Genomic DNA, 144179 nt, shown 5'->3' with positions numbered 1-144179 from the left:
TCAAGTTGCAAGAGAGTGCCCTTGAATGCTCAAGTAAGGAATTTGCTAAGTGGCCTCCTCAGCCAACACAGCTCCCATGTTAACGGTGGCTTCTTAATTCCCTCTGCCCTGGCAGCAGGATTACCCATCCTTTCTCATCCCAAGGCATCACTGTCAGCTGAGCCCCCATGGGTGTACCCAGCTACAAAATCAGGACCACTTCTCACATTGAAATGTTTGACATTTCTCCAGTGCCCTGAAGTTTTAATCAAGCCTTGATAAGGACATAAAACACAGTTTTGTGAAGGTCCTAGTGTTCTTAATTTTTCCGGGGCTGCTCTGGGATCTCTGTCCCTGCATGTGTGTACAGGACTGCCCCATCCTACCTGGATCCCACACACGCCTGCAACACAAGCATTAATTAAAGAATAATGAGTTACTCTTGTCACTCAGGTCAGAAATCATGTTGATCTGGAATACACCTATATTTAAGAAAAATGTGAGAAAACATTGGAATGTTTTGATTTTCTGATATAGAAGCATTAGATGGGTTAAATCTACTTTTGCCTGAGTAGCACACTCAGTGCAAATATGGGGTCCCACCAGGTCCCTTCTGCAAACAGCAGTGACGCTCTTTAACAGAGGCAGAACGCAGTCCTTGGGGGTGAGACAGTGACCTGTACAACTACATCAAAAACGAAATTTGCAGCCCTAGTCTCAAACCCAACTTTTGTTGATGGCAGTGGAAGTTTGGCCACAGTAAAGAGTGCAGTGTTTGTCCTGTAACTTGCACAGCTGACCTCAAGCTTTTCTTCTTCCTGCCATCCAAGCTTCTTGGGATTAGTCAGGACTGATATTGATGTATGACCATCTTAAAAGGACTGTACATAGCTCCCAGGCTGAAGACTAAACATTGCTGTCTAAAACAGAATTTGGCAGTGATTCTATAGGATGAACCTAATCAGAGCAGACAGATTACAATACATGGTAAAGGCACGGAGTCGAAAAGAAAAAAGGACTTGCTCTGCAGCATTGCATAATATATTCTGGAGAAACTAGAAAACCTTTCAGAGCAGCTGGGACAGAGGGAAATGAACCATTTGTTCCCATCTGAAATAAACAAAAGAAGGAAATATTCCAATCTGTCTCCAAACTAGGAAAGGAATGGTGGAGAGACAAGTGACCAGAGACTGAACCAAGCTTTTCACATTGTCCATTTCCTGACAGTAGCTGTCTGAAGTGCAAGGAAGATCACTGCACAGGCACATATCACCTCATTCCCTGGTCAGTCCTGGTGAGACACAGACCTCCGCAAGGGAATGCAGCCTTTGGCAAATGTCGCTGGATGTCTGAGGTATAGCACCAGACAATAGAGCTGCTCTATTTTTAAGTCCTGGTATGCCGCCTGATAAAGGGAAAATCAAAGCAACCCCATATTGCTCCAAATCACCTGCACTGCTCTGTCTGAGACCAAGAAAAGGTTCTTCCAGACACTTACAATGAGTTTACCAGAGGAAGTCCACACAACCAAATTCAGGCAAAGAGTGGAAAGACCTGAAATTCAGAAGAAGGACAGAACTCTGAATGGCATTGTCTCAGCCACACTCAACACAGCCAGTCATCTCTTCCTTACTTATGCTTTTTTGTTACTAAATCTTCGCTTTTTGTGTTTTGTTTTTATATGACAACCAACTCAATCAAGAAAGAGCGCACAAAACTTACTCCTGCTACCTGCTTGTAAGTTCTCCACATCGCCATCTTCCTTTTAAGGCTTAAAGTTAGGGACCATTCTGATGTTTTGATTCATGTAGAAAAACTGTTAACTTGAACTTGAGAGCATGAAGTGAAGCCAAGCAACCATCTTTTCCAGACTTGTTGCCTCTGTGGTGGACCTCTCATGATTTTATATTTCCCATTTAAAGTCAGACAGAAAAGCCAGTGCTCCTTCCCCTTCCAAGCAGAACCCAAACAAGGTTCTTGTTTAAGTAATATGACCATGAGTCAGTCTGCAACTGTGATCACACTGCCTTTCTGTGGACACTTTAGTAAATACTTAAGAGATAAATTGCCCATTCTTTTAAACAGCCTTACATTCACAGCCAGTGAATTAACGCAGTTGGGCAATGTTCACAACTGATCCATATGTTCTGATTCACATTTCTTCAGTCCACTTCTCAGTGAGGACCAGAAAAGCTCAGTTGCCAAGATGAGCAGCTAAACCACTGAGCATCCCCAAAGGGACACATCTGAAGCCCTTGGAGGGACTGCATGCAATTGCATCACCTAACTCCTCTTGCAAATGGACACAACTCTATCTTAGCTTTCACCTGCACACTTCTGCCTGTTGGGAGGCTCCTCCAGAACCTCCTTCAAGTGGTTAAGGATCTCCACCTAATTTTCAGAAAAAAAAGTCTCCACAGAGAGCTTGTAATAATTTCTTCGTATCGCAGCTCTGTTCTTTACTAAAAATTTTCTCCGCCAACTCTTCCCACTCACCCTAGTATACTTATAATCCAACAGTCATGTTCCTTCTCATTTATTATCCTGCTAAGCTGAGCAGATTTAGCTTCTTAAGTTTCTGGTCTTAAAACAAACTGCATGTGCAGAGCTGTACATAGGTGTATATAGATGTGGTCTCACCACTACCTGGTTCTGCAACACTAAACTGATGGAAATATATCTTCTCATGAGCCCTAAAGCACACCTGAGGGCTCTCTTTAGTCCTTGGTTATGCTGCAGCAGTTTACTGAACTGGGAATTGCACTTTAGAGTGCCAAGACAAAGGGAGAAGGTAAACACGTTTCAGTGGCTGGGAAAATCAGACCCCTCTTGACCTTGCTTTTTCAGTCTAAGCATAAGGACGGTTCTGGTTGCTTAAATTCCCATATTTTTCCTCTTTTCACAAGGAAATAGTGGAGTTCAGGCAGTTGAGAGAGGCATTTGGAGGAGGAACAATCAGAAGAGGGTTTCATGTTGCAGCGGCTTCCTGAGTGAGAGAAGACAGGCATGGGAAATAATAACTCTGCTCCAATGTCAGGGCTGAGAAGATTTCTATTTCCAATTTAAATGTAATTTTAAGAGCTCTTTGTAGCAGTGAGGGTTCACTTCAAGAACCTGGAGGCTTAGTACACAAACTGTGCAGTCCACAGAAAGGTTCCCATCAATTTGACGGTGGTGTGCCTTACGAATGTACACTCTTATGCTGCAATCAGGAATGAGGGAGCACTTTAAAAATGCTGGTGCTCTGCAATATTTATAGGGTCTTTCTTCCTGCATCATTCAGTTCTTGCACTTGGCTGTTCGGGCAGTTCCAAGAACTGCTCATCTGCAGTTTGTGATGCTTGGTCTCCTTCAGGGAGAGCATGAGAGAAACTAGTAGGGAGATCTTAGAAACCTGGGAAGAAGGAGAAATCTGTACTGCTGGGGTTTAACAGTCTTAGGTTGATTCACGATAAATAAAGAACAAGTTAATGGCTGAGTACTAAAATAACAGGCTGCCCACATATGCAACAGACTATGATTCCTGCAGCCCTCAGAAGGTAAATATGTGCTCATCATACTTCCCCACATATTGTTTACAAATCCTCACTGGTGTTTTTCACAGTGATTAATTAGGTTGAATAATCAGATGAACTAAAAAAGAGAGGATTTTTATTCTGGAAGGACAACTCTTTGTCCAAAAAGGAGAAGATTAAACACTGTGCAGGCTTTTCAACTTGGAATATCAACAAAGTTCTTCTAAATAAATTCAGCAGTAGAAAAGAAAGACAGGGAGTTCTGAGAAAATTCTCACTCTAAAAGTGTTTGAAAGGAATCCAGTCTGGAGAGTGGAGAACTCTCCAAACCTAGAAATGGTAAATTGTGACTCAAGTCATGCCCCAGTTTTGCCCATATAGAGTAGCATTCACTCAATTTCCATAAAATATCAAGTAGCTGAAGCAACATTCACAGCACATACCTCCAAACTACTTAAAGCAGGATTTCTGGGCTCTGAATCTAGTAGATACGAACTCTAAAAGAAGATATGGCATTCCTCCACTGTATCAATGCTCTGGGTAGCCCAGGACTGCAAACAGAAAATGTTAAGAAAATATGTACAAATAGGAAATGCCATGTCTGTTTTTACTCTTGGCATTAGAGCTGCAAAATCCAGATATGTGGAAGCAGAGCATGAGGCTGTGTTTCAATGTCTTTGCAGCTGTATGAAAACCCTGGTTTTCTCAAAGAGCCACCCAAGGGGATAACTTACTTTTTCTTCAAACATTTTTCTGTGTTTTTATTACTAAAGGGGAAGTGCTGCAGGACTTATTTAGGGAGTGATAGTGGATGACAGATTAAATATGAGCTCACAGTGAGAGACTGTAGCACAAAGAGGCAAATACCATACTGGGATGTGGAGCAGAATTACTTGCAAGACTACAGAGGTAATAATTCCTCTGTACACAGCCCTGGTGAGGCCCCTCTTGGAAAACTGTGATCAGTTTTGGGCAACTCAATATAAAGAGGATGGCAATAAAATAGAGTGAATACAATGAACAGCGATAAAGATAAGCAGGTTGGAAGGTATGATGTATGAGTAAAAGCTAACGGAATCTAACTTACTAAACATAGCTGAAAGATGGAGGAAAGGAAAGGGCAAGGGGAGGAAGGACATGACAATGCCACAGTATTCCTGGGTGGGTGGGAAACTTGACTGCATCTGTAGTTATATTTCAGCGATAGTGAACAAAAAATGGCATTTTTCATGGAAAATTTCAAAATAAGTATTAAGAATTCCCTTGCTCCTCCCCATCTTATAGATGTATTTTGGTTGTGGGAGGGAGGAAAGTGATTCATTGAGGAACAAAAAAAAGGAACATTTTGGAAAGAAAACAGAATTTCTCTCAAAGAAAAAAACCAAACCAGACTACACACACATATACAAGACACACACACATATACATGTTCTCGCACATATAGACATTTTCTCCCCGAGAAAAAAAAATTAACGGAGCATTACTAGCCAGCTCTAATCAAAGGCTGATGTCCACACTTCAGTCTATTCTTAAAAAATTAGATTTTCCTGAGTAACTTCATCATATTCTGGCCCACTGTTCATGTAATCACTCTCCCCTCAGTAGAAAGAGGTCCATCATCATAAAAGGGCAGCACCATGCTTGCAAAGGCTTCCTTCTGGATGAGTTGGATGATCTCCATCTGGACCAGCCGTCAGAGAAGAGCAGCTGGCATTGCTCCGAAATAAGAAGAGCTCTTAGATTTCAAACTGCTGAAGCCTAGACTTGCTTGGGTATCTCCAAGCACTCAGGCAAACATGATTAATAACAAGGTGGCTGAGCCAGGCTGGGGATGGAGGTAGCAACTGGAGCCAGAGTAGAGGAAGACTATCAAAGTCAGCACTGCATAGTTCAGACAAAGCTTAGCTGGAGCTGAGGGACGGGGCCGGGGGGGCAATAAAAATACTCTTTTGCATTGTTCATTCACATTCATAGCTTTGCATTAGCTCAGCTGCACACCTGTAATTAAAACATGAAACTGTCTTCTGGAGACAGTCTGTTTTATGATGTTGTTTGCATAATCCTTCCACCAGCCTGTCTGTTTCCTGGCAATTTGTGACTTTCCTTCAGCTTTCTAATAAGTTTCCTGGAAAAAAAAAAAAAAAAAAGAAAAAGAAGCCACTAGAACCAAATGAACTCTTTAACCAATTTCTTCCTTTCTCTCTCCCTCCTTTACTTTTTCCAGGACAACTAACAGAGCTGGAGCCTCTCACTTTGACTTGACAATATCTTTCTCCTTCCAACTATTCTGCATTTGACTGGCAGCATGTCCTGCTTATAAATCTTCCACAAAAATCAGTGTTTGCTTTTCAAACCTTCAACTCCAAATACGAGTCAGCCTTTGAATTTATTAGGCTGCATTTATTTTCACTGTATATTCTTATAAGTTATCCTGGCCATCTTTCCAGTTCTTTGCTCTTTTTTGCTCATGAAAATACTTTTTTGTTGTTGTTAAACAGGTCCTCATCTCTAAAACAAATAGTCTTCTTATTCACCTTCTTTCCTGCTTTCTTGCCTAACACTTACAGAAGTTGGGTCCAAACCATCAGCATTTAGTTTGTTATTTTAGGGTGGGTAAGACGGCAAAAGACAGACACTGCCATCTCTTTTAAATTAACTGCTTGGTACTGGTCAAGTCAATAGGATGCATTCACTGTACGGTGAGCTATGATTAACCAGGAGCCTGACATATATGAACTACGCAAGCACTGGGAACCCTGGAGCAAAATCTCATGCTATTACAGCATTCTCAGCCATGTGCCAATATCCCAGCATCAGCTGTCATCTGCAATATCAGTGCCCTGACTTTTACAGAGGCTATTCAGCAGTTTAAGAATTGTAGGCACCTTACCACTGCTGAGAGAAATTGAGCAATGGTTTCACAGCAGGATGAGTCCCAGAGTGTTCCTTGTGAAATTACATACTTTTAACCTGAAAAAAATATATAATTTAGAGGTGAATGTATTTTTCTGCAATAGTTAGTGTTGCTTTTATTTACCCTAAAGGATCAAGGCTGAAAGAAAATGTTGCCACCCATAAACATTGTGGAAGGGAACTACAGGAGATTCACTTGCAAGACAGAAGCTCTGTGTAGGATACCTGCCATTTCCATGGGGATTCTCGCATGTCTTTACAGTGTCTTCTGATGAAAAGGGGACTTGCTAATGCCGAGTCAAAACCAAACAGCTGAAAGAGAGATTTTGTCTGCATCCACATAGGATGAGAAACACTGCAACACTTTCCTTTGCACATGAACAGAAAATTCATGTCAGCGCTCTTACCAATGTTGAGATGTTCTAGGACTGTAAAAAGCTTTATCCTAGAGAGATTTGAGTCTTCATTTGAACCCAATTGTCATTTTCTCTACAGTGTGCTCAACCAAAACTTTTTATTCTCACTCAGACACCTACTCCTGATGTGTAGACATTCACCAAACTGCATTTGGTTTGGGTCCACAGTTGCTACTAAATGAAGCCTTATTTACATTAAAATTTGATCACTAACCCACTGCAATTCCACAAAGGCCTAATTTGGTTAAGAAAGAAACGTAGAGAAGGGTGCAAGTCTGATGCGAATTCAACCGAGAATCTCCACCTCAGCTAATGTTGGATGCAACTCGTATCAAAAGCTGCAATAAGTAATTTAGATACTGTCAAGCAATGCATGCACTTCCTGATCAAGGAGCATTTCCCCTTTTTAGCCCCTAATGGTAACCAACTACTTACATTACTAAGAGAGCTTCTCACCTTGAAAAACTTCCATATTTATTTGCTTTCAACAGAACAAACAATTAAACAATTAGATACTGTCAACACTGAGTCAAAAGTCAGAACTTTCCTGAAGAGAATAGCCCACCTTCCTCCACTTCTGTGGATGCAAAGTTCAAACTCACGCACACACTTTACTAAATTTCTCAGTTCAGTTTGCATATTTAATTCAGGCGCATACTGAACACGGAGGCTCAGAACTGTCATCACATGCTTGCCTGGAAGTCCCGCACTGGTGCTGAGGCTGTGTGCAGAAGCCTGGCATACAGCCTAATACCAACATCCTTTCAGATATTATACACTTCCTTGCCATCCAGAACTATGGCTTAGTTGAAAACACCCAAGTCAGATGTTCTGAGAATCCTATTTATACCTAAAAATACTCTCACAGCTCCTTCCAGCCACTGAGAGAAAAAAACCTCTCTCCAGTAACCACAGTAATCACTTCAAGAGAAACATATGCAATGGGCATAGAACATTCTGAAGTCACAGGCCCATTAGCATTCAGGTCAGGATCAAAGTTATTAGGCAGCGCTCCAGCCTGCGTAGGACTATGGAGGCTGCGTGCCTCGGGGGATATCTGCATAATGAGGTGCCCTGGCAGTGGAGGGGATGTGCACCTGCTACTTCTGGCCACGTGATGGGCATATGTAGAAGCGGCAGAATCAGAGCTACCCGTTTCCCATCCTTCCCTAGAGTTGCAGACAACACCCAAAATGTAGGCAAGGGTGGACGCTCTAATTATCTTTGCCCATGTGTGAGTTAAAGAAAAGACAGATCTTTTCTCCCTTCTCCTTTGGTATCCAACTGCAAGGAAATGACCAGGCACAAGGCAGAAGTTGCGGATTTAGAGATGCATGGGAGGAGGATCAGGGGAGGGGGGCAATGGATCCCTAAAAACTTCCACAAGGTACAGAACCATTCCTGTATGGGCATGCCAGCTAGCAGCTGGGTGAAGCTTGGCACCACTTCTGATTTCATCTTCAGAAGTTCTTAGTGGACCGGCTGAGAGGAGCTAAGGAAGGAAAGGAAGTTTCAGCTGTAGCCACAATGAAGCAAAAGCATTTGTCCCAGGATTACCTCCATAAAGACCACAACAACAAATGATGTACCAGGAAAAAAGCACACAGTGTCCTGGAACTATTTATACCCTTTGATACAAAACAAGATCAGGTCAAATCTGTCTACTAACATATCCTGCATGAGCAGCCAGCAAATGGATGTGGATAAGGAACACTGTCCTTTCTCCCCTACCACATAGCCCCATGGGTAAGAGACAAATTCATGCAGAGAAACAGCAACAAAGTGGGGACTTGGCAAGAGTCACTGGCTGTGCTATTCAAGGAGTTGTGCTATGGGGAAGCACAATGTTAACACTGGTCCCCTTTCCCCTTCAAACCCTGCACTGGCAGGGCTGCCCAAAGAGGACATAGCTTTTGCAGAAGTCTCAGTTCTCCCTGGTTAAAAGCCTTTCCCTTTTTATGGCTACATGCATCCAAAACTCACTTCTTTGATGTCCACAGTCTGAAAGGGAGGAATTTTGCACAGTTTACACAAATGCACCATCTTCTTTCCTCGTCCTTATAAGGGCTGGGGGCCATTCACTTCCCCAAAAATTCATTAATTAATGGACCTATAATTTAGTCCACACTGAATGAAACCAGATCACAGCAACTCATTTCCAAGCTGGTAAGATGGAAACTACTTAATGGAGACCCTGAATGACAGCCAAAGCTGCAACTCCTTGTCTGCAAGAGTTTCCAGACATCACCCAGACACCAGACATCACACTGAACTCACACCTTTGTTGAAGAGGGCTTGTTTCTATAAAAGCAGGAAAGCAGACCTGTGGTTTGAGGAAGGAGACCCCAAATGACAACCCTGTGGAAGAACAATATTACTTCGCCATCAGACCAATCAGGCTTCCCTGAGAAATTATAATGCAAATTTCTTCATCAGCAAGATTCTAATTCCTTCATGAGAAAAGGCCCACCACTCCTTTTTCTGAAGTCACCAGCCACTGGCATTGACCTCAGTGGCAAGAGGAGGATCACAGTATCCTAAAAAAATGATGCAACTCAAAATCACCTCCCTCCCTATCTGAAAACTAGTCTGAGGATGTTAAAAAACCCTTTCCTTAGAAACAGGTCATCCCTTACGTACCTACTTCAGAACTTCCTAAATCTTGGAACGTCTTGCAGCACAAGAAATTAGTGGCAAGATGTCAGATTAGATAGACCAGGTCTTGCTAGCCTAGTCTTGTTTGGCTCTTGCATGCTGCTAAACCCTAGGTTGTATCTAAACAATGTCTACAGTTTGTTTAGAATTTTGGGATTTGTCTACCATTCTCAACTTTAAATAGGGAGTGGAGAGGTGGAGGTGGCATGTTCACATTGGTAATCTGGGTTCCTTAATTATTACATCCTTATAACTCAGGTATATAATCATAGGCATATTTTAGCTGTGGGCAACATGTCAAAGGTCATTCAGAGACTCTGTGGCAAAGAAAGAAAGACAATTCAAGTTCTCTCCACTCTAATGCAGTGACCTAAGCCCAAGACCATTCATCTTCCCTCTATAGAGCCTGCTAAAACATTGTATTATGTCTATTGCATATAAGTATTTTATTTGGGGAGATCTTCATTGTCCATAGTTTTTCTGTGTGTTATTATTCAAGCTCCAGGTTGAGTTTATTTATTTATTTTTGGGTGCACTAGCACAGATTTGAAGGAAATATGTAGGTTGGGAACATAATGCTTCCAATTGAACTGCACTAGCGAGCACACACTACAGTAGTTTAGAGATTAAAAATAGGATCATTTGGATGCGTGGATTTGAATATGATTTATGGATCACTTCCAGAGACATTATTGTTGCTTATCATTCAGATGACTGTGAAAGTGAAGACTGTGGGAAATCATGCAGGAGATACATTGCCTATAGAATGGGGAAAAACATTAAATCTTAAAGTAGCTGATGCAGCAATTAATATTGCAGCCTTCACTGCCTTCAATGCACAGAAGAAAAGGGTAAGATTGCCTAGATGTCTGCTTCCCATAAATAACTGATCTCAAGACTTAAAGGGAGAGACAGGCTTAAACACACATTACATACTAAAGCCTCTTTTGTATTTGCCTTGGAGGAAATGCTTAAAATAATAGTCACTGGTGAATCAGGAATTTGTATACAGGTACAGGACTCAGGACTCTTGGGCTGCACCAGCTGCACCTACAGGTCTGATACACTGCAAAACATCAGGGCAACCACATCTTCAGCAGGGGTGGATGGGAGGCAAGGAGGCATGCTGTATGTTGTTCTGCTGCTCTACAAGTAAGGACACTTGGTGTATTAAGATCCTGACTAGAGCAGTAGCTACAGAGGATCACAACTTTGCACAGCTGAAATTCAGAGTCAACTATTTAGACACCTACATGACATTTTTTTCTTTTGTTGGCTTGGTCCACGGCAGACCATAAGTGCCAAACAGAGGTAAGCACTGACATAGCACTCAAATACCTTTTTCTCCTAAGTCTGTTTTAAACAGTGGGCTTACTCCACTGATTTCAGCAAAGCTCATCCTGATTTACAATGGTATAAGTGAGGCAAGGATCATGTTGTTCATGCTTTATGTCCATCACAGTGAGGACAAACAAAAACATATATCTGACCAAGCTGCCTGAAAGGAGATTTTTGTTTTGGCATACCCTTTCTGACAGAAAATAATCCAAGATGCAGTCAAGCACATTTATTCCTCAAAGCAGCTGATGTGTGGACACACTCAACTCCATACAGAGACAAATAAATTTAAATATACATGCAAAGAATTGTCAGAACAAAATCTTAGAAGCATTTGGCCGGCACCTCAATATCTTTCCCTCACTTCTTTCACGGATGTTATTTTGCTGAGAAAATTATGGCTCCTTAGCCAACAGTCATAGTTATTCTTAAAAGCATTTTTTTTCACATATGGATTTATAATGTTCAAATGAGACTTTTTTTCACACTTTTGTTAAGTTATTTGCAAGTTGGTTAATAAAAGTAATTATCAATATTCTTTGATCAACAACTGGAGTAAAAGTTTAAACTCTTTGGTGTGCAAAGAAAATTTGTGAATGTTCATTGAGAAACTTACTTTACATTTTGAGAAATGTCCCAAAGACTGCAAAGTGAATAAGTCATGATGGCATTGCCAAAATTGAAAAAGTGAAGACCACTGAGAGAGGCAAAAAGACTTTGCTCAAAAACATCAACTATAGCCGCCTCAAAACCAGCTGTGAGGGTCAGAAATTATTTATGGAATGCATGTTTGCAAGCTTTTAATTAAAGGGGCTGGAGGCCAGTGTGCTAAGAGAGTAATCTAGGAGTGAAAAATAATAAGCCTAATTCAGCCTCACTGTAGATTTCCACTGATGTGACTTATTTAGGAGACTAGAGTAAGCACAATAGGAGTGTCAAGGAGAACTGTATTATAACCAGAATTATAGACGTATTATCAATAGTTTGCGTATCAGTATTGGGCACAGTGCAATACATATGAGGATAAAAATATGCCAAATTTTTCTCTACCTACCTTACTCACTGCCTAATGTGGCCCAAATGTTGTCTTCCAAGCTAATTCTTTAAGCAAGACCAGGCTCAGCAACACATATGCTGGTGAGATGGTGAACTTGGTATTTGGTGGATTCAGCAGCTTTGGATAGAAGAGGACATCACATCTTCCTGAGCTGTGGCGAGAGAAGCTCAGAGTAGCTACCCACTTGCACAGAGAAGAGGAGCAATGAAGTCCTAGCCGCTAGGTCAGCAAGAGAAGGAAAAGTGGTATGCTTCAGGCCACCTGCATTTTTAGCTGTACTGCTGGTCCCTAATTTTCTGGGCACGGTTTCTTCAGTTCTGATGCCAACCAAAACAAAACATTTATCTGTCTCAACAGAGCGCCTAGGAGTTTTATTTGAATGAGGCCTGAAAGGCTTGGCCAACAGGTGGCAAATGCTGTACATCCACCACAGAGGACACAAGACCATCAGGAAGATTTTTTCCTCTCCTCTGGAAAAAAAAAAAAAAAGGAAATATAGTACGGAAAGTCCTAGTTAGTTCAATTAATTATCCACTGGCCATTTACTTAAGGGACCTAGTTACAAATATATCCTCATCACAATGACAGGAAATCTATCTGAAAAGTCTGCAAAAAGGCTATTAATGAAGAGAGTTTCTAATGCCTATAAGCTGAAATACCTTTTCACTCCTTTCGCCAGTAGTTCCTGTGGGTCATTTCTGGGGTCAGCAGTGGTGAGAGTAAAGACTCTGCCAGTGCTGGAGAAGAAAAAAAAAAAAGAAGAAAAAAGTACTTCAGTATTGTCAATCTTTTATCCTTGAACGGTACACTAGAGGCTGACATTTAATACCCTAAGGATATAGATGTTTGAAAGCTGGTTATTGTAACAAAGGAAACCATCCAAACTCTGCAAGACCGAATGGATCAGATAAAGCTGACACTGAGATAAATCTGTTTTACATCCATTCTTGCAAAAGTTTTGCTAATCTATGTAGTTATAGGTTTCCTGGAGCAAAAGCAGAGGGAGGAAAAAAAGAACCCTACATTACAGCAAGTCAACATCTTGCCCCTATTTGTAATCTCCAAAGTGTAACATGATGGTCAGAGAACATTTTTCTCCCGGATCTTGGGTGAACTCTATTAAATAGAGAAAGATAAAGGAAAAATTGAGAAATGGACACAGAGAGTAAGAGAGGGCATGAGGAAAAACATGCATGCTCCTTCTGGTTGAACTTCCATGTTAACATGGATTCTGTTTGTTTGTTTAACACACAAATTCAGATCCTTCATAGACACAGACTCATCTCCCAACCAGTCAGAAACTTTAACACCTACTCTTCATTATCCTGTATTTATACCGCCAGATTGGACTTTCATATGGAAGCCTGGAGCAATGCTGGTACAGATGGCAAGATGACTCTCATGAGATTGATGACTCTAAAGAAATATACAGTATTAAGTCAGAAGGTGCAAATGTTAACATTCCAGTGTAGAAAAGAAATATTCCTTGCATACACTTCCCAGGTTTGTTTTCTCATGCATTACAAAGAGAAAGAAAAAGCCCTCGACACACCTCGTAGCTGGCAAACGAATGATAAATTTACTTTAGTTTCTTTTGTATGTCAACTGTTCATGCCTCAGGTACTTAACCTTTACTTTAAAAACATGGTTTAGATCCTAGCCTTGAAGGTGGGTGGGAAAGGGGGGGATGGTATTCCTGTAAATGTTTCATTTAACAAAGGCAGTACTATAAGAAGGTTCAGTGGTGAGACTCTGAATGGTATTTATTGTTTCAGATTTCAGGGCTTCCATACATCTGCTGCCTGTCAAAGGCAGATACCACATTCATAAAACAAGTGCCCTGTCTGAAAAAAAAGAGAGAGAAAAAAAGGACGCTCTTCTCTGTGGCTCAACCTCCAGGATTATACGAGATGGGAAGCTGCAGGAAGTGAAAGTTCTTATTTGGTGTAAAGATGATCAACAAGAAAATCTTTTATTTTAAGAGGAAAGGGAAATCTGATTTTCTCTTTTACATTTGGGGCCCCTGATCAGCAAAGCAGTTTAAGAACTATTCCTATTCAGAAAAGCTCTTAAACGTGTTCTTATGCCTCTCCATACTCCGCAAAGTGCCTAAGAACTTGCTTAGCTGAAGTAGAGCCCTAAAGAAGAACCATTTATATTTACACTGACTAAGCAGCTCTTTTTACCAGGCCCATTACATGATTTCTGACTTTATTAGGTCTGGAATGTATATTTCACCCATGGTGAGAAACATGCTCATTCATTTCTTATGATATCATAGTCTTCTCCATGGTAATCTGGTGCTATGTGAGGAAAAACAATAGAAGAGAAAACTTTTCATGCCGAGATGAAGACGGATAAGGAATTATGTTCAGCCGGGTGGGAGAATATGTAAGAGGAACAAAAACACAGAGCCCCTGATTCTGAGGATCTGATTTATTTAGTATCTGGCATTGGCCATAAAGTGGGGGCAATGAAAAGAGGAGCTGACCTCAATGCCTCCTTAGCAGCAATCAGAAATTCATTTCAGTGTGTGAGCATTTAATTAGCTTCACTGAGTTTACAAGACCTTCAGTCATTTTAAGATACTCCAGGCAACTACCCCACGCATAAGATTACCCTGAATCTGGAATGCCAGCCACTTAGGAAGAATGTCTGGAGAGTTTTAATTGAAGGGGACTCCTTTGTTTTTATGTCCATTTGATGTGCCATTACCATTTCCTTCACCGCAAATTTACACTGAGGGACGCAACTAGTCCAAACAATTGTTTTAATCAGTAAATTACAGAAAACCTTCAAGAAAGTTTAAGGTTGTTCTGTGTCTAGGAAAAGTCAAATAGCACCATTAAATTTTTAGAGCTAATCTAATCGTTACACAGTACAGTCACTGCACCACTTCAGGCATCTGGGGAGAATCATCACCTTCTTCCTTTTTCCAGAGGACCTGAAATATATTTGCTGCATACATTTGCTGCATGCATACGATAAATATATATGGAGTGGGATTAACTAACAGGAGGCAATTATTAATTTTACTATGGCTTCATGAGGTCTGTATATCAAGCTCCTCTCCCTGGCAAGGATGAGGAATTGCTAAATACAGTTAATTTCTGGGTTGATCTTATTTATATACTGGACAGTAATCCCCTTCATATATCTCATGTGCTTCTTTCTTCTCAGAGATACTGTCCCTCAGTGACCTCCTCCTAGCATTTCATTAAATGCCTTCAGCCTCAGTAAATTACAGCACTTTAAAAACATTGAGTTTAGCATATAAAAAGAGAGTTTCTGTACACTGCCATGGGATAAGGTGCAGTGAAAATCCCATACAAGCTGAACTGTACTTCCTAATCAAATGGGTGTAACAGATGGCTGCTAGAGCAAGCCATCACAATGGAAATATCTGCAGTTCTCATGGTAACGGAATCTGCCAGGTCTGAGGGATTTGCTGTTTTCCAGGACATCTGAGCTGCAATCTCTTTCGAGCTGTCTAGCAGTCTCAGTCTCGCTCTCTCACTCTCTCAGCATGATGGAGATAGAGTTGAAAGGTGGAGCCTGATTTTGCATTCCAGCTGTGATTAAAGACATGCACACACAAACACACACGCGTGCGCGCGCACACACACACACAGAATCAATAGCACTGCATATTCATTATGCTATCTAGAACCTCATTAACCACTCAGGCAGAACAGCAAGGAAATTTTAATATGCCTTCTTCTTTAGGGAGGAAAAGAAAGAAGTGTAATGGGGGAGAGGGGGGAGAGAGGAAGATAGCATGTATATGGGGAATTAAGATGCATGAGACGTACCTTTTAATAAAGATATGGAGCAATGTTAAAACTAGCAGTTGTTTCCATTTCATGGCAGTATGTCAAGATGACTTAACATAGCAGGATGAAACATCTGGCCTGAAAAAAAAAAAATCATGATGTCAAATTTCCAAAGCATAATATAGAATCTATGGAAGAAGGAGAAGGAAAAGAAAAAATAGAGCAACTGTGTACCTTAATACTAAGTGAAAGCATGTGATAGACCTCCTGGTACCATGTAATTAGAAAGGTGATCCTTCTCATAACGTGTACGATAGCATAAAGACAACGAGCTTTAATTATAAATCTAAAGGACTGTGTTTAAACCCATAGGGCTCTGTTAAAAGGCTCTTATATTTCTGAATGCAATTCAGAATCATCAGCAGGAAGAAAATAATCATTCATGAGACTTTTATTAAAGTCTTTTCCTTGAAATCCCTATCAATTTAAAGAAATAAGAAGAAGCATACTGCCTTCTTTGCTAGACTACCTGCTAGAAAGCACACAGAGGGTTGATTCACAGCTGCCTATTCTCTTGGGTATTTGAGCCTGAAGATCAGACAACATGTAAGAATTCAGCTGTGGCTCAAAATGGAAACAAAGAGGACCGTTCTTAAGCAACGTGAAATGAAAAACTACAGCCTGTAGACCATAGCCCTTAGCATTCTGATCCACCACATTGTCCTTGAGGGCACTACAGTTAAATACATATGACAGCCAAAGATACGGGAAAAATGCTTTCCAGAATAAAATGACTGGATCTCCTTTTTTCATGACGTAGAATAAGCCAGGCAATGTAAGCTCCTAAAGTACCCACTTAAGAACTGGGTGTTGTAAGATGGTATTGTCTGCCTATCATGCAGGACTGAAGAACATTTGATGTGACCTTTTCGGAAGCCTGAACTGATTTTACCACAACTCTATTCCACTGTAGTAATAATTTCTGGAGGAGAAACTTAATTCTTAAGTTGGGTTGGTTAGTTTCAAATATATAGAGAGAGTTCACTTACAACAGTACTGTATTACACCTTCAGGGACCTCCAAACATGTTAACTAGTTAGAAATAACTGCTGTTGCCAAGCAAAGATGTCTGCAACAACAACAGCATAATAGTGATTATTGTTTGCATTTATATTGAGCCTTCAGCACTAAAACACTCAACAATATGAGGGACACAGTCAGTCACCTCTGCTCACAGTAAGCAATGACTTGATTCACAAGCAGTTCCTTGAAGTTCAATAGGGCTTCTCAAGTTGCAATGTGCAGGGATACTTAGCATGAGTAAGCAATGCTCAAATCCATGTCTACTTTCTGCCACCCTTGTGCAAACTAAATAGCACACTTACTCCTTCACCTGACTATGAGAGGCAGCCACCTCTGGAGTGAACTTGGACTGATTTTCAAAAGAATGTCACATTCAACTGAAGCAGTAGAAGATTTCAGATCTTTTCTTAAAATATAGCAGCCATTCACAGCAGAAAAAGTGGTGCATAGTTTCACCTTCTAACAGAGAAAAAGTACCTCTGGGTGGGAGTGAGGGGATAACAGAAGAACATGAAGAGGTAGTTTTGTTCATCATCCCATTATCTGGGGCACTATGTGCCTGTATTTCCCCATAAAGCCAACTGAGATCGTCATTGCCATGGGCACACATACCGTTTTTTTCTGTTGTACCCAGCACTATGCAGACAGGCATTCTGCAAATACAAACCCCAACGTGGTTGGTCAAAAATTATTTACTCAACTTGGAATATATTCAGGGTTAACACTGTGATTCTGGTAGCAACCATCCCAGCCTCAGCAATGACACAAGAAATCAAGAACATCTTTTATACGTTCTTTCTTGATAAAGCAACCCTTCAAGTAACTGGCTGTTCAACATTGCACTGCACTGCTATTACTGCACTGCTAATATTTATTCAGAGATCAGAGTGCCCCTTACTGAACAGGTTGTTGCAAGTTTTGACTCAGACTGGATTAATTTGAAAACTGAAACAACTGCTGTGCAGTGTGATCAATGGTGCTCCAAGCCATGGAGCTTCACACATTGAATCTACCCGTTCCTGAGGTCTATTAGCTGTTCCTCAAACAGCTAATCTTAGCACACACACGCAACACAAGTCTATCTGCAAAGACCTCTCTTCTCTAGACACCATTACCTCCTATTCAGAACTAGTGTGTTGATAAGTCACTTTTGCCCCTGTCTGCCAACATCTCCTGTCCACTCTTCCCAGATGGTGCACTTACTTGGCTCACTTAGCAATGCCCTGTGCCTGCTCACTCTGCTTTGCGGTCCAAGTCCCTAAGTGCTATTACTCCACCAGATCACCAAGTCTAGTCATTTCTGTCGTGCTTCTCCCATATGAACTTCCTTGGAGATCAGGACAGCAAGAAAACACCCAGGACTGTCTAAAAGGTTTTCATTTCCCCGGTCAGAGCTCAAGCATTTGACCTTCAACATTAGCAAGCTGTCCCAGAGTCCCCAGATGTCTGGGAGGCCTTAAGAGGTTCTCCTGCACCCAGTCTTAATCATGCTTTCCTTAAATGTTGTCCAGCTTGAGCCCTGATACACCCTTTCATTTGGGCCAACTCCATCATGTATTTCTGATGCAGGAGACCTAGCAACTCCAACAGACCTCATGGTCTCCAGTAAAGCTCTTCAGTCACACGCCAGGGCGGTCCTTGTTTATCCCCAAGGCAGATCAGAGGATTTTCTTTCAATTTTAGGGTGTGTTTTCTCTTAAAAGCTGAAGCTCTGAGACGCTCTGCATTGGGTATACATTTTCTTTCAGTCCAGGATTGCTCTTGGTCCTCAGCTGACTCTATCCCAGACAGAAAAATCATCAGGACTTAGAATTAATTGGGTGGTGCAAGCTGGTATCATAAAACTCAGAAATAGACCCTTTTGCAATTTCAGTTCTAACTGGGCTCTTTACTGGCTGGTTAGCAGACACTTTTCAATCAATTGCTGCATTTGTGCTGACAACACTGGATTACAAGAGTTGTTCTTGTCATTTCTGTGACCACCATCTTCCATGTTTCTTGCTTTCTGGACAGGAGCTAAGGGACCTTATTTCCAACACTCACAGCCACGAAGCAGGGAAGGAATCTTCCTCTACTCAACAGCCTCGGATTCCCAGCTGCTACAGAGAGCATATTACAAACCTGCCACTGCACATCAGTTGGGATCTGACCTATAGTACATACATGCCAATGGGTTCCTGGGATTTGGCATTTTAATGACAACAAAAAAATACCTAAACATCCCCTTTCACCCAAAGTTGGTCCTTCCTGGCAATTTCCCGCAGAGACCTCAGACCCCAAATTCCTCAGCTGAGTGAGCCTTTCCCATCCCCTGCAGGGACTTAACACACTTTGCATACCACAGTGAATCTGCTCCAGTCAATCAACTCTTGCAGCTCCCTGCAGGCTTCCAACACCTGCTAACAGGAGGGGACAACAGAAGAGCCCTGCCCCACCCCTTCACACATAGTATTGCTTTATTCTTCAAAAATACTGCTCAGAGCATGACGCTCCATTACAGGATGCTCCTATAAATACACTGCACTTTCAGAGGGAGGAAGCAAGCATGCTCTAGTAAATATTTCAGCAATGAAGTGGCATGGGGTTCTTAATGCTTGTCATTTTTCAATATAAGAAGCGCTCCATCAGAAGGTGCTCTATACTCGAGGGAGAGAATGTGCATTCTAACAATAACAGGACAGCCAGCGGCCAACACCTTATCAGTATTAGCTTTCCTTGAAAACATGTTTGGTTCTTTCTCCACTCTACCACCTAATGTTCAGGAAGCAGTTGATTTAATAAGAAAGTTCATAATGTCAAGTTACAGACACCATGAGAGGGAAACCTGGGAAAGTATAATTGTCAAATCAACAAATTATTAAAAAAAAAAAAAATCTCAGCCATCTCTAAAACAAAAAAAAATATTTCTTTTTTTTTAAAAAGAGCTTTTCTCTGTATGTTAAGCTCTATGGTGGTGGAGGAGTGCTTGGGAGGATTCGGGGGGAGGAAAGCAGCAGAGCATGGTGGTCTGGAAACCAGTGTGCAAGCAAGGAGTCAGGGGATGCAAGCCCTAGAGATGGCTCTGCTGCCACTAATCTAGTTGTTTTAAGGGGATAATACTGATTGCTGAGCACAGTAATACTGTCAAGACTAACTAGGACTGCGTGAAACAGGGACAAAGAGAAGGACCATATTTTACAGCATGCCTGAAGCCCAGACAGAAGAGTTCCATGGCAACATGTAGGGATCTGTTATTTTCCTATTTATTCTCAAGTGTCGTTCCTGACATTGATGTGATCTCTATACCATGAGGCAGGAGGGATCTTTGCTCCTCTTTCTGTGCAAGCTGCCAAGTTGCAGCTCTTTCCTCAGCCTTATCCGTCCTCATGAGTGGGGCTGAGAGGGTTACAAGGCTTTACAAAACTGTTCTGGGATGCCTTATGAGATAACAGGAATTCCAGAGGATGGTTTCTGCAGAGCCTTGAAAACTTTCTTTTCTGTTGCAGGTGATGAACATCCCCAGTCCTGCAATGTGCAAAGACTTGCCCATAGGTTTAACTTTATGCATGTGATGGTTTCTAGAAATCAAACATTTCACAGGCACACACACGCACAAACACATGAAAGAAAAAGTCCTGGTCCCGTTCCACACATCTTCTCTTGCACCAGTTTGGAAACTGCAATGACTGGAACGAAGATCATACTTGTATTTCCTTTAGATAACAGAAGAGAAGAACAAAATCAGGACTCTGGCAAATGCAGTATTTCATTCTTTCCCTCACATACTCAGCAGACTTTGTAATCAAGCTTCCTCACTTGAAGACACCCTTCCTGCAAGTATGGAAATGGGCAGCGTCTGTTTCTCGGATTTGTGAAATGTCATCTTATCGAAGCTGCTATAAAAGACAGGACAGACAGTCACCTGACTGCAGAATGGGAGATGTGTTCTGCTGCTTTCCTGCAGAGGTGACCTTGGACCTCTCTTTCACTTCCAAAGCTTTATCTGTCTTGATCATTTAGATGCTAAGTTCGTAGGAGGAACAGAGAAGCATTTTTTACTGTATGTAGAGCATACAGCACAATGACTCCATCTCAGGTGAGGTAATGTATCTGTATAAATACTTTCTTTTTTTTATGTGAAGCTTAAAACATCTGCAAAGACATCAAAAGAGGAATAAGCGTGCCGCATAGTAACACAATGCAGCTGACAACTAGCTGATCTAAGATTACTTGAAGTTCCCTTGCAAGCTGTTCCTCCCATCGCTCATCCATAATGTCACTTGGTCAAATTCTAAACAAATGTGGCACAATGGAAAGCAAACAGCTGTGGTTCAAAAGGAGCATGCAAGGCACAGGCCCTTGCGGCAATGCCCAGAGGAGAGGCAGAAAAGGGCCACTTCCAGCAGGAAGTGTGAAGATCTCACACGATTACAAGAACTGCACTTTTGCCTTTCAAATCTAAGGAACAATAAAGAGCAAGAGAGCACACTGAAAGACATATCCTTTTTTTTTTTTTTCCTCATATCCTTTGCAATAAATAAACCTTCCTATTTCAATATTTGGCAAGGTGACAGAGTCTAAAAAGGAGCAGGAGAGATAATTGGTATGTACAAGAGAAGAAAGTGCAGTTAAAAACAGGCAAAGACTACTCCATAAATAAGTTCATACTGAGAGAGATTATTAACCACACCTCTAGGTTGACACCTGAAATCAAATCACCCTTAATGGATAATGTGAATATTATTAGGGAAAAAAAAAGCTATTGTAGATCTTAAACTCTGGATTATGGAAGAAACAAGATTTGCTTCTGACCTCACTTTTTGTCAGTTTAAAACAACAAAGAGATCATGGTTTACTCTTGGTAAGCTTAACTTTCTATAACAGCAAGGTTTTTTCCATGTACTTAAATGTTCTTCTGCTCTTAACTGGAAGAGGATGCTGGATTGTTTAGAAACAAGCTTCCTCCAGGTCTTGGTTCCTGTTGTGCTTAGCTATTTTCCAGAGGTCTTAATATACATTCACCCCACACAGAGACAACAAAAGGAAAACATTTTTCACCTGAACAAGAGGGTCTGGAGGAACAAAACTGTCTGGAATAAAAGCTGAGAATCCAAGCTTCAGAACAGTTTGCACTTCTGGTCCAATTCATCAGACATGCTTAAGTATTTACATTTCCCATCTGAATAACAGTCCACATTGTTGTAGCTCACAGGAGGGTTTTTGGCTTCTGCCAGTCTAAATAGAATGATTCGAAACTGAATCATTTCCTGCAATTTAATTTCATAGCTGAACGCAAACTATAGCAAGATAAGGTCACAAATACATGCAACTACCTCCAGAAAGCCGTCTAACCCTCTGGGCTGCTTCAAGTAGAACACCTAACTGACTGCAGTAGGTTTTGTTATTATTATGGCATGGAAATACTCCTGCAGGAGATGGTCAATGACCAGTAGCAGTCGAGACAGTGTGGTAATCGCATGGCAACTGGGTTTTCTACCCATTGCCAGAGAAGAAAGGGATGCTTCCCAAGCACTATCTATCTCAGCTCTTTTAACTGAGGATCAATATCGCAGAGACAGAGGGAGAGAGACAAACAACCAGCGAATGGAAAAGCAACTGCAGCCTGCCACATTGCAGCGAAGGGAGATAAAAGCCTGCTGCACTCTGAAATCTAATATGCCAAGTCACCTGGAATGAGTGTCTCCTGAAAAGGGCAAGCCTGCTCAACATCCTCAGCCCACCCCCCTTCCAGAATTGAAGCACCAGTATCTGGAAAGCTTTAGCCTTATTAGATTCATTAAAAGCTAACTGGCATTTACAGCTCACATCAAGATGAGGTGTCAGCAGGAGCGAGAACCCTGTAAAATATGCGTATAACCAATGTGCTACAGAACAGTCTCCACTCTCCAGGAGACATATGCTATCTTTTTAGGAGTAGATAAGGAATGTGTTGTCTTACCCATTACATGAGTTAAAAAGCAGTTTTGGGGTGCTGAAGAGTCTTCTGAGAAAGCAACCACCAAAAAACACCTCAGCAGTAATAAGCTCTGTCAGAAGGCTGAAGTTTCAGTCCAATGTAATGTGCCTTTAAAAAGTACCATGTCTACACTACTGTATTGCTTACTTTCTGAAGCTAAGCCAGAGGGATGTACATAGTAAGATCTTTGTCTCATTTCAGGGAGGATACAGGATAAAGATTCTGTGCCAGTAATCTTCCCTGGATTAATGGTTTCTCTTTTATCTGCTGTATTTCTGCTCAGATGTCTTTGCTCTGAATGACTCAGTGGAATGCAAATGATGGGTACAGTCAGTCTGAAAATATTTAAATCTAGCTTTGCACTGCACTGCAGGTTTGTGGAAAAAAATACAGATATATAAATATACACGCTGAAGAAAGGGCAGATGAAAATTACAGATTAGCAATAATGCAAAAAAACCTGTGGTGGGTCAAATTGACAACAGAGTCATTTTTTTGTTTCTTCTTCATTTCATTTTTTTTTTCAAAACAATCAGCATTTAGATGCTTGCTATGAATGGGTGAGGAAAATCTGCAACAAAATTCTAAGCCTCAGACACTAGACAAAAATGCATCTGTAGGAATAGGAACCTGATTTTATTTAGGCTGCTAAGTGCCTGATCTTCATTATCCAAACAAGTGTCTTCCTAAAGATAGCACTCTTTTAATCCTGACAAAAGAGAAACCTGACAGTCTAGGCATGATTTCTTTGGATTTTCTCCCTTTTTCTATGATATATTTCAATTTTTTCATTCTGTTGGGATACGGTTCCTCTCCTCTTCTGCTCAGGGCATAGGTTTTCCTCTAATAAGTTATTGTATTCCATAAGCCACCAGGTAAGGCGTGATTTAGAACTGCAGCTCTGTTTGAGAAGCCAGGAGATAATCCATGGGTCTTTGTTGTGGGCTTCAGCAGGGACCATCCTCAAATGGTGGGTGCAGACAGAGTTTTTACAAACTATACGTACCTAAATGACAGCACAGAGGATCTCCAAAAGCTTTTGTGTACTGCAGTGGGATGGTGGAAGGAGGAAGGGGAAGGGAAGGAGCAATTGGTCAGGTTTGGGAATGACCAGATAACTTCCTGGCTTTTGCAATTTTTCTGGGAGTTGGCTTTGATACACTATGCTCATTCAGCAAGTGACCTGTCCTGGAGTAAGCAGCAGCTTTCTGATTAACAATGCTATAAAGAGTAAACTCGGAAGGAAGAAAGAAAACACCAACATTAACCTGGTAACTACTACTGTACTTAACAATAAATCAAATAATATAATAAATTGTGCAATCAAGATAATTTACAATAGAGTATTAAGCCCTCTAGCCCGTCATAAAAACAAAGAAAGCCTACCTCTGAAAGAGCTGCCTATAAATCCAGCTGCAACAAAAACAAACAAAACAAAGACTCATATAGTCTACGCAATCCATGTGGGACTTGAGAATTAGTTACCAGGAGTCGTCTGCCTTTGACAAAAAAAGAAGATATTTTTATTTTTATGGCTTTGCAGTTAGCCACCTTTTCTTCTAAATTTTCCACGATTTTTTTTTCTATTTTGTATTGAATTTATATTAAGCATTGAATTTTTTAATCTAATTTTTAAAAATCTCTTACTTTACCATAGGCTTGGTTTTCAAGACAGAAAATTAAGCTAGCTTTCCGTAAGTTTTAATTGAAAAAATACAAAGAATGGACACTTCCCACATCAGCAATTTTCAAAACACATTTTTAAAATGGTAAAGTATTGACAAAAATTAACTTTTCACAGGAGATATCCAGCAGATCCATAAAATAAGCCATTTTCTAATTTCTGTTTTCTTTAAATGTCACACAAAAATAGTCCACCTGTCCCCAGTAAGAAGAGATACTTTCAGTGCTGGGTAGTCTGTTTTCAGGTTGTCTGTTGGTGCATCAAACAGAACGAGCACTGCACCACCACAGGACCAGCAGCTGGGTGTGAGGAGCTGGTCCATCATTGTGCAATTCCCACATGATGACTCAACAAACTCTTCCAAAGAAATGTGAAACCACACTCAGCTCAGTTATGTTGTGATTGATGGTTACCTAGTGATGCCCAGAACTTCTTCCAGCTCTACATGAATGACTGATGAGTAAGGTACTTCTGGCAATTTCTAAAACTTCCACAAATATTCATGTGAACCTCAGGACCAGGATGGCTTAGGCAAAAAGACAATGAGAGATCAAGTCCTACCTTTGCTAAATAAGCCTGCCTTGCAGTGGAACAACATAGCTGCTCTACAAAGGAATTAATGAAAGAAAGGAGTCTCTATGGCCATTTTTACACTGAGGACAAGCTAATGATGACCTTCCTCCACAGGCTAGCAGGGTCATTCTGCACGGCTGATGCCATCAGCTTTGCTAGGAAAGCTGCTTATAAGCAGGGGGCTCAAGATCTTACTGTAATTACGTACTAAATCAAAGTGACGAGCTGGTCCCTGCTACCATGAAGCATCTGAATCACTTCGCCAGTGATCACCACAATTTCACTGGTCTCACCATGGTCACATTAGTTTCAGCTGGGCAAGGGTCTGCTACGTGAACAGGGAGCTCACAGCCTAGTCTCAGATTTATACTTCAGATGGATTTTATGTGTCTTTTACAGTTTCCTGAAAACCACTTACAAGGCAAGATTCACTTCAGCTTACAAGACTCCTGATACCCATGAGCATCTGCTTCACTTATAGGTAAGAAAATGAGATGGCTTTTGGTTAACTTGCAACCAAATTCCTGTGTCAGACTGCTGTTTCACCACACTGGTGGCCAGACTTCCACTGTCAGCAACTGAGTGTGATCTCTGTCTTGCGATTTTTATAATATTTACAGTGTTACAGAAATGCACAGTAGAAATGCAATGATTATTCTTATCTCTTTGGAAAGACTGCATGCATTTCCCTGCCTGAGATCATCTTCTCTGGGGACCCATTTAAAATAAAACCACTGTGTTCTGAAAACATGTCTTCAGCATGAGATCTGAGTATTTTCTGTCGTGGCCATAATAAAATGCAAGAAATTGAATCAAAGTGTATTCCTAAAACTATATACTTCTCCTGCATGCTTCTCTGTCTTTCCTACATAAATACAAACCCTGGCAGATGACAGATTTTAAACTCATTATATGGCATGAAACAATATTTAGAAGCACAGTGCATAACACAGCTACTCTACAAATGTGTCCAAACAAACATAAAATTAACCTTTCATGGCTAAGAGAGCACATTTTTTAGCCCAGTCTTTAACTTTTAATCATGTTTTTTTTACAGGAGAAAGCAGTCTATATGCTATTAAACAGTTCCTAGAGTCCTAGGTCAAACAAAGTGAGAAATGAATAGGTCCATTCATGCTTCAGACAGGATAATTCTGGTAAAGCTGGTGCTGACAGTGTTAAAGAGCAGTGATGGAGGAGTCTGGCCTTGTTGTCATTCTAATTGTGACCATGAGTGACAAAAAATGTGTTCCCTTTGCCAGTGGACCGATCATTCAGATTTGTAAAATCTAAACTGTGCTCATGTCACTTGAAATTCAAGGGAGAGAAAATTCATGCACTTAGGTGCATTCTTTGTTTGAGCCTGCAGTGGCTCTAGCATGGCAAAAAGTAGGGAAGGGCTAGTAATTTTAAGGTGCTAAAATGAGAATAAGAGTGGTACCAGAGTGTGAAACCAACCTGTGGTCTTACCCACCCAGTGGCTCTGCCACCAGGCTCCTCTGTGACCCCGGCATAATCCCCTGATCTCTAAATGTTGTGGGTCCTTGCCTGCATTAGGCAGCACAGTCTTTGCCTGGGTGAGTGGTTTCCGTTTGGAAACGGTCATTTGGAGCGTGCCCATATCCTCCTTGTTCTGTGAAGGGAACCTCCAGAGCCAGGAAGATTCTCCAGGTTAACACTGCAGGACAAATAACACAAAGCAAAAAGACTAAAACAGCTATCATAAAGAATCAGGAAAACTGTCATAGACTAAACCCCATTCTCAGCTACAGCAATATCCTTCTCCCTCATCCCTCGCTTCAAATCATGCTAAGTATCAAAGAAGCATTTTTCTCACCCAAACAGAATACCATTTTCCTTAGAAAGGAACTAAATCCAATGAATTAAACATTATCTTTCACAACAACAAAGGGAAATTAGTATCCCCTCTTACTTTCTTCTTCAGCAGGGCAAGGTAGGGACTTCACCCCAGACAGACAATTGAAATAGCTCCCATAGGTATTTCCTTCACCACTCCTTCACAGGGACCATATTAAAAATAAACTAATGCTGTAGGCAGCTTCGGAAAATGACTTCAATGGTATTTAATGCTTTGATAGGGTCAGTGCACAGTATGTGCATGTTGCCTTTTAAACATATGTTTCAGGAAAAGAATCAAAGCTAATTTCAGTGTGTGAAAAGCAAGCAGATTTCATTACTGATTGTGACTTTAACTTCAAAATGATAAGGATGCTGGATGTAGGTTCTCAAAACTGAATGTCCAAATGGGAATTTATGATGTAGAACTTCAGCTTTATCATCCATGGGCTTCAATACAGAAAGAAGAAAGAAATTCTCTGCTAGCAGGAATCTCACAGTTAACCCATAAGCCAGCTGCCTATTTTTCCCCTCTCCTCTAATTCTCCCTGCAGCTATTTCCTCTCCGTAACATGTTAAAGCAAGAATGGCCATTGGCACTAACCATTTTTGGCATCCAAGTAGTGGATATGAAAGAGATCTGAAATTTTTTTTCCACCACCACAATGCAGTCCCACTTTGACTCTTTGCAGAAGTGTCAGCAGAATTCATAACAAACTCAATACAATCTGAGTCGCAAACTGTAATAAAAGGCCTGCTACTAAGTCTTTTTTTTTTTTTTTTAATGAGGATTCCTCTCATATTATTACATCAGATCTAGTTCCCAACTTCAGGCAGCCACCTGTAATAACCTTTTCTACACGGTATACGGAAGGAGGTGGACCTGTAGAATTATTAAAAGGCTGCAGGCGTAAGCAGCAACAAGTGAATGATGCAGGGTTTTACCCAATGTTTTGCACAAAATCAGGTTCAGGATAGATTATCACTAGTGGTAAAAGTCAGAAGGTGTAAACCTAGTAGTCTAAAGATAGGTATCTAACTCAGGCTTAGATACCAAAAGTAACCACATTTTTCACAAGATACTTTAAGTAGATATTTAACTTTGAAAGCAAATGTAGCTCATTCACTACTGAAGAAAAAGCACTTAGATACCTCTAAAAGTGCTTAAATTAACATGTATAAAAATGCATATATGCAGTCAATTAGTAAATATATATACATACGCATATGTGTATATGTGCTTATGTACACTGCTGGATCAAGATTCAAAAGAGCCTAATTTGCACAGTGGTTAAGCACCCACATCTTCACTTTGAGTCAAAGAAAAGTGCAAGATTTTGAAAATAATCAAGCCATTTTTTTTAATGCTCCTGACTGCAGATACAGATGTGCACTGACTATTTTGTTAGGCTTTGTCCAGGTCTGTTTAACAGCACCACACTCCCCTAGGTTCAAATGACACCTTTGAAACAACTGAAGCAGTAAATCACACCTCTTTATTATCATCTCAACAAGAATGATAACAACCTCCTCTGCTTGGTGAAATACCCATGGGAATTTCACCCGATTACATGAGGATAACGTATCTTTCATGACTTTAGCTGGCTGTCTACCATTTCCATTGTATACTTGGTAGTCAGTCACAAAGGACACAATCCACTGAAGGAAAATGTATAGACAAGGGGTTAGCCATTTCAAGAGTGGAGAAAAGGAGGCAGAAATCGAAGGAAGAAAGGAAAGGATGACACAGTGCAATTGCTCAGCTTAGTAGCACAGCTGCTTAAACAACTGAATAGCAATCAATGGGTTAGTATTCAATCCAAGTTTAGATCACACTGAAATCTATTAGAATACTGCATATAATGAATGACTCTTACTTATTTGGTATTCTATCTTGGAATTAATCAGCTCAGTTGTTATGCAGAAAAAAAAAAAAAGAGTTGGGTAGACAGGCCCAAAAACAAGAAAAACAACCACCTTGATTTCCCTGGTGGTTAACAGCCTGACAGTACTCAACAACACATGCTGAAATTGAACACTGTGAGAAACAATGCAAGTTAGAGGTTTCTTGGCTGTTGGGGCAACAGCCTGGTCTGTGTGTATGCGCAGCTTGCCCCATCCCCTCCCTTTCAGGCTCTCACACAGTACTCATAGGGTTGTACCATCTGCTGGAGCACAATTCAGAGGTAGCTTTAAAATGATGATAGCTCTGGGAAATGATAATCACTGGGTCATAGAAAGCTGTACTGCAGCATATAAATAAGATAACTGAAAGTGCTGAGCAGGGCATGTTTGCATTATGAAATGTATTTTCCTTTTTCCTGTACAAAACCTGTCTTGAAAGCGTGGGGAATGCAGCAGGATTGAAAACCAGAAGGAAAGCAACACTGCCCCAGAAGCTGCACAAAGGAGGAGGGGGATGGAGGAATGGTAAGCTGTAGTATTATTGACTGAGGAATGATAAAAGAGGAAGGAATTTAGCAGTTACATCTATTTCGCTTGGTGCAATGGAATGAGATCAAAGGCTTACTTTCACATTAGCCCAGAATAATGCATACTCTATAAATGATGCAAAGCTAGGCCACATTCCCAAGATGTGACAATGCCTCAAGATGCCCCTCTGCTAAGTTCAGGTCAAGGCAACAGGCTCCTGCATATGAAATTCTTTTTCACAGCACACAAACATAGCTAAACCATTGGGCATGGAGACAGACAACATTCAGGACAGGCATGATGTCCTCCATTGGCTTCTACATTTCCATAGATGGCATTGCAAATTTAGGCAATTTTCATTCACTTGCAGGTGTTTTCCCAATTGCAGCTGATCTTTCAAAGGACCCAAACTGTCCACTCAAGCACAAAGAGAACCTCAGGCTGAGAAACTGGATTTTATTTTATTTTATTTTATTTTATTTTATTTTATTTTATTTTATTTTATTTTATTTTATTTGCAAAAGTATCAGAGAGGAAAGCATCAGAAGATAGTCAACTCAAATTCCAGAGATGTGGCTCAGTCCCACCTCTGCACTGGCAACCTCTGTGACCTTGATCAGGTCATCTGGGACAGTCCCTTTAATGACTGCAGAGCAAGAACAATGTCAAATGGTTCTTCAAACCCCAGGTTTAATTTTTTCTGAGATACCTCTGTCAAAGCCACCTAAAGATTCAGATCAGTGCTGGTTGTACCTTGGTGCCTGGGGGATCCAGGTATTGTGGGTACCTTAAACAAAACCCTATCAGGACACATGCATATCTAAATTCCTTTATGAAATCTTAACCTCTGGGACTCTGTTTTCCATTAGTTAAATGGAGACGAATAATTATTTTCCCTCACCTTTCACGGTTTGGTTAGTGCAGGGATGCGTTGCCATACCAACAGCAATCCAGCCTGGCGGTAGGACAGGGCTGGAAGTGTGGAGGTGCAGACATCCCAGGCCAAGCAAAAAAATCCTCCTCTCTGTCCTTCCCTCCCTTCTTCCCACCCTCCCTGTCTCCCTCCCTCTCCCTGGAAGAGAAGCAGTTTCTCTTTGTGAGAGAGCACAAAGGGGAAGAAAGAAAAGGAATTGTCCATCAAGCTCAGCAGAGCCTCGGGGGCTTTCAGCAGAGGATGCCACAGCCTATAAGGAGAGCGAGGCGCACCGAAGGCTGATTTTAAAAGGGCAGTTCAACTCCAGCTACATTGAACTGCCTCCAGCGGTCCCCAGCCTGTGAGGAACATGTGGCACCGAAAGACTCACTGACATCTTCCTGTGTTCTGCTTTCCACAGGCAGGAACAGCTTCTGACTAACAGGGAAAGAGAAGTCCCCCGCTATTCACGGGGTGCCCTTTGCTCAGTGCTGCTGCCCCAGTGCGCTGCCAGCAGCCAGACCCTCACCGGGAGCATGCAGCAGGCACCGCCGACCTGGTGGGTCTTCTGGGTCCTTCCCTACTTGCCAAAAAACATCAGCCGATCTGTAATGTTCCTTCAGGGAAGATGTAACAGATACATTCATTCCCTGCCAGAGACTGTAAATCCTCCAGATACAAACAGGGGCTCTAGCCAGTACTGGAAGGAAATAAACCAGGTATCTAGTGCCAAACCTGTGTCCCATCCCAGACACCCTTCTCAAGACATCCGAACCAAAAAGGCACTGGCAATAAGCACAGTGAACAAGCTGCTTTTGAGAGGAGATTGGAAAGAATATGAGAGAGCCACAGAAATGGCTCAACTAAGGGCAGACGCAATAAAGCTGTCTTTATATTTATATATATATGTGTGTGTGTGTATTAATGTATATTAATGGTGTAGAAGAAATAAAATAGGAACTTCCGGTCACCTTTTCTCATGGTGTAAGAGAAGAATGAGTGTAAACTAAGATGAAGCAATTCAAAACCACTACAAAACTATCACACAACGTAGCCACAAGGTACTCCAGACCACACAATCCCACTGAGACTACATGTTCTACCACACTCAAAACCAGAATCAGAGATCCTTGAATATCCAGAGGTACAATTATCTATTAAAAGCAAACAAGCCCCGGGGAAGTGCAAAAACCCTTGGAGTGCAGGAGGATAGGAAAACATCCATTCATCAGAGAGAATGACAAATCATCTGTGAAATGAGGAATCTTCAAGTAAATGCTGGGGTATCTACATCAAGAGGTGTTGACATGCATTTACCCTAAGAAAGACCAGGTCTTTATGGGACTGAGCCTGTACTGGCCTTTGGAGAACCAGAGATGCCAAACCAAGGTAGCATGGAACACCAAAGTGAGAAGAAAGGAAGGAAATGGGTGATACTAGGACTATTGCTGCAGTTTCGGGCCCTCCCATACCCATGACAGACTCTTCCGTGATTTTTCATTGATAAGTAGAACCATAAACCACTGCTCTGCAGGGGAGAGTGCAGCCAGGTCTGCAGGAGGCTGGTGAACAAACTGCCTCAGAAATTCCCTGTCACCCCTGAAGCTGCACCAGGAAGACAACTACCATCAAGAGACAGCCAAGCACCCGCTCGGGCTGGGTAACACCACTGCTGTGCTACAGGACAACAGCACTTTTATGGTAAGGTGGTCAGGTCCCCCGTGCTGTAAGAGGATTGCTGCCAGCACCCAACATTCAATTGCACACAGAGCACTCGGGGATCGTCTCCTCTCCGAGCTGAGCCCAGCTGCATAGGCCAGGAAGAAGGACTTCTTCCTACTTACAGAAGCCATTGCTGAAATGTCCCCTTCCCAGTCATTAAAGCCAAGCCCAAAAGCCATGCTCTGGCTGTGACAGACCACCCTTTTTTGTGGGCAGCATGACCCACTCACAGAAACTATGTCCTCTCTGGGCTGACAGCCCCAGCCTGTGCTCAAACTGCATTCAGGCTCTTTGGCCCTGCGGGACCAATCCACCCCCACCAGCTCTTTAGGTGGGACCGTTCACCAGGCATTTCTTCTTCCACCACCCCATGCCCCCATGGCGAAAGCCCCCTTCACCCTGCACCTCCTCCTCAGCCCTCTCTCCTTACATGCTGGGCTGCTCCTGTGTCTGCTCTTACAGCCTCAAATCTTCCCCCTATCTTGTCCAGTCCCAGCTTTCACTGCAGCTGGGTATTTTCCTCTTTGTGCTTTGTGACCAGACCCATGTTTCAATAGAAAGAGGATCTCCTGGTCATGTCACCACAGCCGACACAGCTCTCCACCCTCAGCTCACAGCCCTTTCTCTTCAGCTCCCTATGACCTAAGGTGAATGTCTTTCACTCACCTGACAGACCTTCTTCCATTTTCTCTGATCTACAAGATCAAGCTAGCATATTTCTCCATCTTCCCTCCCTTGGGCCCCACTCCCTTTAGTGCCCTGATGTTAAGACTACAATGACGACAAGGAGTAAAAGAGTTTGGCACAGCTAATGCAGTGACGGTTAGGTGAACAGAGAAATAAAGTTATAGCCTAAGTACATTTTTGGATTGGACATCTACTAATGCTTGCTTTTTATGACCTGAAGACTCTCTCCTACCCTATTCACACCCCCATCAAACCCTCCTGGATGAGTAAACATCCACCTCTTGGGAACATCAAGAGATCTGATATGAAGAACAAGTTTAACAACTCCTTTGAGATATTTTATTGGGATGGTTGTACCACTCTTAGAAACTAGCCTTCCTAAGAACCGTGAAGTTTGGGTGTCTGGGAACATATCCACACACTTCCAAAAATTTGTCATGAATGGGAAAAAAAGCTGGATTTTTTAAATTATGCTGCTGGCCAAGGAGATTGTAGGGATGAACTAGATGAGCAGATGTAGACCAGGCATAGACTCCTGCTGTTCTTGGTGGAGCTATGTTTAAGTGAAATCCCTTCACCAGAAATAATGAAATGGACAGCTATGACAGCATCTGGAAGCTATTCCTGGATATACTTCAACAAGAGCAAATGCATTAAGGGTGGACAAGTTGTATTACGGGAAGAGGCAGCCGCTGAGAGGTGGGAGAGCATGGAGGCCTCAATTAGGGGAAAAGGAATATGAGAAGAAAGAAAGAAGAGCAACAGCCAGCCCCACTGACAAAATGGGGAAGCACTGCTGCAGGTCACAGTTTGTAATCATACCAGTCTGCTAGATTTTATTTCTGTGCAGGAATTACACCAGAAGCACAGCTGCTACTCCCTGGACTTAAAAAATTGAATTGTTAAGTTAAAATGAGGGGGAGTAAAATATCGTTATAAAGAATGAAAATAAAATGTTCTTGATCAAGCACCATTATCAAGAGAGATGAATGGTTAAACAACAGCTACATCAGGACAACTTCCCCCTCCAATTTTTCTCCCCCTTCACCATTGTGGGTTTAAGAAATAATAGTTATGAAGTTTCTCTAAGAGTGGCATTAACTGCTGGGTTTTATTGATGCAAAAAATATAACAGATTAATACTTTGTCACTGTATTTTCTTTAGATACACGTTTAAATATCAATAAAAGCTTTAAGGATGTACACCAGGTAATTACTTCCTTGAAAAGTCCATTAGACTTCCTATGCTTTTATGCCACAGAACAAACACCGAAAGAAAGGTTATAGGCCCAAACAGTTTCTGATGGAAAAACTCATTTTTTCTCCACCTTTTAAAAGTAAAAAATGTCGTCAGGGAGCGAACAAATAGCAATTATGCTGCCAAAGCCAAAGGAGAGCTCCTCAAAGATGGGAATAGGTTCCTTATCATTCTCATCCCCTTGCTGTCTCACAGGCATGCCGGAGGCACACAACACAGGAAAGGCCACACACCCATTTGCAGTAATTGCAACACAAACTCTAGGTCCCATCCTCACCTCTCCAAACATCCTGGAAATGCTCTTTCTGCATAATGCCGGGTGGTCTGGTGACCTTTACAACGTGCCAGCTAGCTTTGGGCTCACATTTACAGCCCCACCACTATCAGCAGAGAGTGTTTTGATGCTTTACAGCACAAAGTGCCAAACTGCAGCCTTCTTGCTCCACATACAGGCTTAATGGGTTCAGCAGGACACAACCCAGGTTGCCTGATACTGCTTTCTGCACAGCCATGTCAGCCTCTTCGTAAAAGAAATGCTCCTGAATTTGATTCTTACATGCTGCGCCTCCTCCAAAGGCACTCACATTACTTCTGCACAGCCCCAAAGAGAGGGATTTGAACACAACATAAAATTCTTGATGAGGTGCAAAGCAGTGCTTCTCACTTTGTATTTTATCCCTTGATGTGATACATCCCGACTTCATCCCGGCAGACATCAGCCTGTCTTTTCCACTGGACATGGTGATGACTTGGAAGGCACCCTTGGCTCTTGTCTTTCTAGATCTCTGGCAAACATGTTCCACCCCACACAGAAAGCTCTTTTTATTGATCACAGCTTTTATTGATTTATATTTGTCTGCATTATCTGTTCAGGTTTTTTGCTGGCTCACTGACAGAGAGGGTCAAATTCACGCTGCTCTTTATACTGATGCTACAAAAAATTACTAGCATCACTGGAAGCAGCTCTTTCTTTTTATTGTTTTCAATTAAATTGGTTAGGATCACATCCCAGGCTGAAGGTGTGGCTGGAGAGGGACACAGCACAGCAGTGTTTGAAACAAAAATGCTTTGGCCTTGGAGGCTGTCCTCACCCAAAACCAAACCCTTGTTTGACAGGAAGACATAGCAGGACGCCTCCTCTGATGTTCCCACATGGAAACAAAGGGGTTTCCCTCCTGAAGAGGAAAGAAATCCAGCTTGCAAATCTAACCTACAACTTCTTAGTTACCTTTTTACAGTCATACCTGCAAAAGATGAGGATTTTTCTTTCTTTGGGATGACAGCTGATAGTACCAGCTCCTCACACAGATAACTCATGTAGGTACACTATAAGCTCCCTGGGAAGCCTGGATGCTCCAGTCCCTCTGTAGGTGCCTCCTTCCTGCACAGACTCTTTGCAGGAGCGTACAGAAATTTCAACAAAGGGCTACTCCAGGTAGGAGGAACTCAGCATGCACAAACTCCCAATGTTGGGCCCCAGCTCAGCAGGATCCTACAGCACAAAGACTTGCAACACCCTGCATAAGGAGCAGTGGTCTCAGTTCCTCTCCTCCCGCAGCCTTGCACAGGCAGCAGTACTTTGGCTTCCTCTTTGTGTCACCAGTCTCAGGTTAGGTAACTGAGTCTGACGTACCCCTTCCTGCTCTTCAGATATGGGCTGTATTTGGTTCTTCAGCAGGTAAGTCTTGCTTCTGCTTTATGCCCAGGCCAGATTTAGAGTTAAATCCTCCAAGTATCTTTCTTGTGCAGAGCCCCCCTCCTTTTTTGCAACATTTCTTCATGTAGCAGGCTGGCACTACGATACCCGTTACGCACTATGCTTTGGACACCCCTCATGGTAGACTTCTTGCATTCAGAAAAATTACAGCATCTGAAACTTCTACACTCTATCCTGCCAAGACATTTCAAAGTACTTCAAAAAAGCATTAGAATTAAAAGTTCACCCATCCAACAGAGTTAATAGTTAACTGGTATCAGATAAAATCCAGCAAAAAAATATATGTGTAGATCTATAGATAAATTGATATGTATTTATACACACATACAATACTTCGTACATATATATAGACTTTAGGCTGACATGGCTGGTCAACAAAGGGCTCTCAAAAGTAAGGAGGCTATTTGCTTTTGCAGGGTGAAGTGTGCTCTGCTTAAATGTATGAGCACTCACCATTTTCACAACAGAAGATTCAGATGAACACTCTCCTCCCGTGAAGCACTGACTTCTGGGATGTCATCTAGAGGTGCTCCTCACCAGTGTAAAGATTACTACTGACTTCAGCAGATCTGAAATCAGCCTAAGCCTCACTTTTAAAACCAGCTTTTGGAAAACAGCTCATGCACCTGAGCCAAGTTTGGGCTGCCTTGTTTCTGTTTCTAAATAATGGGCATCTTAGACTCCTAGATGGATATCTGGGAACTTGTTTTAGACTGGTGTTATTTTAGAAGTCCTGAGCACTTTCAGGGCTAGGGAGAAGTTGGGAGCAGTTCAGTCAGCATCTGCTCTTGAAAACCACAGTCCTTGTAAGTGGTCCAAGACTTGACTGGTTCTGCATGTGCCTGGGCCAAGGTCACACCACACGCATTGCCAACCCCCAGGATGCAGCTAGGTGTAGTGGCTGTTCTCCATCAGAAAGCACTCCATAGAGCAGCATTGTTCTCACAGTGACAAAGGGGAGCAATTCAATTTTCACTTGCCCCACTTCCACACAACAGAAATCCAGCCTGCTCAAGTGTACCATTCTTAATTTTATATTACCATAGCTAACAGGAGAATCAGGACAAAAAGCCCGGCAGGATTTTAACCTCAGCAAATAAAAGGTGAGTGCGCTAGGAATATGGGCATGTTAACAATTGCTTTCTGATAATCACAGTGATGTATTTGTATCACTTTCACAGATATACATCCTCACTCCTCAGACTGGTTCTAGCTGATCCATATAATGCATGCAGAAGGGTTGGTTCTCACCAAATAGAAATAGAAAGGAAGATTTGCTGTGAGAAAAATCTATTTTTTTCTGTGAATATTAATCATTTCAGCTTTGATAGTGAAGTGATACGAGTGAAAAAGCCAAGAATTGCTCCAGGGCTCCACACAGATGACTATTGTAGAAAAGACATTTGTGGGAGATAACACTGCTTAAGCTCAGAATCATTATACAGTACACAGTTAACTCCAATCAACCTGCTTGCTCCCCAAGATTTAAACAGAATTAATGTGACATCCCAGCTGAAGCTGGAACTCAGCAACTCAGAAAATAAAAGTGACAAATTAAAGCAAGTTCCATATGTGTTTTAATCTTAAATGGCAAAAAGAAAACCATTATGCCAGATGATAGGAGAGCAATATGGTCCCAATACACCGTTCATCTCCTTAACAGCTTTAAATAATGTTTGGTATGTTTTGAAGTAAGAAAAGTATGGGGATTGCTCTAAAAATTTCCATGGGTAAGATAAAGGTCATCACCTTTTAGTCTCGAAAGTCAGAATAGATTTTGGACCAACTAATATGCGTCACCCGAATATGTTGGTCATTTGGTCATCTTAACAGATTTTCATAACATGACAAAAATCTTCACATTTCAAACTGAATAAAAAATCTTCAGTTAAAGATCAAATGAATGCCTTTCTTTTCTTTGGGAAATGTATAGCCACTGTTCCAAGGGGAAACTTGTGTTACTCCACCAAAATTTTTCTTCTAATCCTATTTATGCTACAATATTCTAAGGCTCCATGAAGGTCACAATACTTAAAGGCAGCCCTTGCAAAAGAACAGTTTGCAGGATAAGTAGACAAAAGAAATACTGTCATCTGCTTTTGAACAGATAGGGACTGAGGCACACAGAAGATATAAGTGAGACACCCAAGGGCATCCAGAACATCAGTGGCAGAGCTGGAACCAACTGCATGTATCAGTCTTCTTCCACTGACTTCAGTGCACACTTACATTTCAGGTGGGTAGATGACCACTGCTTTAACAGGGAAAGATGAAAGGTCACAGAAGTGCCAACAACAGAATGTGCATTAGCCATCGGTGCGTGCCTTCTGCACACTGTGTGAGAAAGCACTAATGGATAATTGAAGATGGATGGTCAAAATGTGCACTAACAACTGACTATTGCACCTAGCTGGAAGGACTGACTGCTAATGGAATAAAAGCGATACTGTAAGTTACCTTAAACAAACAGTGAAATTAAAAAAAAAAAAAAGTACCTCTGCTGTAATTGATGCTGAACATCCTTCCACTGTAACAAAACAGCTCTAAGTAGCATTAAAAAGGCTTTTTATTAAAACCAATTGTGCCTATTTTCTGCTTCTACCCTTCCTTCTTCCCCACCATCATCAGTCTCACAGGTCATTCTCTCTTTCTCCTTTTACCTCACCACATTACCTTCTCCTGCTAATTTACTGCAACAGAAGTAGCAGCAGGGTTTTCCTGTTCATCAGTGAAGAGGTCTGAGCTATGCACCTCTGGCAACTGATGCATATTTACAATATCATCAGGAAAGCTCAGTCACCATGTTGGTTTGGACATCTTGCACTCTGACGGCCCAAAACTAATCAAACAGCACTGCTTAAAGCTTCAAAACATGAGAATCTTCCAAGTTTTACCTAATCTGTAATTTTCTAGGGAGGTTTTTAAAAAGGAGAGAAGAAATAATCCTAAAAATGAAAAATACTTTGGAAACTTCTAATTATCAGAATCCATGCATTACAAGGAATAAATGCTAACTAAATGTAAGATATAGCACAAAGAAGGATCACACAAAGGCACAATGAGACTGATAAGAGGAATCACAAAAAGAGAGAACAGTATCTTCTTACATATATATGAAACCTTTCACTTTGAAAAAAATTGCATCCTACAGGTAAAACTCCACTAGCTTGTGCTAGTTTTAAATTAATTTTGACCTAGTTTTTTATTTTACATTATAATACATAATATGAAATTAAAAAGTCAAAACATAAAATTTTTATCCTGCCTTTTGAAACACCGACACATTTCGTTCTGACAACATGAGGACATTTTGATATTTGTCAGAAGTTTTTGATTTGTTCTTCTTCCTCCATCTCAAAATGAAACTGGATGAACCTATCAAGACTTCAAGACAGATGAAAAATGTAATGATGTTATGATAAGTTCTCCAAAAGTGATACTGCACAGGCAGCTGATGAAGGCAGTATGTAACAGCAGAAACAGGAACGTAGCCAGGATACCAAGTCTGGCTTTCTAAGCTCTGCTATGGATCACTTTAGCAAGTGATCTGGACCTTATTAGATATATCACAGTGACTACGTTTATATGTATTGAATGGAATCAGATGTTTTTATATGAAAAATCAAACAAGGTTACAGGTAAAGAAGATTGTGCCCCAGCTGAAGCTTGAAGTCTTTTTAGGGCAGAAGAGCCCCAAAGCACTACCCAGAGCTATAAAAAAGTTAGAGCAGCACCACAGTGATGAAACTCCATACGTGATGTGCATATGCAACAAAGAGATGCCACCCCTAAGCTGCATCTCCCATAATGAAGCACCAGGTTAAACTATGTAGGTAGGCTTAACCTAAGGAATAACATCTTCTGATACACCAAAGATTGAATAGAAGAATGGATGAGGAAAGTATATCAAGTGATAATAATAGCAAAAAAAAGTGCAGAAACAGAAATGACATTGAGAAAAACTATAGTCCCACCAATAAATGGTAGTTGGGGTACAGGGTTAGTGGTATCGTTTCCTTCTTTCACAAGTGATAGTAGTTCTTTTAAGATTTTGGTACAGTAGCATTCTTTGATAAATCCAGAGGGAAAATTTTTTTTTTTTTAATAATATGAAAAAAGAACATATTTTATGGGCAAAAAAGAGTATTAAAAAGAGTATTTGCACATAAAAATTCCACAGGACAATAGGAACTTTGCACCCGTAACTTCAGGATCCAGTGCTTCACTTGGTAACATTAAAAATACAAAACACAGAATATATACAGCACAACTGGACATGCTCCTGGCCTAGTCCACATTACCATTACATCAGCTCTCCTCAGTTTCAACTCCATGTTCATTTCACCTTAAGCAGGCCAACAGTTCCTCATAGGCAGACTGTTGTTTGAGAGACAACTCATTTTACCTCCCAAATTGCTTCCATTCCTGGTGAACCTTTCCTGCTCCACGTCAAAATTCCTTTGCATCCCAGACAGTGACTTCTAAAGTGGAGACGACAGGCAGTCCTTCTGGCCAAGGGCAGAAATTCACGGCATCCCACGTTTCCAGCCAGACTTCTCCCTTCTCTGCTCCACTCTCTGCATCTGAGTTACACAGTGAGACCCGTCTCTGGGCTTTGGCGCACTAAGCAGCATGATTTCCACCTCCAGCAATTAATACTTAATATAAAAACAGTAGCCACAACAACTCCGTACCAAGATTTGAGACCATCTGTTACTGTCTTGTTAGTGTATGCTTTCTAGAGTGACCAACCCACTTCATACCAACAGTGTGGTATGCATCTCTTAAAGGAATATTTTACTGCACAGGCTCTGGATGGATTTCTGGTGTGGGAAAAGACTCAAAGAGAGCCAAAATAAACCCTAGCTTGATTATTTTAAGATGTATCTCTTGCTTAAGCACATGTAAATAAATCTCACGCAAGACACAAGAAGGTGGAGTTACACTGGGGAATGCCTTTGGCTTGTCTTGGGAAGGCTGCTAAGAATAATTAGAATGTTTCAATTTAACTATTTTTTAATGACCTGTGCATGCACCCCACCCTTCACTTTCCCTAAGATGGTGTTGAGCTACTACAGGCAGACCAGCAGCAGGGAAAGGAGAGATTTGTTGACAATACATCTGAAAAAAGGCACCAGTACTGTTGTGTGTCAATACTCATCCGAATGTGCCCATTTGATATTTTACTGACAGAACTGAAAATATGTTTGAATTTCAAACTTGTCGAGATGGCTAGGATGCAGGGATTATTTTCCCCTGAGGGCAGATAAACAAGACGGATGGGCTAAACTCCGAATCGCCTAATGATCAAAATGCAAGGTAAGCTGTCATAGAGAAGGCTCTTCTCATCCTTGCTGACAGCATGAATTCTGCTGAATTATTTCTAGTCTTTCTGATTAATGGGCCTAGTGACTAATTAGTTCATGAATCTTGCTCATAAACGGCACTTTGATAGCTGCCTAATGTTCACTTTGAGAGAAAGACCTCACTGATGTCAGCTGGAGAATGTGCTCTCCAACAAAACCTGTCCCTGGACGATCCCACAGCTGGCAGTGGGTGCACAGATGCAGCCTGGCCCTTATGGTGGAGTCACAGCCCCAGCTGGGACCTCAGATCCATGGTGCCCCACAGGGCATGGGGAAGTGGGGCTGCACCCAGCCTTTCTCCCCAGGCTGAGATCAGTCATGTCACCAGCCTTGTGTCACTCCCGTGACTGCAGTGTGGAGCAAACACATTTCTGTATGACAGAACACCTTCCTCAATTGGAGAATCAGTCAGGATGGTAATATCTGCTCTTGTGAGGGGTGAGATCAGTGTACCCTGGAAGAGACGTAATGTGCTCCTAGCACTGTGGCGTGCTCTGGGCACCCCTGAGCTGTATGTTGCTGCTCTGTGTGATATTGCTGCTTCTGGAGGGAATTAGCCCAACCAGTCGTCACCAACCAAGAGGGCAGGGAGAACCACCAGGATGACCTGTAGCAGCACCACACTGCCTTCTGACAAGACAAAAGCACACACATCAGACCCAAACAAGTGTCTGCTTGTCAAACTGCCCGAGAGTTACTTGGCTGCACCAGAAGTAAGCTGTGTTCTTTGACTAACACTTTGGAGAACACCTCATTAAAAGGAGAATTATTTCATTACTCCATCCCATTACTCTCAGTTTCTGATTTCTTCCTTGCCTGGAAGAGCAAGAATCAGTTTACTTTGTTGTTACATCAGGATGGCAACATCTTACATATGTTTTTAGATCCCGCTATTCTCTACAAATGCTCCCAGCTACCAAATGTCAGGGTCAGGGCCTGTACCTATGGCAAAGGACACATAAGCTTGGCTTTATAGCTCTTCTGAGACCCCAGTAGCATGTTGGTATTTCATCTTAACCCACCACAACATCTGGGGATTTTGTTTGCTGGGGAGGGGTTCAGTTCCAAGATGTATCAATGTACTGCAACACTAAGAAGAACTTGCTCTACTACAACAAGGGACATCATTGTCTTGTTTGAATTGTTTGGCCTGAAGAACAAGAAGAGAAAATGCAAATGACCATAGCCACTTTCTGAGCTCTTTCTCTACTCAAAGAGCACTAGCAGCACTTGCTCAGTGTCCCCCAGTACACTCATTTAGAGTTGCGGCTCAGTTTGTGCACAGGTAAGAAGCTCTTTAGGATGTCCCCTGTCATACCAGAGCCCACACGCCTAGAAGGACTTCTCCACCCCAAGCAAAATGTGGGTATTACTTGGGAATAGTGTCAAGGGTGACACTGCAGACTCATCTCCAGCACCATCACTTTGAAATCCAAGATGTATTTCCACACAGATGTATCTCCCCCCAGCATTTAATTCTGAAAATATGTCCCTGGATGCCATACCCCGTGGAGTCACACATGGGTAGAACAGAGAGAAGACAGCTTAAAAATTCTATGAAATTAATTGTCTTTCTCTGATTAACACTGATTATGTTGAAATGGGTTACACAAAGCAGAAAGGCCAAGCCTTGCATGTTTTCTCACCCCTGTGGCCCAGGATCCCCATACTTAACCCACCTGTAACTGGGGCACAGCACTCATCTTCCATATTTAAAGAGGTGTAAAACACAGTTCTGTTTTACCATTAAGTCACAGACTTCACTTCCCACTTGTCTCTCCCTTGGTTAATACAAGAGCAGACCGAAATTTGGGAGAGGTTTGCATCCCACAGTGCTCCTTCTCCACATGAAGACCCATCCACTGGGGTCCACTGCAATGGCAGCTCCTGCCAAGAAATACAGATGCACACAATGAGGGCGCAGACTGTCCTGATCCTTCACTTAGTAGTCACACAGGTACCTGCCAGTCTGCTAAGCTACTGGAAGACTTTTCTTTGCCACAAGCTGAGTATTATCTATGCCAAGATTTGAACCTCTGATCTCAGTGGTCCTTTCAAAAGGGTGAGTGCAAAAAACCCTCCAGCTGACATACAACTTTCTCCCTCTCCCTCTTCTGCTCAAACAACAAAAACACAGGCCTAGTCTCAGCCACGAAGACTACCACTCAGTACACAACTGGCAAAATTTAGTCCCCAAAACAGCCTATATGACTGCGATCTTCCATTTTCTTCACCTGTAGAAAGAAAAAACTATGCATGAACATTCAGTCTGGAATGCTCTACAGCTCAAAAGTCAGCTCAGAAAAAAGAAAAAGAAAAAGAAACAGTATCAGCTGTGCAGCCTCCACTACAGCAGCCCTACCAGGTGTTGCTTTTGCTGGCTTTTGTCCTGTGGTGGCCCAGTGCAACTGAGTAGCTGTATCTGGTCTTGATATCAAATTTCATGCAAGTTAACTTCCCCTTTGTGGTCTGCAAGTCCCCCTGGCTCCTACCTGTGGCACACAAGGACCACGGAGAAGGACCATTCTGACAGCCCGGGGAGAGACCATCCACTCCAAGTAAATAACCAGGTACGTCCAGCTGATTTAAGAAAAGGGTTGCCTTTGCAAAGAAACTGGAGTCCTTCTATTAGCTAGCCAACAACATGTCTGCACTTACAAAAATGTCAAAGCAAAACTCAAACCAAAGGTGCTTTCCAGCATTCAAATCTGGATAGATAAGTCTGCAAGCATGCTGAAGAGGAGTTTTGGTGTAAGAAACTCTTCTCCAGCGCAGACAATTAGAGACTGGCAGAGATATGCATTATTCAGCTCAGTTCTGTTCTGATGACTTGTTCAGCTCGGCGGCTGTATTGCAAAAGGTAAACAGGTTTCTACCCATAATCTTGTTGTCTCTGAGCAGCAATCCATCTGTCTCTCATTTATAGTATTGTCTAGTGGTGTGTCTTTTTACCCAGGTGACACTCCCTTCAGATACTATTTTAATACCATTGAAGACAGACGAAACCCCAGATTTGCCTAAGCAAATTTAAAAGAGCTATTTAAAGATAAAGATGCAGCAAAGCTGAAGCTAATACAGTAAAGATTTCTCAGGAGGGTTCCTAAACGGAGAAATTACTGAGAAAGAAAATAATTCACCAGAAAGCTCTACCAAATAAAATAAACTATAGCAGCTTCTAGTTAGGACACTATAGTAAGGGATATATGCATATAGAGATATCTTGGTATTTTAAATTTCATTCCTAAGAGGCTTCAGTCTACTAGTGAAAGACTTAAGTTTTACTCTAGTTTTTGATAAAAATATCTAATGCTCAATTTAGAAACTTCTCAGGAGCCTGAAGCTTGTGCTGTTTTTCAGCACAGAGAGGACAGAAAAGTCCATACCTCATGAGATAAAGATGCTGGGAAACAGTTAACAGGGCAATGGCTGAAAACTCAAAAGCCCAGCACCATGATCTGGGAATCTATGTACCATGGATCGGTTTTGCATACAGCAAACTCTGTTATGAAAATGGGGGTTATTTGCCCCCTCTTTAAATAGATCATTACCCATGCCATCCAGACAGAGTCTCTTGCACAAAGAAATGGCTATTGTTGAGATGAACCAGTTTTTCATGTCTAACAAACACATCAGCTCCTAAGGGTATACGGATTGTCTGTTAACTAACCAAGAGTCCCCTTGACAAAGAGGACCTATAGCTATAAAAACATGCCAGTTTTCACTGGTGATTTTAGATTAAGAGTGAAAAGGCAGAAGCAAAAACTGACTTCAGGAATATGAGGAGACTCTGGACTCTGGAGAAGCAGCCATGTGCAAGGATATTGAGGAAGAGGAAAGATCCTGGACTGATTACAAAGGTCTGATCAAAGCCCAAAGAACACTCAAGAGTAATGCCAAAAGTGAAGCAAGGTTAAGCGTATGCAGATGTTTCACTGTTCAGTCTCAATCTGTACATGACCTCTTGGACTATCTGACGCAGAGGGTAAGTGTGTCTAAAAGGCTTTCGGATGCCTACTTGTTACAAGCCTGAAAAGGTAAACAGTAAATCAAAACCTCATGCAAAAGCAGAGCACTGGGAGAGAACATGCTTAAGTGGTGTGGGTGCCTCCAGATACCAGCCCTGGTCCAAAGGCAGCTGGGGGTCCTGGCCCTGCATTTGAGCAAGGAGGTGATTGATTGCCTGTATGAAGAAAGTAGAAGAAAAACGATAGTGTCTACAACCTAGTGAAAGTGAGGTAAACTTCACAAAACGGTGCCCCAAGCTGGTTACATCAAATGACAGCACAGTCATTTTGCGACTAGCACCTGTAAGAGGGCCCCAGGAAGGCCACCAGGCTGAGGCACAATAGCCTGGCATGAGTGGGACACCCTACCCTCAGCAACTGGCCAGATCCTAGCAACCCAGTGCACCCAGCACAAAATCTCCCCAGGAGCAGGGATGCAGCATGTAGTGCAGCTATGCTCCTCTGCCATGTAGTTTCCCACAAACACAGCATACCTACCCTCCCCTATTTTCACCAGTGTGACTTCTCACAGAGCAGAGTCAAGACTACGAGCAGAGTCCAGAGACTGCATCCTTGGTCTCCAGAGCCCCAGGTAACTAGCAGATTGCCTGGTGCTCCAAAATTTCCTGTCTTCAGTAAGTCATCCATACCCCCAGGGACATTCCCTGCCTTTTAAGGCAGAACTACCTGCAGATTGAATGAGTAGATGGGCAAAAACCCTGCCTCAGCCTCCCTGTGCCAATAACCCTTCTCTGACCTTGCCACTGCTGGCACACACAAACAGTGCAGGGATCAATATGGAGGTGTGTTTAAAATCCTAGACCAAGAAGCTTCTGAATTTTTCTCTTTGAAAGGAAAGATAGATAACTGAACACAATGAGTACTAATCACATCACTTAATGTACTTCTGGAAGATAGCAGAGTGATAAAGGGCAGCATGAAAAAACAGAGTAAGGCAAACCTCTCTGGTGCTTCTTCATCCTGTCCTTCATGTGTCTTGTCTCTGTCGAATACAAGCTTTTAGGTACAGAGGATGTCTAATAGTCTCCATCTGTACAGCACCTTGCACAATAGAGTGAAATTTCAATCAGAGCCTCTAGGCATTCAAGCAAGACAAGCAGTTCATAACAAGTGATAAATACATGAAAAATCAATTTTTATTATTTCCACAGAAATCTCATGGGGGGAGGTGGGGATACTTTGAAAGGACCATATGCATTCAGTCCTTGATGTTAATAACTCATCTACTGCAAACCTTCTTCACTTTAAAAACATTAAAATGAATTGGAAAAAACAGCTAGATAGGTCATGCTACAGTGCACAGCTTGTGAGATAACACACTACTACATTGAAAAAGACTATATCAACTTGTGTCAAACTTAAACCATCACAAAATCACTCAATTTACAGAAGATGGATACTCATCATTCTTTCAAAAAGCAGGTCCCTTCAAAAGACTTTGAGTATTTTTAGACCAAGATCCTCTCACATCAGTAGTCTCTTCTGAAAGTATTTTAGACCTCTCATTTTTAGTTCTTCTAGTACACCAGCAGTAAGGAGAAGACCTGAAGCATCATTCTATTAATACACAACCTCAGGATTATTTTTACTTATAGACAACTATTTTTGGAAAGCTTCATGCAACAGTCAGGACAGATCATTATTTGTAAGCATTTATCTGCAGTTTGTGCTAAGTACGTACCAAGGACAGACAGCTCTTAGTATTTACCAACCAAAGAATTGTCTTGCCATCAAAAGTTGCAGAAACCTCCAGAAAGTGTAGCTGAGGACACAACCTCTGCTGAAATATGGGTTGGGAATCATGGAGAGAGAGAGAGAATCATCTTTTGGTCAAAAATAGGAGGGTAGAATTGTGCACCATAGAAATGGTTTATGGAAGAAGTAGACTAGAATTTTCCACAAGAGAAACTCCACCACTTGGAGTCATTATGGGAAGGTCTTTCCAAAAGCCACACTCTCTATCAGCCATTTCTGAATCAAATCTGAGTCTGAAATCATGGGACAATACTGCCTGACCAGTCCTATGAAGGAGTGCAAAATAAATAACTCAATAGCATTCAAGAGACTACAAGAGTGAGACTTAAGAGAACAAGTTTTTTTAGACTTCGGGAACACAGGGACTAGGGAAAAAAAATTGCAACAAAATTCTCGCTTTGAACTGTCTTAATCCAAAACACATTTGTATTCTATGAAGGCTTTACAAGACACTAATGCAGCTATAAGCCAAGCCAAATGTAGCAAGAGAAACCACTGAGTTGGATATCAAGGTCTACACATCCAAAAGGAAAGAAAAAAGAAAAACATGCCAATTTTTGTTTTGACCAGACACAAGTAATTGGCACCTAAAACTGTACCACTCTGGCAGTTAGACATGAGACAGAAAAGCCTTATACATTAAATATTGCTTCCAGCCCAGACCACATTGCAGCTGGTGAAGTAACTGTACCATTTATTGACTGTTTGGTGAACCAGGTTGGAGGCCTCCGTCTCATTTGTTTTCTCACTCTGTCAGGAGGTCCCCAGACTGGAAAGGAGGTTCAAGCCTTGGTGGTGTCAGAGCAAGGACCCTCCTGAACAGCCTGACAGAAAGTGTCATAAGGGGGGTGAGGGGAAGGCAGTGGCAGCATCCCTGCCTGAACAAGTGTCTTCAACAAACCAGCAGACAGCTTAGGTCTCCAGCACTGCTGAGCTAACACCTCTCATCAGGAGAAAAAATTGAGGATTTTTTTTTCCAGCTTAGAAAGAATTATGGTTCCAAATTGCCATGATAAAAACCTCAGTGTCATTTAATGTAGTTAGAAGCAGGCTTGTACAATTCAGCTGTGATCATACCCTCTTCCACATGCCTATTAGAGAAAAAAAAATACACAGGAGATTGCCGTACACAGAGAAAGACAGAGAGAAAGTAAAAAAAACATGTATGTGTATAAAATACAGGACACATCATTGATATATAAATATTATTTACATATCCATGAGCTACTAAGCATCAATGTTTAAAAAAAATGTTTAAAATATCTAAATGCAAATAGCCTAAACTGCAGAAAACCAAGGTTTTCTTCATGTCTAATTCTTAAATAAAGCATTTCAGAACATGATTGAGGTATAATATCTTCTCTCACAAAGCCTGTGTATTAAATTCCTCACTGGCAAAGGAATTTTTATGGAAGGTTAATGCTTCCTGTAACATTTATCCTGGATAGTGTGGCTTCTCAAATAATTTTGTGGGCTTTATTTCCTGCACTGTTATAGAGCTTTATCTTCACTGTAATAGCTTTACAAATACCACATCTTCTGCCAATACAAAGGCAGCAGTTATTTCTCAGTCCCACCACACACGTTAATTAAACACAAAACCCAAGTTAAAATAACATGTAGAGTGAACATAAAATCCAGAAAGCAAAGAGACACCAAGTTGAGGGTGTCATACCCAATGCCACATAAACTTACCCAGCCAATACACCGCTTCCCATTACACCAGTTAAATCTGAAGCAACTGCCTTTCAGCTTGGGACCTATTGTCCTCTCACGTGCCACAAAACAGATATTTGCTCACCTGCACTTAAGAGCAGGACACTGGCATAAAACAAATACTGGGAGCTGGGGCTCTTCAGCCACCAGAGAGTACTCTGGCCCAGAGTCATCAGGCACATACTGGGGGAAGGAGCATGCCTGCCAGTTCCTAGCCAGAAAATAGGTGTAAATGGCAAAATAACATCAATTGCACTAATTGGGGATTTGGTTATTGCAGAAAATGAGTACAGCTGGCATGCTGAGGTGTCAGACAGGGCTGTAGCAGAATAGCAACTAAGAGTAGAGTGTAAAATATATCAAGAAACACACATGCAGCTTCATCTCATACTCTCATGCTAGCTGCTCTTTGAAGTTAGGTAGATTTTTTAAGCATACTGCCATTTTAGCAGACAGAACTAGCAACACCAGTCGGCCATTACCTGTGACATCTGCTGAGACACAGACCCTGGGACACACTACTCCAAGACACAGCTATCCTAGTACCTGCACACCTCACCCGACACTACAGAGCAACACTGTGGGACAGGCATGCATGTAGTGGGCAGTGATGAATGAACCAAGCCACAGAGGCATTTTTTTGTCATGTGAATGGAAGAGCTTTGCAGAAACAAGCTCCGCATGTTTGGGGGGAAAAAAAGAGAAATTAACCTAAAATATCACTCATGCACACAAAAGTGTTTGTGTTTTAAAGCTGACCTTCTTGATTCTTTCCACATACATTCAGTTCTAGCATCAGTACAGTGCCTGTGCTAGTATCCCCTCCTCCAGACTGGCTAGTACATCAGATCATCTTTGTGTATGTCCTAGTGCCAGTCCCATTAACAAGAGGCTTCACAGCTAGGACATCCTCCCTTCTGAAACCCGTGTAATGGATGCCAAGTCTAAACATATTGTGCCATCATGATGAAACATTTCCAGAGGCAGGACAAGGGTCATGTTGTGTTAAGGGGCTACACACAAGACAGAGTAGTACCAACTCAGAGATGTGAGGATCTGTCACTCCTCAAAAATTCAATAAAACACTAAAACGCAAGCTTGAATTTAAGGATGCTATGTCTTCAACATGCTGGTTTAAATACCAGCACAAGCGCATTTTTAAAAACATGGTTTAGGCAAACATTTCTATATAACTATACAGCATGTTGGAGAAAGGGGCCAACAGGGACCCCATGCAATTTGAGCAGGACCAACAGGCAGCCCTGCCCCCGCAGCAATGCCAGCAGGGAACTGGGGAGGTCTCAACAGGCCTCACTGGGGCACTGAGTCCTGTTTCAGGACCCTGGTGGGAGAGATGTCAACAAACTGATGGGAACCAGGGGATGCCACTAAGATAGCAGGGCTGGAGCACTGCCCTGCGAGGACAGGCTGTGGGGCCAGGGCTGGTTCAGCGTGGAGCAGAGATGGTGTTGGGACACCTGACAGTACCACACTGCCTACTGGGAAAAGATCAATGAGATGGGGACAGGCTCTTCCCAGCAGTGCCTCACAGGAGGGTGAGAGACAGCGGCATCAGCTGAAACTAGAGAGGTTCAGGCTGGAGATAAGGACACACTTCTCCTGAGGACAGGCAGACAGTGGAGCAGGTTGCCCAGAGAGATTGTGCTGCCTCCATCCTTGGAGGTTTTCAAGACCCAACTGAACAAAACCGTGAGCACCATGGTCTGATCTCACGGCTGAGTCTGCTTTGATCACGAGGTTGGACTAGAGACCTCCCGAGGTCCTTTCCAACCTGAGTTATCCTGTGATCTTACATTATAAATGCCAATACAAATATATAAATATATACACGTTGTATATAGCTGTAGATGCACACACAAATACCTATGTCCATGTATACATGTGCAGTACTGCACTGTAGTAAAACACTACCTTCTCCAGCTACCACTAAGGAAGTCACTGTGCAGATTTTGATTTTTAGTTGCTTATTTTTGCAGACGTTGCAACAGATGTTGGTTTTGAAAGAGATCTCATATAAAAATTTTTCTCCCTTCTTTCAGCTCAGATAGCTGTGCTCTTCTCTTGCTACACAGAGTTATCCTAGATTTTGAGAGGCTGAGGAAGACAAGCTGAAGAAGTGAGGAGAGCACAGGAAGGTGAGTGATAGTCCTGTGGGCATGACTGACTACCAAGGCACACATATGGGATGTGCTGGGCTCTTGTATATAGCTAGAATGTTCATGTACAGGGTACACAGCTACTCCCAGTACAAACTGGATCCCCTTGTCCCTGTCCCAGTAAAAACTGGCAGCTGTAGCCCAGAGCATCTGAGCCTGAGGACAGTGGGGAGTGGGCTGATGTTTGGCTTAGTGTTAGGCAGTCCTGCGAGGAGCAGGGACTTGGACTCAATGGTCCTTATGTGTCCCTTCCAGCTCGAGATCTTCTAGGATGTTATGATGCTATTATCCTTTCAGACGCAGAAGCAAAATAAAATGCAAGTGAATTTGACATGTGAGGTCCAATATCAGAGCAGAGCCTCAGATCATTAGGGAAAAAGTTACGTCTGTTAAAATTGCTTTCCAATTAATGACTATTATCAGTAAAGGGAAAAACAAAACAAAAAAGTAAACCCAACAAAATCCAAATCGTTTCTCAGTTACGTTCACGCTGTGCTACAGAAGTCTTGATTCAGGGCAGAATTAGCCCTGCTCTGGCTAATAGCAGTTGTAAAAGTGGAATCATTGCACCCGACGTGCAACTGGATTTGATGACAAACCTCGCAGTCACTTGTCTTGCTTATTTTTCCTGCTGTTGCAGGTTTCTGAATAGCTTCACTACAATGCAGGTTAGAAGGTGACTCACTGGGCCAATGGCCAAGGAGGAAATACTGTTTCTCATCAGGTTGCGTTCCTAAAATTCACCAATTTCAAGCAGGTTTTCCCTCATATTTTAAAAAATTAGACTTTTGTTGGCAGGGGCTGAAGAACAAAACCAAAGGGTCTTCTCTATCTTTTTCTAAAAATCACCACTGGCAGAAGATTTGCACATTTGGTCTAATCCTGAGTTTCTTTTAAATCAAGGCGTCATTCAGGGAAGAGCCTGGTTATGACCCAGTTTTAACAAACAGTACAGCAACCTGGGCTGATCTAGGTTGAATGCCAAGAGGATCATTGTTTTAAAGTAAAATGACACAGTGCAACCATGAGTAATGCCATGTATAACACCACAGAAACAGTACTAATGAGCTAACAGTAGGGCAAACAGGTGCTGGGTAAGGGGTGTTGTGATCTGTCTCCTTCAGCAGTACTGAAGACCTGAAGGTAAAGGAGGAGGGGGCACCTACCAGGGTTGCTACAAAGTCGGCTTTACTGCTACTGTCTTTATGACAACAATATAAAGTAACTCCCATAACACAGTGAAGATAAGCTCTTTAAAGAAAATATAAAAGCATTAGCTTGGCAATTCATCCGAACCTCATCATGCATCGTAGACATTTTTGAAGTTTAACAAAGAAAAGCACATCATTAAAGAATACTGCTCTATCACCATTCTTATGCAAATCCTTTCAGATAGTTGGGTGGAAAATTCCATCTAACACGCAGTGAGAAATAAATGTTGCAGGGTGGAAATTTCAGCTATACCGAGTGCATCTATCACTTGTATAATCCAAACTACTGTATGTGCCCTGACTACAGAATTAGTATTGATCCATTCACCATGTAAACATCAAGTACTTTCTATTATTACTTGAAATAGCATGCTATCACAATTTCTATTTCCTCCCTCTATCTTAAATAGAAGTATTGCACATTAGCTCTTCCCTTCATGTACTTTTTTGCACAGCTATCTAACTACAGTGTTCAAGGCTGTGCTGGGTTTCCTGCAGACATCTGCAGTATTACCATCAAAGTACTTTATTTTCAAGTCATCTCTGATGGAAGGCAATACAACTCTCATTTACACTGAAACCTGTTACTGTGGCTTCTCTTGGTAAAACACACAGGGTCCTTTGTTTTAAGATCTCTGTTGTGACTACCATTACGAGTGACTACATCAAACAGCTTTCCCAAATGTTACTCACACACCTCTCATGAGTATCACTAAGATAAGAGTGGACTGCAAGAGTCTGAATAGCTATATCATCTGAGCACACACAAGTGGGAAAAAAACAATCATGATTTCCATCTCATCTGTCTCAACAAAAAAGCTGATGTGGCTAAAATACAGCTTTGGAAAGTGCTGGGAGATGCTTAGAAGCATAATGGGTTTCACCTGTTAGAACCTTGCTTTGTCTCTGAGCCTGGTGAAAAATTTCAAATGGAGAGATAAGGGCTTGTCTCCACAAAAACCCTAAAACTTTAGACTTGAGAGTTGGTCCCAAAATCTGGAGACTTCAGCAAGATAGCAATGCTGCCTTAGAGCTGTGTGGCACTGGATGCACTTTGGCTGTTTCTCCAGTACACCACAACCCACACATTTTGCATTCCGGGTGCTGGGTCACACCAACAGCAACGTTTCACTTGTTATTCAGTGCAAAAAGAAATGTCTTCAGCCCATACAGCTGCTGCAGTCAGAGGAGAATTTTCTTCAAAGATAATTTCTAGATTGCAACAGAGACTTCGTCCCAAAAGAATCAATAAACTTTGGTGCCCACATCTTACTGCAGCCCCAGTGGAAGCTGAGCCCCTAGCTCTCTTAATAGCTTGAAAATCCCCATCTGCAGCTTCTGAAAACATTCACACCTCTCTCCTGCTGTTTTGTATTGGTGTCCCCATGTATAAATAATGCATCCTGCTGAAATTTCAGTCACAGTTCAAGCTGATGCAAAAACAGAAATGCGGTAACACCTTATCCAGACAAAACCTACAAGAACTACAGTCCTTCCAGGTAGCTGCAAAGAAAGCACAGTCTGTAGGCCAGCAATGAGGCATTACAGTTGAAAACATTTCATTGATAATGCCCTGCTGCCTCCTTTCTGGAGCCATTGATTCAAGTCCCTGTCTGAGCTCAAATGCTGTGTGTCAGATGGCTGAGAACATGTCTCCATGGCAGCCAGACCCCAAGCCATTTAAAGCTTTAAATGTCAAAAGAGACTTCATGGATGGCATCAGGGAGTCCTGCAGCCTCCAGATGGAATTGCCACACGCTGCCTGGAGTAAACCCCAATGCCTCCGTTTACCTATCTAAAATGAGAGTCGTGATAAAGACCTCATGTAGCACTTCCAAAAAGGTCCACTGATGAAAAGTGTGGCAGGGAAGGGAAAGTGGCATATGTAAAAGCCTGTGGTCTCCTTTGTTTGGAGGATGCAAGAGATGATATGGTCTGCTGCCACAGTCAAAAGCATAGGGTAACTATTCATCTGTGCCTGTCCCTGGTCACACAGAGTGCAACACACATGGCTCACATGAGCCATGACGAGGCGTGCATTCTGCACTGGGCAATCTACACTATGTAGGCAAACAGATTCCAGTTGCTCAGGCCTGCTTTTTAGACAAGCACCCATAGCAGAAGCACCTGTGCTTCTCTACTTTCTGCCTGCCACCGATGATGGCAGCACAACCCCACAAAGCATCCATGTGAGATGAGCTTCCCACCTACCACACAGCCATGCTGTGGGCTATCAAAAAATGCTCAGTCTTTCATCTCTCTAAATGCAGAAAGACCAGAAGGCCTAATAATCTAATAAGCACACAGATTGTAAAGCCCATCATCCCCAGAGAAGACACTGAGGACAGCAGGACTCTTTACTTCCAGAATAAGAGTGCATCTTCCAGATCTCTCTCTCACAAGCCAACACAATAAAACCTCCAGCCTCAGAGGTCACGATGGTGCTTCTCACTGCATTTCAGATGCAGGCTACCTGATGCCACAGCACACCGGCACATCAGCTGCAATGAAAATTCCAGCAGCTCTGAGCCCAGAAAACATCTGGGCAATCTCAAACCATGTAAAAGTGATGGCAGACAGTAAAGGGTAGACAGGACTGAGGAGAACGAGGAGGAGTACTCACAACCTGTAAGTGCCCACAGGCCTCCTGTTAGGGGCTGATTTCCTTCAGCAGACCTGCAGCCCCTCCCTGAGAAACCCACGTAGAAAACAAAGGAGACAGACGGTAAATGAGCATGGTTCAGACATCATTCTTTTTGACTTTACTAGAGTGGTAATGATTTACACCAGCCGATAATCTTACCACTGGGTGTTGAGGTGCTGGGGGGGGACGGGGGGGACAATTCCCCCCCCCAAAGAAGGCAATAAGCAAGCCCTGTTTCCGAGCAAAGTATGTGCGAGGCGTGTTTCTTACTGTTTATAAAGCATCATGTAGGTCTGTGGTCCCAAGCAACTGCTGACAGCCATCTTCTGAGTGTGATTCTTTTGATACGACCCAGGCAAGAGAGAAGCCTCTCTCCTCAGAAAACCAAATAAACCAGGTGCCTGGGATGCACCAGGGATTATCAGAGAAAAACCCAAACAAGAAGAGAGAAGACTGCTTCCAACTTCTGTCAGAGAAATGTTCAGGACTTGACAGAAGCATCTCTCCTTCAGCTCCCAGCTTCTCAAGTGTATCTCAAAACCAACACAAACAAGAGGTCCTCCAGCAGTTTCTCCAGGCCCTGTCTCAGCTCTCATCCTGTTGGGAATTTTAGATGTAAGTGCAATGCCAGTATCGTGTGCCTTGTCATCCAGACTTAGCTATGGGGCTGCTACAGCAATCAGTGACCAAAGTCACTGGGAAGAAGTTGCTGACAGACCCTGAAAACAAAACTGGCAACCCAGCAGTAGCACTCGGGGAGAAGGGCAGCTCAACCATCCTAAAAAAGTGAGGGTGGGATTGTCAGGTGCATTGGAATTCATTGGTAGCTGGGCGAGCAACTCCCTTTAGACTTCCTGAAAATCCCAGTCTTTGGGAAAATGATCAGAGAGAACTGTGTTACAAGCACATCATGGAAGGAGCTGGAAATGAAGAGAGAAGAAACAGAAGATGCGTAAAGGAAATGCAGGGAGTAAACACATCATGAACTCATAGTCAGTAGATATGAATGGAGCTGCGCTCCACTGTCATTGGAAAAACCGACAGCAGGGATATTCTGTAGCATGTTAGCATACCATTACCAGTTTGGTCACTCATTTATCTTTCTCGCATCTTCCAAGTTTCTCTAGTCATCACTCCAAGATGTTCCTAAGTATCACCTCTGTGTCCTCTGCCCAATCCACTCTTTGCCAGACCATCAGCTTTCTTCAGTTTCTCAGATACACTTCCAGACACCATGAATCTCAGTAGCAGAGACCTCTGGACCATCCTTTGAAATTAGGTTTTTCTGTTTGTTTATTTAAAGCTGTGTTATAAAACATGCTGAAGTGTTCTTTTTTTAATTAAGCAATGTAAAAAAAGGAATCTGTGCTATCAGAAATGACTTAATAAGTCTTGCTGTTCATCTCACACAACTGCTAATTATAAGGTCATAAAACCATTCTCCTCCCACTTAGGCTAAAATAGTCAAGTCTTACGCATAACCAGGTACCTAAGAAACACCTACTGCTTTATCACTTACTTGTTGCTCATCACCATCAATATCTGCTGCTTGAACCTAGCATACTCCCAAAAAAGGTTGGCAAAGGAACACTTGTACCACACTACTTTTCCTAACATTATGGCTAGAGTCTCGAAAGAGTAATAGGCAAAGTCTCAGTGCTCTTCTGGGGCACTTAGGAATGTTGTCTATGGCACTAATTGTATTTCTTTTAAAAAAGGAAGTAATAGTGGAAGCAGAGATTGGAGGTCAGACCCTTTTGCCAGCCCAGCAGCCAAATACTTTTCACCATTGCAGCCACATCCCCCAGCCATCAGTGCACCCTGCTCCCTGCACTCTTTACCCATCAGAAATGGCAGGGAGTAACTCATGCATCACATGAGCTGTTCTGACAGCCCAACACGTAGGAAACCTGGGTTTTGGGGTGTCCCACTGTCTCTCCTCTATTTTGTATGCTATTGTTCCAGTAAAATGTGTGTGACACGTAGGCAGTGACTTCCATCAGCACGTCCACCCACATGCAAGGCTGGCACATATCCTAGTCCTCATAGCCGAAGGGCCTTTTGCATTCCATACATAGGTCTCCCAGATGAGTGCGCTGGCCATTACCCTGCTGAATAAAAGGCTCTGAACTGCAGCAGAGCAGATTCCCTTTCCTGCTACTGTGCTGACTTCAAAAGAGTGCTTTCTGTTTGCTCACTTCAAAATAACCACAAGCATTTCTACTTGGGAGAGGATTTTGGAAGTGCCTGTCCAAAACCCTGAGTCCATCATCAGCACTCCAGAGAGGAGAGGCTGCAGCAACCTCCTGTATTGCAACCTTCCAGCTGGCTGCCTCTTTTGGGTGCTCCTCATTCAGCATGAAGCTTCCTTATGGTGCCCATGCCTTGTCACACACTGGAGCCCAGAGGTCTAACTGTGGGACCTGAATTAGAGCAGTCAAACACACTGAAGCTCAAAATTTTTCCTCCAAATTTAAAGCAGCCTTTGTGTTCTCCATTGGTTCACACCCTGGTGCAAATTCCTGCTCAGAGCAGATCCTGCTTCATCTGGTGCTCAGGTACAGAGTACAGGGTGCTGATAGGAAACAGTCACTTCTCTCTTTGGCCATGCACTTCTCTTCAGCTTTAATTGTGTTGGCACCCTCAGCTTTGCTCACCCCTCCTTCTTCTGCCAACTACACCTACAGATCTCTGCATCTGAGCTCTGCAGATCTGAACTCCAGCTGCACAGCCATCCCACTGGCAAAATGTAGTTCAGTCCCACCAACCACCCAGCCCTTCTTGATCACTACTGAATTAGTCAATTAGAATTAATTTTCTGTGGGGATAGTTTCTGTCATGCAGAGGTATCATGAATGTGTGTCTACACAAAGACTTTCCCCAGGGAAACCTCCATGAGAGTATTCAGGATAAAATGACTACTAGCCTGCATCTGCTCTAAAAATCAGGAGAAAGTGTAGAGGCAATGAGTTAGGTAGCTCCTTTCCCTACGGCAGGACTAGGACATGCACATAGGTCAATTCATTCAGCATAAGTCACAGAGAATGCATAAAACGGTAATCAACAGCCCAAGCTCTGGAGTCTTAGTAACAGGCGCAATAAAGAGCTGAAGTCCAAATCCTCAAAGGTATTCAGATGCCTAAGTTTCTTTGGTTTCAGCACCATTAAGTATCTGGGCCTGACCTACAAAACTTCATCTGCAAAAGCAAGGCCGCACTCACAGGTAACACGATTGTTTTCTCCATTGAGTTCACAAAGACTTAAGAACCAGCTTGCATAGAAGCATGGTAGTAGGTGGTCTTTAACAACACTGGAACAAGCTACAAGGGCAGGCTAATTGAGAAGCGTCCTTTTTTTTTGTATAACAGAAACACAAGGTTTTTTTCATTGCTGCCTGTGCTACTCTTTAAATGAATCCCACATAGACAGTTAGTTGGATCCTATGAAACAAGAAGGCTACACTTGGCACCTGCTGCGTTACAGATTGTGCCTGTGAAATTGAATTTACAAGGACAAGACCAGAGAGAATGGCAAAAAAGAAGGAGCTGTTGAAATGATGTATTTGCCTATATTATATTAATAATTTGTCATTAAGAATAAGCAAAGACTGCCATGCACTTAGCAGTGAACATCTCCTTCAACAAGTCTTCAGTGTGGGACCTAAGGAATTTACAAAATCAGCTTTTTGGGAGAATGACTCTCTCTATCATACATTGCTAATGCACAAGAAACTAAACCCAGCTGACTAGCAAGTACTACTATTGTATACATATTTATTAGACAATGACTATGAAAAGGTTACATTGTGAGTGACAGGTGGCATTACCGATGTAACTTCACTCTGCAGAACTGAAACCCAGGCCCATTGCTAATTCATAGATTTAAAAACACCACATCCCTAAACAAAAAAAGTATAAAGACTATCACACAGCTGCCTGATGTTTGGGCTTGTCTGTTGAGAGCAGAGAAGAAATCTCAGTAGGTCAAAGCTAACTATTCACTGAACATTTGTTGGTAAGGGAAATACTTTACATAACTCAGCAGAAACCCGCTCCAGGACATGTAGAGTGTGTGTGCATGTGTGTAACATATATGGAAAAGATAATTGTGTTTGTATGAGTAACTTTTTCCCAGTTTGTACGCTTGTTCATGTAGACCAGCCAAGGGTCACTGACACTGTCGGAAGAAAGATTTCAAAAAGCACGGGATTAAAATATGTAGCATCTTGTAATACTGTATGGAGTAGCGTCAAGCTTGATCAAAAAGCACCAGTGCCTGGAGTCATGTGGTAACATGGGAACCAACTTAGTGTAAGGAAATTAAATCAATGCTGAAAAAAAAAAAAAAAAAGGAAATCATTAGAACAGAAAAAATGGGGGGGGTAACCAAAATTCAGATTTCACTACATGACCCTCAAACAACTCAGGGAGCCACAGGACCAATGCAGGGGGTGACAGTCTACCTTTGCAGTGGGGGTGTTCCCTGCGTGGAAGAGCTCTGGCGGGCAGCTCCCAGCCCTTCGTGGGGTTGCTGCTGCAGCACGTGCTTTGCAGGTGGGCTCGCAGCATCGGTGCCGAGACGCCGGCACCCCTGCAAAGGGACGCAGGCTCCCCCGGGCACGACGACCTTCAGTGCTCGCAACGGGCTCCCCGCCACCAGACGGCGAGCACCGCACCGCTTCGCCTGGCCTCAAAGCCGCGGCGGAGGCACAAAGGGAGGGAGGGAGGGAGGGAGCGGGAAGGGAAACCGGCATCCGCTCCCGCCGCTGGCGGCTCCTCCCGCTCGTCGCGCGCGGCGGCGGCGGCGGCGGCAGCGGGCGGGGCGGCGCGGGGGGCCCCGCTTGCTCGCAGCGGGAGCGGCGGGGAGGGGCGCGGCGGGAGCGCTCCCCGCCCCGCCCCGCCCCGCCGCCTTCCGCAGGGCGGCCACCGGACCGCCACCGCCCCCGCCACCGCCACCGCCACCGGGAGCGGGACGGCGCCGTGCCCCGGGGCCGAGCGGGCGGCGGCAGCGGCGGGCGCGCGCCACCTGCCGGCGGGCGCGCGGCGGCGGCGTGGCCACGTGGCGCCGCCCGGGCCCGGGCGCGCCCGCGCGCGCGCTTTCCCGCGCCCGCCTCCCCGCGCCCCTCCCGCCCTTCCCCCACCCGCGGAACCCCCGTCCTCGTCGCCGCCGGGGGGGGCGGGTGTCCCCGAGGCCCGTCCTGAGGAGCAGCCCTGCGGGAGGACGGCGGGGGGGGTGCAGGCGCCCCCCCCCCCCGCCCCCAGCAGCCCCACAAGTTTTCCTCTGCTCCCAGCTCAAACTTCAGAACCAAGTTGCGCTGTGCATCTTCGTCCCGCCGGCCGGCCTACGCCTTCGCGTGTGCGGGACCCCAGGTTTTCCGACCCCACCCCTTGCCTCTCCTCCTCTCCAAAAGGCACGGTCCCTTTTCAGCGTCAGCCACCGGGGTGTCCAGTTTAGCCAGCTGATCCGAAGGAACGTTGGCGGCGCCATCCAGGGTTATCAAAGCGTTTGCAGCTTTTCTGTTTTGCTGAGGATGGCCTCAAAGATGGGGGCCTTCGTTTCAGCATCTACAATCGTAGATTCAGAGGCCAAGGTGGCACCACTTGTACTCTAAATACTTCAGTTCGATTGGCTTTGCGTGTACTTTTTTGTATTTGTCTTTCAGAAATAACAGCTCTGAGCTTCAAAATAAATAAAGGCCCTGAAGCCACCTATACTGTCTGTGTGCACAAGAAGATTCTGTGGCAGATCATTTGCCATCCAGAAAACACTTTTTGGGGGGAGGAGACTGTGCAAAACTCATCAAAACAAATTCTGCAAAATGAAGCCAAAGTAGACGAGATCAGCATGGGAAACTTAGCCAAGTAGGTTATTTCCCACCAACTCTATTGCCAATTGTTAGAGGGGGCTTAAACAAAGCTAATTTTTTTGCTTTAATCCAGAACCATTGCAGAAATAGAGAATTGACAAATAAGTGTCTGTGCTCCAGAGTCTCACTTGTTTTAAATCAGGACAACACTTGCATCTATCGACAATCAACTGCCGTGTTAGAGCATACCCTTAATATCAAGAGATAATAGGGAGATGATTTCTGATGCTATCCATCTTTTGAGATCTTTATTACATGGTTTCTTTCTAAAATTCTGTACCATGTCATAATACATCCCAGTGCAGATAGGTTTATGTAAACAATTCTGTCACGTTATCACCTGCACTGAAGGAGCTGATAACCCACTTGTACTCAATTCCCCTGAAGGCACGACAGAACAGATGGGTTCCTTCGATGCTCAGTTCCAGGTGATTACCTAAGGATGGCAGTAGCATGGTCAAGACATTCCAATATTGTCCTCCGTCTTCCATATCTTCCAAGATACCTGGTGAAAATGTACAGCCAGGTATAGCCAGCACCCACTATAACAAGAATTTGTCAGCGTTTTGCTGCTACTCTAGAATAACGTTATAAATACATGAAAGTACTGCAGCAGGTACATGCAGATTTGTATATTTTGAATTCTTATAGCATCCACACAGCAGTGTCTTGGAAACACAGGACGGAAAATGGCCCCCTCATTTCTCAGATAGAGTCTCTGTTATTGTAGGTAACTGCATCTTATGGTTTTCTTCATAAACATCTCAAGCTCTACCTTAAATCGAGTTAGTTTTTTCCAACATCATTTACATGGCTGGGGAGTGACCAAGGTGTAAAGATGCAAATTCTGATTTTTGATAGGGAAAGTACAGAGAAAAGTGAATGAAAAGGAAGATTCTAATAACAGAAAACATTATCAAAGTACTTCTGGCAGTACCTTTTTTTACTTCTTTTGAAGAGTATCTCAGTCCGATAGCAGTCCCCGCAAGATCATGTGAATAATCTCCTGCAGAATTGATCTGGCCATCAGGTTGCCTGTAGACACCTCCTGGCTTCACCGCTGATTTAGGGTACACACTGCTAGATGGAGTTCTTCCACCGATTCCAGTAAATTTGACGTCTAAGCATTGCTGAGAAACACTGAAAAACAAACGAGTACGTGTATGGAGTATAATAATCATCTGGGTCACTAGGGGTTCGTTAAGCTTTATACTTAGAAGGCCAAGACTAAGATACATTGTGCATGCAGCCCATCTGAAATTCCAGTACACAGTAACTTCTAAGAATCGAGTGTCATATCCACAGAGATATTAAGGTGAATACCTCCCATTTATCAATCAGTTAGTGGGAGCTTCAGGATCAAAAGAGACTTGCAGGCAGGTTCCTATTCATACCCCCAGGGCATTGCTGGAAAAGGAGCTTCAGCATGCACAAAAATCCTTGACTTCTGCTCTGATAACTGAAGGATGCGTGCCAGAGCCGTCATCTGCAGAACGAAATACTGATGGAGGAGCCAAAGTCTCAGACTTCCCAGGGAGATCTTCCAAGAAGAGACTGTTACTCGTGGCAATTGATGGTACTTTAAGCTGATCAGAGCCAGCAGTAGCGGTGGGGCGGGACGAGACAGTGGGAGAGGAAGGGCTGGTAGAAGAGGCATTCAGTGAACTTCTAGCGTAGCTGTAACAGCAGAGGTCCTTAGGTTCTTGAGACACTTGGGTCTTAGGGGTCTGCTACGAAAGGTAGAAAGCATTGGCTGGTGGGCAAGGGCAGGATGGGAAAAAAGCGCATGAATGCAACAGTGGTGTAAACACTCAAAAAAATCCTAACAAAGGCATATTTTAAACATGTCAATTTTACACGTGTCAATTTTACACACAGGTCTTGGTTAGGTAAACAAGTCTAGGACTAGTGTACCACACCACCACTACCCACTAAGTCAAATATACACCTCTGTGTACAAAGGCAAAGGATATCTGACTTACATTGCATGGGAAATACTGTCAGCATTATGTACGGCTCAGCCAAGTTTGTGGCAGACCTTGCAGCCTAGCAGAGTGCCAAAATACATGACCTAATGGGTTTTGCAGTGTACATAGTCTCATATTTTATTTGGTGATGAATACTTGCCATAAAGTGTTTGTGGAGACAAAGAGAATAAAGCAAGAGTGGTATTCACGTTGTTTGCCAAGAATAATACCACAATATTTGTTTATGTAGTTTGCCAAAAATATCAAGTATCACAATATACAGGCATTCAGCCAAATTTATCTGTTACTGACACCATCTACCCAGCTGACTGCAACTGAAACCATCATTTGGTCCTCTATTTTAAATATTTCAAAGAATACAGGGTATCTCATTTTAATTTTTAAGTCAAATACTCTTTACATACATATATATTATACATTATACATACACACTTTACTCTTGCAGGATACAACATGAACAACCATTCCAAAGAGAATGACACAGAGCCAAAGCCTCCTCTAATTAAAGTTAACAAGGAAGCATAACCAGTACCTAAAGTGAATCCGTTCATGAACACATGCAAATCAAAGTGACATAACAGCAGTAGAAAGTTACTTTCACCATTCTCCGTCTACTCTGGGATCAGCCAGCTCTGTCAGCTGAATTATAAATGAGCCTTGTGACACAGACATATTTTGTTTACCTTGATTTTTTTTTTTTTTTTTGAAGAGAGAAGAGAGATGATTTCAAAACAAAACCCCCAACTTGAAAAACAATAGCTCAGGAAAATTTGTACAACATAATCCAAGCTTAAATATTTTGCTCCTTTTTACCTCTTTTATTAACAAAAGTCCATAAGGAATCAAGCTCCCAGATACAATTTCTGAGCAACTTTGAACCTAGATTGAGATTTTTGTGACTGGACATTGCCTCCAATGAGTTCCCAGATGAAGTAGTACCACACTTTTAGGAAAGAAGTTTTTATAACTCAGCCCAGATTGTGGAACTGAAAATTACAAGGAACAGGAGGAATAAGTAGTGTTAAAAATTGTAAATAAGACCAATGCATTTCAAATTAGATTCTGGTAAAATACAAAACATTGAAGGTGAAATATCATTTGGAATAGAAAAGTGGAAGGAAATGAGAGAAAACCTGAATAATAAGCAATGGAATAATCACATCTGATGCATAGCTGTATGCTGTAGAGGGTGAAATGACTCAAAGGATCATAGTTGAGCAGTAATGACGTAAGGTCCACTTCCACTGAAGTCAGTGAAGACATTGCTGCTGACTTGACCAAGATAAGGATTATATAGCTCAGAGTTTAAAGGCCAAGTGCCAGATATCTTTAAACTGGTAACCTTGGAAAAAGATCCCTTGTCCATTTAAATCACCTGTACTTCAAGGACTTTGGATTAATTTTGCCAGCCTGGTCCAGCTGGGGATTCAGTCATCAGTGGATAAAATGACCATGGGAAAATGCGTTGTGAGGAAAGAAACTCATGATGGAACACAGTTTTAAATGCATTTAATTAAACGGAGTATTTCTTACTGATGTTGAGTAATATTTCCTCACACTGCAACTACTGTCATGAGCAATGAGGAAAAAGAGCACTTCATCTGGCTACAAAGGCTGCTGAATTTCATCATATCTAAAAGGGAGCTTCCAGAGAGGCTTCTGGACTCCAGATGAACATTTAGAAGTGATGGGGAACCCTCTGTGTCCACAGAAGATTTATTCCTGAAACTAATCACTTCCCTTTTCAGCTGTGTACCTTAAGCACAGCACACACCTCCCTCTCAAGGCTTTGCCATCAGGCTGTCCTTTTCATCAAGAACAACTCAGGCTTCCCTTGAACAAAATATTTGAGCCTGAAGTCCTAAAATCCATTCCTCTCCCAGTTCCTTGTCACATATTTTCCAATACTCATAAGCTATAAATAGAGACAGATGGAGAGAAAAATAAAGACACTCATTCCCTTGAAACCTTTTGGGCCAGAAAAACTTTCTGGCAGGAAGCAATGGAAGAATGATAAGTATTTTGCTTTTAAAAACCTTTGAGTTTGTCCTCCTAAGTAAGGCCAGCTGATCTGTAAGGCAGTCAACTATTTTAGTACTGTCATGGAATTGGCCAAGGAGTTGCTGAAATACTAATTCCTTTTGACAGAAGCCCTGTAAGTCAACTCCAGACAATTACTTTTGGAACTTCCCAGACAGACTTCAACCATGGCAAATTTTATATACATACAGGAAGGCAAAGAGGTGACTGTTACTTGTACAATATTGCCAGTTTCAGGGATGCACAATGGCTACTGGAGACGGGCTTTCACAAGGCCATTTTCACATCTAGATACTCATTGTCAGGAGGATGCTTGTTTTCAGAATGTGCTGTGGGGGATTGTTCCAAAGACCTGATGCTTGTCCTCTAGAACATCTCTGATCTCTGGCTATGCTTCAGCTAGTTCTGATAGTGCTGATTTCTATCCTCCATCAAATTTCAGTGAAAGAGACAGAACTTTTGCATGCATATATGGTTGGAGACAGGTTGACTGTATTTTAACTAGCAAAGCTGCTATGTGCAAGATAAATTGTAATTTATAAGCAACTTATATGCAATTAACATGCAATTTAAATTATATATAAATCTCAGTTCTAATGCAAACCTCTTCCTTGGAAGTAACACTTAAACAAACATGCAAATCAACTGCTAGATCTACATTACTGTTGATGGTTTTACCTTGCCTATTTTGTACCAATGTTACAAACAACTTAAATGCAGGAGGTGAAATGCAAGTCTTTTGTTCCTCGAAAGAGGACCTCCATGCTGTTTGGTCATCATATTTTCCTGGTTTTGAAAAAGAAAAATCTGACAGCTTTTGGACCAGGTCATCAGCCAGTTTGGACTAGCACAGCTCCTTTAAAGCAAATACTGTTTCTCTGTTTTGGAAAAGAAATTAAAAAATCAGTCCCTACTTTTACCAAAAGAAACAATAAATCCTACGATATATTGATAGATCCCATGACCCTTTCAGCTGGGTCAAGAAGCACCTTTTAATTGCATAAACATGAGCCTGAACATACCCATTTGCTTTGAAACCAGGGCAGCAGCTGTGTATGCAAAAAGTGTATTTATGCAATTAGACAGTTGGTTAAGTTGGACTAGTTATCTGTCTCTGTACTTATTAGTTTTCTGTTAACCCTTTACTCCCTGAATTACTTCATATGTGTGATATTACTGCCGTCTCTTTCATTACTGTCTAGACTGCCTGCATTTCAAATTCAGTATTCATGCAAAATGCTAAATACCTTTCACCAGCAGATGTCTCTCAGGCTGTGCAGAAGCGCAGCCTGAAAGCACATGTGATAAGACCGTAAGGAAACTGAACAGCTACAAACCTTGTTAAAATTCCAGGATATGACATACGGAAATTTTAATGAACATGCTTCAGCAGCACAACTGCCGCATATAAAAAGTATTAGGGCAAAGCCTAGTTCAGTGCATCTCATGCTCTACGCTAGATCTTGAATACCTCTCACTGTTTGGCATAAGGGTTCTCTTGCTCCATGAATAGCCACCACCACTTGTTTGCAACATCCTCCATGATTGCTTGTGGCCAGACAAGTTAAAAAGCTAAATTGGGCTCTCTGCTTCTGTTTTCTGGTCTGACAGGATACCTTAATGTTGCTCGGAGTACATTGCTTTATCAGTACTACTGCCCATAGGCCAGACAAGGCTGGAAATGCCTGGACTCATACATGTATTTTCAGAGCCATGGGAACACTCTAGGAAGACCCCAGGTGGTGGCAGAAAACACAATAATAAGGCAGAACAGATGGGAATCTACAAACAATCCAGGCAGTGGCTTTTTTTCTAATATATTTTCAAATATGAAAGTTAAAAGACATCATCAAGGCTGTGTGTGCAGAGAGCACAGTGAGCTCACAAGGAGAAACACTCTGCTCAGACAAGGAACCAAATTGCAGACTCTTCCTCCCCTTGAGGCATCAGGATACTGGGACTACTGGAATCACAGAGACAAAAATGGAGTTTACCTCCCTAAATGAAGAGAGCAGCTTAGTGGTGTATTCCACCAGCTCAAGCTCAGCCTCTCCCCTACACAGGTCTTACACAGTTCAGAGAGCATGTGTACCACCTCTCGTGCTTCTCAGCAAAGTCCATACCTTGGCAATCATAACTTCATCTTCTGAGGGGTGGGAATGAATGCTCGACTGTGGAGGTGAGCACTGGAAGACAAGTATTTGTCACTGCAGGTGGAGTATTACTCCATGTACAACGCTCCCCACATTCTGGTCCATGCTGTCCTAATTAAGGACTACAAGTGTATCTGTGCTAATGTAATGCCTTCCTTGCTGGGTCATAGACTTACTTGGTCTCTGTCATCAGAGTCTTAGCCCTGACACACAAAACCTATACACTCTACACACTGATCTTCAGGTTCACATCTGTCTTGGTTGACATCAAGATGACTCCTTCCTTCTTAAATCAAACATGTTGTGTGTTTACAGGCTCATGGCTTTACTTTCATGTTCCTCTTGTACCTTTCTCCCGTATTTTGCAGGATGACACTTGCATGCCACCCAACAACGTTCTACGTTGTTAGAGCTCCTAAGATTGAACGTCTCACAGGCAAAGTAATTTAATTCTTTCTAAAAATAATTACGATATTGTTACTTTGTAATGTGAATGTCAAAGGAGATAAGGAAAATAACCATGGGAAGGTGGAAAGAACAGTTTAATTTAGCAGGCAATTAAAAATCTACCAGTCAGAGCGTGGACAAAGGGTTGCCATGGCTTAACAAGCTACAGCTCATCAGTTGAAACACATTTAACTAGGCAAGCTGCAAATACAAAACAGAACAGGTTAGTTTAATCTATTTTTGGTTAAAGACTATCTTAGATGATGACAGTGAGTGGAAAGAGACGGTAAAATGAGAGGTTTTATGTGTTAATGGAAGTAGCATGGCTTTATTACCAGCAGAGAAAATATTAAGAATGCCCATTCCATAGAAAGAGGAAAACTTTCTAAAGGACACTTAGGCATCCAGCATTGGTCCATGCCAGTGGGAACTGTGGATGTCATTTCCCACTGTGCTCCTTCCCTCTCCAAATCCCTATGAGTAGCAAGATGTTCACAATAAAGTGGAGCCAGGAATTGCTACAGCAAGGCCTATTCTCCAGCTGGATCTTCAGCACATCCATATGGGCTTGTAAATACATGTTGGAAAAGCCCTAAATAGAGTGCTTACAAGACAGAATGCAACCACTCAAAGAAGATTTCATGGCTGAGGAAATAAAGGCTTTAAAATGTGCACAAAGATGCATGTATAGAAGAGACTGTAAAGGCTCCAGAGAACTGTCCTTCCACTTTCCCAAATTATTTCTAAAAGCAGAGGGACATGCAAACCCAGAACCCAGCACCTCTTCTCACCTGACTGTGAGCCAAGGACACACAGTCCCTCAGGCAATATGCTCAGTGCTGGATCTCCAGGCCAAGATTATCAAAGCTGCTTTGGAAATTTGCACACCCAAGAGGAATAAAACATTAAATTCAGCATCTTTCCAAGCATCCTCTGTTAAGTGTTCAGGCTAGATATATCTAGAGCCTTCAATGCACTGCCAATGCTTAATCACACAGAGCTGGAAACAGGATCTGCATTTTTTGATCTTGTTAGTTATAACATATCTTAAATGTTTTTGGGGCACATGGGGACAATATTTTTGCTATGGAAATGCCATCACAGTTGTTGGTGGTCATACCAAAGGAAATTTTGACTCAAGCTTTCTCATGGTTTATCTGTAATTCCTTTGGCAAAGAGCTTTGGGAATAATAGCAAAACTGTTCACGTCAACCTCTCCAGACAATTCAACGACAGCATTCAGGCTATTTCACAGGTTACACTGGAGGTGCCTGACCCACCCATTTCATGCAGAACAGTCCTGCATTTATTGGCTGTATGAAAGAGCATACTTTTGTATGAAAATGAGCACACTAAGCAGTAAAACTTCTGCACGCCCACTAACCAGTCATAATAATATGAGGCAAAATAACACCAGGCAAGTAAAGGAGAGGTTTGTAGCACTCTTCATAGTTCAGATTCGGTAAACATAACAAGATAAATATAACAAGAGGTAAGGTATTCTAATTAGATCCAAGAGAGCCATGGAGGGTGACCCATGGCTTTTCACTGTTCATATCTAGGTTGACCTTCACATTCAACTAGTGCTAAACATAGCTCCCAGCCCTGACTTCATAGGAAGACGGTTCCCAAATTTTATAGCTGTTCATATGACACAAGTCACAGTCGTGACAACCATCAGGTGATACCTTTGAGTGGGGCACCACAGGCCAAAGAATAAGAAAACTCACCTTCCTCTGCTGCAGATGTTCCTTCTGGTTGCTGAGGCTTCACTACCGAGGTGAAACTTAGCACTGCATCCATGCCAGTTTCAACACTTTCCCCATTTTGCTTCGTCTTTCAAGAGTGTTTATGTTTCCATAACACCAACCACAAGGCAGGTAAACAAATGCTTTTCCCACTTGCTTGAGATGCTCTGTTCTTATAAAATGAGAAGTAGAATGGCATGAGTTCGTACAAGTTTAAAAAATCAATACCCTCTCACTATTAATAGCAGTATGTGATAGGCTTAAACAGGTACCTTTAGCATCAACTTAACATTGGAAGGGAAAAGGGACAGGACTGCTGTAAATAAGACTAAACCATTCTTTTTTTTTTTTTTTTTTCAGCCTGAAGCTTTTTGAGGCCCTCCAACATGAAAACAATGCTTATTTTAATGTGGCTTAGATCAGAAAATAACAAAAGCTCTTTTGTGACCAGAGTATTGAAATAAAACTCTTATCTGCAACCTAAACAATCAAGTCAAGTCATCAGTAATATTACCAGATGATCACAACCTGAAAAGGTAAGAATTTTTCTCCCCACTACCCAAGATTTCAAAATACTGTATTATCACAGAAAATTTCCAGCTGCAGTATCATGATTCTTTCAAAAACATACTTGGCTTGAAAAAAAAAAAAAAAGATGGATGCATTTTATACACAGAGCAGATTATTTGCTGGAAATTTTCATTAACCTCAAAGTCTGCTTTCTGAATGAGATGACAGCTTCAAAGAAAATTTTCTGTCAATGCCTAAGCAAATGGATAGAATGCAACTGAGGAAATTACTTTTTCCCAAAAACTATTCATTTTGTTTAAGGTTTTTACCATTTTCCCATGATGAATTAAACATGAGTTTTCCATAAATAATAATACTTCTAACTAAAATAATGGGGAAAATAATTTTCACCAAAAAAATGTCTTATTTTTAAAGAAAAGTAGTTTTATTGGCTTTCTTTGCTACCTGGAGTTAAAACAATTTCCACCAATATAGTTTTCCTGCAAAAATATGTTTTCTTTCAGTCAAACCCATTTTCAGCTGCAAAAAAAATCCCTCAACAAAATAACCGTGCTCAGCACTAATAGTAATAATTCATGTGTCTAAAATACTCTTTTGCCTGGGCTCCTGAAAGCATTCTACAAATAGCAGAATGAACTGCACAGGGGTGAAAGAATGACTTCTATTTTATAAGAGAGGAAACACTAACAAAGCAAAGGCCACTTTCAGAAGCAAATATAAACATTACTACTGCAATACAGGATCAGCCCAATGCTCTCTCTAGCCTAGTAGCCTTTTGTTTGCCTGGTAGGGGAGACACCATGGTCATGGAAGGTGGGTTTTCTAGGGTGAAGCCAATCCTTTGCACTCCAGATGTGCTGATCCCTGTAATTTCCCAGATGCTGATCCCTGTAATTTTCCAGGAACCTCAGCTGCATAATTTTTGGTAGGAGGGGACTGTCTGCCCCTTTCCCTGGCTAACAGTGTCTGCCAAGAGTACATGCCAAGAGTACCTGCCTAGAGAAAATCTGAGAATAGGTCGGGCATGTACTATATAATGTACCCATAATACTCTTCCACCGTCTGACAAAACACTATGAGGCCTGCCTGAGTCAGAACTGGTATCTAATTGCTTTCCATTTCTAGCATTTCTACCTGAGGCAATGAGTTCCACAGCTTAATTATATATTGTGCAACTTAAGTAGTAGCTTTTTTTTTGTTTTCACTTAGCGTCCATTACCTGCCAGTTTCACTTGAAGTGGCTGTATTATGCCAAAATCATTCCATGTGCATCAGGTTCAATTTTGATTTTTACAGACCTTTGTGATAGCCAGTGTTCTCTTCTCTTTTCTCTAGCAGTCTTGATTTACTGAGTCAGTCACTCTCTGTGCCGAAGACAACCCATAATTTTTGTAAGTTTTCTTGCTCTGTCCTTTCACCATAAATAAGATATAGTAGCTGCACCAGTCTGATGCCCCTGGAGGAGCAATAAGAAGCTCCATATTGCCAACACTAGAGGTGGTCAAATTCTGTATTGCCTGACATGACTGCTTTATTGCATACCAAGAAGCAAGGATGCATTTTACTAGGAGTATCTTGGTTCAGTGCCCTCATTTTCTTTTGTGACATTAATGAACATAATCCCACTCTTCTCCATATCATTTCAGCCTGGGTAAAAAAAAAAAAAAAATCAGCACTGTTTAAAGATATCAGAAGCACTTAATAACTTCAAATGCCTGATTGCAGTCTTGCAGTTCATGCTGCAAACATATCCCCAGGGGTCTTACCCAGCTTGACCTTCTTAATCATTGCTTTTCCTTACAGCATTGATGCTCTAATTTCATAGACTTCCATATAGACCAGCTACAGACTCAGAAACACAGCATGTCACCTCTTAGGTCAGCAACAGCAAGGCTGTACTTGGGTTAGAACCATATTCTTAGTTCATTTCTGACAGCAGTCTGGGTTTCCTCCTCTTGCTATAGTAATAGCACACTGTATAGCATTTCCAGGAGTTACTCCACTTTGTCCTGACTCCTTGTGTGCTTGCTTCACCTTGGTCTGAAGCTCATTAACCTTGTGCTGCATTCAGTTTGCATTTGAGGACAAAAACACATACATAGGAATGCACGATTTGGAAACCTGTTTCCTGTGTCCGTATACAGTGACTTCTCTCAATAGCAACGCATAGGTTTGTTTTCTGAAATTTCTCCCCTTTTCTTAAGTATTGCCTTTTAGCACTAAATTTTTGTTGGGTTTTGGTAAACTTTTTAGCATTTGGCATCTGCATCTTCTTATTTAATAGATATTAGCACTGAAACTTTTTTGTAATAGTCTTTGTGTTTCAGCTTCTTCTAAACTCAATTATGATCCAGGTCCTGCCAAACTTACATAAAGCTTCAGTCTGAAATAAGGAGATTTAGGTAAGGGTAAGGGAATGAAAAAACCATCAACACATTTGATTTCTAAGGAACTATTCTTTTAGCAAGACAGTTCTAAACCAAAGCCAGCTACAGACATCTGGATTACACTTGGGAGAGATGGATTCAGAATAATCCAGCCTGATCTTGAACTTTTTAATCCAGAAGGTCCAGTATAAAAATAAAGCATACGTGTACTAGTTACAGGAGAGGATACCCAAATTATCAGAATGTAAATCTTCGGAACAATGCAACATTGCTTCAAAACTCAGATTCAAGTTTGGCGATAAGGTCACCAGCTCTCCTTTTCATATTATCAGATTCTGAAGCCTAAATTGATTTAAAAAATCCACAAATCCTACAGAGGAGGCTGTTGTAAAAGGCTGATCCTTCTTTGTGACATGCTGGTTCTCAGTGCTGCTGGTGGAGTCTGCTATGAGCTAAACCTATCACATGAGCCACCTCTCCTTGTTTTCAGCTGTTATACCAAATTAAAGGGGCCTAAAAATATATTGGATAATTGGATTGAAGCCAGAGAACGTGCCCCAACTAAAACAAAGGCAGCTGCTCAGAAAGATTGGTCTCTCTCCCATGATCCATTCTTTCCCTTGACTCAACTTGAAAATATCAAGTAAAGCGCTAAGCCTCTCTCCTGCAGTTTTAAGCTTTCCTGAGCTAGAAAGCAAACACCAAAGAAAAATGGCCTCCTTTGCAGGACAACAGCTCACTTTGGGAGAGTCAGAACCAAGCTTTGGTGCATGATGGGTGACTGGCAAGTAAAGATAGCAAAGTTTTCATACAAACAATGTTTGAACTACAGAAGTGACTCTTGTGAGAGAGAAGATGCCACAGAACTGTACTCTCTTTAATACAAAACTCATTTCTTCACCTTGGATTTTTCTGACATTCTGCTATGGCAATAGAAGAACCATATAAATTCATGTCTTCAACTTGCTCAGCATAATCTTCTTGTTAAGTGCCTTAAAGGTATACTCAAATTCCACTGGCGGCAGACACTCAAAAAATATTCCCATGTAATTCCTTAAACATCCCAGGACCATAAATGGATATAGTTTTCAGAAAACAGAATGTGTACCGAAAAGCTTTGGATCAAAAAATCTTTCAGTGATTTTATTCCAAATTTGGCCCAAAAAAGCCCAACCAAAAAAAAAAAAAAAATCCACAAGACTATCTAATCCAGCCTTGGTATTCAACTGTTTGATAGTGGTCGTCTTTTAAGGGAAGGAAAAAATCTGACCAAACTAAAGGTGACTCTGATTGAAGTGCCTACTACAAGGAAAAATTTGTATATAATTTACCATGGAAAAGTATGCCAGAAAGCTTGATAACCTTTCAGCCAAAGACAACAAAGTAGATGCATGTTTCTTGCTTTTAGGGTCCTTTCATAAGAACTACATGCCACCAGCTCTATCAGCTTCCAGGGCTGTCTCAACCACCTTGACAGTATGCTTCAGCAACTTTGAAGAAACTTTTTTTCATAGAATCAAAGAATCATAGAATGCTTTGGGTTGGAAGGGACCTTTAAAGGTCACCTAGTCCAACCCCCCTGCAATAGGCAGGGACATCTTCAACTAGATCAGGCTGCTCAGGGCCCCGTCTGACCTGACCTTGAATGTTTCCAGGAATGGGGCATCTACCACCTCTCTGGGCAACCTGTTCCAGTGCTTCACCACCCTCACTGTAAAAAAATTCTTCCTTATATCTAGTCTGAATCTACCCCCTTTTCATTTAAAACCATTACCCCTTGTCCTATTGCTACGGGCCCTACTAAAAAGTTTGTCCTCATCTTTCGTGTAAGCCCCCTTTTAGTACTGAAAGGCTAAGATCTCCCTGCAGCCTTCTCTTCTCCAGGCTGAACAACCCCAACTCTCTCAGCCTGTCCTCATAGAAGAGGTGTTCCAACCCTCTAATCATTTTTGTGGCCCTCCTCTGGACCCGCTCCAACAGGTCCCTGTCTCTCCTGTGCTGAGGACCCAGAGCTGGACGCAGCACTCCAGGTGGGGTCTCACCAGAGCAGAGTAGAGGGGCAAAATCACCTCCTTCAGCCTGCTGGTCACACTTCTTTTGATGCAGCCCAGGATATGGTTGGCTTTCTGGGCTGTGAGCGCACGTTGTCAGCTCATGCCCAGCTTTTCATCCACCAGTACCGACAAGTCCTTCTCCGCAGAGCTGCTCTCAATCCCTTCACCCTGCAGCCTGTGTTAATACTGGGGGTTGCCCTGACCCAGGTGCAGGACTTTGCATGTGGCCTTGTTGAAACTCATGAGGTTCACAGGGGCCCACTTCTCAAGCTTGTCCAGGTCCCTCTGGATGGCATCCCATCCCTCAGGCATGTCAACTCCACCACTCAGCTTGGTATCGTCTGCAAACTTGCTGAGGGTGCACTCAATCCAACTGTCAGTGTCATTGATGAAGATATTAAACAGCACCGGTCCCAATGTGCAATATGGACCCCTGAGGGACACCACTTGTCACTGATCTCCATCCAGACAACCTATTCTGTTCCTCCTCTATTAGCGACCTATTATGCTTCCCCTTCACAGAAGTTGTTGGACATACACATGCACTAGTTTATCAAACTTTGTTGCAGCAGTTTTTATTTGGTATGATTTTGATCATCATATTCTACTTCTTGACTGTAGGTAAAACCCACTTGCAGATCAGTGTGCAACAGGCTATTCTTGCCTGAGAATATAGATGTATTTCTGCAACAGTGTTCCTATTGCTGTCTGTTCCTTGCTGGACATTTTCACACATTTCACTAAAGGCATTTGACTGCGTAATGGGGCAGTTTTATCTGAACAAATGCAAATTACCATTTACAACACATTTTGGATTCTCATCTTAGTGTCAAATACTGCTTTTCTGTTGCTACTCTTTGTAAGACTTCATTTAGAACTTAGAAATAAGGATTCACCTTATAAATTAAGAGTATGCGTTCTGAGTAAAGCTTGCATTCACTGTCTGGATTGTTGGAAGATGTTAGATTTCAGCATGGCCCTTATGTTGAGCAAATTCAGATTCCTACAGAAGACAGATGTTTGGAATTCTTGAAAAACTGTCTTGCCTAATAATACACTGAAGAACCAAGTTGGAAATGAAGGCACTGTCTGTGTGATATCCTCCTATCTCCACTTCTTGCCAATAAAATGAAATGGAGAAAATACAGAAGAGGAAAGCAAAATGCATTTATCATCTAAAGCAACTTTGGTTCTGTTCATGAATCACATCTTAAGGTATTTCTTTTTACAGAAATTGGGCATACTTAATAGAAATGAAGACCCAGAACACCGATTGGATTAATCAGGAATAGGCCCTTCCACCCCAAGAATTGAGCTGATAAAACAACCTCAAGCCTTAATTTATATTAGCACAAGAGCACTACATCTAATTTTACCAGGCTAATGATAAAATTAGATACCACCAACTAGTTCTCGTATGCAGTTCTGCTGAATCTGCCATGCTTTACCAGAACAGAACAGTTATAAGGAATTCTTACCAATCACACATACATACAATTTTAGCAGAGATACAGAACTATCAGCATGAAAGCTAGAATTAGTTGTTTATTTAAGGCATCCTTGACAGACAGTATTAAAGTCTCCTACAGAATTCAGGTTAAACTCTGTGCAACTGGTTATCTTTTTTGTATTATAAAAAAATAGTTCTCAGAATACTTGCATGTAACTATTCAGTATGGAGTTCTTTTGAGCACCCATCCTCTCAGCCTGTGAGATCTTTAAACATCAAGGTTTGTTTTCATGGTGCTTACAACAGGATTTCTTTCAGCATAACTTATGTTCTGTCTCACAACAATATACATCTCTAGTCTGATGTGTATTTCTCCTAAGGTGTTCAGTCAAGAAAAACTTTTTTTTTAATATTGTCATCTTTAAGTCCAAAATGAATACAAAACCATATATTTTCCTTCAAATTGTAAACTTGTTGAAGAATTAGTCTAAGCATATTTTCACATTTATTTGGGCTAAGAGTAACCAGTTATCAGCCAGTACTTCACAGTTGTGCAATGTAGTTCCATACCACAATCCAATTCTGTATGGTTCTTGTGATCTAGTATACACAATTACACCTTTTCAAAAAAACATCCAGAATTTTTAAAAACTGTGGACGTACAACTTTTGCTGGTGTTGCTGAATAACTAGTTGATCATTAACTAGTTAGTTGGCAGCTTCAAGTTTATCCATACATCCATGATACCAAGCTACAAAAAACCGAGACACCCTGCAAGTGAATACTCCAAGCATTCAGTACACCAAGTTTCAGCGTAAAGTATCAGGAATATGATTGCTATTTTGTCTAAAGGGTTGGGAGGTTGGGTTTTTTTTTTTTTCCTTCTTCTCTGTTGAAGAAAATACTTATTTTAGTGTTCAAGGTACAGCACATTTGCTATAAAGTTGGATTCCAAACTGAGAAGTTCAATGGTTTTAGTCACTACCACGGAAATGTGACTAGACAGGCACAAGAAATTTCTTGGGTACTTTTTGCGTTTTCTTTTCTCTAAGCACAGCACTGGTGACAGTTTTTCTAAATTTAGATATGTACCTGGAACTGGAACTTTGTCTCTTCAAATCAGATCTCCTTCCACATTCTCCTTGGCATCCCTGCACATAGATTAACCTACCTCCTCTTGCTGAAGAATACTCTTCAAAGCAGTCCTCCCTGAAGATAAATAACTAATTCTGTAAAAACAGTTCAATTTATTCTAAAAGCTGGCACACCAATGAAAGATTCCTCTGAAAAGATTCTATTCTTATGAAATATAACATAACTAAAATGTCAAAGTTCTCAGTTCTGAAGTGTATGCCACTTAGAACTGCTCCACATCATGTGCAAAAAGATGCAATGGGCGGGAAGCATCAGATTTCAGCAAACACTAACAAATGGTTCCTGTGCTTCTGATATTATAGAATCATAGAATCACAGAATCATAGAATCATTTACGTTGGAAAGGACCTTTAAGATCATTGAGTCCAACCGTAAACCTAACACTGCTAAGTCCACCACTAAACCACTTCCCTAAGCACCACATCTATGCTTCTTTTAAATACCTCCAGGGACGGGGACTCAGCCACTTCCCTGGGCAGCCTGCTCCAATGCCTGACCACCCTTTCGGTGAAGAAGTTTTTCCTAATACCCAACCTAAACCTCCCCTGGTGCAACTTGAGGCCGTTTCCTCTTGTCCTCTCACTTGTTACTTGGGAGAAGAGACCGACCCCCACCTCGCTACAGCCTCCTTTCAGGTAGTTGTAGAGAGCAATAAGGTCTCCCCTCAGCCTCCACCAGGTTTCTTCCCCAGTAGCACCAGAGGTAATTGCTACAGACTAGTGCTGGTATTTATTAACAGCAGCCATAATAGGGCTGAACTCATGAGAAACAAGATAAATGTACTGTCCAGTAGTCTTTTTTAAAAGGAAGTTTGGCTTTGAAAAGAAAAAAATGTGTATGCTTGGATAAAAGTGCAGGTGGAGATGTCTAGTCCCAGTCAAAATGAAAGATAACTACAAAACACATGTAAATTACCTGTGTAACATGAAAAACAGCTATATATCAAATGCTTGCAAATAAAGTGTCACAGTAAGCCAATAACAAAAACACTGAAATGTTTCTACTTGCTAACTACAAAGATTTTTAAAAGTTCCAGATAATTCACTCTTATTTTAAAAAATAGAAAAATATGAAAAATATTTACTTAAGTAAACGAAGAAAATCTAGACCAGTGCAACATGAATTACAACAGTAATTCAGTTATTTTTCTAGTTAAAGGCATTAGTTTGTACATTTTCATGGTTTTACAGTGCAATGTGATTAAGCCTTACTCAGATGATGACTTTCTTATTTGGGACATTCTGCTGTGAACACTTGGCAGTGCAAATCCATGCTACCCAAATAAAACATAAGAATTGGCGGGGGGCGGGAGGGCAGAGGTGAAACAAGTGATATATCAGAGAAAATAACAAAGCTGATTGTCACATTTTGAAACTATCTTTGTAGCATGTAAGCATTTAAAATTATCATAAATACAAAATTTAGTAAACTTATAACCACTATAAAAATTTGTAGTTTTTAACTTACAAATCCAACATGTGCATTTAGACATCTGAACAGCAGCTTACAAAACACATTCTGAAGGCAAACACCAACACAGTAGTATACAGCCCTGTTCTCTCCTCACATGCATTTCTTTAGACAAATTTCTCAGCCAGCCTAATCTGAAATACAAACATCTTCAAAGGTTATGGCCATCAAGGATTTTAAGCCACTTATTCTGTTTTCTTTGCCTGTCTTTTCTTAACACCATCACGGTGCTGTTCAGAAGAAGACCGGTCACAGACTGAAGAGCCATTGGAAGATGCGGCACCTTCACCCTTCACTTTGGATGGTGTCTTTTGCAAGCCAAAGAACATATGGCCTAATGCCGCCTCAATGGGAGCAAATGGAGAAGTTGCAGATCTTGTCAACATCATTGTTACCTACGAAGAACAAGGATCAAGTTACAATAAAAGCTTTAATGACTTCACAGCGACTGAAAACAAGTTCAAAGCTGAATGGATGTATAGCATTTCTAATTTTCTACACGAGCACGACGCCATTCCACCAAGAACAGAAATATGTTCATTTTAGCTTGAATTGATCCAAGAATGCTTTTCTTTCCAACCTACACTCTTCACACAGCTATATACAAACAAGGTGCACAAAAAAAAACTTCATGTAAGTTTACTAAAATCACCCTAAGACTAAACCACATTTAATGTCATACAACTAAGGCGAAGAACAACTGTTATTGTGTAAGTTTTGTACCTTGTTCAAACTGAAAAAATGTAAGCAGAGTGGCTACTTCCATTTAAATTGAAAGAATGCAATGTGTAAGCACCTTAACATATATGCACAGCCAGACTTTAGTTAGAACTCCAGACAGCCATAGTCATTCCATAAAGTTGAGAGATTTAGGTGGAAATTCCTTAGAATAACTTGGAATCAGGATAGAAAAAACTTTTTTGTAGATCCAAGTACTGGACAAGTTTATATTGTAATGGTTTTCTGCAGTTTTCAGAGACATAAAAGGTTTCTAAAACAAGGCACTACCACAGGACTACGCCAGACCCACAACTGTTGCTTTATTAGTTAAGTGGATGCTCAAGTTCCTGATTGTCAGTATGACCATCAGTTTAAGAGCTTATTCATTTCAGTGCAGCCTGACAGCCAGCTTCTGAAGACAGCTGTAATTTCTCACTTCCAGAATAACATTCCTTTCCTTCTCCATTCCCAGCATACCCAGTTGAACAATGCCTTTATCGGTTTAGGTGGAAAATCACAAGCATCACCTTGAAGTCTTGGCTCCATAAAGCAACTTCTCTAGAACTAAACTTGTCAGCTACTTCACAGAAAGGAGACGGGCAACCACCACTTTAAGACAGTCTCTAGTCTGTTCAACAGCAGCTCTGAAGTTCTTAAAATCGCCAGACTTCTGCTAACACAGAGACTACGCTTTCTTATTAGCTAATAATCCTGAAGACAGGCATCATCCCGGAAATGAACAAAAGTGGAGGGATTAAAGGATTCAGTAGAGAAGTACTATCTATTTTATTACAAAAGTAGTTACAGCTGCTTCAAAGTGGTTTTGATACACTTTGTCTTCCCACCTAAACACTTATGTTGCGAACACTTTAAGCTAGATGAGAACCTAGCTGGCTTGTTTTGCAAACCCACAGATGGCTGCAGAGGCACAAGGAAAGCATTAAGCAGCTAGCAAAAGGCAGAGAGCAGGAGAGTTTCCTTCTACAAGCATAAGCTTTGTTTGAGATTATGGACATACAAGCCTGGCATATCAACTGTTGGGTGCCAAAATTCCTGATTCTTTCCTTTTTTTTCCCCCATACACTGAACAGTATCAGTAACAGAATAGGTCTTCTGTTCTGCTCACGTATAGAAGACTAAACACAGGTTTAAGACTTCAGTAGGAGCTGGCCTTCCCATCCAGAAGAACGCATTCTAACTTGTGGTAGAGTGTTTGAGGGCATATTTTTTGCTCTGAAATAATGAAATAAAATATTTTCTGTCATTCAGTTATTTGCAACAGTTTCACATTCTTACCTTGGAGATGACAAGAAAGACAGTGTATAAAAACATGAGGTTGTGTCTTGCTATTGGCAAGTACTGGCTGTGTTGCAGGGTGAAAAGAACTGCTCCTATCAAAGTTACCTTCACAGGGCTGGAAATCAAACAAACAATGTTAATTTCTCTTCTCTACTCTACAGTGAAAGCTGCTATGGCCTGGAAAGCAATAAATGTTCTTCGTGTGCAAAAGAATTATTTCTGAATAGAACTAATGAAAACTTGTCGTAGCTGTGACAAGGTCCAAAACCTAGCTACAATCAAACTAAGACTTTCACTTTATATACTATTACTATGCTTTCTGACCATACTATGGACAAGCATCAAGTTCAGCACTACTTTACACACCCAGCAAACTCATATTTGACAAATCCTCCTCAAATCAATGCCTCTATTCAGACTCTATAAGTCAGCTTGCTCCCCTTCTTCCTCTCTCAATATATCTTACTGAAGAGTTAAATCACAAAGCTTGCTTTACGCGGACTAGACTTAAAAATAGGTTCCTCTCCTATACTCCAGGTGTTAATTACTCCACGGAGTTGCTTAAGGTGTTGAAGAACAACATAGTCCAAGTCTCAGTCCACTATGACACTCCGGCAGTTCTAGGGTCATAGTCAGCTTATACTTGACTTTAATCAGGCCTGTGTTACCAGGTTTTGCCAATATAGCTGTGTTGACTTGAGACATGCAAAGATTTACATCTTCTAGCTGTCTTCATTGTGTTGGTCAGTCCCTTGCTAGGTACACAGTCAGAAAACAAGAGAACTTCCGTCAGTTGTCTGAAGAGAGAGCACTAATATACTGGCAGAAAAATTCTGTGCATTTCTTAATCTGCACCTACATGTGACATGTACAGGTGACATTCCTGTTATCACAGAGCATCTAGTGTAGACACATTCTTCACTGTCTTTTCAGTAACTCAGAGATTTACCGCATCAATTGCCTGCTCAGGAAGTCCAAAAAACAACTGTGTATATACAGGCATCTCATCCATTTGAAGTCTGTTTTATCCATTTAACTTTGTAACTTACTTCTATTTAATATTCTTAATCTTTATATATTAAACAAAATTTTAAAAATCCTTTTTGAGTTACTTTGAGCCACATCCACCATGGAGAAGGAGAATATATGCAAGCGCTGCCACAGTCAGTAAGCATTGCTCTAGTGCTGCACCTGTAAGTACAGTGTTATTTGGGTTTACAGTGCTATTATTGACAGTGACCTCTTCCTTCTGGAAGTTTTCTTTGAAGACTGCCACTTAGGCACCGACAGAGGGAGAGAAATTCTAAATACCTGGAGTTTCAGAAAAGCCAACAACTAACATAAGCCATAAAAAGTTGAAATATTGCCAAAGGAAAGGCTACAAATTTCTCTTCTGTTATTCTGTTGCTAAGAGTGGCTGCAGAAAAGCAAGATAACTTTAAAAAAAATACATTATTTCTAAAGACCTGCAAGTAACATGGGAAAGATCAAACGAATTTTAGGAAATTACCACAGTGAGCTTATCTTGACTTACAATAATAGCTTGTGGCTTTCTAGCCTGTCTCAATTCTCATTTTACTGTACAGACTAAACCAGGAGCTATGTAACATTCCCATTCTTCGCTTCTGCAAGAGAAGTAACATTTTGTATCTTGCAGCACATTAGATTTTTGCTATATTGAATAACCAATTTGCGCTTTCTCAAATAATTGATATCTATGGAGGAAAACAGTATTGGCAGAGAAAGTAAGAGTGACAACACTCAAAGGAAGCCATCTTAGTGATGCTCAGAACATGCACCAAAAATGCAGGCTTCACTTGTATATTTCTGGTACCACTGTCCTTTCATTTTTGGATAGAAGACCATATCCCTGTAAGACAAATTGAGTCAATACTGCTTTCCAGCAACTTCCTACTGACTCAGTACTGCTTTCTGCCGAATAATTTTTGTTGACTCGTCTTCCCATTTGGTGTTCTTGTGCTGTGAACCTAAAATGATTAAAATATCTGCTAAAATTGCTGAAGATCATCAACCAATCTTTCACAAGATACATACCAAAACATTGAGTACAAACATGTCCTAGTGCTTTTTTTTTTTTTTTTTAAATCTGAACCACTAGAAGTGACTGTCAACACAAGGAGTTAGCAAAACAACAGTTAACATATTGCAGTCTTTTTTAAAAACTTACTAGGACATCTTCAGTAGTTCATTGGTTTCAGGTTTCCACACTCCTCTCACCAGCTGCTCAAAGTTGGAAATTAGGCCACCACCAGCTCCTGAAATTGCAGAGATTTAGAATAAGCCTCCACTGACTGCTACCACTACTCCGCAACCTATTATTGCTCCCAGCAAAACTCGTTACACCAGGTGCCAAACGTGGCACTCAAAGCTCAGACTTAAAGAGACTAATCCAGTCTTTTACATGTGCATGATCTGAGTGACCGACATGAAACCTCAGACGTTTAGCTACTTAGCAAGAACCTCGGGTTTACCTTTGTGTGATAGCATCTGAGCTGATGCACTCAAGACTGCAAACAAATTGCCAAAGTAAATCGCCAGAGAGGCTTATATCATTCCATTCTTCATGTCATCAAGTACAGAGAGTGTCTCTATAAACTAGGAGGACCCTCTGCAAGAAAAGTGGATATGTATTTTTACAGTAAAAGAATACAAGACATAAGGAGGTGTTAAGACACTCTGGCCAGTGAGACTGATTTGTATTATAACCTGGGAAAAGAATATGTTAGATCATAACATTAACACATGTTGCTTCCCAAAGCAGAACAGAATCAAGGAAATAGAAACAAGAGCTGCACTACTACTTCCTGAGGCAGTTCTAACATTGTGACTACAAATACAGCTCCTAGGAAGGTAGCTTCCAGAGTCGTACTCCAAACAGCAGGCAGGCAAAAAGGCTCATTCCTGTGTTTAAAATCAGCTAATGATTACAACCCAAAAAGCTAAGAAAACAAGTTCTCTTCTTCAGCCACATTCAAGGAAAACACCTCTGAGGAAATACTCCATTGGGAAGTTTAGGAATAGCACTGAAGCCACATGGGAGATCTATTTCTTTATTGCCATCAACTGCCCATCCTACAAGTCCTCACAAGACCTTCTGAAGGGATAAGATGAACTTCCCTCAAAGTCATTCAATGTCACTCTTAATCCAGGCAGGAAAAATGCTGCACAGGCTTTTCCCTTGAGGGGATAACAGACTGTATTACGACTATCATATCCAGCACAGCAAGGAATGGTGCTACAGTTATGCTGAAGGGCTAGCCATTTAAATACCACTCCAAAACATCACAATCCATCAGAACAAGATGTTATGCATGTTACCTCTGGCCCAGCCCACAGCTACCATGACGAGCCAGGCATCTTTGAAGCGACTGTCTGCATGTGCAATGCCAGCTGTTATCTTCCAAGTCCTAGTCACTTCTTTCATTCCTGCAACCAGAAGCCGAAGAGGCAGAAAGGCAAAGCACCGGTAGAATATGTCTTGTGGGCAGTAAAACACAAGATACCTGAAAATCATAAGAAAAAACATTAGCAGCATTCAGAAGTTTTTGCTAAGGAATTCACTTTCTAATAAACTTTAAAAGTATTTTTGGAATATGACTAGCAATGCATGATATACAACTAATAACTCACTGTCTTGTGTGGTAGACATATTGAAACAAATCTGAAATGCTTTTGAGCATGCTTGACCTCTTGCATCAAAACTCATCAAACATTATTTGAAATTGTTCTTACTACCTCATTGTCCCAAAGAAGAATCCGTTAAATGACATGAGAAACAGCTTTAAATTTTAGCAACTGTTCTAGAGCTTACATCTCATGTTTTTATAATTCAAATTATTAAATTAGTGTCTAACTGACTTTGTGTGGTTTGGTTTTTTTATGGGTTATTTTTTGTTTGGTTGGGGTTTTTGGGGGTTTGTTTTTTTTTTTTTGTAGGATTACAACAGGGTGGTAAGTTACATGCTGACATCATGCTTTCATACTGATAGGTATGTGGAATTACATAACTTCAGCACGAATGCCTCCACTTGTTAGTGTCGTGCCAGATGAAATGCACAGCTATTTTCAAACACATTCCACATCTTAGTAACCACCAATTCTAGCTTTTCCAGCTTGCGAATTACAAGCACATTTCTTTTTTCAAAGCATTGAAAGCACAGCACTCAAAATTTAATACCTTTTACCAACTTGCTTTTAAAACAAAGTAAAGATGGCTAACAATGAAATTCTACACTGACACTAAATTTTAAAAGATTAGATTATGTAGTGTTTTATTGTATCTCTTCAATCATAAACAAAATTCAGTGCTTACAGAGACATTCAAGGTCTCAAAAAAAAAATCAAGATTAATCAACATTAAGTATCTAGATTATTTCAGTACAGGAATAAGAGAGTAACAATTAAGTAAAAGCAGAGAAAGCCTTTAAAAGATAGGAAGGGTACTTTTTAATTTTCTAAAAAAAAAAAAAAAAAAAAAAGATACTTGCCTGTTGGTTTAAGCTTCTGAGCTCAATCCTGCCTACCAAGAATTTCTAAGGCTATATCCTTCTCCTGTTTACTCAGGCTGCAATGCAGAGATGCACCTCTCATATCTAGTTTACTTCATTAGAACTGCTAGCAGACACCACAACTAGGAAGAGTCATGCTTCATGGTTAGAGATTAAAAATCAGGACAGCACTAGGGGGTTGGTTTTGGTTTTTTTTTTTTCGGAAAAAAATGCTTATCCTTTACAGCAGAATGCCAGGAAGCTTCCCCCCAAGAAAGCCAAAGTTTAGTTGAAGTCCTGTCCTTGTTATGTATTTTCTTTTTCAGCAATGGATATCGTACCTTGCCACTGCAAACTTCTGAAGCTTCTTCTCTTCAAGAGCTCCCACAATGGAGCATGCAATAGTCTATTTCTCACATACAAGAAAGTTATTGGAATTTACATTACTACCTACCTACTGCTTTGGTGTTCAGTTTCAGCTTTACTTTTGCACTACTTATATTCTTCCTTTTTCTCCTACTGTAAAGTCAATTGCCTTTGTATGCAACCAAGCTTCAGTTGATATGAAGTCAAAGATGTATAGAGAGCATGTATTTTAATGGCTACTGCAAATAGCCATTTAAGCCATGTACTCAACAGACAATACTAACCAGAATTAATTTACAATTGCAGAATGTGGGTTTAGGACCGTGAAGCACAGGTAGCTGGATTCAACCTAGCACTGCAGTCCCACCACGGCATTTTTGCCTGCAATTTCTGCTAGCCACACTTGCTGACAGTAGATGTCACTGTCCTACAGACTATTTAAAAGCATTTCTCAAGCATAGCACAACCCCTTTTATAGCTTGGGGAATTTTCGTTTCACATGATTTGGGAACGAGAATTAAAGTCATTATACTCATGAAGAGCGAACTTTGTAAAACTAGAAGCTTAAAAGGTTTCATAACATTCATAGCTCCTCATTAAAACCTCATTTTATTTGTGCACAGCAAATCACGTTTGACCATGTTAAGTTCAACAGAAATCATGTTGTGCACGTGTACTCCTAACTCATGTCATTTGTTCAACAAGCAGTCATGTTGCCCCCATCAGACTAATATGAACCATAAGCAGATTCTATAAACTTTGTTAATACTGCACTATTTATTGCACATTATTCATTTCACCGATTTGCCTAAATGGAATCTGTCATCTTCCATTGGAACATGAAGACCAGAAGACTAACATATAGATATACACACACAGATAGAAACATTTACTTTTATTTTAATGAATTTGCAATTATAAAGCCTAAGGTGCTACAAGGAACAGATACTAAAGGATTTCAAGCAGGTAACCCTCTTCTAAGACAGGAATTGAGATTTTTAAATTCAAAAACCCACTGCTGCTCACAAAGTTTGTTAAGTTTGAGGATTTCTTCAAAGATCACTTTCTGGAACAAATGAACTCCACTGGAAGGCCACATTTATATGAAAATAACACCAGTGCTTTTTTTGAATTCCAAAACAGGCCAAATTGCTGCCTCATTCACATAGCTGACTTCCCATTCAGCTCTCTACTGTCTTCCACTAAAACACCCATCCATTTGGGAAAGGGCAAAATATAGAAAAATAATGATGTCAGGAAGCAGAAACTAGAGGAGAGGAAAGAAGATCTGTGTCTTAGATCCCCAGTTACAGAAAAGTTCAAAATTTTTACATCAGCCAGGTGCTGGCCTTCAAGAGCTACTGCTGAAAAACTAGGCTGCGTTTATGACTTACCTATATCCAGAAAAGCAGTAACTGAAGTACACTTTATTCCAAAATAATGTTTTCAGCTGTTTGACCAGGAATACTATAAAAATCTAAGGCAAGTCTAGTCTAGTGACTGAGCATTTTGTTATACAACAGCCTGTAAGAGTTGCTCTCTTACAAGCATTATAACAGCTATTTTGCTGTGGTGACTTTCTGGATGAAGAGACAGCATCCACACCAATAGCATTTTTAAGTTAAGCTTCTGATTTACCTGGAAGCTTGATGGTATAATATCAGTTTACCAACTATAGCTTCTTCAGAACCAATACTACCCATCTAACTCAATTGTGGCTGCTTACCAGACTGAAGATGCCAGTAGAATATTTGTGCCCTTTGCCAGAAATGCTACTGGAGGTTCTGCAAGCATCAATGAAGACAAAACTGAACCACCAAAGCAATAAAGCATAGCACTAAACCAGCAGGCAATGGGACTTCGGACTGACACTTCCACAGCTCCTGAAACAAAGGGAAAAGATGCATAAATAGAAATAAACATTTGAGAATGACATCATGTTTTAAAAGTCAGTATTTTCAAATCATTCAGTCCAACATTGTTCCTTTAGGTAATGAAAAATCCTGCAGTAATCTGTAGGCTTTCACAGGAGAAGTCTTCAGAAATACAAACTTCAGAGTACACCGACTTAAGCATATGCTATCTAAATAAAAGTGAAAGACTGACACTGTGTTCTCTGAACACCTTTTGTGGGTTGGTTTATTATAACTATTTGGCTACCAAGAAGAAAAAGCTTTCAGAGCATGACTGAGAGGTCTCATTGTTAATAATCTGGCATAGACATACAGCTGCTTTCAAATTTGTACTAAAAATACAAAAGTGGCTTTGCTGACCTAGACAGGATTGGTATTGGTAACTTTTGGGGGGTTATTCTACAAATTCCGTTTCTGCTTTTGAGTGTTCATGAATTCAAGGTCACTGTTTTCCTTTTTCCTCATAACACCCTGCTAACTGTGTTTCCCGACCAAAATGAAAGCAGTATCCAAAACAATTATTAAATAATTTCATCTGCAATCCTGAATAGAGAAAAAAGGCTACCTGAAGCTATAATAATAAATACAAGTTTCCCTTGTTATTAAAAGGTTCACAGTTTGGTTTATTTTATTATCTTTAAAAGGAATTATCCCTTTTAAATTGTAATTGAACAATGCCAAAAGAGTATTCAATATTAAAAAATTATACTGGAGGTAACGGGAAGCCTCAACCAGTTTCAGGGGGAAACAACACTTTATCAAAACTAGAAATATCCTCAAGTAGCTGTTTTGACTATATCATTCCACCTCGAAAGTCCAATGTTGCCAAAGCTTCCCCTTTACACAGGCACAGAGCTCTGTTTGCCTGAACTAGTTTCACTTTCCATAGTCCAAAGGCTGAAACTCACAAAAGCAGAGATGAAACCTAGTGTCTGCCCCAAAATGAAATTTGACCTATGTTCCCAATTCAGAAGAGAAGCTTTTGGCTTTTCAGGCATTTCTGTGGGAAAAGAAGCTTCTTACCCAAGATGAGAAGCTCAGATATATCAAAGAGAATACAGCACCCTCAATACAATTCACTTCATACAAGAGTATTAACCAGATTGTTCTAGTTTTAGTGCGGGCACAGCTACCACATATTGCAGCACTATCTAAATTCCTATGTAACAGCCAATTTATAAAAATGAGCACTCCTAAGTATTACAGAATATCTGAATATACAATAACATTCGGGTTTTTTAACTACTGCATAATTTCTTTTCCATACTGCAGTACCTGGTGCTCCAAGTCGGTTATGCTCAGCTTTGTTATTGCATATTAACACTTCTCCAAAGTAGCTATCAATTATGTTTGCGTGCATAAAATTAACAGGACAAAATTCTAAAGCCTGCTAGTGTTACTTAACAGCAAAAGTAAAAATATAAAGTGGGCCATTACATCCAGACCCCATATAACTGAATGTGGATCCGTTTTCACCAACATATTTGAAAAGGGTAAGACCCTTGCAAAATATTAATGGTTTGTATTTACTACACTGAGGTTTCCTCAATTTAAAAAAAAAGTATATAAAAATGCTGACAGCCATTGCATTCAGAAAAAAATGCAAAATTATATTAATTAGACACTCACTGGTCCAAAAGGACTACAGTAGCTTCCTTCTCACATGTAATTATTCTCTTGTTTGATGACACAGCCGCATTACGAGTATTGCTATATACCTACTTCAGCATGAAAGGCCTGAATTCCTTTCTTGCAGCAACAAGAGAATATCCTACCCCCACATTCGGCAGTACTCTCTCTGTTGAGTAACTCCACTAAATGCTGCTGTGACACTGTAGTACAAAGTGACCTTATAGAGAAGAAACATCCCAAACTTTGCATGACAATGAGAAAACCCAGCTAACAGAGGCAGCCAGTGTAAATGACAAATCACAAGGGAACATGTGCTGGAACTGGGGAGTACTGCTAATAGATCAGCTGTTGTGTTATGCAGAAGCTTTAACTCCTGCACAGATGTAATACAGGATGTAGTCTCCACAGTAATCTGGTCTTGGAGTGAGACGGGTAACCAGATCATGACAGGAGGTTCCACATCCAAGAACTGTCAACCTCCAGACCAGGTTTAAAAAAAAAAATAATTACACTTCAGACATTCATTGTCAGGTGGGTGTGCACCAACATCTCCTTCATTAGCGTGAAGCTTCTCACCTTGCATTAGCAGAGCAGTAATCATCTTAACATCTTACTGGTGGCCTTCATCAGAATATCTAACTACTCCCTCCGCACAAAATGCGGCATGACTGAGAGCTAGCTAACTGAAACTCAGCTGCTTCTTCACTTCACCAGGTGTTCGGTCAAATTACTAACATAACAAAAGGAAACCATTCGAAGTGCTGTGTCTTTGAATTTAACACATTATATTTTATTTTTCCACACACATGGACATTGACTGGAACTAATGAAACAAACTAGTAACAACTAGTTTTAAGCAAAAAATGGAAGATTCTCATGTATCAGGTTTGAAAAGGTTGAAACTGATTTCTGTTGTACATTTGACATCATTTCTAGTTCAACTTGCCTTCTCTCCTACATACTTTGTGAAAATATTTTCATGATTTTTCACTTCCTATAATAAAGGCCAGATTAAAAAAAAAATTAAAAAATTAAATGAAATGTTGGAGTTGTTTTAGAATTAGTTAGCTATCCATCCTCTTTTCGAATCCATTCCCCTGCCTTTCAGCAATCACCACTTCTCTACTCTTCCTTTCCCCCATCACTAGCAGCAAGTGGTTTCCAGTTTTGAGAACACATATTGGAATTACTATTATTATTTCCAGATTGCCATCTACTAGCAGGCTCCACAACAAAGCATGTAAATTTCTTCATTAAGCTATTACATGTAAAAGGACAAGAGACTGGAAACTTTACTGGACTTTCAAGATTTTTCTCTTGGTCAACATTAGAATTTTCTTGGCTCAAACACCAGTATTTAACAATTCATACCTGCTTTCTAACAAGGAATATATGGAACATAGAAGGCAATGAGGCAAAAAATGCTGATACTAATTTAAAACTCATCTTAGCTTTGCTACCGAAATTATGACTGGGATGTAACCTTTCAGAAAACAAACTCAATTTTAAGTGGGTCACATATTTTTAAACAAGCAGTCGTTTATATTTGTCCTCTGATGCATCCTGTAAAACTAATGAGGCATCATACAAACATGTAAAATATGATCTGCCAAAAGGTGATTAGTCCTGCAAATGGTATACTTTAGAAAGTAACGGTTTCAAAACACAATGACTATTGTTGAATACAGTTTTAAACGTTGTTTCTGGACAATAGTAATAAAAAAAAACCTTGCCAGCAAACGACTTCTGTCAGCAGGATAAGATCTGCTTTAACCTTTCCAATATGTCCCAAATAGGCAATCAGGAATATGTACCATATACACATCTAAAGAGCAAACCAGAAGGACTTGTAGAAGTTTTCCTAGTACCCCTATATATAAAAACATCAAGTAAGCTATAGGGTGAGATTTAATTTAGCAAAACTATGCAAAAAAAAAAATTACTTCTCTTCAAATCACCAGAATCACGTCATAGAAAACTTGCAAGAACAAAACCAGCACATTCCTTCCAAATATGACACATCCTTAACCCTCAACACCTTTTGCTGTCCCTCCATCCCAAAAAAAGAAAGTTGCCAGTTCTACAACTGACTGGATTTACAAATGAGAGCAACTCCTAAGCGATCCCAAACACACTAACCAAGAACTCTTAGTTTAAAACATGTGGAAAGCAACATGTTGGTTGTCACTGCTGTAGTTCGCCAGCTTGCTCACCAGTGAGCAAGAAAATCTCGCTATAAGGACAGGAAAAGTCCCAACTAGTGTGCGCGCATCCATGATACAAATACCCACAATGAATATGATTTTAAGCAGTGTGGGAGGCTGGTATTTTAATGAGACAGTAATCTGGGATAAAAACAAATGTGGCACTGATTTGACCACGTACTTCTTATATCACCAGCCACTTCAGGTTACCCAGTTATTCCCCTGCGAAATATAGCTAGTGTTTTAAGTTTCCAAAAAGAATATATATTAATGGCTAGAGAACTTTAATCAATGATAATATATCCATCCTGAGTATTTCATAATAACTGCTATTTCAGTTATGATTTAATGTTCAGTTCAAACTGCTTGCAAGGGAGCAACAGACCAGCATGCAGTCACCTGAATTACAGTTATTAATTCAAAGCATTAGAGGATACTCAAGAGCTCTGAACTTTCCAGCTATTAAGCCGAGAAGAAAAAACATTATCAGCACAGATCTGACCAGACTTCTGACAGCACTTCTACTGTCCAGAAGTGCTGTCTCACTAAAGCTATGCTGATGCTAGCAAAGCAGAGAGACTCCTCTCATCCTGATCTTTAAGTGTGTCTGTTCCAGAGGAAACTTTAAACGTAGTGCATGATAATGTCAACTACCTGTAGACAGAAAGTCCCTTTTTGAATGGAACAGTTATATTACACAATGCCACAAGTCAGCACCCGGAAACAATTTTAGCAGTAGTAACAAAATTTGGTGAAGACACGAGCATACATAAGCATTTTATATCAGTATTCACAGTCTGCTAAGTGCACTTACTCAGCAGGAAGTAAAAATTCACCTTGACACATGTAGGAAGGGACCAAAGAACAAGCTCTCACTAAACAAACAGTGCAGAGCCTTAAAAATCTGAAGCAAGCAGCAGCTCCCAAATCTGCACCATAATCCTGAAAGCCAGCTTATTTTCCTACACAGTTATCAGCTAGGATGCACGGTTACTGTAACTGTCCAAAGCCACACCACAAGCAGTTATTCTAAATATTAAAACAAGGCTAGTCTTTACATTTGTGACAACTAAAAACTAGGCTTGGGGTTAAAAACCACAGCACAAAAGATTTTCTAGAAAAGAGCATGTAGAGATTGAAGTGTCATTACATGCTCTCATAAAAAATGCAGAATCCTGTTACAGCGAGTGAAAAGCTTTCCTAATTTAATTTTACGATCTATGGGTACAACATAAAAAGTCACTAGCACACAACCTGTCCATTAGATTCCCAAGCTATGTTTCCTAGAAGACAGAATTGCCTTAACAGCTTTCTGCATATCCAGGGCACATGAAGGATATAAACCCATGAGTTGTGCAGCTCTCCTCTCACCTCTCAGATGTAATACCTGACAGCAAGTCACTGGCCTGTGACCTGCATTCCTTCTCTGCACGCATAAACCTAACTTCGGGGGGGGGTCAGCCTTTTTATTCTTGGTACTTTTAAAATCTTAAACTGCAAAAAGGTTTTCAGCAAAACTCCTGGCTGATTTCACCAGTGCCTCTAGTTCTGAGGAAGCAAGAAAAGTTCGGCTGGGTGCTTCCTATGTGGTTTCTGCAGTCAATTCGACATTATTTACTGACAGACGGACTAATGAAGACTGCAGACAATCTTATTTGCACACTTACGGACTAACGCAGAACATCTGGATTTTGATGCAAGCAGAGCACCCGGCAGGGCAGAGCGGGGCGAGGCACACCGCTGCCGGGCCCCGCCCCCAGCCGCTGCCGGCCCCGCCCCCAGCCGCTGCCGGCCCCGCCCCCCGCCCCAGCCGCTACCGGCCCAGCCCACCCCCCCAGCCGCGGGTCTCGGCGACGCTGCTTCGGCCCAAGAGCCGGAACTTCTGCTCGCGGGGCTCTGGCTTCAGAAGCCGCGAGGAGCGCTGACAAACCTCTCGCTACACCGAAGGACACACAGGCCACCTGAGATTTACTGGGAGTACACACAGGAACTGAGGTTTAGCCACTCGCCGTCATTAAAAACAAATAAAATCCAAAAGCAGTGAACAAAAAGCCCCGACACTAGCATTCTGCAGGCTGGACGGGACTGCAGGCAATAGCCCCCGGAGGCGCTCTGCTCTCACACCGCACCCGGGGCAAGACACCTGCAGCTCCCGCAGAGACCCAGCGGCAGAGCCCGGGCAAACGCGGGTCGCCCCGGGCACGGCACGGCGCCCCCGCCCACTCCCGCACCCGCGGGCCGCCCCGCTCCCACCGCCCCGGCGCCCCTCAGGCACCCCCCGCCATCTTGCGCGGCGGCCACCCCTGCCCAGTCCGCGCTGGGGCGGCCGGGGGCAGGTGGCCCCCTGGCCCCCGCCTCTGGCCTGGCCCGGCCCGGCCGGGCGACATGCTGGGGGACACACGGGGGAACACGGCGGGAGGCACGGGGGAGGGACGGCGAAACACGGGGGGACGACACGGGAACACGGGGCGGGGGGGGGAGGCCTCGTCCCGCCCCGCCAACGGCCGCCGCTCACCCCGCTGCTCCTTCAGCGCCATGACGGAGGCCACGTAGTGCGCCAGGTCGAAGAAGGGGAACATGGGCAGGCGCGAGAAGAGCAGCGGCACCTGCCACAGCTCCATGGCCGGGCGGCGGCGGGGCGGAGGACCGGGGAACGACTGCCCAGCGCGGCGGCGGCGAGCGCCCCAGAGGCAGCTTGGCCCCTGCCGGCCGCCGTCAGCGGCGGGGCGGGGCGGTCGGCTCCGTTTAAGGCAGCCGGCGGCCGGTAGCGGCGGCGGTGGGCTCCCTCCCTTCAGGTTGTGCCGGGGACGTGCAGCTGCTCTTCCTGGCGGCTGCAGCTCGCAGGGCTTGGCGCGCTTCTCCTTGCGCGCTGCCTGGCTCCCTTGGTCCGGCGGAGGCTGGCCAGGCCCGCCCCAGGTCCTGAGGGGTGCTCCTGCTCGAGGGCGCTTCTGGGCAGCGCCTGCAAGGGCCTGGGGGAGCTTGTGGAAGCACGGTCGTTAGCTCTTCGTCCAGGCCGCCGCGGGCGGCAGCCGCGCCGTTCCCGCTGGGGAGGAGCAGGCCGTGCTTGCCGGCCCGCGGGAGGGTCGGCGCCCCCCTCGGCGGGCCTCGCTCGGCACCGGCTGCTGCGAGGTGTTCCCCGGCGGCATTTCCCCGCGCCTTCGTCTTGTGCTTCTTCCCCGGCTGTTTTATGCACAGGTCGCTACACTTACCAGGTGTAAGTGTGATACCTCACCTTTATCCCTTTTTTCTTTTTTTTTTCCTCCCCCCCCCCCCCCCCCCCGACTATTTCTTGAGTTCATCAAGAGTATTTAGGATGACTAGCATGGATGCTCCAACATGTGGTCTTTCCCAGGTTGATGTCATCTGTTTGTCACCTTCCTAATAATTACTGAGGATATAAATGTATACCAGATCCTGGGCAGACCTCAGCAGAAACCCTTTAATACCTCTTTGCATCCATTTTCATAGTGAAGGCCATTGTTAACTGTTTTGTCTTTTAAAAGTAAATCTCTAACCAGTTTTGTATCAATCCTACAGTGTTTTCAACAAAACTAGTTTGCTCATGAGCTTCCAAAGTGAAACATTATCAAAAATTTACCAACTCCAAGATACATGACATCTGCGTTGTCTTTGTCCACCAGACGGGCTAACTTGTGATGGAAGGAAATTACGTTGATGTGACACTGTTCTTGACGGTCCCATGTTAGGGGTTGTTGGTGTCCTCGTGTTTTCAGCACATTAACTGAATTTTTTCCTGGGGATGGAAGTTTATATATTCATAGAATAAATTCTCCTTCATGGCTCTTCCTTTCTGTTTGTCCAGTGACTCATTTTCTCCCTAACACATGCACCATAGGCTTGTACCAGGTTTCTGTTTTCTGGACATTTCCATGCTGCATTTCATCTACGTGAAGAGCTCAAGATTTAGCCAACGTGATCTCTTACTAGTCTTATTATTAACATTTCTAATTCTTATTTTCCATTGTGCTGATGTGCAGACATGGAAACTACAGTTAGTTTTCTAGAGCAGAATGTTGCTTTGCCACAGTTGATAGAGGGTAAGATGTAATAAATTAGTAAGCTGTGTTCTCTGGCAGAAATCTGTTCAGCATCATTTTGTCTCCCACTGAACAGCGGTATGTGTCTATGCACCTGCAGCAACAGAGCAGTTGCTGACAGTTTTATACGATGTAGCGATCCTCTAACCACAGGCTGTAGAAATGGAAGGCTGTTTCTGCTCCTTGCAGTACTGTGTTATTCCCACTGAGTGTCATCAGGTTCATTGCTAAAAAGTGAAAACTGTTCAGACTATCTTGCGTGTGATCGTAGAAGGAGAGGGAGAGACATAAAAATGGCAGTGACCACAAGGAATCATGACATCAGTAACCCATTACTCCCTAGATCTCACAGAAGCTGTGGATAATGTGAACTAGAGCTGTCATACCTGATTCATTTGTTGTGTCCATTTCATATGCCAGTTATGCTAATTTACTGTTTGAAAAGAAGGTCTGTGTACTTAGCATGGAAGCATGGCTTGTGAAGTTGCTGCTAAATGTGGGATATGTTTATTTAGTGTTTTATTTTGTAATATCTGGGATCCTATAGATATTGACCTGGAATTCAAAAATGGTGCCTTAGGAAAAAAAAAAGGAGCACTTCTTTAGTCATCAGTATGCCTCAAAGCTCATACATCTGTACTCTACTTCGCAAAATTAGGAAAATAGAATATTCCAATTTTATGGATTATTAGATTAAATTTCTTTACCTTTCTTAGAAGATCTCTCAAACTAAAGTCTATGCATCTGAATCATGTCAGGTGAAAACGGTAATCTTTGCCACATAGGAAAATGGACATTCTCACTGCTCTCATCCTGCCATGTTTGTGATTTGTAGTCATCTGCCACACTGCTATCTTCTTCCAATCCAGTTCCTGCTGTGCTCTGTAGTTTTCTGCCTCATTCCTATTTCCCCATTTTCCAACAGTCTCTTATCCCCTTCAAGCTGCTTACTCTGTCTGATCTTCTAGTACATTTTCTTCTCTTTTCTCTCTCTCTGGCACCATGTGTTCATCAGCCTTGCCTATTTCTTTCAGTGTCACTCCTCACAATTATTCACATTCCCAGTTTCCCTGATTTTCTTGCTTTCTCCATGCCATCCTCAGCATTTAGTCATGGCTTAGTACACCTCTCGGTCTCATGTTTCTCTCTGAGAATCTGCCTGCTCATCCCGTCTTTGTCATCTTACATGTGCATGCTTTTAATGAACATGCATATACTTGGGCCTCACCTTTACCTCTGCATACCTTCCACTACTGTTACCCTCCTTCTTTTCCACAATCTTCCCCCAGGTCACCTTCTCCTGTCTCCTTTCAGTTTTTCCTATGAACTTGTTTGCTAAAGTGCTTTGAAAAAATTACCTGATAAATTAACTGAGAAAACAAATCATAGGAAGTTCACATGGCCATTTATCTTCTAACACAACATTACTTTGGTTTATTTTCCTTATGTGCTGGTTGCTGCCAATCTAGATTGCAAAGTGGAGAAACAGAAGTGTTTCTTAAGCTGAGCAGTAGCCTCAGATCCCTCCTCCATCACACCAGATTAAATGCTCACAAATATTTAAGAATCCATTTAAAATTTCTCTTCTACAACCTTCAGTCATCCTCGTGTTGATTTCTAGGTGAAGCCTGGGACTGAGGACTGGAGCAGCTTGTAGCCAATGCTGCTGGCTCTATCCAGGAGCTCCCTAGCATATACCCTTAGGTTATGTCCACATGATTAAGCAGAGCATGTGCTTCAGACTCTTGAGTTACATACTCCATATATTTTGCATATCTTTATTGCAGCAGTACTCAGTCATGACTTCGTGTAGAGCTGAATTCAAGTGCTAGAAGTATCCTGTACAAAAGTTATGATCTTGGCTGCAGGGATGTAGCCCTTCTAGAAATGGTCACTAGACTCTTGAGTGCTCAGTTCTTTCCATCTCTGCTTAAGTTTCAGTGTTGGGTTAAGCCTCTTCTTAGCACATCTTGTTCCTTAATAGTATACTTTTTGAACAGAGCTGATTTTTAGAGAGGGCTTGAACTCTTACCTTCTTTATGTCCCTACTGCATCATTAGATGTATCACTAGATGCTTAGTTCACAGGACTGAAACAGGTTCCAGCACTCTGTTGATCCAATCAAGGTTCAGAGATGTCTTTCCTTACAGTTGTGATGCACCTTCGGCAGACATGTAGTCTGAGGCAATGGCACGCAGGAGTGCCACAGTCTCACTCTCCTGTAATGTTCTCTGGTTGAACTTTTAACCATCGCACTGACTTGTGGTTCAGCTTCAACAAGTACTGAGCAGCCTTTCTGTCCCCTCATTACATACATGATTCCTGAGAGTGTGTGCTCCATACACCTTCTGTAACTTTCATCTCTACACGGCTGTCAGTGTAGTTAATTGACCAGTCCCACTTTATCCACATGAGAGTCTCTTCTGGGTCTGAGAGTTGTGGGCCTACTTCAACCAACTTCTCAGATTTTTTTCTGGAAAAATCCATGTCATTGATAAACACTGCTAGCTAGTTTCAAGGTTACTGCCAACAATGGTTGACAATACATTCCTTGTATATTCTTGTTACTATAACTGTTATTGTGTAAGTATTATAAGTCACAGTATTAGGAGTTTCAAATGAGGCCAAAGCCCATTGCATTGAACTCCCTATACACACACACACATATATACAGCAAAAGAAACATCCTGGCTTATAGAGATAACTCATTATCTCTATAAGCAAAAAGTTAGGAAAAGCAGTGGTCTGGGCAAGGTCATCCCTCAGGTCAGGAGAAAGACAAGGCGACAGAGCAAGACCTTGTCCTCTAGATTATGCTACTTACTCTGTTTATCTCCTTTGTCAAATCCTAGCCAGTCTGATCTCACCCAAGACCTGCTGTAGAAGGGAAGAAAAGGATACAGTAAGACCTCATACAATACAAATCACCATGCCTCAAACTACTCCTGTGCAGTAAGTCCTGCTGCATGCACTGAGTTTTCTCTGTTAGATGCATCAGTAGGGCAAAAGCCCAGGTCTTTAAAGTTCATTAGATATCAGTGGATTTTAGGTGTTCCAATACCTTCAAGAATCTGGCCTTGAGGGAACATAGGATCTGGGATTACTGATTGTCTCAGATTTCAAGCTGTTTGTTTAATCAGGTGCATTCATGTGTTATATAACACAGTTCATAAAAATGCTGCTTGTTTGGCTCACATCTGATAAGCTTTCCTGCTTCCCAGGGAAAAGAAGAAAAGCAAGGGACATTTCCATGCGTATTATGAACATAGAGGCTCCAATCAACATGTGGTAATTGCAAAAAGCATACTCTTTATATTTGAATTTAACCTGTTAATCTTACGTTTCTGATATTTTTTCTGCTCCTTTGCTTAGTCACTCCACTCACAGTGTTATTTAGAGCTAGTTTTGTTAAATACTGATAAATACATTGCAATGCACTACACATTCAGCAAATGACATCTGGGATATAGAAGAGCAATGCTGGCAAGATACTGTGTATTTTCTACCCTATCAAATAAACTACGTGTAATCCCCTCTCCGAAACATAATGCAAATGCAGCTGAACCTGAGACTGGACCTGAGATGACAGCTTTAAGACAGTCATTTTTCCTGCTCCATTTGCTGTCATGAAATGGTGTCCTGAAATATTCTGCTTAGGGCTGCAGGACTGAACAAATAGTCTGCTCTGCATGAGAAAGGGGAGCCGCCCTACGTAAGGTGGAGTGCAGAGCAAATATCTTCCTTCCATCTCCCCTTTTCCCTCTCAACAGCAAATGATTTATCTTCACCAGAGGCAGGAATTGTCTTTCAGAAACTAACCTTCTGAATTTCTTCCTGAAAGGAGCACAGAACAAAAAATGGGCATTAAGGAAACAGTTAATATTCCCCCGTATGCCTTTGACCAATAAACAATGTTCACCAAAGTTTTAGGTAAAGCAAGTTGAGGCCCATCTCTTTTCAGAAGTATTGTAATGCCCCCTTCTCTCTCTTGTCATCTCTGCAGGCATGTACGTATAGACAGTGCTTTTCTTATGTGTGGAAACAAGGTGCCTCCCTCCAACGACTTCCAGTTTGAAAGACAAAATATACTTCTGGTTTGTGACAAATATATTCAGCAGAGGCAGTGGTAGAGTTGTGCTCACTCACAACACCCTTGGAACGAGCTCAGACCAACACTCAAGTCTTGATCCTGCACCAATACCAGTATCCTGAGGAACAATCAGGGTCCTGCAAGCAGGTCAAGGGAGGTGATCCATCCCCTCTCTTCAGCACTGGTGAGGCCACATCTGGAGTACTGCGTCCAGTTCTGGGCTTCCCTGTACAAGAGAGACATGGACTTACGGGAGCAAGTCCAGTGGAGGGCCACAAGGATGATTACGGGAATGGAACATCTTTCGTAGTGGGAGAGGCTGAGAGAGATGGGACTGTTCAGCCTGGAGAAGAGATGGTTGAAGGGAAGCTTCTCAATGTGTACCAATATGTGTTGGGAGGGAATGACGTATAGGGAGCCAGACTCTTCTCAACAGTGCCCACTAGCCGCACAAGAGGTAATGGACACAAATTAAAAAACATGCAAATCCATCTGAACACAAGAAAAAAACTTTTTTAATATGAGGGTGGTCAAACGTGGGAATGGGTTTCCCAGAGAGGTTGTGGACTCTCCATCTGTGGAGATATTCAAAATTTGACTGGGCACAGTCCTGGGCAGCCAGCTCTAGGTGACGTAGCTTGAACAGGGGGGTTGGACCAGATGATCCCAGGAGATCCCTGCCAATGCAAATAATTCTGTGATTGCCAAAACTCTACCATGGGGTTGCTTTAATCTTGAAAGCAATTTTTTTCCATACCTTTTATATGTTTCCTCTGAGGACTGTTTCCTGACCAATTCCAGCTGTAGCAAAGGTAATGTTGGTAAAACCAGGCTGGGGACACTGTCAGCTCCTGGGGGAGGGGGGGGTGGGGGGTGTCCATATTTAGAGATGTGAGTGCGTGTCTGCAAAGTCACTGCCCCATTATTCAATAAATTTCAAGTGCAACGTCAGTCTAGTTGGACAGATGAGGTTGTATGTGCTCAGAAGCCATCTAGTGCCATAGCTAGCATCCAACAAACAATTTGTGGACCATACTTCACCTACTAGGTGCTGGGAAGGATTAGTTAAGGAGAAAGAAAAGCAACATTCAACAGGAAACAGACTTCTCCTTGTGCCCCTTCATTGTATATTCTTCGTGCTCCCTTTCCTGCTCAGTAGCGCAGGCCAGTTTGGGACACTCTAAATTGTCAAGAGCAGCAAGGGGTTACCCGGAGTGTGCTTTGTTTGGCAATACAGACGGCTTTTTTTCTTAACTGACTTGAACCCATTGTCTGTGTCCCCCCCTCCCATACCCTCTCTCCTGTCCTCACCACCCTCATCCCCAGCCCAGCTCACCCTCCAAAGATCCCATTACAGTCTTTGGGTTCATGAAGTACAAATTAGCATAATCAGATTAGCTGCATGGGGTTGTTCAGCATGGAGCTGAAAAGGAAGAAAAAGAAAAAGTGGTTCACAAAGAGAAGCCCCGAGGAGGGCAGAATGGGGTGGTATTGCTGTTGTGCTGTGGTGCTGAAAACTTGCACCTGCATGGCAAGCAGATCCTCTTCTCACTAAGGACTCTTAGATGGTATTAAAGCATAGGAATTAATTGGGGGGAGGGTCAGGAGGCAGAGAAAGGATGACAGGAGAGCTGGGATGGAGCTGGAAAAGAGAGGAAAGGAGAGGAGAGATTCTATTAATTGAATTATCTGGACTGGGAATGTATGGTTTGCTAACAGTGGAAAACATTGCTTGATTCCTATTCATCATGGAGAGGAGATCATCTTGGTAATCTGTCCTATCAAGATAAGAGTTTTAGAGTCTCTGCAGGAGACTGATAAGAAACATGGTAGGAAAAAAGCAAAATGGCTAGGGGCAGGGGGGTGGGTTGTTCTGTTTTTTCCTGGACATTTTCTGTGGTCTGCTTGCCCCACTAAGAGTAGTAAACAATCTGCTTGATTGCCTTAGTGCCTGCCCTAATTTTCTGCTTTCTGCCCTTGCTGGAAGAAGAACCCTCCCAGAGGACTCAAGACTCAAATCCATAGCCACAGGTTTTAAAAGCAGCTAGGGGCTTTATATGCTTATGTATTCAGGAACACAAGATGAAATGAGTTGAAGATGCCTGTTTTTAAAAAAATCTTCAGATACCTTCCAAGGCTGCTTCCACACTGGCAGGTCTTCCAGCTGAATTCCCTGACCAGTCACCTTCATCTTTCTGAGGTATCTTAAAAGCATGTGTGGACAGCGATTACAAGAAAAGCACCCCAAAAAGCAGTCATGACAACTTAAAATCTTTAAGTTGAGCCCTCAAAAATCAAGAGTCTTACTGACAGCCTTAGCCCTAGTCTTCTTCAGTACTTCACAGAGTCAGGATAAAAGCAAACATAAATGTCAGCATAAGTCAAGCTTTGAGGCAGTATTCATGACAAGCCCCTGGCTAACTTGAACCTGCAGTTTTCAAAAAGAAATACTGTCCTTGGTTTGATTTACCTTAGCAGCACACGGCAGAGAACTGCTGGAAGTATTTAATTGATGAAGTTGTGATTAAAAGCAAAGAAACTTTTTTTTTTTTGCTATTATTTAGCAGCATTTTCATTTCTTTGACTTTAGAAATAAGCAATTAACTTACAACTCTATTGTCATTGTTTGTCCGTATTGGTGAGCAGCCTATACTCTTGGGAAATGTTTGAAATTAATAGGACCCACTATATCAGGGCTTTCAGAATTACCTAACTGGCAGTTTGACTAACTTGTTAGATGTAACAGAAACAAGGTGCGGGTGTTCTGTTTTCTGTAGGTGTTATATAGAGAAGTAATACAGAAGAAGTCTACCCCTCTACAACAAGAGTAGTGTCCATCCAGGTATGTCAGACATGGAAGAGCCATCCTACATGCTTTCTCCCACTTTCACTGACAATTTGTCTTGTTTTCATTCCTGTCATTTTTCTTCTTCGTTAGTCTGAAAGAGGAATAATTTTGATTTTAAAGGCAACATTGGTGGTTTTCCCTTTGCATGTGACCTTAAGTGAACTTCACCATGGACTTCAAGGAGATGATAAAGGTAAGACAGATAGATAGATAGAAAGACAGACAGACATATATATATATATATGTATATATATATTTGTTTTCTAATCTGCTCAGCTATTCAGTTCAAAATTGACAGGTAACATTATGCTGCTGAAGTACCTACCATGAATTTCTCCCTTTGCTTCCAAATCTGAGAGCTGGGGAACACCCATTTGCATTCCAGATGTCTATGCAAAAATGTGGCCTTTGAGACTGGGCTGTCCTGTGCCAAACACAGTGGCTGGGTATGTTCACCAGACAGCAGCTGGCCGCTCTTCTGTACCTGAAAATTCAGGGAAAACGTCTCCAGCATAGCTCAGGAGGAAGAGCCAGAGTGGGCAGCTCCCTTCAGCACTGGGTTATTTCAGTTCCCATTCAGGTGGTGGGAACATTTCCCACCCAAGCAGGCTGCGCCAGCACTGAGCACTTTTGGCAAGTCCAGCCTACTGGGCTCACTCGCTCTGTCGGGAACTCTCAACTGGCAACTGACGTTTTGCCATTCTGTCCCATAGAGATCACTGCAGAGCCTCTTAGCGGGGCCAGGTACTTCCTTCTGAAACACCTTTTAACCTACAGGCAGTAAAACACTTCAGGTCACAGTCAGCTGGCCTGAGCATCTGTGTTTAGCTTGGTCTAATAGCCTCCACTCAAGGAGTGTTTAGGCATTGTAGTTTGCTCTTGAGAGTCTTCAGGTCTTTCCAGTAAGTGTAAAGCTTTTTGAAGTTTGAATTTAACACTGTGTAGTCTCAAGTTAGGGGAATCTATAGGTTATGTTTTGGTTGGTTGTACATCTACATATCAGAGCACAGTAATTCTGCTGTGATTTGAAGGGACATTTAATATTGGCTGCTCTTAGCCTTTCTCAGTTCCAGGACTGAGCACTGCTGTTTACCAGGGTTTGCCAAATACAGTCACCAAGAGAAAATCAATGCTAAACGTTGTCTACGCCCAGGGTTGGAGGCAGAACGCCTCCCTGCAGACTTGCTGACTATGGGCCATTACCCTTTAGCTTTCCATTAAGGTTTTATGCTACCTAAGAAAAAGTCTGTCTTTCAAGGTGCAGAGTAGGGAATTTCAAAGAAAGTGAGGGATCTTCCCCAGGTCTGAGATATTCAGTGTTGTTCACTGTGCCCTTGGCCAGCTGTAATGGGACAGAAAGGTGGGTGCATGGGAAACGTCTCCTGCCCTGTGCTTGTGAATACCTCTCCGCATCGCTTGAAGATGGAGACTTTGGAGTTGGAGACTTTGGAGTTGGAGACTTTGTCTGAGGCCCATGCAGTCCATGCTGATCCACAGGAGTCTCACGACTTCTTTCTGCCCTTCATCCTGAGCTAATTCTGTGCTATTTTGTGGCATTGATGCTCAGCAGGGGAGATGTACCCACAGAAAGGTTTGTTGTTCATTGCCTCTCTTTTTGGCTCTCAGTGCCTGCGGGGTCCCTCTTCCAGAAGACACTCCCAAAAGAGGCTTATTGCAGGGTCCTCGGTTGTGCACTGTTGGGTTTGCAATCCGTTGGCAGCAAAACAAACTGTGGAGGGATGGGATGTGCATTCGTTTGCGCACATGGGAAGGGGGTGGGTGGAGAATACGATGGGATGAGATTAACTCTTTTTCATAGAGAGAAGAGCTGGTCCAACTCAGAGTGCAATGAAAATACTACCTGTGGCTTACAGACAGAACAATAATGAATAAATTCAACCAGATACATGTATTGGCCAGATAGAGGGCAATCTCTACCTTCTGTAACCCAAATACTTGTTTGAGCTGCTTCCTCCACCCACCTTCTCCCCTCTGATTCTCTCACCACCTGCTGTATTAAAAATACAATTACACCCCTGAAAAGTGATGGATTTAGAGTCTGTCACTTTGACAATGACCTTTAGATTTAAGACTGGCTTCCAAGTGACCCCTGCCCCACAGGTCAGTAGTTAAGTCGCCCATTCTCTCCACCTCCTTTCATCACCCAGCCTTCAAAGAACAAAAGTCAGATCTGCCTTGCTCACACTACTTTAGCCATGGTCACTGCATATCATTCCCTAACAGCGAAGAAATTTGTAGCAGCCAGTTAGATACTGGAAGATAGATTACTAAATGGTTCGTGAATCGTATGCCTCTGAAACATGTCAGTCCTGCAGCTTCCAGTTCTTGCTCAGAGCAAGATGTTAGGATGGATCTTAGTGTCCTAAAACAACTGTTTTGCCATTTAATTTCGCTGGCTCAGCAATCCTGTGAGTCTCCGTCTGCTATGCTCCTTTTACCCTCCTCCTCCCTGATTTAGACTCAGTACAACTAACAAGGCTGGTGAGTACATGCCTCACCACAAAGTATTCCTCAGCATGCGCAACACTCCAGAAAAAACAAAGCACCATGCAGATCTAGGATTTCGCTGTGCGATGCCCAGTGCTAGGCACAGTATGTTCACATCAGCAAGGATTTTCGTCCACTGACTCTCAGGCCAAAACCCTGCTTGCAGACTTGCCCTTCCTCTAACCACAGGCTGGCCTTCACTAGGATTCATGCACAAGACTACAGCATCCTTGCAAGACACAGTTGCAACATATTTCTTTCCTTCCCCAACCCAAATGTCCAACTTCAAATACACTCCATAGCCACAAAGGAGATACTGAGAAAGTGGGCATGGTGAACAGCAATCTGCACAGCAGGCTTGTTCCTGGTGATATGTGGGTCACTTTTAAGGACAGTATACATTGCACCTCTCCTGGCACCAGTTCTCTTAGGTTCTGTGACAGCTGAAGAGTGGCACTTGTCTCCTAGCACCCAGCCTCTGAAGAAAGTAATAATAATAATTCTTCCACTGATCCTATTGGAAATTCCAAGTAAAGGAACGTCTCAGTGGGATTTCTGCATCACAAAGGCATGGGAGGACACCTCACACCCTCTGTGCAGGTTAGGAGTACCATGGGTTGGGGGGAGCCATGAGTCTTTTAACTTTGCATCATGCCATTTTGTATCAGGAGGTACCAAAGATGCTTCTAGAAGATACCACCTTAGCTGGTCTTCCTTGCAATTTTGACAGCCATATCCTCACCAAAAAAAATTATAAAAGGAAAAAGAAGTGCTATTCACACAACTCTATTTATCACTGCTAGTTACAGCTCAGAGACTCAGTAGGGGCCTTAAGACTAGGGACATTTTTGTCATTTGTACTAACATCTTTCCACTGCTGCAACATATGTGAGATATTTTCCGCCAGCTCTGAATGACTCCATGCCACAGGTCCATTATCTCATAGCACAGCACCATGTTAACATGGCTATACCGTGCCCACTTCCAGAGGAGGCATTGCCACATGATTCTGAGCATACTAACTAATTTGTCATTACCTGCTGTAAGCAGAAGGTCCTCGCTAAGGTGGTATTGCCTTACTTAGTATAAATACATATTTTGAATGTCACATTTGCTGATTTCATGACTTATATATATAATCTCTTGAGACAATACCTTTCTCAGGCACATATTGTGCAGAAATCCCTCTCTTGGTGTATTACAGAGCAGTGTCAGGGCTGTGAGACATCCAGTTAAACATGAAACTGAAACTGTCCCTGTGTCCCAGTGATTTCCCATCTTTTCCTCACAATTTCTGCATCTGACATCCTAGTGGTTCCTCTCCATCTCCCAGCCTCATATTCAATTGGGGATTAAGTTGTTCCCACCATGTGTTAGCCAGAAAGAGCAGCTTTACATCCTAAGCTCCCCTCAACCCTGGATGAGTTTTTATATCTGAACCTGGACTCCAGTCTGAATCTGTAGGTTGTGCCTATCCGAACATCTCCAGGAAACAATAGATTCAAGTCAGAGTCCAAATTAATTTTTTAGGGTGACTTCTGCTTTTTAAAATGGAGTTGGTTAAAATGTTTTGAATTGTGAATATTTGGAAGAAAAACACAACAGTTGCACAATGAAATTTTATTTATTTGTCTTTTTCAAGAGCTGGTCAAAATCTTCTTAGCATGTAGATTGAAATACAATTCAATCAAAAAGTGTAAGAAATCATAAGAAAGAATTCCTGTCATTCTTCATCATCGGATAACGTTGTTTCTAACATTAAGACTAGCATAAGTGCTGAACAGTAGAACGATCCTCTGCTGGAAATTATGTTGTAATGTTTTTGGTATCCTCTACCAAGTGGTATCCAAATGTAAAACGAAATTTTAGAGAAGTTTAAAAAGACAAAGATTAGTTTCTTAAATAATTCATTTGGAATATATTAGATGTTAAATAACATCATATAGCACAAAATGTGATCAGTTACACTATATTTGTTCATGATCATACAGATGATAAATCCACAGAACACGAAGAAGAAACTTGACAAAAAGAAAATCTTTGGTAGATAGATCTAGTGAAATACATGCTGAACACGAGAGTAGGGAGCTTCTAAATGGAAAGGAGAACAAAGAAAGCACTGATATGAACCAAAGCAACAACAGAAGTGAAGCTTTTTAGGATAGAAAATATAATAAGCATGTTACGTTACAAAATTGCCAGGTTTACTTTCCCCTTCCCTGGACAATAACTCTGGTCACAAGAAGTTTTGGCTTGCCTTGGTGACGTGTGTTTCATAGGATAGCAAGTGGCTGATAGACCACATAGCATCACCACACCTCGCCAATAAGTGCTCTGATTTACTTGGACTAATTTATCCTGCTGTAACTCCCAGCAAGTCAACAGAAAGCTAGGAGGAGGACTTGGCTCATTGCCTTTGAGGCGCTGTGCAGGAGAGGCTGTGACTCCATTCAGTAACATTAAAGTGGGCAGAGGCGGGGAGAAAGCAGTACTGATTTCACGAACCATGCAAAAGACTCTTAGTCCGTTTCCACTCAGCTGCTCTCTAGTGCAGTCCTCAGCCCTGACAGCTCAGAAATGCAGGGACAAGCAAACTAAAGATTAACAGTGTTCAGAAACAAAATGAAATCACCATGAACACTTTCAGCTTTTTTTTTTTTTTTCCTTTTGGTCAAAATTTGTCCACTGGCAAACCTGTACTTTACCATACCAGCGCTGGACGGGGTGAGCTGTGCTCCTGTCAGACCTTGGTCTTTGTCAATGCACAGAACAGCCCAATACACGCTTAGCAGGAGCCAGCCCTGGCTTCTTTGGTGCACCTGGTGGTTGGTGAGGCTTTAAAAGGAAGCTCAGCTTTGGGTGCTAAATCCCCTCACACAGAAGGGCTGTACATGTTACATGCACAAACCCTATCTCTGCTTCCTGAAGGCAGCTCATTGTCTCACGAATAAACAAAAACAGTGCAGGGACATGCCTTGGCACATGGGAGCTCCATTTCTTCACCAGTGGTGAATAGTTGTCTTTTCTAAGCATTGACGTGTACCTTGGTCCACATGGAAGTCAAAAGGACCTGTGCCAGTGGGAGCAGGATCTGACCAGGCAGCAGTTCTACTTAAATCTGGTGTCATTTTTTCTGTTGCTCTAGGCAGCTTTGTAACTTGCATGAGCAGTTCAGACCTTTGCTGGCACAGGTTATAACTCAATCAGGAAATTAAATTGATTTGTGGGCAACAACACACAATGGTCACCTTCATGAAACCTCTTTTCATCCTGCTTATCATCTAAACACCTGCAGCATGGTGGTTGGTGTTCCCTACAGGGAACTGACCCACTGAATCAATTGGAAGACATTTACACCAATTTCTTTGTCCTTGGTCTATCAGCCCATTTGGGATAGTGTCCAGATGGAGGAACCTCAACTACAGCAGGCAAAAGCAGGAAGTTTAGAGGCAGTCAGCTGGGTATGCAGGCAGCATGCCCCTAGTCTTGTCCATGGTCTTGGTACCCCACCTGGGGCAGACATCAGTCCAGCTTCATGCAGCCCAGCATCACAGCACCAGGGTCTTGCAGGTGACAGCAAGGATGTGTGTAGCTCGGTTCTACCTCTCATGGCTGCAAAAGCAGGGCTGGTTCAGGAACTCGGTGCCCAAGACCCATGGCACACAGCCCTGTGCTGAAGGGGCACCACAGTGCACCAGTGGTGCATGCCCAGCACCTTCTGCCAGGCCCAGACATGCTCCATCACCCCAGCATGGGAAGGGGTACTGGTCACTGGTGTTTCCATGAAGGTTTTCACAGTGCATCATTGAGGCCTTTCTCCTGGGACCTCCCTCCCAAACGACGACCTCTCCCATTGCTACAGCTGTTGAAGGACAGACATTTAGCCACCAGCCTCTTCGATGGGCTTGTAAGGCAGCTGGAGCATAGTGGCCAGCTTCCTTCACATGCACACTGTCATTGCTACGGAGAAGGTTTAGTCTGCCTATTGATCCCACTGAAACTCACCTATGACTATGTCTTCTTTTATTTTAAATTGGCGGTTTTGCTTTAAGCTAATGTTTAGTTTTGTTTAATAGCATTTTGCTCTGACACTAGGGATCCCTCCAGTCTGATGGAGAAAGATGTAGCCAGGTTCAAGGGCTAGGACTTGTGTTTTCAAAAAAAAGACTCAAGCTGGAAATAAGATTCACAGGCTCAAGAGTGAGTGCAATTAACCCCTGGAACCACTGGTGGAGGACTGTGGCAAATATCGTGTCTCTCAAAATCTTCCACTACTGAGGCCAGATGTCCATCTTGGACAAATTTTGTGCTGCAGTCATCACTCTTGACCTCAGCAGTGTTTCCTTGAAATAGCATGGGAGAATAATCTCTTTCCCTGCCAGAAACACTGGATGAATTTCTATGGCCTGATTTATGGAGGAGACCAGGGCAGAAGGCCCTTCTGGCTTCGACTCTGCTGTGACAGCAGCGAGTCCTTCCAAGTTCCTAGGGGCTGCCAGTTCTCTGTCTGGTCTTCCAGGTTGTTGGCTGACCAAGAATTTCCTTTCCTATTAAATAAAAATGCATACCAAATAAAACAGTAATAAATATAAATAAATAATCACAACACATAGAGGAGCAACCCACAGATTCTGCGAAAAGAGAGGGACTATCGGACTTAACACGAAGACTGCATGTCTCATTGTCTTCTAGGGAGATGATGTTTCTGACCAACACTCTACTATATTGCTGCTCATGCCAGGAGAGGAGACATCACAGTTTTCAATCAGTGTCAGCTCCTCCATGCTTTGCAAGCATGGGGCTTGCTGGAAGAACCCCAGGATGCTGCCCCGTGCTGCCACTGCTGTCTGCTGCAGGCCTGGTTCTCCCAGGACCTTGACAAGGAAGTTGATGTATTTCATAGCTAACCGGAGTGTCTCGTTCTTGCTCAGTTTTTTGTCTGGCGGGTGGGTGGGAATGAGTTTCCTCAGCTTGGCAAAGGCGCTGTTGACGTTTTGCTGCCTCCATCGCTCCCTGGTGTTGGTGAAGATTTTCCTTGTCATTCTCGAGGTGCTGCAAAGCAAAGGAGATGGTGAGTGAATGCTAGATACCCCCCCTTTCATGCAGGCTGCTGCTCTGGGGGCACTGTAACCTCTGGGCCAGCGGCGAGCACACAGTGGTGGTGATGCCCTTGTCCTGCATGTCCTGCATGTCCTGCACGGATTCACCCTAATCCCTAAAGTCATGTCCCCATTCACAGCCATGATCATAAACATTGCAGCTGCAGCCAGATGCCAGAGTCCAGTAAGGACTTCACGAAGGAGTAAATGGAGTTTTATTTCCTCATACAGGCATTTGGTGCTGCTACGAGCCCAGCTTCTCCAAACTCCTGAGAGTTCCCCTGCAGCAGAATTCCCAATAGCCAATGCATTAGTCATCCCACCAGGCTGTGTGAGGGACACATGGGCACTTTTTATGGGGGAAGGGAGGCAGGCCCAGGGCAGAACACATCCATGCTTTCCCAGCTCCAGTTCATACCTTCTTGGGGGCTGCTCCCAGCTGGCCAAAGCTTGGTGACTCATGGCTGGAGCTAAGCCAGGTGGACCTTCATCACAGGCCTTCAGTGAGCAGACAGCCAACACTGCAGACACGTGTGATTATGGTTATTTCAGGAGACTTCTCCAGGGAAGCAACAGTCTGGTTCCTTGCCCAGCCCACACTGACTGCTCACTGCTGGTGGCAAAGACTCTTCGGCTGGATCCATTCAGGCTTCTGGTTTAGCCTCTGAGAGCTGCCAAGACTAAGCCACAAGTGCCGCGAGTGCAGGCTGCAGAGGGAAAGTGCGATTTCTACAAAATGTGCAGGCATCCCAGCCAAAATGTCTATGTAGGGAGTGTCCACCCTGCCACACAGAGCTGAGCAGCAAAGGGAACCCAGTGCCCAGACAACCCAGACCTGGCAAGAGAAGAGCACTGTGCAAGGGGTGCACAGTAATTTTAAATGCCATTTAGCAGAAAGGTTGTCAAAAGCTCTCGGGGTTACCCTAACCCTGCTCCCACTGCCACTGGAAAGAGTCTTCCCTTCTCTCCCACAGCCCTGCAGGAGACACTCACTTCTCCATTTCTGAAATTGCTTTTTATGCCAATGGCACACAGACAGTTGGAGCAGGGAAAAACTATCCACAGCCAAGAGACTAAAGGACAAATGTTTCCACTTACCCTCTTATGCATGTGAAAACCTCAGCTTTTTATATTCATTGGCAAACCCAACCTTACAGCAGTCCAACAGCGGACTGGGGAGCAGGTGGGATAGCACCCTTCACCCCCAGGAAGAGGAAACTTTGGGGTGACAGCCCAGCTGTGATCCTGTGTCCATGTGAAGCAGCCTCATGCCGTGCAAGACACTCGGGGTTCACCAAAGTACATGGTAATAGTCTGGGTGAATAAAGAAATCCCACTGTGACTCAGAGGTTAATTGGGGTGCCCTGGCAGGGAGACAAGACATGCATGGCAGACAGGGAAGTTCCCTCCCAGCTCCTTCAAGTCCCAGTCCAGCACTGATTACAAATCACCAGGGAAATACAGTGACAGCGTCATAAATTATGTCAGATCCATGTTCAGACCTGGGTCAGAGATGCAGCTAGTACAGATGCACCCATGTATACTATATATGGCTACGCTCATGCTGCCCATACCTCGCAGGCTTTTCTCAGCCATAGCCTTTACAGAGCTAACACATTTCTATTTTGGTAGAAGTCTGAAATTACTGTCAGGCCCAGTTGTCTACTCTGCCTTTAGGGGATGAGAAAATTGTCTCATCAAAATGTCTTTGCTTCATGAGAGGTTCATTTAAAGAGCAAACCCTCATATTTCAGGCTGCTGAGTGTTCTTCATATTTTTTGTAGACTTACATTGAGACCCATTGCTTGATCCGAATGGGGATTGTATCTCTCTTTTTTTTTTAATTATTCTCCTGTTCCATGTCTTACTTTTGGTTTGTGCTATGCGAACAAATCTACTTGGTACTTTGCACCTACCTGAAACAGCCAGCATGTACCTTTTTGGCAAGAACGCTGCTGCATCAGTGATACGGATTTTAAACACTGTCTTCAGTGTTCCTCTGTGCTGCGGCACGTTCACTCCCCAAGGCAAAACTTTTGCCTTTACAGTTTTATTCTTCCAAGCAGCTGCTTGGATCCATGTGAAATTCAGACTGCCACCTGCTTCCCTCTCTTCTGTTCTTGGTGGGGTTTTTTTTAAGAAAAATTTATCTGTGTACAAAGGCAGTTACTTTTTATAACATAGGGAAAGTTATGTGGGCTTCCTTGTTTCTTCTAATGGTTTGGGTGGATTGTATTTTGCCAGGCCTTTCAGTCTCTGCACTGTAATTCTGGTTTGTGGGTCTGGGTTTGCTGGATGCCTGTTTACATCTCAACTACAAATACCAACAGCGGGTCTGCTCCTTCTCTTTCTCCTGCTGCAGACAGTCCCCAGTGCAGCACTCCAGGAAAGCAGGTTAGCATCCAGCCCTGGTGCTTTGAACATGTCCTCTTGTCCTCTTAGTGGTATTATTGGTGGAAAAATAACCCCAGCCTAGTCCTTCACACCACGCTTTCTTTGTCTCTCTTCTCTTGCCTTTGGAAAGGACAATACTATGTTTGTGGTCACAAGCCTTGTCAGCAAACACATGCCTTTGTCAGACCAGCTCCTACTTTACACTTCAAAAACGTGTCTTTATATTTCTGACATTTATTCAAGATCAGCAAACAACAGCTCCTTCCCTTTCCCAGTGCCTCCTCTTGCACTGATAGCTCTACAGGAACCTTCATTTCAGGTGTAATCCACCTCCGTACATCTCTCCACCTTAAATTCCTCTCTCCTTTTTCCTTTTACTGGTGCAGGTTTCTTGTTGTTATGCTCAGAGTTTCAGCTAGAAGCTTAAGAGAAAAACGAGCCTGATCCAATCATGCATTAATTGTAATGTTTCAGCATAGCTTCTTTTCTCATATCGTCACCTACACATCCCCCTACAGAGTTCTCTGTAACCACAGCACCTTCCAGTTAAAATGCAACCAGATTACTGACAAGGGATCTGATTCCCATTCCTTTTGTCTCATTCCATTCCTCCTCTTCCCTCCTCCTCTCCAGCCCTCCCCACTAAGCTTGGCTTTCAATATGAAATTACTTGCAGCTTCAGGTCTTTGCTAATGTGGCACATCTGAGCAGTTTATTCTTCAGCTTTCTCTGGCGCACTGCATGAAATATGTGTTGTCTAGTGGCTCCATGCGGTTTATATCCCACTGGTCCGTTTTAAATCTGTGCAGAGATCACCCATTTGTACATGTCATGGACAGATAAATTGCATTAAAGCCTGGCTTCTGTGCTTTCTGCTCACCTTCCCTAACCACAGGTTAACAGCCCCACATTTAGCTGCCAATAAAGCAAGCCAGGAAGGCAGCATCTTAAATTCAAGAGGATTAATTCTGCTCTAGGAATGTAAATCTGGAAGGTTACACCATTTTCACTGGAGGAATTACTCTGAATGGCAAAACGTTCCCACTGAGGACAGGATTTAACTCAGATCAAGAAGACACATCTAGGAGTAGTAGGTAAGTGCAGGTTCATGAACTAAGATCCACATCTGCAGTGTGTAAAGAGAATTGTGCAAAGAAATAACACCAGCCCAGCAGTGAATCTGCTCCAACAGCCAGAAAGAGAAAAAACAAAACATCACCACCCATCAAACAGATAACTGAAGCTTTTTCCATCCCCGTCTACCCCTTTGAAAAATATAAAAAGAGGGGGAGAAAAAATACTAGCTGTGGTTAATGCAGCCCCAAATGTCACCAGACAAAAGACTAAACAATAGAAAAGATGAAGATCTCTCTCTCGATAGCAGCAGTTCTCACAGCCTCTCTATGCAAAAACCATTCAGGCAATTCAGGCAGCAGCAGCAGAGCAGCTTAGGCACAAAGCACCATCTCTGCTAGGACATTCCCCAGCAAATGGCCCCCGAGCCAGCGGTTAATGTCTGAGGGCTGGCAGGGGACTCACCAGGAGCCCAGCACTCACTCATAATTAGCAGGCTGCTATTAAATAAAGATCTTGGATGAGAAAGTTCCTCCCTCACATTATACCTTTGACCTCAGTGAAGTTAAATCCATGTTGAAACTGGCCACTGGAGACCTGCTCCTGCAAATCTTAATCAAACAGCAGATGCCTGCTGCCAGCAAGAATTGGAGGGCTTCTAGTAAACCTGCAGTGCCACACTGTTACTCCACAGGGGAAACCCAGTGCCTGCTAAAATTGGTTATTTAACACATTGCATTGGATTTTGTGAAGTCCCCTCAGCCCCTAAGTAAATGGCAACAGAAGAGCAGGTGGTGCCTGTTTCCTATACCAGGCAGGTGCTTGTGAGACTGATCTACCACAGGGAGCAAAGATTCCCCAGCTATCACTCCTTGCTGCTGTGCTTTGTTCACTTTGCATCAGTGTGATCTGGAAAAGAGGAGAAAGAGGAAGCTCATTGTTTCCCTCTTCAGTTTCATGCGAGCCCCAGAGCATGGAACTCAGCTACATGCATAGGGGAAGACTGAGCGTGGATGTCACAGGACATTACACTGCCTATCCATAACGCATGACTTTTTTTTTTTCCCCAGCCCATAGGAGGAATAAGCTCAAACTCTTTGCAGCTGAACCATGCTCTGTTTGCTGCACGGTTGCTTGGATTGCAAGGACTTCCTTTGGGTTGGGAGGGGAAGGAAGAGGAGAGGGGACAATGCATGCCAGCTTGACGGCTTGCAAGAGGAGCAGCACACCTCTAGGTACAGGCTCTTCCCTCCCACCTTTCCTCAGCCTCCTCTCTCCATTGCTGCTTCCCTGTATCTCAGCACTATACCCCTCCCCAAGTGCCTCCCGCCTGAAATCCCACAGCTGCACTGGTGGACAAGGACACGGAGAGAGAGCACAGTGCAGTGAGCTGAACACTGGGTTGGCAATCAGGGAACTGAACTTCTGTCCTCATTTCTGCTGTTCCTTTGCCTCAGGCAAATCCCTTTCTTTTTTTTTTTTTTTTTTTTCTGCACCTCCGTGTCCCTCCTGCCTGTAATTAGTTTGTCTCAGCTGCAAGGTTTGTGGAAAGGAAAGCATTTGTGCATGTGTGTGTTAGAGCAGCCACCAGCACACAGTGGCCCAGCCTTGCTCAGCATTGGTAGTTGCTGTGTTTGTGTAATGAAAGAGAAGAGCCTCTCCCAGCTCTCGCAGGGCGATTCCTAACACCAGCAGTGAACTTCATTTTATTTCAAATAAGATGTGGAAAGAGGAGCTGCTTCAGGAGTAAACAAGGGCTCCTTTCACTGCCTGACGCCTCTGTTGGGAGTATTATCTGACAATCATACCATGGTACAAAGTACAGCAGAGCAGCAAAAGTGCTATAAAACCCAGTCAGCACTGACAGACGGATTTACCTTTTTTAGAGTCTGTAAATCTGGAACAAAACACACATAGTGGAATGTCTGCTTCTGGGAGCCCTACTGTCTAAGGGCAGCATTTACAGAAACTCTCACAGCTACACTGTGCTCTCGTAGAACCTTTAGAAAAAGGAAATCACTGGAGTCTTCAAAAGCAACAGTGTAAAGGTCTCAAGCTTAAGTCAGCCCTCATGTTTGGGCATACTAGTCTGTATGTGATCACAGTTTCAAAAGGCAAGTTTTTTCACCTGACTCACTGTTAGCCCTGGGTTGCTTAGCTTTCTAATCCAGTTGCCCACCTAGAGGGTACAGATCTTCAGAGGAGGAGAAAGCTTGCTTTCTGAGAAACCAGCCAAGCCTGCAGACTTCCTAACCTGGACACCCTGGCATTGTGTCCCCTAAGGCTACCTCAGGAAAGGTAGGTATGTAAAACAATGGGCTGCCACCCAGGAAGCATTTTGGAGAGCACAAATTGTGTGCTTAAGAACTTACCAATAGTGATGAAGAGGTTTACTCAAGGAAAGGTTTACTGTGCACATAGGAGTGGTTTGGTTTGGTTTGGTTTGGTTTTTTCCTGTGGCTCCCCTCTTGTCAATGCTTTTTATGTTCCTTTGCAGTAAAGTTGAATTATACCACAGCTCTGCACAAAACAAAGAACCCACTCATGGGCTGCAACAGCTTTTGCTAAATGGAGGTCTAGTGTGTTGGCACGGACATGACAGCTTGCAAAGGAACACTCTCCCAGGAGGTTTAGCCTTTATTTGCTAAACTTGCACTTGTGTTATTTTCTATTCAAGAAGATCTGAGAGTCTTTCTTGGAAAACTGCTTCTCTGTCCTCCTGGTCCCCTCTCCAGTAAGGCCCTCTTGTGTCAAAGTCTGAACTACGGTTCCAGTGGGTTTCCTTTAAAAGCAAGGCTCTGCCAAATTGACTTCCCAAATACTACATACGAACACTATCCCTGTGCTTCAGGGTTAACACAGAGAAGAAAAACAGCTTGATGGTCTTTCGGGAGTTCTTCAGGGACTCATTTTTTCCAGATCCGGTGTGCAAAACCCTGTTCCACACAGATATTTGCTCCCACCTCGTCACAGCACTCATTCCTGCCTGCCTCTCTCTGCACCTGCCACTACGAGGCAGCAAGGTAGCTGTTAATAGCAGAAATATGTCCATTTGCTTTAACTTCCTTGCCTTGCCTGCATATGTAGGAAAGTCCACATCTTCCTTATTGAAAGTCTGTTATGTAAAGTAGGAAGGGGGACCAGATGCTGCATGTCTTACAACTCAGCAAAGACTGGTCTGCAGCAGCTCACGCTGTTACAGGAGTTGTGAGGAGCAGAGAAGGGAAAATCCAGCACTGTAAGGGACATTTGTATCTAGGGGAAGGAAGATCTTGTATTATGTTTGGATGTGACCTCCAGAGGATATTTGCTTTTGCATGTTATCTAGGTCTGCTCTGAGGCTGATAGCACATCTCTCAGTGACTTCAGCAAAAGCAAGACTGAAAGTTTGACAGCATCCTGATAGCAGCATGCAGTGCCCTGTCTTCCTACCAAACACAAGTTAAAACCCGTCTACTGACCACCATGGCATCACCCCAGGAATTACTTGCATCTGGTGTGTGTAAGATTAGAGCTCACCATAAGCATGGAGAAACGTAACCACCACGGCAAATCGTAACTTCCAAAAGTGTGGTACAAACCACTGCAAGACAAGGACCACAATCCTGTTTTCCCTTAAACGCCATGCTGCTAATCTCCATGGGGCTACGCCTGATAGAAAGATGAGCATGAAGATCATCCCTGCCTCAACCACGCTCTCGTGGACACCTGCATTTAGTCCCCAAGCCTCTTACCTGGCATGCTAACTCTGTGAGCACTTAATTTCTTGGATCAGCTACTTATGTCACAACTACTTTAACGATTTATGTAAACAGGCAGTAAAAACAAGCTGTGTTTATTTTAGTTATTTTTTGTGAAATGATATAGAAACACATGGTGGAAAAAGGTTCTAAAAATCAAATATTGTCCTGTACATTATGTGGAAATCAGGAAAGATAGAGACAGCTACTTCAGAAAAATGCTTGTTTTATTGTTTATTAACCTTCTCAGGCAAATACAGCTTTATGTAGAGGGCTGCCCCTGGAAAGGTAAACATGTTCTAGATTGGCAATTTCAAAAGTTTTTTACAGGTCTGAGACCTATTAATATTTACGGGCAGAAATGAAATTAATAAAATTGCTAAACTTTTCCTCCTAAGTGAACTGTTGAACTGAGCAAAATTCAAATGCCTGTGTATTTTACATACGCATCAGCTCTAAGACGACCAATAAAGTAGTGGGATATTTTTAAATAAGTGAGGATTGGAATTCAAAACTGTTTCTTTACATCTCTACCTGTTGACACTGTCATAGGATTTGCACACAGTCTAGTGCATAAGCATACAGTAACGTCTAACGAATTCATGATTATCTGTGCTTTTGCAAATAATTTGTTTGAAATATCAAACACCATTGGAGAATTCTGTTAAGTTTTAGTTCTGAAGTCAGACAGTCTATGATGCTCTGTGGAATCATTTTGCACCAGTGCAATAACTCTGATTTACAGCGCTTTGCAGTGGTACAAATTAGTTTGCCTAGTGTGTAATTATAGTTATGATGTTAGAAAATCCAGGAATATTAGGAACAGTGATTTTAAAATCACATTAGTTTGCTCCACATCTAAGCATCAACATTTCTTTCAAAAGTAGTAAAACCAATTAATAATTTCTCCTGGCATGAGGTCTGATTCACTGAGTCTCTGCGGATACTAAGAATTTGAAAAGTCCAGGCACAATAATAGGGCAACATGGTTACTTTGGTTTATTAAACACAGCCACCTGTAAGTGGCCATTTCTGTAACTATTTTGTTTGTCAGATCAGGTGCCTTACTCTTAACTTTTTGATTACAAGATCCAGAGGTGCCATGATAAATAAAAATCCAGTGGATGGTAAAAGGCTATTGCAGAGATTCCTTCCTTTAAGGATATTCCCTGCTCCAAGAGGAAACTTGGGCATTCCTAAGAAAGTTGCAAGATAAGCCCAAAACAGGGGAGGCAACACTGTAAAGAGAAGAGGCCGTTGTCACTTACCTTTCTGGTCACAGGTGCTTGTGGCTCTTAAAACCTGGTCAGCGGGCAAACGGACAGCAAAATCAGATGCTTCCTATTTTTCTTTCCTGACTGCTCTCGCAGTGCCTGACCACAGAGCTTGCTTTTGCTGGAGTTAGCCTAGCGCTGGTCCTGGCTGCCTCATTTATAGAGTAGCAGGTCCTTTGTCTGGCGCGTGTCACCACTAGTCCTAGCAATCCAGGGAGCTTGTTTTGCATCTCCCAGGAGATTCTCTCTATCCTGCCTTTTCTTTTCTCACCACACGCCCTCTGCCCTTTTCTGGGGCTGGTATGGGGCAGTAGCTGAGACCATGCTTACTAACCTTAGAGTGACTCTGACTACATCAGGTGCACTTTGTGGGAAAGAATGAAAGCTGCTCATGGGAAGAATCTAATTTTTCTCTTTTTTTTCTTCTTTTTTTTCAGGGATTTTTTAAAAATTTATTTAGTCAGCTCTGAGCTTGTAAATGTTTCTAGAGACAGAGATGCAGTGCTCATTCAAAATCCAGCTTTAACATGACTCGGTACCAAGGAACAGGCTGGTGTATTTGTTGTATTCCTAAGCAGGAGACACTGCTCTGACAGTAAGTGCGGTGAGGTTGTGGGGGTGATAATGTGCAGGCAAATCAATCCTGCGCTACCTTTTTGGGGGAAAGCTCCCTTTCGCTTAGAGTCACGGCTAGCACCTTCTGCAGCCTGGGGGACAGCTACAGCTGCTGCAGTCTCAGCGCTGCTCCAAGCCCTGTGCTGGCCCTCTGCCCGAGTCCATGTGACAGCAGGAGGCTGCAGGTGTGAATTCACACATCTACCAGCTTGCCCTTCACTTCAGGGCCCACACTGTGCACTAAGGGAAGATTTAATTCATGCTTTTACAGCAAAAATGAGCCACCTCCATAACCCTGTGGCTAGAATGCAGGGTCGGTGAAACAGAGACTTCTTTCTGCACTGCTGGGGTGGTCCCAAAGCTTCCTCTCGTCTCAAGGAAACAGGCAAGCAAGCTGACAGCTGACTGCAAAAAATAAAAATTGCAGACTAACACCATCTCCATCACTGGAGCACACACATCTGTGTCCATGACAGAGACTGGTCCATCCAGCCTCACTCTTCCCCTGGGTAACAACTCTCTTCATAGGTGAAACACTGGAACAGGTTGCCCAAAGAGGTGGTGGATGCCCCATCCCTGGAAACATTCAAGGTCAGGTTGGACAGGGCTCTAAGCAACCTGATCTAGTTGAAGATGGCCCTGCTCATTGCAGGGGGGTTGGACTAGATGATCTTTGGAGGTCCCTTCTTCTATGATTCTGTGACAACAGTCACAAAATTGCCCCAGGCACAAGCAAAAGGCTATAGCCTTGTTACAAACATACAAAGCCTTTGGGACCCATATGACCTTGTCTGCACCTCCCTCAACTCCTCCATTTGGTACTGGGAGTTTGCTTTGGGTGGAGATAAGAGTAAACAGAGAGAACAAGCGCAAGATACTTACTTACACACTGGGAGCAACAAGATACTAAAGGGGAACAAGGGATAGGGCAGGAGAAGCCCCAGCTAATCACCCCACTGCAGTCATGGGGCAGGAAAACACCTGCATCCAGGATAAGGCAGCTTTAAGCACACTCCACCGCTTTCCTCTGCCAAGCCCCAAGAAAGCTCAGCTCTTACCCAGACCACCTCACCCAAAACAGCAAGCTGGCTAGGTAGGGTTCATCTACCGGGTTTTTAAAAGCACTGCAAATGTTTCACTTAACAGGATTGCCCCCATAAATATTAACAATGCAGCGGTGGAATGATGTGGTTGCTCTCCATAGAGAACGAGCTCCAGCTCCCCGCCGGGGCAAGCCGTTCCCCGCAGAGCTCGACTGAAGGTTCAGCCCTTTCACACGGTAAATTAACAGCAGCACTACAGCCTGAAAGCTGTGTCAACCGCTTCATTTAGCACAAGTGTTATGTTAACTAAAGGCCCTATTCCGGAGGGTCCTTTGGCCTCACAGAAGCCTAATTTCCATGTAATTTACATTGGAAAGTTGCGGAGTGCCCCTCCTCTCTGTTATTTCCCCCAACCCATTATTTACACAAAATCTGCCCTGAGATGCTCCAGCCAGCATGTAAGGGTAGGAAAGGGGGCTTGCCAGTCCAGAAAGGGGAGGGAGCCAAAGCTCTTTATCCCTAACTGCTTGGATACTTCACTGCCTAGGGCTTTCAAAACCTGGCTAGATGAAGCACTGTAAAATACACAGCCAGGAAAGTGTCTGTCCTTTCAGGGAGAGGGGCTGGATGGGCTGCTATTCATTCTCACTCACGTATCCATGCAAGAGAGCTGAATCCTGCTCCTGTTGCTGTCAGATACATGCCCTCTCCAGAGACAGGCTCATGGTGAGCAATCTACCTCACTGGGGAAACATGAGGAGAAAAAGGGACATCCTAGCCCCCTCCCATCTACTTCAGAAAAGCCACCACCACATCTGTTTAATGTTTCAGCCACGTCCCAAGGTCTCATTGTGTCCCTCCTGTTGTATGAGGGAATTACTCCTGAACACCTCTGTGGCAGCCCAGCTGAGGGTGTGCAACCCGCAGCACCTGGGAGGTCCTCACCTTCCCCTCGCTCTCCTGATCCCCACTGTCCCCTGGCACCCTGCAGCCCCAACTTCTTTCCTCCTCTGAGAGGCCACCTCAGCAAAGCTCTGTGTCTGCTGCAAGCACAGCGGCACTTTCTCCTATGCTGCTGGGACACACCGTGACCCACTGTCAGGCCCTGGGCAGGAGGTCCCAGGTGCCAAGCCAGCATTGGTGTCAAGTCATTAGGAATGCTGATAGGATGGCACAGGGATGCTGGCTTTTATGCCAACCTTAAGGGTCTTTTCCACCCTGTCAGATTTCTCTGAAGGGGTCATACATGAGGGTCTGCTTCACTGTCTCTTTATTAAGCTTCCTGCTGAACTGTGATTACTTGGAACCAATGAACCACATGGGTCTCGTTCAGCTTCCTCTCCATACTTGGCAGTGACATGGCAGCAGGGGGAATGCATTATCAATACATCCCTCCAATCCTGGGTTTCCTTCTCCCTGGAGGAATCCATAGTTGCCAGGATAGCCTAGCTCAGCCAGGGGCAAAGAGAGGGAAACAAGAGTGGTGAAAGCAATATTGCACCCTGAGCATGCTCTTCCTCACAAAAAATTCTGCCGGGATCCATCCTGACAGTTTCCTTAGAGTGGTGGGCAATTCTTTACCTGCAACAGGTCTGGTTTTTAGTAGCCACCTATTATCAGTTCATGAAAAGTCAAGGGGAAACAGAATATATTTTGTAACTTGCACTATGCCTCCAGACTGCAGTTGATATTAGCATGTTTGCTCGTGTAATGGCCACATTTTCCCTCCTCAGATACTTCTCTCAGAAAGTAGAGTCCCAGTCCCCTTACAGCACCGACAAGGAGAGGAGGGTGGGGAACACTGCATGTACAAACAGGGTAACTAGGGACATACAGCTGTTGTGTCTGCAGATGCAGAAACTGCTGATTTCTTTTAGCAGTGCTGGTGGGCCCTTGCTGAAATGCAGACCCACTCTGCCAGGCAGGTACACATACTTCCTAGCAGCAAGATATTCATCAGCAAGGTTGATGAAACAAAAGCAGGGAGAGAAAAGAAAATGTACTCTCAGCCCTTTCACGAGTAAGAACTGAGGCTGAAGAGGAGAACTGGTATGGACCCCCTCTGGAGGACACTGTCTTTCCCCATTTCTGCTGTCATGCCCAGCATGTCCTCCCACCAGAGGCAGTGCTGAACTCACGCTTAGTGCACTCGCTTTCTGAAGAGCCTCACTTCAGTCAGCTCATCAGCTTGCCTCAGCACCACAGATACCAGTAAGAGTTAGACCTGGATGAAGCAACAGACTGTCTGCATTGCCAGTCATTTATGCAACAGCGTTTACACGTGTGGCTCTGCAAAGCAGAAGATGTGAGAGTTGGCCACTTTGAAGAAGTCAAGAACATGTGGGTGGTTACAAAGTGTGAACGCCCTTAAAACTGGGTTTCTCGTGTCCCTTTTTGAAATTCAGCATGCCAGCATTTAATTTCCAGCCCCTGAAACATCCTAGGGGAGTAACCCTAGTTATTTCTCTTCCTAACAGGAAAAAAGCTGTTCCTGGCATATGTGACTGTGCAGTATGCAAGCAGGAGCAAAAGGCTTTATCCTGCTGCTACACAGCTTCCAGGACCAACAGAAGCCTCTCCAAACTAGGGTAATGGTCAGAAAAAAAAAAATGTTTGCATTTCACACTGGGACAGACCTCAAACCCTGTCTTTTTCCAGCAAAATTCTTACTGCAGATGAGCAAGAAATCAAAGAGAATCCTGCCTAAATATAGGCAGAGATTTCAGAAGATGGGCCTGCATTCAAATCATTTTTCCCCCCTTGTGGGGTGACCCCTTTCAGTCACACAGAAAATGATGGACAGAAAAAGGACAGCAAGAGGCTGCAAATGCACAGCCACGTTATCGCTGTGAGTTCAGAGCCACGCTCTACAGATGGGAACAATAAGAAGCAATTATACACATCTGGGCTCTTGCCCTTTAAAATCAAAATTTAGATCAATAGATTTTGAATATAGCAAGCTGAAGGAGGGTGCTTGAGGTTCAGAACAGCAGCTGCATGCAGACTGCTGAAATATTAAACTTCCATCATCTGAAGCTTTTTGTAACATTTTGAATCTCTTATTAGTGTTAACAAAACACTCACATCAGGGGATGCTTTGAATTCTGGCCACACTTTTCGGCTTAATTCCAGAAGCCAAAGATCTTCTCCTTTTTAATGCTGAAACTTGCTGAGAGCCTTGAAGAAAATGTTTAAGAAAGAGACTGAAAACTTAATGTTTCACTAAACCTTCCACTGGGAGCAAGAGAGAAGAGACAAGCAGCTCATTTTCCCTTTGACACAGACATACCTAGACATTAAAAGTTCTTTGGAAATCACCTAAAACAGAGAAAAACAAGGCAGTCATCTCAGAGAATCAGCAGCTGCCATTCTCAGTGGCACACAGGTTGCATGCAGCAATGAGGCCACCACATAAGCATCACTCAAAGCAGTGATTCAAAGAAATGTGGAGTTGAATATAAGAAAACCTTCCTGCCCAGATTATAAGCCCTGAAGGGTCTTTGCCATAGATGTGTTTGCGCTTTCCACAAATGTCTTTTAACTAATGACAAAAAGTAGGGCCTGAGATTTAATTTCCAGTATGACTTCAAGCAAAACACTCAGCCCCCAGCCATGTGTATTCAATGCACTGGGAGTCACCAGGCTTTTGCACAGTCTGGCAAGTTCTCTTTCTTCATGTGCAACTCTTTGAAACCATGTGGCTTGCTCTTTGAGGTAAGCTTTTGCAAGGAACAAGGGAATTTGCTCTCAGTCTCCCTAACATCTCTTCTTAGTGCAGGTTGCACTTGGGAATGGCTGAGGTTGAAATCCTCGAAGAAGAGGTTGCATATTTGGTGCTTGAGACTGCTCCTCTTGCAGGACCAGCAGTGTATGTGTGTGCAAAGGGAAACTCCGAGAAACCTGACGTCTCAGGAGTTCATTATGATTATGCAGTCCGTTTCACTTAGAAAACCAGACCTGCTCACTATTCTGACTCTGAAAGGTAGCTTTCTTCCTTTGCTTTTAAAGTTTTGCCATCCTGTTTTTTCTCACTTATGAATGTATGCTCTTATTGCTGCCTTGATGATGGAGAGATGGTACAATTAATTTCAAATTTCATTTTCAATTGCTTTCTTTCCATTGTTTTTAAATACGTCTCTATACTTCAGATGCTCAGCTGGTGTAAACTGGTGTACTTTCATCAGTTACTATAGAACAGTGCTGATCCACAGCGTGCAGAAATCACTCCATTACTCTTTCAATTCACCTGTATTCCGTCATATGGCTGTGCTATATGTCTCTTTACTTTCCACTGGCTCTACAAAAGCCAACAGCAGCCAAAGGAAGGAAGACAAATTTTTGGCAGAATTCCTCAAGTTGGGAACTGTGCAATCTGCATATCTGTCCCCCTGCATTTTCAAAATGATTTTGCAAGGTCAGCCAGAAGCTCCTAGTAGTTCGGACCAGGGTGTCCATTCCCCACCTGACCATGAGCATTGTTCCTGCAGAGCTGGTGTCCCAGCCTCTCATGTCACAGCAGAGGGAAGCAGGTCCATTAACACCAATAAAGTCCTTTGTGTACACATTATCATGCTTTCTCCCCAGCTGTGTCACCTGAGCCCATGAGACCAAGACATGTCCTGTGATTAGCTTGACCCATCAAACCAGCAGGATCTGAACTCTATGTGCAATATTTTTAATAGCCTGTGAGCCACCCTTCAGACAGCTTTGCCTACCCACTGTGAACAAGATATAAGTATCAGGATGTGTGTTCAACAGTGTGGAGAAGGGCTGGGGAAGAAATTCTCTTGATCATCTGTGAGTACCAAAAGCCCAGTGGAAAACCCTTTCTGGGGTGGAAAACCTCGTCTCCAGTGTGTTGCATCTGCCATGAGAGAGGCAGCCTCATCTTTGTCACAAACAAAAGGAATTGCTTTCAGCCAGGAGTATTATACAGCAAATGTAGGTCAGCTCAGCTTTCTGGGTGGCTTTCAGTGGCTGCACAAAGAATAAATAAGCTCTCAGCTCCTCTGTTTTAGTTGTAACTGACCTCTCTTGCTTCCTCAGCTTTCTACTCCAGTTTGTAAAAAAACCACCACCACTCCTACCTGGATGAAAATGTGACAGCCTCAGTGTGTGCTATAGACCATGTTTTGAGTACTGGTGAAACTTGAGTGAGATGCTATTGTGATTGCCTGGGCTCCTGACAAGTGTTTCAGGAAGACATAATCCTATATGAAACCCAGAACCAGGGGATGCAATTACCTTGCATGCACAAGTTCAGGTTTTAGGTGACACAGTGCCTGCATGTCCAGACTTTGCAGACACAGCCTCAATGGCCATATTTGATAATCTGTCCCTTCATTCAGTTTGGTCACTGTGTTCAGTAACTAAGTCCAGACTGCTGACAGCACCTCTCAACCCAAGTCTTGTTTGCCCTGCTAGGCTTTACGCTCTGAATGAACAAATACATAACACATCATGAACGCAGAAGAAGAGGCAGGAAGTCACTTTGCTCCAAGGAGGTCAGGGATGCTCTTTCAGTGCACCAAAAGTAACATCCCAGGGCAAAGCGCTGGCCTCCAGGAATGCACTGGCTTTGCCCTCCTCAACCCAGTACTGAGACACTGTTAACACACAGGCAGCACTCACTCCTGACCTTTGATTTGCTGGTGTCTCTCACTGCTTTGCCAAGCAGGAACACCCGTCTGCACAGAAACAAAACCCTGCTCCGCTGCTCCTCGTCTCGGCACCCTCTGCCCACCCCTTTCAGCAGCGCTGCCTTTTTGCAGTTTAAATGTTCCTTTTTAGAGTGCCTTTTATTTCCAGCTTGGAGAGCAGGGGGACGAGAGATGGGATAGGGATGCTGAAGTAGTAATTTACATAATCTGATTAACAGAGGATTATCCAATGGCTGCTGAACAGCCTTAGTGTGCTTGAGCTAAAAACGTTACTATTCATTGGTCTCACCACCCTGCAGGACGGCTGCACCTGCAGCACCGCTAATTCTCTCCTGGGGACTTCAAGGAAGGAGAAAAGCAGGGGCATATTTTTATTATTATCTGGGGGAGGGTTGAGGAGCTGCAGCTTCTTGTGTGCAGTCCCTAATTGATCTGTCTGCATTAGTCTTTGGGAAGCTGAAATGAAAGCTGAGCCAGTTGGCATTATCAGGAACAGCCATCACCTTTGAAAAGGGCCAGCTTTTGTGGCTCCTCCTGGTTTTCCTGTGGGTACTTCAGTGGGGCCCATCCAGACCCACCACAGAAAGGAGACCAGTAGAAGGGTCTTGCACATGCAAGAACCAAAAGCACAGTTTCCTCTGTGCTTGACAATACCCGGCTCAGCTTGGAGCAAACCAGACCTGAACCTTGCTCTCACATCACCACAGAGCTTCTCAGGCTGTAGCCCACACCTCTCCCTCCAGAAACAATGTAGTGACATGGGGAAGAGTATGCTCAGGACTTGTGAAGCCTCACACCCAACATGTTATCCTTTTATTGCCCATGAGCTGCCACATGGTCCAGTTATCCAGGGACTTGGCTGGGGTGGCAACTGTGGGAAGGGCAGCAGGACCTACCAGAGCAACACAGCTGTGTACTCAGGGGAGAAGGAAAAAGCCTGCAGAACAGGTCTCCCACAAGCACAGTCCAAGACCTCCCATACAGGCAAGCAGCTAACTCTCCTGTAGCAACTCAGCAGGCAGGCTGAAAAAAATCTGAAGAGAAGAGAAGGTGAACGCCATAGCTCCTTGGACATACTACAAAACTTAGCAGCACATAAGGGCATTGACTGGGGCTGAGTCAAGCTCTCCCAGAAGGAGGGGGATATGGATGAAGTTCAGGTCCTGGCAAGACAGGAAGAGTTTAGCTGCTGATTTCAACAGAACCAGGTCTGCACCCCAAATATCCACCTATGATGAAGGGGTGAAACTCCAAGCTGAGAAACGTTAACTGTAGAATGGAAACAATTGGTGACACAGATCTCCAGAACAGGAGAAATAGCAGGTAGCATGAGCTGGACCCTCCCACACACATTCACATCAAAGCAAAGGAAAGAGGAAGAATATGGATATTTTTCCATTGTACAGAGGGACATCTGTAAGGCCAGGCAACTATAAGAGGTTTTTGAGCCTTCCAAGGAAACAAAATCTGGACTTCGTAGAAGAAAAGAGACACAACTAAATTTAATCCTCCAGTAGAAATGCTGCAATATAATCACCCAAGACTAATTGTGAGTCTTTGTTTCTAGGAACACATTCCACCCTCACAGCTAGGTCTGGAGATGCTGGTGTTGTTTTACATATTCACCCATGCCTGCTGTATTTGTCTGAGGGTCTCTGAAGACCTGCATGACAGCTGCCATTCACAGATACCACCTAAACAGATTTGCAGTGCAACGTGTCTTTCTTACTCCTACCAACAGCAATGTGAATGAATAATGCTACATACTGGTCTAGTTAAACAGGGAGGTTGCAGAGTATCATGAAGTCATCCTGCCTGTTTGTTTCTCCAATTTCTCCTCCTCTTCTGAAGCAAGAAGGGGAAACCACTTCTCACTTTTGGGGGAAAAGCACAAGAACAAAAGCTGGGAAGCAACCACCAGATGAGACTTTGTATGTGCTGACAGCATGTGCACAATCATCTCCACTGAGTGTTTTTTTTCTGAGGAGCTGCGACACAGAGAGCTGCCCTTTTGCTGTATGTTGCACAGAGACATGGGCTCAAACCTTAGTGCTACCTGGAAACAATAACTCCTCCCAGCTGCTGGGTGATGTGATTTGGCTTGCAGAACGTGCAGAGCTGGACAGCAATTGCTCCTGTGGGATGTAGCATGTCGTGCAAGGTGCCCAACGTACCATATGGTAGGAATATCTCCATGCTCCACGGTAGAGGTATCACCAAGATATTTCCATGCTTTGGTGTAATTCATATTCCTGGATTTAGCAGTTAACTAGTATCAATACAAAGGGATAAACTGTATCCTGGGGTACAAAAGCTCTCCTGCTTTGAGAAAGTTCATCTCTGTCGCTAAACTAATCCTAATGCCGTTCTGGCATCTGCCCAGATACCAAGAGGAATGAGGAACTGACAGTAACTCCACTAGCATTTCTCTGTGCCTTGTGCTGTGGGAAACCTGTTTCCTACAGAGCCTTATTTTTCTTTACAACTGTAGCTTAGTGAAGGTCCCCTTGCACCGAATGCTGAATCTCGACCCTTGCCTCTTGAACAGAAAAACATTCAAAAGGGAAAGAGGCAAAACAGATGTGAGAGAACTTGCACATGTTGGCGGAAAAGAGTCAGGCCCCTTCTTCACTAGGTCTTGTCACTTTAGTACAGGCCTGTTCTGGATTCTGGAATTAAAGGGCTAGGACCTGGTGCAGATCATCTGGCATCTCATGGTGTCCCAGGAAGGGACAATGTCATCACAGGTCATAGATGCACAGAGACAACAGCAGCATCTGTTTGCTTCATCCTATGTTCCCAGAGATGGACTTTTACATATATTCCCCAGAGCTCAGCAGCCAGAACAATAAAACTTCCTCACAGCTGCTATTACTTTTTTCCATGCTTCTGTCCCTGGAAAAGGCAGCAGAGCTATTTAGCTGTCATCCATTCCCCAGGTACACAAACCTGACCCACAGGAAGTACAGAAAATACATATACAGCATGAACAGAATGAAGAAAAAACCTTCTCTTGAGTAGCGGGCACATTTCTCGCCATAAATCTTCAATCTACAAATAGCAGCAGCTTCTCCCCAGCACACAGTGGGCAAAGCTATGGAGCAGAAAGCATGCCAAGGAAACATTCAAATGTCAGGGGCCGGGTCCGCTGACAAGGGTTAGTGGAAGGGATGCATCTGTTTGTGTGAGGAGATCACACTATCTCTAGCATTAGAAGTCGGTTCACAGACAGCTCTTCTCAGAAAAGTGCAACAAACCAGGGACTTCTTCCTTTTTTCCTTTTCCAGCCCTGCCCCTGTGCCCCTTCCAGCCAACTCAGGCTCCCTGCACAGCTGAACAACTGTTTCAAAACACAGGACAGTTCAGCTCTGAAGCCCTGCGTTATTTATGAGTTTGGAAATCAGAGCCGCTCGGTTCACTGCCAGTAAATGGCAATGATTGGAAGGAGGGAGGGGTAGGCTTGTGTGCAGCTCTTCATTCTCTATTCATTGTGAAAAGGGGATCACTCTAGCTAACTGGCCCATGGAGATAAGGATTTCAGACAATCTGCATTAGCCTGATAAGCCAGGTTTGCATTTCATAAAGATTATTTGTTAAGAACCTCAGTAAAATAAAATACAGTCAGAAGGCTTATCAGCACAACTCATTTCCACTCACACCCCTCTGTCCGCCCTTGCTGACATTTTTTTTTCCCTATAAATAAAGCTCCCTGCTTGTGTCCCAGCTCTCTGGGATGGAGCACAGACAGAGGATGAGAAGCAGTGGGGGAGGGTGGGGGAGGACAAGGAAGAATAGCCTGAAATCTCCCAGCTGCAACTGGTCACTGTTAGAGCCCTGGTCCTGATCCGCACTGTGTGGGAGGGCAGCAATGCCCACCTGGTGAGTGGTTTGGATTTGCCCTTTCTGGTGTAAACCAGAGCAGCTGGGCTGGCATCAGCAGCCTTCCCTCTTTGTACCAGCTAAGGATCAGATCAGGAAGGAGGAGTTTATATGTGTTTCCCTCCTTTATGTTTGTCCCTTTCCTCACATATTAAAAAAAAAAGTCCCCTACCATACAAAGTACTAGGGACTCCCAAACCCCTGGTGGTCTTCTCTCGTCTTTCTACAAACTGGTCTTAGTCAGGTATTTTGCTGTAAACCAGCCTTGCTGAATAACGGAAAACTATCAGAACAGCCCTCTGTGCTTCCCCTTTCCCCCTTTTCTTCTCAGCACCTTCAGCGTTGGCAGGGAACGTACCAGACCCAGAACTGTTCTGTTCAGACAGTGCTGCCTTTCCAGGAGGTAGATGCCCACTTCTGCATTATTCAGGGCTTTATTCAGGTATCACAGAAATTCAGATTAAGTTTCTCTCCAGTCCACCCTGGACTGTGAGTCCCAGGGGAAAGGCAGCCACAAAAATTCAAATTATTAACAACACAAGCTCTTCTACATTTTGACAGCCAGTGCAATTACAAAGTCACTTAACGCGTGTAATCTGTTGCTGCCATTGCTGCACACACTTTTATTACAGTTTGTTGGCAGAAAGACCTTAGCAAGACAGAAAGTACTCTGGTAGGGCTTAGCATATCTACCTTAGTACTTGCTAACATCTTGGAGTAACGCACCAATTAGTACTACGAGTAGGGACAACTCTGTCTTACTCACACCTTTTGTTGAAGGACTCCAACCTTCTGCATGATCACCAGTGACCATGCACAAAAGTTGCATTAGCCCTGTTTCAAACACAAGTTCCTCCATTTCAGGCCCGTATGTAGGTGAAATCTGGGCTTGCGTGACCTCAGCGACAGAGCCTTGTATCTCTTCAGTGCAAGTTCTGCTGAAACCCCTTATTTCAAGAAGTGGCAGTCTGGTCACCACTCTGGACAAAATCAAAAACATCCAGCTCTGGGTTTCAATCAGCTTCATGGCAGTCTGCCAGATAAGATATTAGTAAGGACTGGTTAACACTTAGAGAGGCTCAGAAGTGCTACTGGGGAAGGCTTGGAAGACGGGGCAGTCAAAACAACAACAGGCAATACTATTTTCTGGGCCCTTCCTTGGCTTGCTCACAAGAGATATTGTGGAACATTACTCCTAGGTTGGAACAGCTCTACTGTATAACAGGGAAAGGCAGGTCTGAGGAGGGCTGAGGGGCAGCAGATTGATTGGCTGACTTCATTAGCTGCTTGTAATGAAGTGGCCATAAAAGACCTGTAATGAAGAGGCTAACGATGGTCTCAGCACATTGTCCCTTAGCAACAGTTTGATCTCAGCAGGAAAAAACAGGTACTTTTTCTGAACAAACAATGAATGCATTGCAGAGGCAGCGTTAACCCACAGAAGTTGCTACAGCCAGCAGCTGCAGGGTGCTAAAGGCATCATCAGTGCAGGAAAGTCATCACAGATGGCTACAGGCAGCACATGCCAAGGTCTCTACTGGAGGTGGGCCCCAAGCTCCTTCACTGGTGTTGTTCCTGTGTTCCCAGGTACGTTACCTGTCTTTAGTAGGCTCACAGAGCAAAACGCCAACACCCAAGCACACCACAAAGTCACTTTTGACTCCCAGCCAAAAGCCCTACTGACATCCTTTTCCCTGTCTGTGCTAGGACTGCGAGTCACAGAAATGTGCCTTTTCTTTCCGAGCATTGAGTGGGATGCTGTGTCTTTTGGCTGTAGAGGGGTAGAGGCTACATTACACTGATGCAGAAGAAGTCAGCCCCTGGGGCTGAGAAAGCATGAACCAAGAAAAATGCCTCCTTTTCTTCCAAATAATGCACCAGAACCCACTGCATCCCCTTACCTGGCGGGATACAGGAGTATAATCTGTGCCAGTATAACTCCTCCTCTGTGAGTTCAGATTGCAGGTGTGTGCCTGGTTTACTCCCTCTCCTGCTAAAGTGTATCTGCTCTGGAATAAATGCCTGCATGCCAGTATAACTACAGTCCTAACGGGTGTGCTTGGGAATACTATTGCTTATTTCAACCAGTGTATTTTCAAGCATAGACAAGACCTTGGGATTTCTATGCATTTCCTCTATGAATATGGCTGGAAAGGAACATGTAAAAATAAGTTTGCAAGGCATCCATGCGTATAGATGAAGAAAAACAGTTTTCCCAGGGGATAAGGCACCATATGTCTGGTCAGTCATGGAGGGCCCCCTCCCCCATGCCACAAATGTATCTTGGCTTCCCAAAATAAAATAATTAATTAAAAAAAAAAAAAAAAAAGCTCTGGCCTGGCTCCTTGTCTTTACCGGCTGTCACCTATTTAATCTCCCTTTCCATGTTTGTTCAGAAATCCCTCTCTTTCAGTGCAACTGGAAAGGTTGTTACTAACGGGCGACCAAGCCTGAATGCTGACAATGTGAGATGATTACAAGCGCCCAAAGTGCAAACATGCAGATTTTTCAACAAGAGATGCTCCTGCTGCCCCAATGGGCTTCTGAGATACCGCTCTGGATGGTGGCAGTGATAAACAAGAGCTACTGTCAACTCAAGAGCAGAGGCCACAGAGTTCAACAGTAGCTGTAGGTGGAAGCTGCTATACTCAAGAGTTTTGACTTTTCTGACAGGAGGTGATGGGTAAAAGGCGCCATAATTAGTTGCTTTATGTCAAGGAAGGCCACTTGGTTTATCTTGGGTTTGAAGTGGCAGGAATAGAAATGGCTGAGCTGGTGAAAAACAAAGAGACTGAGGCACCACAGCCATTCACAGGGGGAAATTTTGGCACTCCTGGTTAAAAGTCCAATCTGAGGGCCAAAAAGTCATCATAAAACTTCCTTGAACTGATTTTGGAACAGAATGAAAAACCATGGGACATGGCCCTGCCATGTAGGAGTCCCTGTTGGAATTTCAGGTTTGCACATGACACCAAACTGGGAGGACTACTTGATTCATGCTGCCATCCAGAGGAACCTCAGCAGGCTGGAGAAATGGGCTGACATGAAGTTCAATAAGGGGAAGTGCAGAGTACTGCACCTGGGAAGGAACAAACCCAGGCACCAGAACAGGCTGGTGACTGCCAGGCTGGAGAGCACTCTGGCAGAAAAGGACCTGGGGGTCAAGGTGGACACAAAACACAGGTCCCATGAGAAAGTACCCGAGAGCTGCCTGTGACCCGCCATGGAAGGAAGCAGGGGAACCCAGAGCTGGCCAGCAGTGCTGGGGTGTGGGGAGAGCCTGTGGGACTTTGTCCCACAGCCTCCCAGGGAGGCACGAGGTGTTCCCGAATGAAGCCTCTTGCCACGTGTGCCTGGAGACGACTGCCACGGCCAGAGCGAGCTGACGGGGCCCTGGGAAGACACGGCCAAGGCCTTGCTGACTGGCGTGAAACATCATACCAAGCACAAGACCAGAGAAGGGGGCATGGAGTGGGCACTGGATAATGCCAGACGTGTGGGAGCACAGCCAGCGAGGATGGCCTGTTGCAACACCCCCGAGCGATGGACGGCAACGTCACCGAACCATAGGTTCTGATGTCACCAAGGGATGGACTGTGATGTCAGCTAGCGATGGACTGTGATGTCCCCGAGCAACGGATTGTGACCAGGCGTCCCTCAGTGCTTATATTCGGGCGCGGAGTCTCACCGAGCCGGCTCGTGCCCACGCTCCAGCTGAGCGAGTTCGCGAGGTTTAGTGTGTCGTGCAAGGCTGCTGCTGGTGCCAGTGTCGTGCTCAGGCAGCGGTTCACTGCAGCTCTTGGTGCCCGACCCCAGAGCTGTCAAAGGATTCTCCCCGGCCCTGCCAGGCTCGGGCAGCCGGGACAGCCAGGAGGCGCGCTCGCAGCAGCAGAGGTGAGGGGACGACGATTTTGAGGAGCATGTCATCCCACCACCTGCAGCAGCACCAGCGGTCGTCGACCTGACAGAAGGAGCTCCTGGACACCCAGGCGCCCACGATCTCCATCGCCCTGCAGCATCCCAGCCATCAGCTGCGGGGCTGGTGCCCAGGGCTCCCGTGGGCAGCCTGCAACCCCACATCTGGGCGTTCCTCTTCCGCGAGCACCCAGCTCTACTCCGGCCCACGATGCTCTGGCTGCAACAGGAGCTGTGGCTGATCTTCGAGGGTGACCGCTGGGAAACATCCTCAGCACAGAGGCTCGTCCTCTCCATCCTGCAGCTCTTTGGCCCGGACGAGGAAATCCTCTTCCGGATGCTGTGGCCTGCCCTGGGCGGGCACAGCAGGAGCTTTGTGCGCCGGCTGATTGACACCATTGTGGACTGGTGCAGCGGGGAGGCCCGACATCGGATGGGCCTGGAGGATGGCCGTGGTGCCGAGGAGCGGGAGGGTAGCCCCGCAGCTGCCCCCGGCCCCGCTGCCTCCCCAGGGGGGTCTCCTGCCCCCAGTCTAGCCCGCTCCAGCAGCCCTGAGAGATCTGAGGCAGAAGAGCTCCCCAGCACCTCATCAGCTGCCCTACACAGAGGTCCTGGCAGCCCCCGCTCTGCCCCCATTCCCACCCACGGGGAGCAAGAAGAGCTGCGGCAGGACCCAGAGGAGGCTGTGCCTGGGCCCTCCACTCGCAGCCGGGGCAGCAAACGCTCCCCTGGGGGGCCCCAGCGAGCCCCAAAGAGGAGGGCCAGCAGCCCTGAGGACCCCCACCAGCCCCCCAAGAAGCCACCCTGCCGCGGGTGACACTGGGAGGCTGCCTCAGGGGCCAGTCAAACCGCATCTGGACCGGCAGATGGGGCTCAGGCTGGAGGGCAAGAGATCCCGGCACCCTAAATCTAATTCTTGTGAAATAAAAGAAAAGAAGGGCGTGAAAACTGCAGAAAAAGTCTCAGTATTACGACCAATCGCCGTGGCGTTGCTATCCCCACCCGTGCTGCTTTCTGCCCCTTTCCTCACGTGTCCACTGAGCCCTACTGCCTCCTCCGCCCAGCAGCCTTGCAAGCTCAGTACAGCGCACGGAGAGCGAGCACTGCGGGTCAGGGACAGAGCAAGGGTTTCCTAATGCCTGTCAACCCACGGAAATGGCAACGCCGTCAGGCCGCTCTGTCTTCTCCTCTCCGCAGAGTCTTCCCACGCATGTGGGTGGGCTTTCCTGGGAAGAAACGCGCAGTTTATTCTTCTCTTTGGTTTTGAAAACCAATGCCTGCAGCCACGAAGGCCGTGCTGGGGGGCTTGTTCTGACGTGGCAGCGGAAAAGCTGTACAGTTGACAGCCAGCAAGGAGACCAGTAGGCTCTCAGTAGTAGTCTAGGTCTAAGTCGTAGACAGTACAAGAAAAGAAAGGATTGAAGACCGCAGAAAAAAGCCCCCAGCTTTGCTAACAATATTACAGGGTGGGATGTTAATGGTGGTGGTTTCTACTTGCTCGCCTTAGGATCTCCCTGGCACCTTGCTATGATTTGCTAACATGCCTTCAGTTCTTGAGTTCTTGCCCTTTCCTCGTCATCCTCTTTTTTCTTCAGGATTGAGATTAGATCTGAGTAGCATTCACGCTCCTCAAGTCCTGGGACGGTTTTGCACATTCTCCAGCATGCTGCACGCCTCAGGAGCCCGCAGTCTCTTTGCTGCACAGTACCACCTCTGCTTGTGCAAGGGGACAGCGCACGGTGACCAGGTCATACCCCTCAGCCGAGTATAGCAGTGTCGCGCTGCCGACATACGCTCCGGGCCCTTTCCTTGCAAATCTGTAGCGCATCCTTTCTGCTCCGGCATCCCAGGTGCTGTGCAGAGAGGGCGGCTGCCTAGAGGGCAGCACGGAGATGTCATCTGTCCCTTCCCAGTGCTTACCAACTGGCCCCAAAGCTGGGCAGGATCTGCTCTGCCCAAGGCATGAAAATTAGTTGACAGGCTGCTGCTGTGAACGGTACCCCACCAGCCTGCTCAAGCTTTCCCCAGTGCAACACGGCTCTTCTGCACTGCGGTTTAAACCTATTGCTTCTTCTTTACCCCAACAGGGCTTCAGCTTTCCTTGAAACCTCTGGCTTTTCCTCTTGCTCCAAAGAAACCAATTGCTTCGTCTGTCCGCAGAGGTCTTTCAACAAAGGCCCCTGTCCTAGACACAATACGGGCAGGTTCTTTTACGCAAGACAGCGGGGCAGCACGTTCAGGAATAACTGGTTTTTCCCAGTTGCCCCCTGCCAGCTCACGCTGACAGCGACCAGGCGGAGGTCGGCCACTTCCCTGTAAAAGATGGGAGGACTGCAGAAAAAGGCGGCTGCAGGCGAAGCATGGCAATTAGAGGCTGCTGGTGGACTCAGGGCCCTGACTCCTAGGGTTCTAGGAGTCTCGAGCCTAGTCCTCGCGACAGTGCTCCAGTGGCAAGCGTCCAAGATCAGAAGACGCCGTCCTGGACACGGTTATAGGCAAGCCTAAGGGACCTATGCGTTAGACAAAGGGGTGTATGAGATGCAGAAGGGCACAGGTTGTTTAAGGGGATCCCACCTGCATCTGCTGCCTCTTGCCTCCAGCGCCTGGAGCAAATCTTTCACGCACAGATGAAGACCGTGCAAAGCCCTGCGTAAAGCCATGGCCGACACCTGAGTTTGACATCACCTAGTTCAGAGTGCCTTGATACCCATTTCAAGCCTCCACTCTCCAAAACGTTCTGGGGTTGTGGGGCTTTTTTATCAATGCCAGCTAAAAATCAAGTCCCATCGTAAAGCTTCTCTCGCTCAGCTGCGCCCATCAACACAAAAGGTGGCCCAAGGAGCGTACAGCAAGCAGCGCCGATCCTATGACAGTCGAGTAGTCCTCCAGGAAGCAGCTCTTTTCATGCACATCTCTACAGTAAAAGCTCATACGCAGTATTTCTAGCAGCTTTATTTCTCACCGGAAGAAGGAACAATTGGGTAACGCTTAAAAAAGGAAAACTCTAAACCAAAAGTGAGCTTCAAGAGCGTCCCGTGAGATTTCATTTCACCTTACCCAGCTGTAAGACAGCAGCTCTCTTACTCTTAAAGCCACCCTAAGTGGTCCCTTTTCTTCATAGGGGTCTATTTTCTTCATACGTGGCAGCCCAGCAAGCCCAGTTTTCATTCAGGCCAAATCCTCTTTCACTCTGGCAGTACTCCAAGGGATCTTCACTACCAAATACCTCTTCGGTATGTTGTCCTCCTGCAGTACCTTGGCTTAGTGTCTCGGCCAACACAACCTTTATGCCAGCTGGGCTTTCTTCTTTACCGGCAAGGCTCAGCCTACTTTCAGTCTGGCCTGCAAGCTCTGCCAGTGACTTCTACAGAGTCTGCCAAAAGTCACTCCTGTCAGCCGCATTCCAGTTTTTGCAAAGTTTTTGAGGAGACCCATCACCATGGGAAGGTCTGCTCCAGGACCCCAGCGCTTGGCTGTCAGGAAGACACTGCTCCCAGCAAAATCCCATCCCATCCCATCCCATCCCATCCCATCCCATCCCATCCCATCCCTTCCCTTCCCTTCCCTTCCCTTCCCTTCCCTTCCCTTCCCTTCCCTTCCCTTCCCTTCCCTTCCCTTCCCTTCCCTTCCCTTCCCTTCCCTTCCCTTCCCTTCCCTTCCCTTCCCTTCCCTTCCCTTCCCTTCCCTTCCCTTCCCTTCCCTTCCCTTCCCTTCCCTTCCCTTCCCTTCCCTTCCCTTCCCTTCCCTTCCCTTCCCTTCCCTTCCCTTCCCTTCCCTTCCCTTCCCTTCCCTTCCCTTCCCTTCCCTTCCCTTCCCTATCACTCCAAGGGCCTTGGGCGGACTCTGGTCAGCATTTGTAGAACCGCAACAGCATAGCATCACAGAACCATAGAATGGGTTTGGGTTGGAAGGGACCTTTCAGGATGACCTGGTCCAACCCCCCGGCCATGGGCAGGGACCTCTTTCGCTAGATCAGGTTGCTCAGAGCCCCGTCCAACCTGACCTTGAACACTTGCAGGGATGGGGCATCCACAGCTTCTCCGGGCAACCTGTTCCAGCATCTCGCCACCCTCACAGTAAAGAATTTCGTCCTTCTCTCTAATCTAAATCTACCCTCTCTTAGCTTAAGTACAGACCCCCAGCCTGTATCGGTATTGGGGATTGCCCCCACTCAGGTGCAGACCCTTGCACGGGGCCCTGTTGAACTTCACGAGGTTCACTTTGCCCCACGTCTCAAACCTGTCAAGGTCCCTCTGGGTTCCATCCCTTCCCTCAAGCGTAGCAGCTGCACCGCTCAGCTTGGTGTCACCTGCAGGCTTGCTGAGGGTGCCCTCAGTCCCACTGTCGATGTCCTTAATTAGGACGTTGCACAGCACCAGTCCCAGTACAGACCCCCGAGGAACGCCATTGGTCACTGATCTCTCTTTGGACGTGGAGCTGTTGGCTGCGGCTCTCTGGATGTGGCCAGCCAGCCAATTCCTTGTCCGTCTCACAGTCCACCCGTCAAACCCATAGCTCTGCAAGGTAGCGACAAGGATGTTGTGGGGGGACCCTATCAAAGGCCTCACAGAAGTCAGGAGAGTTGCCACCACTTGCTCTTCTCTTATCCACCAACGCAGTCCCTCCAGCGTAGAGGGCCACCACATTAGCCAGGCCCGATTTGCCGTTGGTGAAGCCACAGCCTTGGCTGCCTCTAATCGCCTCCCTGTCTTCCGTATGTTTCAACATGTCTTCCAGGAGGATCTGCTCCATGATCTCAGCAGGCACGGAGGTGAGGCTGACTGCTCGCTAGCTCCCGGAGGCCTCCTTTTTGCCCTTTTGAAAAATGGGCATGACATTTCCCTTTCTCCCTTTCTCAGGGACTTTGCCTGACTGCCACCGCTTTTCAAACATGACGGAGAGCAGCTTAGCGACTACAGCTGTCCGTTCCGTCAGGACCCTGGGATGCACCTCATTAGGTCCCATGGCCCTGTGTATGTTCACGTTCCTCAGGTGGTCTCGAACCTTGTCTTTTCCTACAATGGGAGGAACTTCGTTCCCCCAGCCCCTGCCTTGAGGTTCAGAGCCTCAAGAGATGTGGGAGGAGAGATTACCATTGGAAAAGGGGGCAAGAAAGTTCTTGAGTACCTCAGCCTTCTCCATGCCAGTTGGCACCAGATGCCCTGTCTCAGTTATCGGGGCGGGGGGACAATTTCTTTTGTCTTCCTTTGGTGACTGACGGACCTGTAGAAGCCCTCTTTGGTATTCTTCGCATCCCCTACCGAATTCAGCTCCAGCTGTGCCCTAGCTTTCCTCATCCCACCCCTACGCTCCCAGGCAGTGTCCCTGTGTTCCTCCCAGGGCGCGTGTCCCTGCTTCCGCTGCCTGTGCATTTCCCTCTTGGGCTTCCGTTTGACCAGGAGGCCCTTACTCAGCCATGCTGGTCTCCTGCCTTCCTTGCCCCATTTCTTGCAGATGGGAATCGAGAGTGGCTGTGCTCTAAGACAAAATAGCTTTAGATAGCTGCCAGCTCTCTTCTGCTCCTTTATCCCAGAGGGCAGCTTCCCACGGGGGTCCCATCCACCAGTTCCTTGGAGAGCGGAAAGCTTGCTTTCCTAAGCTTTAGGGTCCTGACTACGCTATTCGCCTCGATCGCCTGTGTCTCTCCAGATCACAAATAGGGAGAAAGACAGTTCTGCTCTCGCTTTTCTCTCTTCCCGAGCTCTGTCCGCAAGAGGCCGTCTTGGTGCAGCATCAGGCTCCGAGACACCGGAGGGAAGATGAGACTACGATGGGTTATTTCCCCAGCCAATTCAATCCACGGTGCTTTTTTCATTCCTAGGCGCTCACTCACAATCTCCTGTTTTATTTATTATTCTGGAAGCCTGAGAGAGGCAGCCTCCTGCTCAAACAAAATGGTGTCCACCCGCTGCAACTACGTAGCTGTGGCTGAAACCCAGACAGAAGTGATAAAACCTCCCTCTGTGGACACTGACACCCAGACTGACCTCTCAGAAAATGAAGGAGCTGCCCAGACTCAAAGTTTCATGGCACTCCAGAACATGAAAGTCTTCTTAGGGTCCAAATACAGAGGTGGATGTCATGGTTGCAAGTGTGCTCAGCTGGATTGACTCTTCAAGCAATTAGCCATGTTACAAGAGGAGCTTAAGAGGCAGTGCTGTATCTGGGAATCTGAGCCAGAGATTGATGCGTGGTATCATGTGCTATCACAAGTTGAGCGACAGCCTTGCCTTAAGTCTTTGCAAAGGGAAGGTAAGCTTGCTTACAACCCCGAGCTGACAGACTCAGTGGACTCACAAGACAAAGGAGACTGGACTCTTGTCTCTGCTCGAGGCAGGAGGAGGAATCCTTTCCTTCCCCCTGAAGTGCCCCTGCGTAACACATATGGGTCTGGAGAATGAAGAGACCGTGAGTAACATGCAAGAAAGAAAGGCTAACCATGCAAAGTTGGTCCAACCACTCACTTGCATAAGAACCAGTGCCACCAGAAAAGTGTGTAGGGTGTTAGTAATTGGAGACTCCTTGCTGAGAGGCATGAAAGCACCCATTTGTCGTCCAGCCAGTGTCTCTAGAGAAGTTTGCTGCCTGCCGGGAGCTCACATCCCTGATGTCATGGAGAGGCTGCAAGCCTGGTAAAGCCTGTGGACTCTGACCCGTTCCTACTATTCCAAGTAGGGTCAAATGATGCTGCAACGAGGCAACTCAGAAATATCGAGAGACCTTATCTTCCTCAGAACGATGTTAAAGGGATTGGGAGCACAGGTGATGTTCTCCTCTATCCACCTCATTGGAGAAAGAGGTTCAAGAAAAAGGAGACGAATTGACCAGATAAATGACTGGCTGCATAGCTGGTGCCATGCTCAAAGTCTCGGCTTCTACAGTCTTGGGCATACCTTTGAGAAACCGGGCCTATTGACAGCTGACAGGGCTCAACTGACCAAGTGGGGCAAGAGTGTCCTGGGCAACAAGCTGGCTGGACTTACAAACAGAGCTTTAAACTAGATTTAGCAGGGGAAAGGGATGGCGTTCTAAGCACTAGAGAAGAGCCAGGGGCTACTGAGGCATTAGGAAGCAATAGGGAAACACCTGTGAATTGCCTGAAGTGAGTTAGGGCACACTCCTCTAAAAAGGTGATGTGGCCAATAGCCCAGCTGAGGTGCCTCTATACCAACGCATGCAGCATGGCAAACAAACGGAAGGAGCTGGTAGCCACTTCCCAGATGGAAAACTATGACCTGATTACTATCACAGAAACTTGGTGGGATGAATCACATGATTGGAGTGCTGTGATTGATGGCTATAAACTATTCAGAAGGGACAGGCAAGGAAGGAGAGGTGAGGGAGTTGCCCTCTTTGCCAAAACCAGGATTGATTGCACACACCCCTCTTTGAAGAACAGTGATGCTCAGGTCGAGAGCTTATGGGTGAAAATTTGAGACCAAGCCAACAAAGGAAACTTTGTGGTTGGTGTCTAGTACAGGCCACCCGATCAAGGCAAGGAGATCAATGAAGAGTTCTCTGTTCAACTGAGAAAGCATCACGCTCACAGGCCCTGATCCTGATAGGGATCACCCAGACATCTGCTGGAAAACAGCACAGCGAACTGCAAGCAGTGCAGTGGAAACTACTGGAGTGTGCTAAGGAGAACTTCCTAGTACAGGTGATGGAGAGCCCAACCAGAGGAGAGACACTGCTGGACACACTAATGTGGAAGAACTTATCAGAGAGGTGAAGATTGGAGGTAGCCTGGGCTGCAACAATCACACCCTGGTAGAATTCTCAATCTTGAGGGGTACAGGATGGGTAAAAAGTAGAGTCAGGACCCTAAAACTCAGAAAAGCAAACTTTCAGCTGTTTTAGGATACTAGTGCATGGGCTCCCTTGGGAAACTGCCCTCAGAGATGAAGGAGTGAATGAGAGCTGGGAGATACTTAAAGACATTTTTCTTAGGGCACAAGAGCTCTCAATCCCAACAGGCAAGAAGTTGGGCAGGGGCAGCAGGAGGCCAGCTTGGCTAAGTCAAGATCTCTTAGCCAAACTAAAACACAAAACCAAAATGCATAGGCAGTAGAGACAGGGATACACATCCTGGGGAGATTACAGGCATATGGCCTGGGAGTGCAGGGAAGGGATCAGGAAAGCCAAGGCACATCTAAAGCTGGCTAGGGATGTAAAAAATAACAAGAAGGGTTTCTTCAGGTACATAGGACAAGAAAGGAAGATGAAAGAAACTATGAGCAAAATGGGAGACCTGGCTACAACTGACAAGGATAAGGGTGAGGTACTCAACAAATTTTTTGCCTCAGTCTTCACTGCTAAGTGCTCTAGCAACACCACCCAACTCACAGAATGCAAAGGCAGGGACTGGGAGAATGAAGAGGCATGGATTTGATGGGTGGACGACTCAGTGGATAAGGAATTGGCTGGATGGTCACACTCTTTGTGGGTGGTGTTGCGGTCAATGGCTCGATTCTGGGTGGAGACCAGTGACAAGTGGTGTCCCCCAGGGTTCTGTATTGGGACCAGTATTATTTAACATCTTTGTCAGGGACATGGACAGTGGCGACTGAGTGCATCCTCAGCAAATTTGCAGATGACACCAAGCTGAGTGTCAAAAACCTCATGGATTTCAACAAGGCCAAGTGCAAGGTCCTGCACACAGGTCAAGCCAATCCCAAACATGGATACAGGCTGGCCAATGAGTGGATTAAGAGCAGCTCTAAGGAGAAGGACTTGTGGGTGTTGGTTGATGAGAAACTCAACATGACCCGGCAATGTGTGCTTGCAGCCCAGAAGGCCGACTGTGTCCTGGGCTGCATCAAAGAAGCGTGACAAGCAGGTCGAGGGAGGCGATTCTGCCTCTCTACTCTGCTCTGGTGAGACCCCACCTGGAGTGCTGCATTCAGCTCTGGGGTCCCCAATGTAAGAAAGACATGGATCTGTTGGAGCAAGTCCAGAGGAGGGCCACAAAGATGATCAGGGGGCTGGAGCACCTCCCCTATGGGGACAGGCTGAGAGAGTTGGGGTTGTTCAGCCTGGAGAAGAGAAGGCTCTGAGGAGAACTTATAGCAGCCTTCCAGTACTTAAAGGAGGCCTACAGGAAAGATGGGGAGCAACACTTTATCAGGGAGTGTAGTGATAGGACGATGGGTAACAGTTTTAAACTGAAAGAGGGTAGATTAGGTATTTGGAAAAAGTTATTTTCTATGAGGGTGATGAGATACTGGGAACAGGTTGCCCAGAGAAGCTGTGGATGCGCCCTCCCTTAAAATGTTCAAGGCCAGGTTGGACTGGACTTTGAGCAACCTGGTCTAGTGGAAGGTGTCTCTGCCTATGGCATGGGGGTTGGAACCAGATGATCTTTAAGGTCCCTTCCAACCCAAACCATTCTATGGTTCTACGATTCTATGATTTATCATGGTGGTACGTTCTCTTTAACCTTCCTTTTCTGACCAAAGGCTCAGGGGGATCTCATTAATGTATATAAATATTTGAAGGGAGGGTGCAAAGAGGAAGGAGCCAAGTTCCTTCCAGTGGTGCCCATTGACAGGATAAGAGGCAATGGACAAAAACTGAAACACAGGAGGTCACTCCTGAACATTGGGAAACACTTTTTCTTTGTGATGGAGCACTGGCACAGGTTGCCCAGAGAGGCTGTGGAGTCTCTGTCCTTGGAAACATTCAAAAGCCATCTGGACACAGTCCTGGGCAACCAGCTGTGTGGCCCTGCTGGAGCAAGGGGGTTGGACCAGCTGACCTCGAGAGGCCCCATCCAACCTACACCACTCTGTGATTCTGGGATTTTTTTTTTCTCAAGTTAGAGATCCATACCTACATGTAACCTTTTACCCCAATGCTACCTGGCAAACCTGGACTTCCTAAAATAAGCACTATTAATCACTCTTAGGACAGCAAACTAAACTTCCGAGAATAGCACCCCTAGCCCACTAACATTATCCATATCTCATAAGATAAAGATGTTCTACTGGGTCTCTCAGAAGGCTGAACTATGCAGGCCAAATATTGTTTAGATCCCATTAAAAAAAAAAAAAAAACAAAAACAAACAAACAAACAAGAAGTAAGAAAATAAAGAAATCAAAAGAAAGCAAAAAAATAAGAAAATAATTTCCTAAACTCAGTAGGGCCATCTTCCAGGTAACGGCAAGAAGACATGCAATTATAGCATTGCTTCTAGACATTTACCGACCAGCCACATTCTTGAAGGCCTCCAGAGGCAGAGATACTACGCCCTTCCGCAAACTATTACCCTCTCCTTAAATTCCAAAAGCTGTCCCTACAGTCCAGTCTGATCTTCCTTGGTGAAATTTAAGATTCTTCATTCTTGCATTATCAACCAAGTGAACAGGATGGAGTACCTGCCACATCCTTCTCAGCCTAAACAACCCCAGTTCTTTCAACATTTTCTTGTAGGCGGTTTTGTATAGCCTACTATTTTCCTCTCGACACTCCCCAACTGGTCCACCACCTTAACAGGTAACAGGTGAGGGCCTGCACTGATCTCTATACACCAGCTAAAACGCTGAACATAGTAAAAAAACTTTCATGTCACTCTTCCTGCAGATGAAGGAATCCTTTTCTTTTCTTTTCTTTTCTTTCACTCTGTCTACATCCCACTTCATTTTCTTTGGTCACAACATCATCTTATGTTACTATGTATTCAGCTTGTTACCAACCATAGCTCTAAATTGCTTTCAGTTTCAGAACTAACCTGAATATCTTTGCACAGCGTGGTACTGTGTCAGACCCATTACTGCCCTGAGTGACACCAATGTCCTATGCTCCTGCAGTCTGAAGCACAGGTACATTGTGCCCACTAACATTCAAGCTAGTTACTCTGATGATAAAAGAAGTTTTAGGGCCAGAAGAGGAACATTATGGGCACCCAGTACAATCTGCAAAGCACCAGGCATAACATTTCACCTAGTAAATTCTGGATAAAGTATGTAACTTGTCTTTTAAGCTGCAGGAAAGATTTCTTTCAGGAAAACAGGCACAACAACAACAGTGTTAGTTTCCCTCCTTTAAGAACAAAACTTTCATTGTCCCTTCCTTTTTTCAAGGGGAAAGCTCTCACCCACGCCCCTTAATTACAGCAGTGACTTGGATTTGATAAGACTTATTCAGCTCATAACTCACATGCTCTGCTGCAGTCTAAATCAATAGGACATTTATGTATAAAACTAGCCCCAGTAGAGAACTCACCATTAGGCAATCTAATACTATTAAGCAAGATTATCAGCTGATGTAAATCAGCTGCTGGTGCATATTTACCAAAACAGAGGATGTAGATCATTAAATGCCAAGTGCCACAAAGTCTTATGTGCTTGCATGCAGTTTCCCAAGTTCCTGCATTTTGTTCTGCAATACATAGTGTGATAGAATTACATGAAGAGAAAGAAAACAAGCTTAAACAGTGAGGTAGCTGCCCCCGAATTTCTTGAACTGCTGTGTGAACTCAGAGAACTCTGCCAAGGAGTAATAACGGACAGAACTAAGTTCCTGAAAGTCACTGCACCATGACAAACCAGTCCTTGGAAGGAAGGAAGGTATCTATATATTACACAGATGTTACTCCTTTAATATCTCATTCATCTGTTCATAACAAA

General features: G+C 43.6%; 2 protein-coding genes and 1 pseudogene across 4 annotated transcripts; 1 reads left to right on the top strand and 2 right to left on the bottom strand.

Moving 5' to 3' along the window:
* Window positions 1-61989: 61989 nt before the first annotated feature.
* On the bottom strand, window positions 61990-93054 carry TMEM38B (transmembrane protein 38B). Of its 2 annotated transcripts, XR_015701084.1 has the most exons (9): window positions 92870-93054; window positions 86332-86488; window positions 83071-83255; window positions 81920-82007; window positions 79729-79846; window positions 74534-78107; window positions 70416-70843; window positions 68648-68837; window positions 61990-62042 (listed from the first exon to the last, which is right to left on the bottom strand). XR_015701084.1 is itself a non-coding variant. In XM_087742492.1 (6 exons), the coding sequence occupies exons 1-6, from the start codon at window positions 92973-92975 to the stop codon at window positions 77898-77900; spliced, it is 864 nt and encodes a 287-aa protein (XP_087598618.1). In that variant the 5' UTR covers window positions 92976-93054; the 3' UTR covers window positions 73814-77897. The 2 variants fall into 2 exon arrangements, 1 of the variants encoding a protein (XP_087598618.1); XM_087742492.1 differs by lacking the exons at window positions 61990-62042; window positions 68648-68837; window positions 70416-70843 and having other exon boundaries at window positions 73814-78107.
* On the top strand, window positions 69972-70145 carry LOC148050502 (U1 spliceosomal RNA; annotated as a pseudogene).
* A 15466-nt stretch (window positions 93055-108520) lies between the features above and the next one.
* On the bottom strand, window positions 108521-117535 carry TAL2 (TAL bHLH transcription factor 2). Of its 2 annotated transcripts, none has more exons than XM_087742305.1 (2): window positions 117434-117535; window positions 108521-108910 (listed from the first exon to the last, which is right to left on the bottom strand). In XM_087742305.1, the coding sequence occupies exon 2, from the start codon at window positions 108898-108900 to the stop codon at window positions 108547-108549; it is 354 nt and encodes a 117-aa protein (XP_087598431.1). In that variant the 5' UTR covers window positions 108901-108910; window positions 117434-117535; the 3' UTR covers window positions 108521-108546. The 2 variants fall into 2 exon arrangements, with proteins under 2 accessions (XP_087598431.1, XP_009475492.1); XM_009477217.2 differs by lacking the exon at window positions 117434-117535 and adding an exon at window positions 109376-109407.
* Between the last annotated feature and the right edge of the window lie 26644 nt (window positions 117536-144179).

This window comes from Nipponia nippon, unplaced genomic scaffold, assembly GCF_047370975.1.
Source record: "Nipponia nippon isolate SJK-2023a ecotype South Korea unplaced genomic scaffold, ASM4737097v1 scaffold_8, whole genome shotgun sequence".
NCBI lineage: Eukaryota > Metazoa > Chordata > Aves > Pelecaniformes > Threskiornithidae > Nipponia > Nipponia nippon.
Note: the sequence above shows the minus strand (reverse complement) of the source record. Positions and strands in the feature narration are given on the sequence as shown.

Bases quoted from the DNA above. Each gene is read 5' to 3' on its own strand.
- TMEM38B (XM_087742492.1), bottom strand. From the start codon at position 92,975: ATGGAGCTGTGGCAGGTGCCGCTGCTCTTCTCGCGCCTGCCCATGTTC. The intron at 83,256-86,331 runs GTAAGCAGCCAC...TATGATTTTCAG, and splicing joins CTACTGGCATCTTCAGTCTG to GTATCTTGTGTTTTACTGCC. The intron at 82,008-83,070 runs GTAACATGCATA...CTGCAATTTCAG, and splicing joins AGCTGTGGGCTGGGCCAGAG to GAGCTGGTGGTGGCCTAATT.
- TAL2 (XM_087742305.1), bottom strand. From the start codon at position 108,900: ATGACAAGGAAAATCTTCACCAACACCAGGGAGCGATGGAGGCAGCAA.